This window comes from Ranitomeya variabilis, chromosome 4, assembly GCF_051348905.1.
Source record: "Ranitomeya variabilis isolate aRanVar5 chromosome 4, aRanVar5.hap1, whole genome shotgun sequence".
In the NCBI taxonomy this organism is placed as follows: domain Eukaryota; kingdom Metazoa; phylum Chordata; class Amphibia; order Anura; family Dendrobatidae; genus Ranitomeya; species Ranitomeya variabilis.
In genome coordinates this window covers 639,608,644-639,719,781 of record NC_135235.1, presented here as the reverse complement: position 1 = coordinate 639,719,781, position 111,138 = coordinate 639,608,644, and the positions used below count along the sequence as shown (strand labels likewise).

Here is a 111,138-nt window from a genome sequence, read left to right as displayed (position 1 = left end):
AAGCAATGAGTCAGGATAGTCAGCGCTGGAACGTGCGGACCAAGTAAAGTATGGTGTAAAAGAAAAGAAGGGGTGTTCAATTGGCTGCCTAGAAAATGAAAGAAAGAAATAAAAAAGGAAAATAATAAGAAACGAACTTATATAGAGAGTCATATCTCTCTCTATATATACAGTCATATGAAAAAGTTTGGGCACCCCTGTTAATCTTAAGCTTAATGTTTTATAAAAAAAAAAATTTTTTGCAACAGCTATTTCAGTTTCATATATCTAATAACTGTTGGACACAGTAATGTTTCTGCCTTGAAATGAGGTTTATTGTACTAACAGAAAATGTGCAATCTGCATTCAAACAAAATTTGACAGGTGCATAAGTATGGGCACCCTTATCATTTTCTTGTTTTAAATACTCCTACCTACTTTTTACTGACTAACTAAAGCCCTTTTTTGGTTTTGTAACCTCATTGAGCTTTGAACTTCATAGCTAGGTGTATGCAATCATGAGAAAAGCTACTTAAAGTGGCCACTTGCAAGTTGTTCTCCTGTTTGAATCTCCTCTGAAGAGTGGCATCATGGGCTCCTCAAAACAACTGTCAAATGATCTGAAAACAAAGATTATTCAACATAGTTGTTCAGGGGAAGGATACAAAAAGCTGTCTCAGAGGTTTAACCTGTCAATTTCCACTGTAAGGAACATAGTAAGGAAATGGAAGAACACAGGTACAGTTCTTGTTAAGGCCAGAAGTGGCAGGCCAAGAAAAACATCAGAAAGGCAGAGAAGAAGAATGGTGAGATCAGTCAAGGACAATCCTCAGACCACCTCCAGAGAGCTGCAGCATCAACTTGCTGCAGATGGTGTCACTGTGCATCGGTCAACTATACAATGTACTTTGCACAAGGAGAAGCTGTATGGGAGAGTGATGCAAAAGAAGCCGTTTCTGCAAGCACACCACAAACAGAGTCGGCTGAGGTATGCAAAAGCACATTTGGAGAAGCCAATTTCTTTTTGGAAGAAGGTCCTGTGGACTCATGAAACCAAGATTGAGTTGTTTGGTAATACAAAAAGGCGTTATGCATGGCGGCAAAAAAACAGTGCGTTGTATAGTTGACCGATGCACAGTGACACCATCTGCAGCAAGTTGATGCTGCAGCTCTCTGGAGATGGGATGAGGATTGTCCTTGACTGATCTCACCATTCTTCTTCTCTGCCTTTCTGATGTTTTTCTTGGCCTGCCACTTCTGGGATTAACAAGACTGTACCTGTGTTCTTCCATTTCCTTACTATGTTCCTCACAGTGGAAATTGACAGGTTAAATCTCTGAGACAGCTTTTTGTATCCTTCCCCTGAACAACTATGTTGAATAATCTTTGTTTTCAGATCATTTGACAGTTGTTTTGAGGAGCCCATGATGCCACTCTTCAGAGGAGATTCAAACAGGAGAACAACTTGCAAGTGGCCACTTTAAGTAGCTTTTCTCATGATTGCATACACCTAGCTATGAAGTTCAAAGCTCAATGAGGTTACAAAACCAAAAAAAGTGCTTTAGTAAGTCAGTAAAAAGTAGGTAGGAGTATTTAAAACAAGAAAATGATAAGGGTGCCCATACTTATGCACCTGTCAAATTTTGTTTGAATGCAGATTGCACATTTTCTGTTAGTACAATAAACCTCATTTCAAGGCAGAAACATTACTGTGTCCAACAGTTATTAGATATATGAAACTGAAATAGCTGTTGCAAAAAAACCCAATTTTTATAAAACATTAAGCTTAAGATTAATAGGGGTGCCCAAACTTTTTCATATGACTATATATATATATCTAATATATAAAGCTGAATGTGTGTGTGTGTGTATGTATGTATGTATGTATGTATGTCCGGGATTGGCATCTGAACCGTAGCAGCTACAGCCACAAAATTTTGCACAGTCACACGTCTGGACCCCGAGAGCGTCATAGGCTATGTTGTGAGGTGAAATTTTAACCCCGCGCTTTCCAATTCACCAAACAATTTTGCCCCTATCTATATAATGGGGAAAAAGTGAAAGGAAAAGTGTTGGAGGCGTCGCAGCTACAGGCACAAAATTTTGCACAGTCACACGTCTGGACCCTGAGAGCGTCAAAGCTATATTGTGAGGTGAAATTTTAACCCCGCGCTTTCCAAGTCACCAAACAATTTTGCCCCTATCTACATAATGGGGAAAAAATGAAAGGAAAAGTGTTGGAGGCAAATTAACAGCTGCCAGATGTGAACAAGGGGGACTTAAAGAATGACAGCGATGGCACCAAAGAGTATATACTGTACAGTTGCTAAGGTGGGGCCCCAACATGGGATAATCACACCACCACGGGGATATGAACACACACACAAAATGCGCCACACACTACCACGTGCTCGAACACATATACCACCCTCAGTGCACATTTCACCACACATACACCAACCTCGCCACATAAAAGTAGAAACACAAAAGTCGCCGCTCAAAACTCGCCACGCGCAAAACTCTCCACATGCAAAACTCGCCACACGTGCAAAACTCGCCACACGCAAAACTTGCACACGCAGAAAAATTGCCACACGCAGAAAAATTGCCACATGCACAAAAGTTGCAACACATGCAAAAGTTGCCTCACACAAAACTTGCACATACTCAAAAGGCACCACACATAAAACTCGCCACGCGCAAAACTCGCCATGCGCAAAACTTGCTGCACACAACTTGCTACACTAACCTGTCACATGCAACTCGACACACAAAAAGTTGCTACACGCATGTCGCCACACAAAACTCATCTCACAAAAGTCCCTACATGCATGTCGCCACACGCAACTCAACACACACAACTTGACACACGAAACTCGCCCTAAAACACACACAAGTCTGGTATCCTTCAAAAATAAAAATCTGATTAATAAGCAGACAAACTACAAGAGCAACAAATGTACCATATAGGAATCCGGCAGCTGTCAGTCACATGACCAGTCTATTATGTGTATGTGTGAGCTAATATATACTGCCAGGGGGTGGGCTTACTGTTGGCTGGGGATTTATCAGGCTGCCATTTTAGCTTACAAATACTGAGGTAAAAATACTGACCAAATAACGTGTGAACGAGGGCTAATACAGGAGGAGATGGCATACAGCTATATACTATATACAGGAGATGACACACAGGTATATACTATTTACAGGGGAGATGACACACAGGTATATACTATATACAGGAGGAGATGACACACAGATATATACTATATACAGGAGAGATGACACACAGGTATATACTATATAGAGGAGGAGATGACATACAGGTACATACTACATACAGGAGGAGATGACATACAGGTATATACTATATACAGGAGGAGATGACACACAGGTATATACTATATACAGGAGCAGATTACCTACAGGTATATAGTATATACAGGAGGAGATGACACAGGTATATGCTATGTATAGGAGGAGATGACATACAGGTATATACTATATACAGGAGATGACACACAGATATATACTATATATAGGTGAGATGACACACAGGTATATACTATATACAGGAGATTACATACAGGTATATCTAATATATAAAGCTGAATGTGTGTATGTATGTATGTGTGTATGTCCGGGATTGGCATCTGTACCGTCGCAGCTACAGCCACAAAATTTTGCACAGTCACACGTCTGGACCCCGAGAGCGTCATAGGCTATGTTGTGAGGTGAAATTTTAACCCCGCGCGTTCCAATTCACCAAACAATTTTGCTCCTATCTACATAATGGGGAAAAAGTGAAGGGAAAAGTGTTGGAGGAAAATTGACAGCTGCCAGATGTGAACAATGAGGACTTAAAGAATGAGAGCGATGGCGACAAAGAGTATATACCGTACAGTTGCTAAGGTGGGGCCCCGACATGGGATACTCACCACACACGGGGATATGAACACAAACACAAAATGCGCCACACACTACCACGTGCTTGAACACATATACCACCCTCAGCACACATTTCACCACACACACACACCAACCTCGCCACATAAAAGTCGAAACACAAAAGTCACCACTCAAAACTCGCTACATGCAAAACTCGCCATATGCAAAACTAGGCTCACGCAAAACTCGCCACACGTGCAAAACTCACCTCATGGAAAACTCACCTCATGCAAAACTTGCACACACAGAAAAATTGCCACATGTACAAAAGTTGCACCACATGCAAAAGTTGCCTCACACAAAACTTGCACATACTCAAAATGCACCACACATAAAACTCGCCACGCGCAAAACTCGCCATGCACAAATCTTGCTGCACACAACTTGCTACACTAACCTGTCACATGCAACTCAACACACAAAATGTTGCTACACGCATGTCGCCACACAAAACTCATCTCACAAAAGTCGCTACATGCATGTCGCCACACGCAACTCAACACACACAACTTGACACATAAAACTCGCCCTAAAACACACACAAGTCTGGTATTGTCCTTCAAAAATAAAAATCTGATTAATAAGCAAACTACAAGAGCAACAAATGTACCATATAGGAAATACGGCAGCTGTCAGTCACATGACCTGTCTATTATGTGTATGTGTGAGCTAATATATACTGCCAGGGGGGAGGGCTTCCTGTTGGCTGGGGATTTATCAGGCTGCCAATAGCAACCAATCACAGCTCAGCTTCTATTTTGCTACAGTTAATTAACCTGAGCTCTGATTGGTTAATATAGGCAACAAAGACATTCTCAGTATAACAAAGCTAATATATGTTGTGAAATGCTTCTATTTGCTTAGTTTTTGCCTTTTAATAATTACATTTCTATCTATTTGTTTTGTGGTTTTTGTGTGCAGAATAAATTTTTGTTAACACATTCTATTTTGCTAACAGCAGTCATTAACCCGGGCGAAGCCGGGTAGTACAGCTAGTATATATATATATATATATATATATATATATATATATAAAAATCCTATATTATATCATTATATACAACGGGCACAGGCAGCATTTCACTAATCTCTTACAAGCCCCTATCTATGAATATCATCAGATATTGAAGAACTGAACATAAAAATAATAATATATAATGGTTACATAACATATAATAATAATGATTATACAACGTATAATAATACAGATAATAATCTACAGGACTCAATATAGGGAGCTCAATCAGTCTAATGTCTTAATATATCTCATCCTAATTAATGCATATCAGTACAACGCCATGTCTTCAATGAAGACCTGTAAGATTATACTCACTATTTAACCCCCTGGGTTCCAAACTCTGCAAAAAGTGTATCCAATATGCCTCCCTCAATAGAAGTTTCTTGTTTATATCACCTCCTCTTCGATTCATAGAGAGTGACTTGTTCAAGAACTAAAAACCTTAATTGTGTGACAGAATGCCCTGCTTCATGAAAGTGGTACGGAATCGGTAAATTATGTTTTCCACAACGTATGTCAGATTTATGATGGGAAATACAATCTTTTATAGCTTGGGTGGTTTCCCCAACATAAATTTTACCGCAATGGCATTTTATTGCATATATCACTTGCTTAGAATTACATGTGAAAAAACCCCGTATCGGAATATCAACCCCTGTTAGAGGATGGGATATTTTAAGGCCTTTCAGTACGGTCGCACATTGTGCACATTGTAAACAAGGGAAGGTACCTTTCCTTTGTGTTTGTAAAAAAGTCTGACGGGACACACTTGACCGAGAACCAATATCTGCTCTCGCTACCTTGTTCCTCAAGTTGCTAGGCCATCTAAAACATGGCAAGAAAGGTACTTGAAATTCTGGTACCTCCGGAAAACTTTCACGTAGAATATTCCAATGTTTACGCACCTTATTATGAAACTTGTACATATATGGATGGAAAGTATGAACCAAAGGGATTCTAGAGGAAGGTCCTGAATCTCTATTAGGACTAGTCCTATCACGGCATTGCCGTAATATGCGTGATGGATAGCCTCTCATTGAAAATTTCTCCTCCATCTCATTTAGATGTTGAGAACGTAATATTGGGTCACTGACAATTCTACGTACTCTCTCAAATTGTGAGCAAGGGATTGATTTTTTTTACTGCTCTGGGATGACAGCTCTGATAAAGTAAAAGGTTATTCCGATCTGTTTCTTTCACATAAAGATCAACCATTAATGTACCGTCTGACTGTTGAATGATCATAGTATCCAAAAAATTAATCTGTATGGAACTATAATTTAATGTAAAGAAAAGTTCGGGCCAAACCGAATTAATATGATCGAAAAATCTGTTCAAGCTGTCAACTGAACCCTTCCACAGACAGAATACATCGTCAATGTATCTATGCCACAACAGGCAATGGGACTGGTATAGCTCATTACTGTATATATAGTCAGATTCAAAAGTAGACATAAAGCAATTAGCGTACGGTGGGGCCACATTGGACCCCATTGCCGAGCCCTGCACTTGGACATAAAAAATATCTTCAAACAAGAAAAAGTTCTCCGTTAATACTAATTGTAATAAATCTAATAGAAAAGATATTACTTTTGGATCCTTTTGGGAGTCTTTAAGTAAACATTCTGTCGCTTTAATCCCCTTCACACGTTGAATAGAGGTATACAAATTATTTACATCTAAAGTCACTAAAGGTACCGTCACATTAAGTGACGCTGCAGCGATATAGACAACGATGCCGATCGCTGCAGCGTCGCTGTTTCGTCGTTGTGTGGTTGCTGGAGAGCTGTCACACAGACAGCTCTCCAGCGACCAACGATGCCGAAGTCCCCGGGTAACCAGGGTAAACATCGGGTTACTAAGCGCAGGGCCGCACTTAGTAACCCGATGTTTACCCTGGTTACCAGTGTAAATGTAAAAAAAAACAAACACTACATACTTACATTCCGGTGTCTGTCGCGTCCCCCAGGTCCGCTTCCCTGCACTGTGTAAGCGCCAGCCCTAAAGCAGAGCGGTGACGTCACCGCTGTGCTCTGCTTTATGGCCGGCCGGCGCAGACACAGTGCAGGGAAGTGGACGGGGGAAGTGCAGGGAAGGGGGACGTGACAGACATCAGAAGGTGAGTATGTAGTGTTTGGTTTTTTTTACATTTACAATGGTAACCAGGGTAAATATCGGGTTACTAAGCGCAGGGCCGCGCTTAGTAACCCGATGTTTACCCTGGTTACCAGTGAAGAAATCGCTGAATCAGCGTCACACACACCGATTCAGCAATGTCAGCGGGTGATCCAGCGACGAAATAAGGTGCTGGCCTTCTAGCTCTGACCAACGATGTCACAGCAGGATCCTGATCGCTGCTGCGTGTCAAACACAACGATATCGCTATCCAGGACCCTGCAACATCACGGATCGCTATCGTTATCGTTGTTAAGTTGTTCAGTGTGAAGGTACCTTAAGAGTGTGCCCTCCGGAAGTTTACCCAAGTCCCTAATGATTTTTAAGAAAGCCCCTGTATCCAATAAGAAAACCTGTGTGTCCTTGATTAAGGGTGTTAATACCTTCTCTAATAAAATCGACAAAGGTGACAAAATAGATTCTGTCGACGCTACTATCGGCCTTCCTGGGGGTTTTGTTAGGTTCTTGTGTATCTTGGGTAACACGTAGAACACAGGAATAATTGGATACTCGTTAGTAGTGTTGAGCATTCCGATACCGCAAGTGTCGGGTATTGGCCGATACTTGCGGTATCGGAATTCCGATACCGAGATCCGATACTTTTGTGGTATCGGGAATCAGTATCGGGATTATAAAAATAGGGATATACTCACCTCTCCGGCGGCCCCTGGACTTTACCGCCGTAATCGGGAGCCGTTGTACCTAAGAATGCGCGCTTGAAGGGCCTTAGATGACGTCACGGCACTCTGATTGGTCGCGTAGCGGTCGCGTGACCGCTACGCGACCAATCACAAAGCCGTGATGTCACCTAAGGTCTTTCAAGCGCTTGAAAGACCTTAGGTTACGTCACGGCTTTGTGATTGGTCGCGTAGCGGTCACGCGACCGCTACGCGACCAATCAGAGCGCCGTGACGTCATCTAAGGCCCTTCAAGCGCGCATTCTTAGGTACAATGGCTCCCGGTTACGGCGGTAAAGTACAGGGGCCACCGGAGAGGTGAGTATATCCCTATTTTTTATTTTAATTCTTTCTTTTACACATTGATATGGATCCCAGGGCCTGAAGGAGAGTTTCCTCTCCTTCAGACCCTGGGAACCATCAGGATACCTTCCGATACTTGGTGTCCCATTGACTTGTATGGGTATCGGGTATCGGTATCGGATTAGATCCGATACTTTGCCGGTATCGGCCGATACTTTCCGATACCGATACTTTCAAGTATCGGACGGTATCGCTCAACACTACTCGTTAGTCAAAAATTCTTTGGTCTTTGTATCAATAATCTGTGATGACAGAGCTCCCTCCAAAACTAGTGCTATCTTATCCTTAATGAATGGTGTAGGATTACTACTAAGAAGTGAATATATTTCCCTATTAGATAATTGAGATAGTATTTCTGAACGATAAGAGGAGTGATCCATAATCACTATCGCACCCCCTTTGTCTGCTGGCTTTATGACTATATCTTTATCGTCAATAAGAGCTTTCAAGGCAATGTGTTCGGCAGGTTCTAAACTCGATCGAAGAATAAAATCCCCTTTGGTGATATGCTTACGAAACTCGGAAACTTCCCTCTCAATTAATGTAATAAAAGTTTCCACAGGTGGACTATTCTTTGGGGGAGAGAATTTACTAGGAATTTTCAAACTTAAATCCTTTAAATTAATAGGTGTCATCTGAGTCATCAAAGGATGCTTGGCAACTGGTATTTGTTCAGAAAAATAGGCTTTCAGTCGTATGTTTCTGTAGAATCTCTGTAAATCAATATCAAATTGAAAAGAGTTAAATCTATAAGTAGGACAAAACGATAAGCCCTTCTGTAACAGACGTAATTGTGGTACACCCAGAGATTTCTGTGATATATTGACCACTAAGTTCGACTTATTACCTGAGATCTGGTGTTCATAGCATGACGGTTTATGTCTAAAACATTTTCCCCCTCTCCTCGTCCTCTTCTTGGATTGTGCTTCCAACGGGACCCTAAAAAAGACCAATTGTAGTCCCCACATTCGTTGTCCGAACTTGAGGCCGAGGACCCATCTGTGAACCTGTAACTTCGATAATTCGGACGAAAGGAGGGGTTTTGCCATCTGTAAACTCGTTTCTGCAAATAATTCTGAGTATCACGTATAAATTTCTGCCTTTTCCGTTTTTCTGTTTCCTTCTTAAAGTTGTCAACGTTTTCCTTTGTACGATTTTTCACTTTGTCAAATTCTTCTTTCGGTAATGAATCCTTCAACTGTGTTTCGATACTGGAGACTTTATCTTGACTGTCCTTAATTTCTTTATTAAGATAATCTAGGGTTAAAGTCATCAAATCCACTGAGCATTTCACCGGTATCAGGTGAGCTATACGTTTCAAGTGGGTATGATGATCTGCTACCTCTGGTGTAGGTATCTCCGACCTGTTGTCGGGAATTTGGTTGCACTCTAGTATCGATGGCAAGGATAAGCAGGTTTGACCGTTCATAGACTCTACTTTGAATCCGGTCGCTTTTCTCCTCGCCGTCTCGACAGTACCTGCACATGTCTTCAAGGAGTACGGAGAGCCGGGACCAGCAATGTTGAAAGTGTCGAAGAAAAAGGACTTAGCTAGAGACCTGTTGCTCTGATCGTCCAAGATTGCATATACCTTGATTGCCTTATCCCGTTGGCTCGCTGGGAATACTTTGACAAGACAGATCTTTGAGCAGGATCTTCCTGCTACGAGTTCCTTGCAGATCTCTGTACACTGAGAAGTGACCACTGGGGTGTCTATGTCAGTGTCCATCTGTTTTTCGGCAGACTCTTCTACTCACGACGATACCCCCGAGGGTGGTCCAGGGTGTAAAGCCGTGTTGTGCTCCACACTACTACATTCTGCGCATTTCACGCTGGTTTCGCAGTTTTTGGCGAAGTGTGAGGTCGTCGCGCAGCATCTGAAACATATCTTGCTTTCCTTTAGGAAACTCTTACGGTCTTCTAGAGACTTCTCCCTGAAGGCTCTACATTTTAGTAGAGGATGAGGTTTCTTGTGTAGGGGGCAGTGTTTGCTGAGATCCTGAGGTTTGTCCTCTTCTGGAGAGGACTTACTTGCCCTGTAAGGAAAACCTGTGGAGGTAACATTAGTTTTGTGAACTGCCACTGGTGTTTTACTGGGTTTTACACCGGAGGCAGTGGTACATGACATAGTGAAATCGAAACTGGGGTCATTTCTAACTTTAGCCTGCTGAGCAACAAAGTCTACAAACACCCTGAAAGGAGGAAATGGTACCTTATGAGCCTTTTTGTAATGGGACTCGTGACTGACCCACTTTTCTTGTAAGTTGTAAGGGAGATTTTGGACAATCGGGTTGACACCTCTGGCAGTCTCCAGGAATGCCAACCCTGGTAGGTCACCTTCTGCCTGAGCAGCATGTACCTCCATTAACAAGTCGCTCAGTTCCCTGAGCTTTGATAACCCTTATTTGCTATCTTGGGGAAATCATCAATTCTTTTATACAAAGCATTTTCTATAACTTCTATTGACCCATAACATTCTTCGAGTCTCTCCCACACCATACGAAGTCCTGTGTGTGGGTACTTTATGTTAATGTTCCTGATTCTTTTGGCGTGTTCAGCTGACTCGTTCCCAAGCCAATTTACCAGTAGATCTAACTCTTCGCTACTGGAAAGATCCAAGTCTCTGGCGTTCTGGAAGGAGGCTCGCCAAGCTCTGTAGCTTTCAGCTCGATCAGTGAACTTTACAAGTCCCTTCGTCACCAGCTCCCGGCGGGTAAAGAACCTTGCAAAGTTCATAGTGGCTGAGTCAGTGCCAACATGAGCTGGTGTGCTGTTGTCTTGCGGTGTGTGTGGTACATCCTCATACCTGGTAGGAGCTTCTGGTTTAGGCAAGTCTGTATAAAACCGTTCCGAAGCGAAGGGTGTCCCTGTCAGTCTGGGAGGAGGCCGTACCTTCTGTTCTGTAAGACGGTAGTGGTGGTCGACGTCGTTTCGCAGTATACCTTCCTGCTTCCAGTACGGTGTTTGGAGGAATGATCTCTGATAATCTGTATAGGCTGGTTGGTGTAACGGATCAGAGTTATCGTCTATTTCAGGATGTTGATAGACATATTCTGAGACGCATTGGGCTGGGTCCTGTCGATCAAGGTCTGGTTCACGTACGTCGCTGTCTCGCTCAGATTCAGGAAACTCCACGGCTTCTAAGAACTCTGCTTTGGCTATTGCGGCTGCTGGTTCTTTTTCAGCGGAGAGCCTTTCCAAAGTTGCTCGCAGGCGTGCTGTATCTGCGTCTCTATTGGCTTGCAGGCGGGCTCTTTCTGCTTCTTGCTCTGCTGGCAGGCGGGCTCTTTCTGCTTCTTGGCGGGCTCTTTCTGCTTCTCTATCTGCTTGCAGGTGGGCTCTTTCTGCTTCTTGCTCTGCTTGTCTTAACTTTAACTGCATCTCTTGTGCAGTGAAGGAGGATCTTACTTTCGCCGCCTCAGCTTCTGCACGGGCGAGGGTGACAGACCTTTTCGAGGAAGACTTGCTAGAGCGGCTTGTTTGGGACCTCGTCCTGAGTGAAGATGCTCGACTTGCAGACATTTCGTGTCCGTTTGCAGGCTGTAGGACGTCTCAGAGCGGGTAGGAATGACTTAGCGTGGACTGAGACGTGTCGTGTTTGGTGGGCTGCACTCTTGGTACTTGTGACTGTATGGCGGCCGCTGCGGTATCTGCAAGCAGTGCGGTGTGGTACAAGCGGCTGCGTACGTGGTATTTGCTATCGCTGGCGTCTAGCCTCTTTTTACTGTAATCGCCGGCGTCTAGCATCCGTTTTACTGTTCTGTCTTCACACACGTTGATACGGAGTGTGATCCAACATACAGCATAAACCACTTCTGTCTTCCAAATAAGCAGACTGTTCTCTGTAGTCTAACTTGTTTATTGGTAACAGGTATTGAAAATGCGGTAAAACTAAAGGAATACAAATGACATATACAGTATAAGTATTGGGCTAAACAATCACACAGCTGATACTTTACAACTGACAAAGAAAGTATACAGTATGATGCAACCTATGTACATAACTACATACAGTAAGTCCCTGGTAATCACATTTCCTGTGTACTGGCTGCTATACAGTTAATCACATTCTGTACAACACTACATTGCAAGAACAGGGATAATGATCTTACCGGATAAACTTTACCAGGATGGCAACTAAGTAAGGTATTTCCAGCACAGCAGAAGAACACGTGTGTCCAGGAAGAACACAGAGGGAAAATGGAGGTTCTTCATCCCAAAATGCCTTGGTGCAACCCACTGTGCAACACTCTAATTATTATTAAAAAACACAGGTTATAAATTTATCCACCACTGGGTGGTGCTATAACACAGCAAAAATCAAAACACTAAAAGTAGTGAACCTTTAATGCATGAAACGAACACCCTGTCTTTGATTAGAATGGACAGAACAGCCACCATTGTCTGAGGCAGGGCTGGACTGGGACAAGAAAGTAGCACTGCCACACAACCCCACCAGCCCACATACTATTACACTCCCCCAACACCTGATCAGTAGATTTTGCTATACTTTGTCATGCCCTTCAACACTAATCTTAAAGACGTTATTGGAAGAGCCACATGTGAATGGTCTGGCAGTGGGCATGATCTACCACAGGTCCATTTACATGGTGCATTTTAGAGCTCCAGTTCTCGGGATCATGGGGGTCTCAGCGGTCGGACCCCAACGATCGGAAAGTTCTCAGGATAGGAGGTTACTTGGGATAATCCATTTAAATGGGTTTTCCAATATTTTTTTAATTTTCCCATAGAAAAACTGAAAATAATAAACCAGTATTGACCTTCCCAAAGACCAATGTCACCTCTCCGTGAACAGGACAGGAGAAGTAGTACTGTGCAGTGTATATATAAAGGACAAGAGGAGTGGTACTGTGCAGTGTATATATACAGGACAGGAGGAGTGGTACTGTGCAGTGCATATATACAGGACAGAAGGAGTGGTACTGTCATGATCCGTTCCAGGGTTTAATCCTGTCTGCCCTTTTTCTGGGTGGATCATGTCAAGGGTTAACTCTGCTCTGCCTCATTCTGGGTTCAGGTTTACTATTTAGCTCTGATACATCCTGCTGGCGGTGTCAGCTATAGTTCTGCCTTCCTGCTTTATGAATAATCTTCCTGCTGGTGTTGGGGTTCCCCTAGTTGCAGAGGCATAATCCTGTAATAGACTGGGGATCTCCTGATATTGTTAATTGGGGTCCTAATTGTTCCAATGGTTGTCTTTCTGCTGTTTTTTTGTCTGCCATTAGTCCGGAGGGTATTCCGGAGTACCTAAAGGACTTTAGGGAAGTATTCTCTGAAAAAGGCTGAGCTCTTGCCACCACATCGTCCTAATGATAGTGCAGCGCCCCAGAGTCCTGGTTGCTGCAGTAATATTATTCTTCCACCAGGGGGAGTGATATTACGTCTGATGGCACTAAAGGAGTTAATCTTTCCAGGTATCACAGCATCACAACACACTTCACACTCCAGACCACCAGAGGGAGCCATGCTCCTATCTAGTAGGGCACTCCTCACAGAAGGGTAAAACTGGTGGTTTGGATAGAAAGTTAGAGAGAAGGTGACTGGGCTTTGCCCAGGCAACACCTGTCAGGCAGACAGGGGGAAAGGAGGAACATCTGAGCTGCAGACAGAGGGTCCCTATCAGGGGTGGGATCCTGACAGAGGCCTAGCGCGAGACAGAAAGACACGGACCTGCACCTGCCCCATGTGCAGCAGCATCCTAAGAAAGGATACAAAGAGAAGTGTATTGTAGAGAGTGAGAAACGAAGTCACAGCGCAAGAAGAAAACACCGGGAGGAGTTCTGCCCCGAGACAGGCAGCCTCCTTCTGAGGCACGTAGCCGGTGACCGGAACACCGAGGGAGTAATTGACTCTACGCATTTCTTCAGAGACCGGCAGGACAGTCAATTCCAAGTTGGCTGCCCGACCTTAATACCTAAGAAGACACGGTGGCAAATTGTAGGGGTCGGGGCATCTCTAGGGTCCCTATAAACAAGCCTCAGGCCATCCCAGTCATATGGGTTTGTCCTATCCATACCATCTGGGGGACAGAGAGAGAAAGACATCAGAAACATCCACGAAAGTTGTGAGGACTATCCCGTGGTGCTCAGCAGGGAAGTACTACAACACAAAGGCGCTAGTAGGAAGGCTACTGATTTCCACCTGGATATGAGAACTCTGGATTTGCCTTCGGACCGGCCGGACTCTGCCTACCCTTTGGTCTGCACCCTGGACTGTGGATGCTGAAGCCCTCAGTAAAAGGTAAAGAAACTGCAACCTTGTGTCCTCGTTATTCTCTGCGCTTTACATCATCCACCATCACCACCTACACATCTGGGAAGCCCTGGGGACATACTTCACCTTTGGGAAGGTATACCATCTAGCTGCCACTCCATCACCCCAGCGGACCCCTAGCAGCATTGGTCACCCTGACCGAATACCACAGGTGGCGTCACGAACACTAGACAAACTTCTCCTTTAACTGGGCGCCTCTCAAAGGGCCACGGACCAGGTCGGGCCACCGTGACATCCCCTGAACCAAGAAGGACCCGGTGCCGAGTACCCCATTGCCCTTACGCATGGGGGCGCCACAATTGTACCATTAATCTTATTCCGGGTTCTACATTGCCCAGAGCCCGTTTGTACAATCTTTCTGGCCCGGAACGTACAGCTATGAAAAACTATGTCTCTGAGAGTCTACGCAAATTCACATCCAACCCTCTGTCTCACCAGTGACAGCGGGATTCTTTTTTGTCCAGAAAAAAGATGGTGGTTTACTCCCCTGCCTCGATTTCCGGGAACTAAATAAAATTACGGTGAGAAATGCCTACGCTCTCCTACTCATTCCTGACCTCTATAACCAATTGTCTGGGGCTAAGTGGTTTTCCAAATTTGATCTCAGGGGAGTGTTTCAGAACTTCACAAATTAAATTTTTGCTGATTGTATCGGGCACTTTATGGTTGTATACCTGGATGATATCCTTGTTTTCTCACCTGACAAGGAATCCCACATTAGTAATTTACGTGCTGTTCTTCATAGGTTACGGGGAAATTCTCTGTTTGCTAAAGCCAAGAAATGTTTGTTTTGTGTCCAAGAGCTTTCCTTTCTGGGGATCATCCTTTCTGCCAATGGGTTACGAATGGATCCCAGAAAGGTACAGGCCATTGTTGATTGGGTGCAACCCATAGACCTCAAGAGGTTGCAGCGTTTTCTGGGTTTTGGCAATAATAAAAAAAATCATCAAGGGGTTTTCTAAGGTGGTCAAGCCACTCACCGATCTCACTCACAAGGGGTTGATCTCAAAGTTTGGTCACCCTTGGCAGTTGAAGCATTTTCTACTTTAAAGAAGTGTTTTATGTCTGATCCTATATGGGTTCAGCCCGATCCATCTGACCTGTTTGTCATGATAATGTATAAAATGGAGAAGGATTTTTCATTTGCCCCCGTTATCACACATGCTGTGGGCTCTGACCCCCCTTCTCTCTCCCTTCCCCCTGAATACAACAAACAAGCCCTAGGCACCATCCCTGAGTAACTTGAAGCTCCAGTTTGGGGCCTTGAAACTCCTCTCTGCTCCTTTCCCCTCCCATCGGAATGTTAATTAACCCTGAACTGGCTTTGTCTAAGCCCATGTGTTTGCTGAAAAGGGGAGAAATATTAAATAGACAATAACGCACCACCAGTGTATGATAGAGATATGCCATAATTTCATATTCAGAACGTGAGTTAATAGAGCTTCCCAACGGAGCCTTTTGCTGGAGTCTAGCTCCAACAGAACCTGAGAAATGGATTTCTCCTAAACCAAGCGGAATAGCCAGACCACGTCTGGATTCAATAGAAAGCTAATTTTAATATAAGATGAATGATGTGTGTGCGGTGACTCTGCCATGTTCTCAAGCCAAGTTCTGAGAATTATAGATAATGCTAATAAATCTGTACCTCTGAGGAAAGGGGATGGCGATGGTAACTCAACCCCCTTTGGTGACGTCACAAGCCCGCAAGTATAAGTTACTGTCAGTGAGCCCGGCCTTCATTCTTGCCTGGGTTCTCACTGCCTCCAGTCCCCCTGATGAATTGAGACATTTGGCTCCTCCCACCAGCATGGTTGGCCTGAAATGACCTAAGCACATGTGAGTGTTAATTTATGTTTTCATCCCTGTTTTTTTTATGTGATTGCTTGTATATACTTTATCTCATATTGTAAAATCTTTATATATCTTTTGTAAACACTGCCTACCTTTTCGGAGTAAAATATAAAATTACTAGTCATCTCTCCATGCTGCCTTTTTCTCCCGGAAGTTTTCTTCTGTAGAGAGGAACTATGGTGTTGGTAACGGTGAGTTATTGACCATAAAATTGGCTTTTGAAGAATGGAGGCGTTTTTTGGAGAGGGCGGTTCATCGGATCACGGTGATTACAGACCACAAGATCTTGTCTTATATTGAATCTGCCAAATGGTTAACTCCTAGACAGGCTAGGTGGTCGCTTTTTTTTTCTCGTTTTCATTTTTCAATCACTTTTCGGCCTGGTTCCAAGAATGTCAAGGCGGATGCCTTATCTCGCAGTTTTGATCTGATATCACCTCCCGAACCTCCTTCCTCCATTCTTCAGCACGGGGTGGTTGATGTGGGGGTATCCTCAAAATTGGAGCAGGAGATTCGGAAGGCTCAGTCTCTTGCTCCTCCCTCTTAGCCTGATAATAAGCTCTTTGTCCCGGTTCAGTACCGGTTGAGGGTTCTCCGGGAGTTCCACGATTCCGCTCTCAGTGGACACCCGGGGACCTCAGCCACCCAGAAAGCCATTGCTAGGCTGTCTTGGTGGCCCTCTATGACCTCTGATTTCACTGTGTTTGTGTCTGCTTGTGATACCTGTGCCCATGCTAAGAGCTCCCATATCCGGTCGGCCGGGGAATTGGTGCTGTTGCCAATTCCAGATAGGCCTTGGACTCATTTTTCCATGGATTTTATCACTGATCTCCCACCTTCTAATGGCAAAACTGTAATCTGGGTAGTGGTTCACAGATTCAGTAAACAGGCGCATTTTGTACCTGTGTCATCAGCGTCGGACTGGAGCACCTTGGGCCCACCAGAGAAAATCATTCTTGGGGCCCACTATGTAGCTACATAGAAATAGGTACAAGACCACCAATTGTGCGGTAAAAAGCGCTAATATCAGGGTATAATATAAGGTAGTTCACGTCTTAATTATGTAGCAAGGGTTGGGGTAGCCCCCTCACAGAATATAATGTAGCCCCCTCATAAAATATAATGCAGTCCCCTCTCATAGAATATAATGCAGCACCCCACAAAATATAATGCAACCCCCTCAGGTATAATGCAGTCCCCAACATAGAATATAATGTAGCCCCCCATAGGGTATAATGCAGCCCCCCTCATATAGTATAATGCAGCCCCACCACAGCTCACCTCCCCGCAACAGCAGCTCATCCTAGCAGCCTCTTCCTCGCTGGAAACTTTCTGTCTGAGACAGCAGCTGGATGATCATCCACCTGGGCTGTCTCAGACAGGAAGCAGGACAACGGGAGGTGAGCTGCTCTGTGTGAGTCTGTGTGCCTGCATGTGTATGTGTTTGTGGTGTGGTACTGTGTCATGTGTGTATGTGGTGCAGTGGTGGGGCTTTACAGGCGGGCAGTGTTAGCTGCACCCTGCAGCTAACACTGCCCGCTATTAAAGAGAAATGGTATTTACGCTTCTCCACGCCCATAGGGGCGTGGGGAAGCGTGAATATTAATTTTGCTTTAGCAGCGGGGACAGAATCCTGTTTCCAGTTGCTGCTACTGGCACAGGGCGGGCCCCCTTGACTCAGGGGCCCCATAGCCACTGGCTGGGGGCCACTGGAGCAGTGGGGGCCCTAAGCAGCTTCTGGCCAGTATGCCAGCAGTTATCAGTGCCTGGGCCCACCGGAGAATCCTCCGGTTCTCCGGTGGGCCGGTCTGAGCCTGTGTGTCATGATTGCCCAATGCTGAAACACTAAGTTGTTTGTTGAGCACATTGTACATCTGCGTGGCGTGCCTTTGAGTGTGGTTTCCGATTGGGTATTTGCTTGACCTTCTCTGCTTACCATCCTGAGACCAACGGTCAGACGGAGAGGGCCAATCAGTCACTTGAACAGATTTTGAGATGTCTTGCTATGTCTCAGCAGGATGATTGGTGTTCTTCATTGCCCGTGGCTGAGTTTGCAAATAATAATTGGATTAACCAGTCCACTGGCACCTCTCCATTCTTCTGTAACTACAGGTACTCATTATGGTGGAATCACACTAGCATATGGCATCGGATGTGATATGCCAATGATACTCGGCTCTTGCTCTGCTGTGAGCATGAGCCAAGTATCAGTGCTTCAATGCTCTCGCAGCACAGGTGTGGAGGAGACGGAGAAATTAATTTCTCCATCTCAATGGTCTGACTCACCGTGTATCAGACTGCAACATCTGCTGAGAAAAAAAACGGCTGCACGCGGGCAGTAAGTGAGAAGAAAATCGTACCACTTTTCTGGAAGAAAATGGAACAAATTTTTTTATATTCTTTATTAGCCCATGTGGCAACATTTCACTTCCATATCAGAGAAATGTTCAGTTATGGATCCGAAACGTTGCCACATGGGCCAATAAAGAGTCCGCTACTTTTCTCGCAATTAATCGGAGTGCTAGATAGATAGATACACACACATAAATAATAAGAATAGATACTGAGAATTACACCATTTATGCAGGACAGTAGAAGTATACACAGCTCCACAATATACTGTATATACTCGAGTATAAGCCGACGCGAATATAAGCCAAGGCACCTAATTTTGCCACAAAAAAAACAGGGAAAACTTAATGACTCGAGAATAAGCTGGGTATGCATTGTCCCGTCATCCCTATCCTGGTATGCATGGTTCCTTATTCCCATCCTTGTTTGCATGGCTCCCCCGTCCCTGTCCTTGTTTGCATGGCTCCCCCATCCTTGTATCCATGGCTCCTTATCCCAGTCCTTTTATGCATGGGCTCCTTATTCTGATCCTTCTATGCATAGCTCCTTATCCCCGTCCTTATATGCATGGCTCTTTATCCCTGTTCTAGTATGTATGGGTCTAATTAAAAAAAAACACATCCTAGTTACCTTCCCAGCATGCCCTCGCAGCATCTCATTCTGATGCTAGCAGCTCCTGTGGCCGGGTGATCACGTTTACCCCACTCATTAAGGTAATGAATATTTATTCCACACCTATGGGAGTGGAGAGGGGTGAATATTCATTACTTTAATGAGCGGGGCCACATGATCGCTCGGCCTGAAGAGCTGCCAGTGCCGAAACGAGATGCAGTGAGGGCACGCAGGGAAGATATGTAGGATGTGTGCTGGAAGCCGGCGACTGTAGCTGTAACTGTGCGCTATAAGAGAAATTAATATTCACTGCCAGCGCAGTGAATGGTGAAAGGAGCTCCTCTCTCCTTCCCTCTCCCATGTACAGCTCCCATGCACTTCTCACCTTCCTGAAAAACCTCACTCCATCTTGCCCAAACACTCTGCACAACAAAACTTCATACAATTCCAAAAACTACTTGCTTTTTATCTTCCTACTCCTACTGATTTCAGGGGACATCTCCCTCAACTCTGGTCCACCATCCACCAACCTCAACCCCTACCCTACCTCACATCGAAACCTTAATAATCTTACTAATATTATTTGCACTCCTTCATCTCTTTCTTTTAATTGTGCCCTTTGGAATCCACGGTCTGAATGCAACAAGCTTCCTTTCATACACAATTAATTCTGAAAAACTCTCTGAATCTGTTGGCCCTCACGGAAACCTGGATTCAGGATTCTGACACTCCTCTGCCATTGTCCACTGTCTCTCCTGCTGCCATTTCCCATGGTGGCTTTCAATTCTCACATTCCCCGAGACCCACAAACAGACATGGTGGTGGAGTTGGCATACTTCTCTCCCCACAATGCACCTTCCAGGTCATCCCCCCAGTTCCATCACTCTCATTCCCTTCTTTTGAGGTCCACACCATCAGGCTCTTTCGTCCCCTCTCCCTCAGAGTAGCAGTCATATACCGGCCCCCAGGCTCACCCACCCACTTCCTGGACCATTTCTCTGCCTGGCTGCCGTACTTCATGTCCTCAGAACTACCAACCCTTATCCTGGGAGACTTCAACATCCCCACTAACAGCCCCACTTCCACATCTGCATCCCAGCTTCTATCACTAACCACTTCTCTAGGCCTCTCACAGCTCTCAACCTCTGAAACACACAAAGACGTTAACACCCTGGACCTGGTCTTCGCCCGGCTCTGCTCAATCTCCTACCTAGATAATTCACTGCTTCCCCTCTCTGACCACAACATTATCTCCTTCACACTCACAAATCTTCGCCCACCCCAGCACACTCCTACCTACCATACATTCAGAAATCTACATGCCATTAACCCTCATACAATTTCAGACTCCCTACACTCATCATTGTCCCCAATCTCTTCTTTTTCCTGTCCTGATCTGGCTGTACATCATTTCAATGACACTCTTAGAAGCACCCTTGACCAAGTAGCTCCCCTCACCCTCAGAACCTCCAAACACAGAGTGAAACAGCCCTGGCTCACATCGCAAACCTGATTTCTCCAGCGATGCTCTAGGTGTGCTGAACGCTTATAGAGGAAAACACGCACACCAGAAGACTTCATACACTTCAAATTTATGTTAAGGACCTATAACTCTGCCCTTCACCTCGCCAAACAGACCTACTTCACCACTCTGATCTCCTCACTATCCAACAACCCCAAGAAACTCTGACACATTTCACTCCCTCCTCAGGCCAAAAGCACAAGCCCCTATCACAGACATTTGTGCTGATGACCTGGCCTCCCACTATATAGAGAAAATAGACAATATCCATCAGGAAATCCACTCCCAATCACCAAGTTCAGTGACTCCCATCTGTCCTTGCATTTCCCCTGGCTCACTCTCCACATTCGATCCCATCACAGAAGAAGAAGTCTCCAGGCTCCTCTCGTCCGACTACATGCACCACCGACCCCATTCCCTCACACCTCCTCCAGTCTCTCTCTCCAGTTGTCACAACTCACCTAACTATAATCTTTAATCTCTCCCTCTCCTCTGGCATTTTCCCCTCCTCCTTCAAACACTCTATCATTACTCCATTACTAAAGAAACCCGCTCTCAACCCATCCTGCACAAACAACTACAGACCAGTCTCCAATCTCCCCTTCATCTCTAAACTCTTGGAGCGCCTGATATACTCCCGCCTTACCAGTTACCTCTCCAGTCACTCCCTCCTAAACCCTTCACAGTCCGGTTTCCGCCCCCTACATTCGACAGAAACTGCACTCATCAAAGTGACCAATGACCTTCTGACAGCAAAACGTAACGGTAACCACTCTCTGCTCATTCTTCTGTACCTTTCTGCAGCTTTCGACACTGTTGACCACCCTCTCCTACTCTCTAGGCTCCAGTCACTAGGCATTAAGGACACTGCTCTCTTCTGGTTCTCCTCCTATCTTTCTGACCGCTCCTTCAGTGTTCTGTTCTCTGGCTCCACTTCATCTCCTCTTCCTCTCACTGTCGGGGTACCTCAGGGCTCAGTCCTTGGCCCCCTTCTCTTCTCCCTCTACACAGCCCCAATTGGACAGACCATCAGCAGATTTGTCTTTCAGTACCATCTTTAGGCTGATGACACACAACTATACACGTCATCCCCTTAACTTTACCCCCACTGTACTACAGAATGCCACTGACTGTCTGTCTGCAGTCTCCAACATCATATCCGCTCTCTATCTGAAACTCAACCTCTGCAAAACTGAACTTCTTCTGCTCCCGCCATCTACTAACCTCCCTAAATCTGGCATGTCCCTCTCCGTGGGTGGCACCATAATAACGCCTAGGCAGCAGGCGCTCTGTCTGGGTGTTATGTTTGACTCCGATCTCTCCTTCACCTCTCATATACAATCCCTTGCCCGCTCGTGCCGCTTACACCTAAAGAACATCTCTAGAATCCGCCCTTTTCTCACCACGGAAACAACAAAAACCCTCACTGTCGCCCTGATCCACTTCTGCCTGGACTACTGTAATGCTCTATTAATTGGCCTCCCCCTCACACGACTTTCCCCTCTCCAGTTCATCCTTAATGCAGCAGCCAGAGTTGTCCATCTGGCTAATCATTACTCGGAAGCGTCCGCTCTTCGCCAGTCGTTACACTGGCTGCCCATTCATTACAGGATACAATTCAAAGTACTTGTTCTCACCCACAAAGCTCTCCACAGTGCGGCACCCCTTACATCTCCTCCCTCATTTCTGTCTATCGGCCTAACCGACCGCTGCGCTCTGCAAATGACTTTCGACTAACCCCTGCACTAATCCGTACCTCCCACTCCCGACTCCAAGACTTCTCCCGTGCTGCGCCAATCCTCTGGAATACTCTACCCCAAGCTATTAGGACCATCCACAATTTGCATAGTTTTAGGCGCTCGCTCAAAACACATTTGTTCAGAGCGGCCTACCACGTTCACTAATCAAAGTCATTTTATGTTTGTGTGTGTGTGTAGCCCATTCACTATCTCCATCTATCCCCCACCCCCTGAAGATGGCTAGACCCTCATTGTAAATACCACACTTTAAATACACACCTGTGCTTTGTATCTCCCCCACCTCTTTGTAGATTGTAAGCTCTCACGAGCAGGGTCGTCTTATTTCGCTTTAATTATTGTATTGTTAACGTTGTTACTTATGACTGTTGTGTTTGAAACTCTTAAACTGTAAAGCGCTGCGGGTTATGTTGGCGCTATATAAATAAAGATGATTATTATTTCTCTTTAGCAGCGGCACAGGCTGTAACCGCAGCCGCCGGCTCCTGCCTCTGTGACCCGCTGCTCCCCCTTCCCGGCCATCTTTCTGGGACAATGATTCTTGAATAAGCCAAGGGGGGCGTTTTCAGCACAAAAAAAGTGCTGAAAAAACTCGGCTTATACACAAGTATATACGGTATACTACAATCTATCATATACACAGCTGCATATTACATACCGTGTTAAGGAAGATAGAGCAGTGTATATACTATATAGTGTAGAGATGTGGCAGTGTATATATAGTGTGAATTCCACACTATATACACAGCGCCAAACTATATTAACATCTCCACACTCTATATATATATATATACACAGTATATATATCTATCTACATTATAAGTAAGAAAGCATTCTATTCTATATTAGGATGCATACATCACATAGGAGACACAGCGACTGCTGAATATATCACATTGAAATTACTGTATATACAATATATAGTTAATACTGCGACTGATGTAAATAGTTATAGTATGACCTATATATTGTATGTGATACTGTGACTGCTGTACACACATTATATAGGTGAAACTGCTATATATATACATAGATACTGTGACTATACACAGCAGTATCACCTATATAATGTATATGCAGTAGTCTATACATTATACAGGTGATATTCCCAATGTTGTATACACATTATATAGGCGATACTGCTGTATATAATCATAGTATCACGTGTATAATGTATATGCAGCAGTTTATATACATTATATAGGCAATATTGCTACTGATGTATATATACGTTATATATATAGGTGATACTGCTCTGTATTTATGTATGTGTGTGTATATACACACACACACCAGTATCGCCTATATAATATATATACACATCAGTAGCAGTATTGCCTATATAATGTATATAGACTGCTGTATATACAATATATGTGATACTGGCTGCTACTGCTGTATATAATCATAGTATCACTTATATAATGCATATACAGCAGTCTATATACATGATATTGCTACTGATGTGTATATTTGTTATATAGATGACACTGCGGTGTGTGTAAACACATATACACATACACCCAGGCTCGGACTGGCCCACAGGGTAACAGGGGAATCCCCCGGTGGGCCCATGTGCAGATCTGGGCCCCAGCCCCACTATATAGGCAATAATTGGCATAATTCACTTGATTCACTCTGTACAGAAAAAAGCAGCATCTCATCATTCATTTACCAAACTACCCAGTTTATTATTATATAGAGATATAGGTAAATTTGTGAACCCGGGTAGTGTAAAATTTATATGCAGGTGAAAAGTGGGCCCCCCCAAGTCAGTTACTGGTGGGCCTTTGGCACCTCAGTCCGACACTGTATACACACACACACACACACACACACACACACACACACACACACACACACACACACACACACACACACACACACACACACACACACACACACACACACACACCAGTATTGCCTATATACTGTATATACACATCAGTAGCAGTATCATGTATATAAACTGCTGTACATACTGTACATTATATAGGTGATACAGTAATTATATACAGCAGTGTCACTTATATATCGCATATACAGCAGTCTATACACATTATATAGGTGTAACTGCTTTATATACATTAAAAAAATTTTTTATCTTGGGACTCACCCAGGTCCCTGAGATGGGGGAGGATGAAGAGCTGAGGTGGGTCCTGTCCAGCGTTGGCGGTGAAGAGGAATTGGTGAGGAGTCTCCTCTGACGCTGGTACAGGCCGGCCAGCGTCACAGATGGAGGCGCCCTTTACAAATATCTTGACCCCCTGTGCGCACGTGTGATCTCCTGCTTCCCCGCCCTGACACGGGCCGCAACCGCGCACACAGGAGGACGGCGGCCATGCTCGTGCACTGACGACAACTAGATAACACGCGCACAAAGGACCTAACTCATAAGATTTAAAGGGCCGGCGGCCCATTTTGTGGCGCAGATTAGCAATCCAGGTCTGGTCTGAGGAAAATAGAAAAAACTTAATTGAACAAAAATGACATCACTGAGCAGTAGAAAACATTGTGCAGTCAGATGACTCCAGATTTCTGTGCTGATTAGTGGGTCAGAATCTCATACAAGCAGCAGGAATCCATGAATCCTTTCTGTCAGGTGCAGTAATGGCGGGAATGTGTTCTTGGCTCATCCTGGGCCCTTTATTATCTCTGGATAGATGTTTGGACATTAGGGCTTACAGAAGCATTTTGGCCAATCAAGTTCATTACTTCATTGGCAGCTGTTTCCCCTACAGTAAAAGGTCAATGCACCTTGTCACAATGGCCACAAAATATAGTGATGTGTTGTTTGTGAACGATCCGATACAAAGAGCCGGCTCCCTGCTATGAATGAGTCGGCTCTGCAGTGTGAGTGAGCCGAGTTGTTTTTTTCGTTTCTTGGCTGGGGCCTGGAGCTTACCAGATCCAGCTTAGTGAAGCCTGACTGTGACTGATCTGCAGGGCTGCAACTAGAAATTTCGGGGCCCCATACTGGCAAAATTTTCGGGGCCCCCTTGAGACTCCGCCCAGGCTCCACCCCAGCCCCACCTCCACCCCTCGAACTGTCCACAGTCCCACCGCTCTGTCTTGGAAAAACTCTACTTCTCACCTATCACACATTAACCCCTTGAGCCCCGATGGTGGTTTGCACGCTAATTACCGGGCCAATTTTTACAATTCTGACCACTGTCCCTTTATGAGGTTATAACTCTGGAACGCTTCAACGGATCTAGGCGATTCTGACATTATTTTCTCGTGAGATATTGTACTTCATGATAGTGGTAAAATTTAATCGATATAACTTGCGGTTATTTGTGAAAAAAAACGGAAATTTGGCAAAAATTTACAAAATTTCGCAATTTTCCAACTTTTAATTTTTATGTCCTTAAATCACAGAGATATGTCACACAAAATACTTAATAAGTAACATTTCCCACATGTCTACTTTACATCAGCACAATTTTGGAACCAAAGTTTTTTTTTGTTAGGGAGTTATAAGGGTTAAAAGTTGACCAGAAATTTCTCATTTTTACAACACCATTTTTTTTTAGGGACCACATCTCATTTGAAGTCATTTTGAGGGGTCTATATGATAGAAAATACTCCAGTGTGACACCATTCTAAAAACTGCACCCCTCAAGGTGCTCAAAACCACATTCAAGAAGTTTATTAACCCTTCCGGTGTTTCACAGGAATTTTTGGAATGTTTAAATTAAAATTTAACTTTTTTCACACAAAATTTATTTCAGCTCCAATTTGTTTTATTTTACCAAGGGTAACAGGAGAAAATGGACGCCAAACTTTGTTGTACAATTTGTCCTTAGTATGCTGATACCCCATATGTGGGAGTAAACCACTGTTTGTGCGCATGGCAGAGCTCGGAAGGAAAGGAGCACAATTTGACTTTTCAATGCAAAATTGACTGGAATTGAGATGGGATGCCATGTTGTGTTTGGAGAGCCCCTGATGTGCCTAAACATTGAAACTCCCCACAAGTGACACCATTTTGGAAAGTAGACCCCCTAAGGAACTTATCTAGATATGTGGTGAGCACTTTGACCCACCAAGTGCTTCACAGAAGTTTATAATGCAGAGCCGTAAAAATAAAAAATCATATTTTTTCACAAAAATGATCTTTACGCCCCCAATTTTTTATTTTCACAAGGGTAACAGGATAAATTGGACCACAAAAGTTGTTGTCCAATTTGTCCGGAGTACGCTGATACCCCATATGTGGGGGGAACCACTGTTTGGGCGCATGCCAGAGCTCGGAAGGGAAGGAGCGCCATTTGGAATGCAGACTTAGATGGATTGATCTGCGTCACGTTGCATTTGCAGAGCCTCTGATGTACCCAAACAGCAGAATCCCCTCACAAGTGACCCCATATTGGAAACTAGACCTCCTAAGGAACTTATCTAGATGTGTTGTGAGACCTTTTAACCCCCAAGTGTTTCAGTACAGTTTACAACGCAGAGCCGTGAAAATAAAAAATCTTTTTTTCCCACAAAAATGATTTTTAGCCCCCCCAATTTTTTTTTTACCAAGGACAACAAGAGAACTTGGACCTCAAAAGTTGTTGTACAATTTGTCCCTGATACACCATATGTTGGGGTAAACCCCTGTTTGTGCGCACGGGAGAGCTCGGAAGGGAAGGAGCACTGTTTTACTTTTTCAACGCATAATTGGCTGGAATTGAGATCGGACGCCATGTCGCGTTTGGAGAGCCCCTGATGTGCCTGAACAGTGGAAACTCCCCAATTCTACCTGAAACCCTAATCCAAACACACCCCTAACCCTAATCCCAACGGTAGCCCTAACCCTGACACACCCCTAATTCTAATCCCAACCCTAATCCCAACCATAAATGTAATCCAAACCCTAACCCTAACTTTAGCCCCAACCCTAACCCTAACTTTAGCCGCAACTCTAACCCTAACTTTAGCCGCAACCCTAACCCTAACTTTAGCCCCAACCCTAACCCTAACTTTAGCCGCAACCCTAACCCTAACTTTAGCCCCAACCCTAACCCTAACTTTAGCTCCAACCCTAACCCTAGCCCTAACCCTAGCCCTAACCCTAGCCCTAATGGAAATAAATACATTTTTTTAATTTTATTATTTTTCCCTAACTAAGGGGGTGATGAAGGGAGGTTTGATTTACTTTTATAGCGTTTTTTATATCAGATTTTTATGATTGGCAGCTGTCACACACTAAAAGACGCTTTTTATAGCAAAAAAGTTTTTGCGACTCCATATTTTGAGACCTATAATTTTTCCATATTTTGGTCCACAGAGTCATGTGAGGTCTTGTTTTTTGCAGGACGAGTTGACGTTTTTGATGGTAACATTTTCAGACACGTGACAGTTTTTGATCACTTTTTATTCCGATTTTTGTGAGGCAGAATGACCAAAAACCAGCTATTCATGAATTTCTTTTGGGGGAGGCGTTTATACCGTTTTATGTTTGGTAAAATGGATAAAGCAGTTTTATTCTTTGGGTCAGTATGATTACAGCGATACCTCATTTATATCTTTTTTTATGTTTTGGCGCTTTTATACGATAAAAGCTATTTTATAGAAAAAATAATTATTTTGGCATCGCTTTATTCTGAGGACTATAACTTTTTTATTTTTTTGCTTATGATGCTGTATGGCGGCTACAGCACTCTGTCAGATCGGCGATCTGACGTACAGCAGTGCAGGCTTACCAGCGCCTGCTGTGGACCCGGAAGTACTCCCTGCAGGACCCAGATGCAGCCCCGCGGTCATTTTGGATCCGGGGACTGCAGGGAGGAGACGCTCGGTACAAGGTGAGTACATCACCTTGTACCGATCGTCTCAGGGAAGCACGCAGGGAGACTCCTCCCTGCGCGATGCTTCCCTGTACCGCCGGTACGCTGCGATCATGTTTGATCGCAGTGTGCCGGGGGTTAATGTGCCGGGGGCGGTCCGTGACCGCTCCTGGCACATAGTGCCAGATGTCAGCTGCGATAGTCAGCTGACACACGGCCGCGATCGGCCGCGCTCCCCCCATGAGCGCGGCCGATCGCATATGACGTACTATCCCGTCACTGGGAATTAAGTCCCAGGTCACCTTGACGGGATAGTACATCATACGGGATTAAGGGGTTAACAGTTCCCATCACCAGATCACACATATAGCCAGCAGCTTTTGTTTTGGCCAAATGATTTTTTAAGCCACCACCATAACACATAGTGACCAAATAATAGCATATACAAGGAACAAATACCACCACACCATGTCCAGACCACATATTACCACCACATAGTAACTGAATACAATACTGATCAGTAATAAAAAAAACACAATACTAATATCACCATCAGTGCCATTATACACAGGAGATGTGTACTTAGTATGCAGTGTTGTGGATTCTGTTTTTGGGCTCCCTCTGGTGGTTACGGCTGGTACTGGGTGACTTTGGTGGGTTGCGGTCTCTGCTTTCCACCTGTCCATCAGAGGCTGGGTGTTTCCTATTTAACCTGGCTTTTCTGTCATTCCCTTGCCGGCTAGCAATGTACTCAGATGTGCTCAGTTTGGTTCCTGACTACCTGCTCCCAGATCTCTCAGGATAAGCTAAGTTCTGTTTTTTAGTTGTTTGTTTTTTTGTCCAGCTTGCTAATTATGACTCTATGCTAGCTGGTAGCTCTAGTGGGCTGAGGTTCTCCCCATGTGCCATGAGTTGGCACATGGGTTCTTGTAATCTCAGGATGGTTTTTGATTAGGGTTTTTTGCTGACCGCTCAGACCCCTTTTGTATCATTCTGCTTTCTAGTTATAGCGGGCCTCATTTTGCTAAATCTATTTTCATCTCTATGTGCGTGCCTTCCTCTCATTTCACCGTCAATACATGTGGGGGGCAACTATACCTTTTGGGGTTCATTCCTCTGGAGGCAAGCTAGGTCTTTATTTCCTCTGCAGTGCTAGTTAGCTCTTAGGCTGGCGCGTGGCGTCTAGAATCAACGTAGGCACGCTCCCTGGCTATTTCTAGTTGTGTTTGTCAGGAGTAGGGCAGCGGTCAGCCCAGGTTCCATCATCCTAGAGCTCGTCCGTTATTTATGTTATTTTGCTTGTCCAGTGCGATCCCCAGCCATTGGGATCCATGACAGTATAGCCGGCCTACAAAGTGTTAATTGTTTGGGCTGAAGCAGGAGAAAAAGAAGTGTTTAAGGGAAAATTTTTTTTTTTTTCCCCTCAGAGTTTTGCTGCCTAGCCCTTAATTGCTGTCTAGCTGCTTCTTACCTCCTCTTAACCCTTGAATGGCTCTGACCTTAGCTGTTTAACATGGATGTCCAGAGTTTGGCTTCCAGCCTGAGTAATCTTGCTGCAAAAGTTCAAAACATACAGGATTTTGTTGTTCACACTCCCATGTCTGAACCTAGAATTCCTATTCCAGAGTTTTTTTCTGGAGATAGATCTACCTTCCTGAATTTCAGGAACAATTGCAAATTGTTTCTTTCTTTGAAATCTCGCTCCTCTGGAGACCCTGCTCAGCAGGTTAAGATTGTAATATCTTTCCTGCGGGGCGACCCTCAGAATTGGGCATTTGCATTGGCACCAGGGGATCCTGCATTGCTCAGTGTGGATGCGTTTTTTCTGGCACTGGGATTGCTCTATGAGGAACCTAACCTGGAGATTCAGGCTGAAAAGGCTTTATTAGCCCTCTCTCAGGGGCATGATGAAGCGGAAGTATATTGTCAAAAATTTCGGAAATGGTCGGTGCTTACTCAGTGGAATGAGTGCGCCCTGGCTGCAAACTTCAGAGATGGTCTTTCTGAGGCCATTAAGGATATTATGGTGGGGTTCCCTGCGCCTACAGGTCTGAATGAGTCTATGACTATGGCCATTCAGATTGATCGGCGTTTACGGGAGCGCAAACCTGTGCACCAGTTGGCGGTGTCTTCTGAACAGGCACCTGAGACTATGCAATGTGATAGAATTCAGTCCAGAAGTGAACGGCAAAATTATAGGCGGAAAAATGGATTGTGTTTTTATTGTGGTGATTCAGCTCATGTTATATCAGCATGCTCTAAACGCACAAAAAAGGTTGATAAATCTTTTGCCATTAGTACTCTGCAGTCTAAGTTCATTTTGTCTGTAACTCTGATTTGTTCACTGTCATCCATTTCCGTCGATGCCTATGTGGATTCGGGCGCTGCCCTGAGTCTTATGGATTGGTCATTTGCCAAACGCTGCGGTTTTAGTCTGGAGCCTCTGGAAGTTCCTATTCCTTTGAAGGGAATTGACTCTACACCATTGGCTATGAATAAACCGCAGTACTGGACACAAGTGACCATGCGCATGACTCCCATTCATCAGGAGGTGATTCGCTTCCTTGTACTGTATAATTTACATGATGTACTAGTGCTTGGTCTGCCATGGTTACAAACTCATAATCCTGTCCTGGATTGGAAAACAATGTCTGTGTTAAGCTGGGGATGTCAGGGGGTTCATGATGATGCACCTCTGATTTCAATCGCTTCATCTACTCCTTCTGAGGTCCCTGCGTTTTTGTCTGACTATCGGGATGTTTTTGAGGAGCCTAAGCTCAATTCGCTCCCTCCTCATAGGGATTGTGACTGTGCTATAGAATTAATTCCTGGCAGTAAGTTCCCTAAGGGTCGTTTATTTAATCTGTCAGTGCCAGAGCATACTGCTATGCGGAATTATATTAAGGAGTCCTTGGAAAAGGGACATATTCGTCCATCTTCGTCCCCTCTGGGAGCAGGTTTTTTTTTCGTGGCAAAAAAAGATGGTTCCCTGAGGCCTTGTATAGATTATCACCTTCTGAATAAGATTACAGTCAAATATCAGTATCCATTGCCATTATTGACTGATTTGTTTGCTCGCATTAAGGGGGCTAGGTGGTTCACTAAGATAGATCTTCGCGGTGCGTATAATCTTGTGCGGATAAAACAGGGTGATGAGTGGAAAACCGCATTTAATACGCCTGAGGGCCATTTTGAGTATTTGGTAATGCCTTTTGGACTTTCTAATGCTCCTTCAGTCTTTCAGTCCTTTATGCACAATATTTTCCGTGAATATCTGGATAAGTTTATGATTGTGTATTTGGATGATATTTTGGTGTTTTCTGATGACTGGGAGTCTCATGTTCTACAGGTCAGGAAGGTGTTTCAAGTCCTGCGGGCCAATTCTCTGTTTGTGAAGGGCTCAAAATGTCTCTTCGGAGTCCAGAAAATTTCTTTTTTGGGGTACATTTTTTCTCCTTCTACTATTGAGATGGATCCCGTCAAGGTTCAGGCGATTTGTGACTGGACACAACCTACATCTGTTAAGAGTCTTCAGAAGTTCTTGGGTTTTGCTAATTTTTATCGTCGGTTCATTACTAATTTTTCCAGTGTTGTTAAACCTTTGACTGATTTGACTAAAAAGGGTGCTGATGTTGCTAATTGGTCTCCTACGGCTGTGGAGGCCTTTCAGGAACTTAAGCGCCGGTTTTCTTCTGCTCCTGTGTTATGTCAACCAGATGTTTCACTTCCTTTTCAGGTTGAGGTTGATGCTTCCGAGATTGGAGCGGGGGCGGTTTTGTCACAGAGAAGTTCCAATGGCTCGGTGATGAAGCCATGTGCGTTCTTTTCTAGAAAATTCTCGCCCGCCGAGCGCAATTATGATGTGGGTAATCGGGAGCTTTTGGCCATGAAGTGGGCATTTGAGGAGTGGCGTCATTGGCTTGAGGGTGCTAGACATCGTGTGGTGGTCTTGACTGATCACAAAAATCTGATTTACCTTGAGTCTGCCAGGCGTCTGAATCCTAGACAGGCTCGTTGGTCGTTGTTTTTTTCTCGTTTCAATTTTGTGGTTTCATACCTGCCAGGTTCAAAGAATGTGAAGGCAGATGCTCTTTCCAGGAGTTTTGTGCCTGACTCTCCTGGAGACTCTGGGCCTACTGGTATCCTTAGGGATGGGGTAATATTGTCCGCCGTCTCCCCAGACTTGCGACGTGCATTGCAGGAGTTTCAGGCGGATAAACCTGATCGTTGTCCACCAGAAAGACTGTTTGTTCCGGATGATTGGACCAGTAGAGTCATCTCCGAGGTCCATTCTTCTGTGTTGGCTGGTCATCCTGGAATATTTGGTACTAGAGACTTGGTGGCCAGGTCTTTTTGGTGGCCTTCCTTGTCAAGGGGTGTGCGCACCTTTGTGCAGTCTTGTGAAGTGTGTGCTCGGGCTAAGCCTTGCTGTTCTCGGGCCAGTGGGTTGTTGTTATCCTTGCCTATCCCGAAGAGGCCTTGGACGCACATTTCCATGGATTTTATTTCAGATCTCCCTGTCTCACAGAAAATGTCCGTTATCTGGGTTGTGTGTGACCGCTTTTCTAAGATGGTTCATTTGGTACCCTTGCCTAAGTTGCCTTCCTCTTCTGAGTTGGTCCCTTTATTTTTTCAGAACGTGGTTCGTTTGCATGGGATTCCGGAGAATATCGTTTCTGACAGGGGATCCCAGTTTGTGTCTAGATTTTGGCGGACGTTTTGTGCTAAGATGGGCATTGATTTGTCTTTCTCGTCTGCATTCCATCCTCAGACGAATGGCCAGACGGAGCGAACTAATCAGACCTTGGAAACTTATTTAAGGTCTTTTGTTTCTGCTGATCAAGATGACTGGGTTGCCTTTTTGCCACTGGCCGAATTTGCCCTTAATAATCGGGCTAGTTCTGCTACTTTGGTCTCTCCTTTCTTTTGTAATTCGGGGTTTCATCCTCGTTTTTCCTCTGGTCAGGTGGAGCCTTCGGATTGTCCTGGAGTGGACGTGGTGGTGGACAGGCTACATCAGATTTGGAATCAGGTGGTGGACAATTTGAAGTTGTCTCAGGAGAAGACTCAGCAGTTTGCTAATCGCCGTCGCCGCGTGGGTCCCCGACTTCTTGTTGGGGACTTGGTGTGGTTGTCTTCTTGTTTTGTCCCTATGAAGGTCTCTTCTCCTAAGTTCAAGCCTCGGTTCATCGGTCCTTATAAGATCTTGGAGATTCTTAACCCTGTATCTTTTCGTTTGGATCTCCCAGCATCGTTTGCTATTCATAATGTGTTCCATCGGTCGTTATTGCGGAGGTATGAGGTGCCCGTTGTTCCTTCGGTTGAGCCTCCTGCTCCGGTGCTGGTGGAGGGAGAATTGGAGTATGTTGTTGAGAAGATCTTGGATTCTCGTGTTTCCAGACGTAAACTCCAGTATTTGGTTAAGTGGAAGGGTTATGGTCAGGAGGATAATTCCTGGGTGGTCGCCTCTGATGTTCATGCGACTGATTTGGTCCGCGCCTTCCATAGAGCTCATCCTGATCGCCCTGGGGGTTCTCGTGAGGGTTCGGTGACCCCTCCTCAAGGGGGGGGTACTGTTGTGGATTCTGTTTTTGGGCTCCCTCTGGTGGTTACGGCTGGTACTGGGTGACTTTGGTGGGTTGCGGTCTCTGCTTTCCACCTGTCCATCAGAGGCTGGGTGTTTCCTATTTAACCTGGCTTTTCTGTCATTCCCTTGCCGGCTAGCAATGTACTCAGATGTGCTCAGTTTGGTTCCTGACTACCTGCTCCCAGATCTCTCAGGATAAGCTAAGTTCTGTTTTTTAGTTGTTTGGTTTTTTGTCCAGCTTGCTAATTATGACTCTATGCTAGCTGGTAGCTCTAGTGGGCTGAGGTTCTCCCCATGTGCCATGAGTTGGCACATGGGTTCTTGTAATCTCAGGATGGTTTTTGATTAGGGTTTTTTGCTGACCGCTCAGACCCCTTTTGTATCATTCTGCTTTCTAGTTATAGCGGGCCTCATTTTGCTAAATCTATTTTCATCTCTATGTGCGTGCCTTCCTCTCATTTCACCGTCAATACATGTGGAGGGCAACTATACCTTTTGGGGTTCATTCCTCTGGAGGCAAGCTAGGTCTTTATTTCCTCTGCAGTGCTAGTTAGCTCTTAGGCTGGCGCGTGGCATCTAGAATCAACGTAGGCACGCTCCCTGGCTATTTCTAGTTGTGTTTGTCAGGAGTAGGGCAGCGGTCAGCCCAGGTTCCATCACCCTAGAGCTCGTCCGTTATTTATGTTATTTTGCTTGTCCAGTGCGATCCCCAGCCATTGGGATCCATGACAATGCAGTGTCTGTGTTCAGGTTATACAGTGATCACCGGTGAGATTATACACAGGACCTCTGTATATAGTATACAGTGTATAGTGTCAGTGTATAGGTAACACACTGACTCACCAGTGACGTCTCTAGGTGAAGTCCTTCTTTCATCCAGCACAGACCGCCATCACTTCATCCAGCCAGGACTTGTCTCTGCAGGAAATAACACAGCTATCTCGAGCTCCGCTTGCAGAACACATTACTTAATTTTTTCCAACTTCTACATTACACCACATGAAGAAAAAGAGGCAACATAGTGTCACTCTACACAGTAACAGGACCGCACCCCCATTTAAAACAGTGTCCTCAAAAAATAAAATAAATACATCACTGCAGTAAAAATATCTCTTAATTAGCCCCTATGGTAATAATAATATCCCCACCCTGGCCCCGTGTATCTCATTCCTGGCTTGAGCCATATGTTCACCCATCCTGCCCTCATGAGTATCCATCCTGCCCCATATGATCTCCCCATCCTGCCCCATCTGTCTCCATCGTATCCATCCTGTCTCATGATCCTGCACGATCTGTCTCCAACCCTGCTCCATCTGTCTCCAATCATGCCCCCATGTCTTTCATCCTGCACGGTGTCTCCAATCATACCATGTATCTCCGTTCTGCCCCGTGTCTCCAATCATGCCGTATCTCCATTCTGCCCCCTATGGCTCCAATAATGCCCCCATGTCTCCAATCATGCCCCCTGTGTCTCCTTTCTGCCCCATCTGTCTCCAGTCATGCCCCCAGTGTCTCCAGTCATGCCCTGTATCTCCATTCTGCACTGGTGTCCAGCATTCTGTCCCTGTGTCCAGCATTCTGTCCCTGTGTCCAGCATTCTGCCCCCGTGGCCAGTATCTCTACCCCAGCGTGGCCAGCATTCTGCCGCTGTGGCCAGCATTCTGCCCCTGTGGCCAGCATCTCTGCCCCAGCATGTTCAGCATTCTGCCCCTGTGTCCAGCATCTCTGCCCCAGCATGTCCAGCATCTCTGCCCCAGCATGACCAGCATCTCTGCTCCAGCGTGTCCAGCATCTCTGCCCCTGTGGCCAGCATTCTGCCCCTGTGGCCAGCATCTCTGCCCCAGTGTGTCCAGCATTCTGCCCCTGTGTCCAGCATCTCTGCTCCAGCGTGTCCAGCATTCTGCCTCTGTGTCCAGCATCTCTGCCCCAGCGTGTCCAGCATTCTGCCCGTGTCCACCATCCCTGCCCCAGCGTGTCCAGCATTCTGCCCCTGTGTCCAGCATCTCTGCCCCAGCGTGTCCAGCATTCTGCCCCTGTGTCCACTGTTATGATCCTTAGTGGCTGAGGATCACAGAACTGACCAGCTAAGTAACAGAACATAGGACGAGCTCTAGGGAGGTGGTAACTGGACTGACCTCAATCCTGATCCTAACCGCACACACTAAAGGTAGCCGGTGAACGTGCCTGAATTCCTAGACGTCTCGACACAGCCTGAGAAACTAGCTACCCCTAGAGAGAAAGCAAAGACCTCACTTGCCTCAGAGAAATAACCCCAAAGATATAGAAAGCCCCCCACAAATAATAACGGTGAGGTAAGGGGAAAATACAAACGTAGAAATGAAACAGATTTAGCAAATGAGGCCCGCTAATCACTAGATAGCAGAAGACAGATAGGAAGCTGTGCGGTCAGTAAAAAACCCTATACAAAAATATCCACGCTGAGAGTTCAAGAACCCCCACACCAACTAACGGTGTGAGGGGAGAAACTCAGCCCCCTAGAGCTACCAGCAAGCGAGGAAATCACATAATAGCAAGCTGGACAGAACTCATCATAAACAAAGAAACATATTGAACACTGATGAGCAAAAAATGAACAAACAGAAACTTAGCTTCTCATGGAGAGACTGATAACGAATGTAGTCAGGAGAGATCAGAAGAGCACTGAATACATCGACAGCAGGCAACAACTGAAGGTCCAGGTGAGCTAAATAGGGAACCAACTAGCAGATGACGAGACAGCTGATCCCAGCCAAAGACCCGCAGAATGACAAAAAGAGCCACCAGACGGAGCCCAAAGACAGCACTCACACAGTACCACTTGTGACCACAAGAGGGAGCCCAAGAACAGAGTTCACAACAGTCCACCATCTCTGCCCCAGCGTGTCCAGCATTCTGCCCCTGTGCCCACCATCTCTGCCCCAGCGTGTCCACCATCTCTGCCCCAGCGTGTCCAGCATTCTGCCCCAGCGTGTCCAGCATTCTGCCCCGGGGCCCCCTGGATCGCCGCTCTAAAAAAAAAACAAAAAAAAACACGAGTTCTTCCCTGGCTGTGCTCCTGCGGCGGGCGAAGCTCACTCCCTCCACGCAGGTGAAGCACGCACTCGCCGGCGGCTGACAATGACGTCAGATGCCGGCGCCATGCGCACTGCGGCTCAGCTCAGCTGCCAGCCTCCGACTGGCTGGCGGCTCTTAACCATTGACGTGCGGGCATGGGCCCGCACGTCAATAGCGTGCCGCAGCGCCTGTAGGGGGGGCCCGGTGAGCAGATGAGACTGGGCCCGATGCGGGCCCCCTCTGCCCACCGGGCCCCATATACCAGTCATGGCTGTAATGCCCTGATGGCGGCCCTGCTGATCTGAGAGGAGCAGTGAGGAGAGAAGTAGAAGTGGACTGTAAATAAATGCATGTGAGTTACCTTGAGTCCCAAATAAAGATATACTTTCCTGGCCTCATCCATGGCATATACAGTGGGGCAAAAAAGTATTTAGTCAGTCAGCAATAGTGCAAGTTCCACCACTTAAAAAGATGAGAGGCGTCTGTAATATACATCATAGGTAGACCTCAACTATGGGAGACAAACTGAGAAAAAAAAATCCAGAAAATCACATTGTCTGTTTTTTTATCATTTTATTTGCATATTATGGTGGAAAATAAGTATTTGGTCAGAAACAAATTTTCATCTCAATACTTTGTGATATAACCTTTGTTTGCAATGACAGAGGTCAAACGTTTTCTGTAAGTCTTCACAAGGTTGCCACACACTGCTGTTGGTATGTTGGCCCATTCCTCCATGCAGATCTCCTCTAGAGCAGTGATGTTTTTGGCTTTCCGCTTGGCAACATGGACTTTCAACTCCCTCCAAAGGTTTTCTATAGGGTTGAGATCTGGAGACTGGCTAGGCCACTCCAGGACCTTGAAATGCTTCTTACGAAGCCACTCCTTCGTTGCCCTGGCGGTGTGCTTTGGATCATTGTCATGTTGAAAGACCCAGCCACGTTTCAACTTCAATGCCCTTGCTGATGGAAGGAGGTTTGCACTCAAAATCTCACGATACATGGCCCCATTCATTCTTTCATGTACCCGGATCAGTCGTCCTGGCCCCTTTGCAGAGAAACAGCCCCAAAGCATGATGTTTCCACCACCATGCTTTACAGTAGGTATGGTGTTTGATGAATGCAACTCAGTATTCTTTTTCCTCCAAACACGACAAGTTGTTTTTCTACCAAACAGTTCCAGTTTGGTTTCATCAGACCATAGGACATTCTCCCAAAACTCCTCTGGATCATCCAAATGCTCTCTAGCAAACTTCAGACGGGCCCGGACATGTACTGGCTTAAGCAGTGGGACACGTCTGGCACTGCAGGATCTGAGTCCATGGTGGCGTAGTGTGTTACTTATGGTAGGCCTTGTTACATTGGTCCCAGCTCTCTGCAGTTCATTCACTAGGTCCCCCCGCGTGGTTCTGGGATTTTTGCTCACCGTTCTTGTGATCATTCTGACCCCACGGGGTGGGATTTTGCGTGGAGCCCCAGATCGAGGGAGATTATCAGTGGTCTTGTATGTCTTCCATTTTCTAATTATTGCTCCCACTGTTGATTTCTTCACTCCAAGCTGGTTGGCTATTGCAGATTCAGTCTTCCCAGCCTGGTGCAGGGCTACAATTTTGTTTCTGGTGTCCTTTGACAGCTCTTTGGTCTTCACCATAGTGGAGTTTGGAGTCAGACTGTTTGAGGGTGTGCACAGGTGTCTTTTTATACTGATAACAAGTTTAAACAGGTGCCATTACTACAGGTAATGAGTGGAGGAAAGAGGAGACTCTTAAAGAAGAAGTTACAGGTCTGTGAGAGCCAGAAATCTTGATTGTTTGTTTCTGACCAAATACTTATTTTCCACCATAAAATGCAAATAAAATGATAAAAAAACAGACAATGTGATTTTCTGGATTTTTTTTTCTCAGTTTGTCTCCCATAGTTGAGGTCTACCTATGATGTAAATTACAGACGCCTCTCATCTTTTTAAGTGGTGGAACTTGCACTATTGCTGACTGACTAAATACTTTTTTGCCCCACTGTACATACTGTATATAGTGTGTATAGGAGGAGCGACTCAGCAGATTGTTTGGTGTCATAGTATTAGTCAGGACTGAGGAGGATTCAGGACAGGAACATACAGGGAGGAGGATGGACGGCGTCACTTGTTGCTGCTGAGGGTAGGGTAATAAGTAATAAAAAGTGATTTTAGGCAGAACCTGTGGTGAGATCTAACACAGCTCCAATCATATAGAGGAGTTACACTGGTTTCACACTTGCATATTCTGCAATCTGTGTGATAATGGAGGCACACGGATCCGTTTTCATCTTCATTGACTTTCAGTGGTGACAGATGGGACCTGCGTGTGCATCCAGTTGTCACTGTTTTCCCACGGATCCGTGTGTCTCCATATTTTAACAGACGCACAAAAACACAACTTGTTGCAGTTTTGTGTCGTCTGAAAAACATGCAGGCACAGGGACACGCACGGACCCGTGGCTACACGTCTGGAATTATCATGGAGCACGGATCCAGGACAACACGGATCCGTGTTCTTCCTTCCATGTGCAGGGATTCGTTATGCGGAACTGAGCATGCTCAGAAGCAAGGGATGTGCTGTATGGGAAAGTGATGAAACTGTATGGGAGCAGTATGCAGACATAGTGTAGACTATACATGCTGTGCCGTCATACAGTGAGCGGCCTCACTAGAAGGGCTTGTGCACCATGTTGTAGCGTGCTAATGGTAATAAAATGTATTTGGAGCATGTATATAACATGGGGGCACCTGGTTAGGGGCTGCACGGTTGCGTTGGTACGGTGCGTTGTGATGTGTAGCAAACCTGATGCATCCCGATCCAGATTACATCTCTACACTTAACATAGGGACGCATGGACCTGCGTTTGCATCAGGATTTTTCATGTGCTCTCAAAACACAGCTTGTTGCGAATTTTGGTTGTTAAAAAAAAAATCTGCAAACATCCTGGTACTTGGCAGGGCATCCAGAAAACATCTGATTGTCAGTGTAGACGCCCCGAATCAGCATGCCTGCGTCCAATCTGCATGTGGATGTCCTACTGTGGAGGCTCGGAGAACCATTTTTTCCCTTTCCCTTTCCCCAGTCTCTCTCCTCTCTTCTCTCCTCTTTCACCTCTGCCCCAGAAGTCAGAATTTGACATTTCCAACCAAATCCTGATCAGGAGGCAGTTCTGTGCGTTTGCATCCGGTTGCAGAAAAAAATGGATGCAGATAACTTGTGTCCAAGAGGGAATGACTACAGCAATGTACAAAGACCGCCGCATATTAGAAAGTAACACGTGTTATCACTACAACCGAGTAGCAGGGACGCTGTTCACAAGAGCGAACAATCTGAGGAAACAGCAATGCTAAAAACACCGTCTGTACTGCTCCACTAGATACTTATCCAGGTGTATAATGAGGCCCTCACTGTACAGGCAAAGAGCGGGAACCATGACTGTGGAAATAAAACGTATTTCATGTGACCCCTGACTCCTCCCCTCCTGTGACCTCATCACAGGTCCTGTGCGCACAGAGCAGCCATATATGTGGTGTGCAGCTCTGCAGGTGGAGGTAGGTGCTGGAGATTCCCCATTACTGGACGCAGGGGACATTAACCCCCTCAGTGCTGAGCCTGTGATAAATCTCTGTATGTGACTATAATGGGACTGTGTGTTATACCGGGGGCAGGACGGGGCCATGACTGGATGTAGTGATCATGTGACGCCGGTAACAGCTCCGGAGATTTCTTACATGGGATCTTTATGATGTTACATCGTCATCTTCTCCCCATTCAGGTCCCTACAATATCGGATCCTCTCAGTGGAGATCTTCTATATAAGAGAATTCTCCTGAGTGACCCTACAAGGATGGAGAGGGACAGGGACAAGATGGCGGAGAGGATATTACACCTCACCCTAGAGATCCTCTTCCGGCTTACTGGAGAGGTGAGAGATTCTGATGACGTCACATTACATCATTCTTATCTATGGGAATAACAGATGGACAGAACTGGAGAGGTGAGGACTCTGGGAATGTCTGTAGTGAGGTTTATTAATGTGTCTCTCCATAACCAGGATTACACATTAGTGAAGAAGACCTCTAGTGAGCGCTGTCAGGCCCCTGTGTCTGAGGGATGGGGAAGACCCCTGAGCCCAATCACGGGGCCTCCACCTCACCCCCTGATACATGAGGACATCAATGACCAGAGGATCCTAGAACTCACCTACAAGATGATTGAGCTGCTGACTGGAGAGGTGACACTGCTGGGAATGCTGGGACATTATACAGTAATGCTATAGAGGGATCGGGGGGATGACTGTATCACTGTGTGTGTCAGGTTCCTATAAGGTGTCAGGATGTCACCGTCTATTTCTCCATGGAGGAGTGGGAGTATTTAGAAGGACACAAAGATCAGTACAAGGACATCATGATGGAGGTTCCCCGGCCCCTCACATCACCAGGTAATAGACAGCACTAAATACACACGGCCTATAATTATCTGTATGTAAAGAATGAATTCAGTCCCTGTATGTGTTTCTTCCAGTTCTATCCAGTAAGAGGACAACACCAGAGAGATGTCCCCGTCCTCTTCTTCCACAGGACTGTAAACAAGAAGATTCCGATGTTCCTCAGGATCATCAGGTAGATGGAGAGAAGGTGTCATGAGATCTCCCCTATGATGTGTAGAAGGCTATGAAGGTCTTGTGCTCAGTCTTGTTTTATCCCCCAGTATTATACACTGAACTGATAATTTATTAGAAACACTGACACTTTCTTTATTGAAACTTCCCTGTATAGAGAATTCTAATAACTAATAACAATTATATTTTTTATTTCTATAGTGCCAACATATTCCACAGCACTTTATATTATAGAGGGGACTTGTATAGACAATAGACATTACAGCATAACAATAAAAACAGATCAAAACAGATACCAAGAGGAATGAGGGCCCTGCTCGCAAGCTTACAAACTATGAGGAAAGAGGGGAGACACGAGAGGTGGATGGTAACAGAACATCATGCAAGGAACCGGATTATGGTTTAAGTTTTTTGAATGGGCCACACAGGGATAGTTAGGTTAATGCGTTGAGGCGATAGATAGGCCAGTCTGAACAAATGCATTTTTAGGGCATGCTTAAAACTGCGCGAATTAATCGTATTAACCTGGGTAGTGCATTCCAAAGAATTGACGCAGCACGTGAAAAGCCTCGGAGACGGGAGGTTCTGGTTATTGAGGATGCTAACCTCAGGTCATTAGCAGAAGGAAGAGCACGAGTAGGGTGGTAGGCTGAGACCAGGGAGGAGATGTAGGGTGGTGCTGAGCCATGGAGAGCTTTGTGGATGAGGGTAATAAGTTTGTACTGGATTCTGGAGTGCATGGGTAATCAGTGTAATGACTGGCACAAGGTAGAGGCATCCGTGTAACGGTTGGTGAGGAATATGATTCTGGCTGCAGCATTCAGGACAGATTGGAGAAGGGAGAGTTTGATAAGAGGGAGGTCGATTAGTAGAGAGTTACAATAGTCCAGAAGAGAGTGAGTAAGAGAAACCATAAGAGTTTTTGCAGAATCGAAAGTAAGAAAAGGTCGAATTCTAGAAATGTTTTTGAGGTGCAGATAACAAGAGCGAGCCAGTGATCGGATGTGGGGGGTGAATGAAAGCTCGGAATCAAGTATGACCCCAAGGCTGCGGGCATGTTGCTTGGGAGTAATAGTGGAACCACAAACGGAGATGGCAATGTCAGGCAAAGGTAGGCTAGTAGAGGGAGAGAACATGAGGAGTTCAGTTTTTGACAGGTTCAGTTTCAGATAGAGGGAGGACATGATGTTAGAGACAGCGGTAAGATAATCACTGGTGTTTTCTAAAAAGGCAGGCATGATATCAGGATCAGAAGTGTATAATTGGGTGTCATCTGCATAGAGATGGTACTGGAACCCAAATTGTCCAATAGGGGCGGTATACAAAGAGAAGAGGAGGGGCCTAGGACTGATCCTTGAACCCCAACAGTAAGAGGAAGATGGAAGGAGGCGGAGCACGGTGGCTCAGTGGTGAGCACTGCAGCCTTTTAGCGCTGGAGTCCTGGGTTCAAATCCCACCAAGGACAACATCTGCAAGGAGTTTGTATGTTCTCCCTGTGTTTGCGTGGTTTTCCTCCTGGTACTCCGGTTTCCTCCCACATTCCAAGGACATACTGATAGGGAATTTAGATTGTGAGCCCCATCGGGGACCGCAATGATAATGTTTGCAAACTGTAATGCGCTGCGGAATCTGTTAGCGCTATATAAAAATAAAGATTATTATTATTATTATTAATAACTAGCAAAAGATACAGTGAAAGAGTGGTCGGAGAGATACGAGGAGAACCAGGAGAGAACGGTGTCCTTAAGGCCGATGGAGCAGAGCATAGTGAGGAGGAGCTGATGATCCACAGTGTCGAATGCTGCGGAGAGAGCCAAGAGAATTAGCATGGAGTAGTAGTGACTATTAGATTTAGCTGTTAGTAAATCATTAGAGACTTTAGTGAGGGGAGTTTCAGTAGAGTGTAAAGAGCGGAAACCAGATTGAAGAGGGTCGAGAAGAGAATTATCTGAGAGATAGCGGATAAGAGGGGAGTGGACCAGGCGTCGAGGAGTTTAGAGATGATGGGAAGATTAGAGACAGGTCTATAGTTAGCGGCACAGTTTTGGTCGAGGGATGGTTTTTTAAGTAATGGATGTATGATGGCTTGCTTAAATGAGGAGGGAAAGATATCGGAAGAGAGAGAGAGAGGTTGAATATTTTTGTTAGGTGAAAGGTGACAGCAGGGGAAAGGAACTGTAGGAGAAGTGACGGAATGGGGTCACTGGTGCAAGTGGTTGGGCAAGAAGATGCAAGGAGCCTGATTACTTCTTCTGTGACTGGTTCAAAGTCAGAGAGTGAGCTAGATGCAGTGGGGGAGGGAGGACAGTGCATGATATGAGGAGATTGGGAGATAATTTCCTGTCGGATATGGTCAATTTTTTCTTTGAAGTAATTGGCCAGATCGTCAGCGCGGAGATCTGTGGTTGGGGCCTTCACTCTTGGTTTGAGTAGGGAATGAAAAGCGTCAAAGAGACGTTTAGGGTTATTGGATAGTGAGGTGAACAGGGTATTGAAATAGGTTTGTTTGTAGAGGTGTAGGGCAGAGTTGTATGTTTTAAGCAAAAACTTATAATGGATGAAATCTTCAGGTAGATTAGATTTTCTCCACAGGCGTTCGGTGCACCTGGAGCACCACTGTAGGAAACGTGTTTGCAGCGTGTGTCACAGTTGTCGCCCTCTGTGCCGAGTTATTCTATGTATAGGAGGTGCAATTTCATCCAGGGCACTTTGCAGGGTTTCATTGTAATGCTTCAGTGCAAAATAGGGACATGAGAGGGAGGAGATTGGGGCCAATGAGGACTGCAAGTTCTTTATAAGTTTCTGGGTGTTAATGGCCTGTATGCTTCCAAAAGTGGAAAGTGGGGGCGACCTGAGCGGGATGGCAGTTCTTGATAGAGAATGGAAGAAGGTAGTGGTCAGAGAGTGGGAGAGGGGAGTTTGTGAAATCATCCACTGAACAAAAACGGGAGAAGACCAAGTCGAGGGAGTTTCCGTCTTCATGAGTTGAAGAGTTAGTGTGCTGCGAGAGGCCGAAAGAGGAGGTTAGAGATAAAAAGTGAGAAGCAGATGGGGAGGGGGGAAAAGCAATGGGGATGTTGAAATCACCCATGATGAGCGTGGGGATGTCACAGGAGAGAAAGTGCAGAAGCCAGGTGGTAAAGTGATCCAGGAACTGATGGGAGGGGCCCAGGGGACGATACACCACCGCCACTCGCATGAAAAAGGGGATGTAGAGTCTGACCGCATGGACCTCAAAAGAAGGGAAGACAAGTGAAAGTACTTGGGGCATAACCTAAAAGGTACATTCGGGTGATAGGAGCAGACCAACGCCTCCACCTGCTCTGTTGTCCAATCTTGGGGTATGAGAAAAGTGTAGTCCACCATATGAAAGAACAGCAGCAGCGGTGGTGTCTGACTGCTGGATCCAGGTTTCAGTAAGAGCTAGAAGGTTAAGAGAATCAGAAAGGAAGAAGTCATGGATGAAGGGGAGTTTATTAAACACTGAGCGAGAATTCCAAAGGGCACAATTGAAAGAGACCGAAGGCATGCAGTGACTGTTAATAAGGTTAGAGGGGTTTCTGAGTGTAGCAGTTGGGAGGTTTGACTTGCTATAACATGGGGGGCCGGGGTTGGGAGAGATGTATCCTGTGACTTGGAGAAAGAGGATAGAAAGAGTGAGCAGATGGTTAAAGGATTTGTGAGAGCGTCTCATGTATTGGATGATGGGACTGAGTGGATCTGCGCTGTTTAGCAATATTAACAGAGTGTGAGTGCTATACATAGGAGAGGAAAGGACAGAGGGGCCGATATGAATGGAGTGTAAAGAATTAATGCAAGGGCAGTGAATGCAGCAGCCAGGATATAGATTATACAAATGCATATGGTGAATATTTGTTGTGTTCCAAATGTACAGGGAATAGATTTATTTAATTGTCTCACCTGTCTCCTGCCCTGTCTAATTGCCATGTTATAACTGCCAGTACTTTGATGAAATGTGCTTCCATTAAATGTGCATAAATGCACCCCCCCCAAATGCCTCCCCAGGCTATGTCTGAATATATAGGAGGCTAGTTCTTAGATCTTTTTTTTCTCTCGTTAGCAATCAATCAGACTAAGTTGAGACAGCAGAACACAATAAATGTAGTGAACAGATAAACAAATGTCCAGGCCTACATGGATCATAAGCCACTTTGAGAAGTTAGTTCACCTCATAGCATAAGAGACAAACAGAGTAAGTTGTAATAACTAAATACCATTATCTATGCAGCTAAGATGAATAACATTTGCGGACTCATACAGGAATTGTGTGCAGTAGCTGGAATTATATACCATTAGAATATATTGCAGGAGATGAGACAGCAATCAGAGTTGGGAAGTTGTACCATTAGAATATAATGCAGGAGATAAGACAGCAATCAGAGGGGGGAAGTTGTACCATTAGAATATATTGCAGTGTAATATAAAGTAAAGTGATCATTTTTCAGTCTAAAACCACATTAGAATGGTAATTTTGAGCACTTGACATAGGCATGGTTGTCAGTGAAATTTTGAAAAACTCCTAACCTCTTCAGTTTTTCTTGTCAAAAGTATTAGTACTGAGAACATTATTATTGAGGGGAAAAAATACAATGAAAGGGGATCCACAGGACATACACGATTTGTTGAGGAAGATATCAATAATATCTGAGGCAGTGACCAGTGTTACATGTGAGGGTTCCTGTATGTTCCCCCAGAATGCGCAAGGAGGCACATTGAGGCCATGGGAGTGCATTGCAGTCACAGGCATAGCTGTGATTGCAATGAAAAATAAAAGTAAGTGTTAGTCTTGGACAAGCTATTTGTCCAGGGCAGATTTGAGAAAACCTGCTGAGCTTTTGTTTTGAAACTGACTACTGGATGGTAGTTTGGCAGTCTGTTTCCTTCCTGGCCTGGTTTTCTATATGGCCGAAGGCTCCAGCTTCTTTGGTTAAAAGCCCTGCAGTAAAGGGTTTGGGTGTGTCAGGGTCAGAGTTGTTAGTCTGGAGTTTGCTAGAGTGCAGAGCAGTCGGCTCTGCAGAGCTCCACCTGTGTGAGGCAACACAGGCAAGCAGAGCCAAACAGCCAGGGGAGCTGAGATGCCTGGCACCTACAGCATACATAGCTGTGCAGTCACCCACGGTAATTGGTCTTGGACTGGCGTGTTTATTGGCTGCAAAATGGAGGATATGGTTCCAGGCTGGGATCCGGAGAATATCGTGTACTGTGTAATGCTGTGAGTTGGACATTAATGCTGTCAAATGAACACATTAAAGAGACTTTTGTTTTCAACTTTGCTGGGTCACTGCCTCATCACTGCATAGCGTGGATACTGCTGCACTACAAATTGTAGGTAGCGCACAGTGTTGTAAATTTTAACTGACTACAGGACTGGTGTCCAACTAATGTGTTTGAAATCACTCATTTTTTCTTGGCACAGATGGGCTATATCATCAGATGAACAGTTCCTGTGCCACCATCTATCAGGTGTCATCATTAAGGCGGGTGGACGTAGAGTAATGGTGGGGGATTTTTTCTTGGCTCATCCTGGATCCTTTGTTATCTGTGGATGGATGTTTGGACATTAGGGCTTACATAAGCATTTTGGCCAATCAAGTTCATCACTTTATGGCAGCTGTTTCCCCTACCCTAGAAGAACAATGCACCATGACACCATGGTCCACTAGTTATAGAGGTCCCTGATCATGTGACCCCTGACTCCTCCACTCTTGTGACCTCATCACAGGTCCTGTGCACACAGTATAGCCATATATGTGATGTGCAGCTCTGCGGGGGGAGGTAGGTGCTGGAGATTTCCCATTGCTGGGGCAGGGGACATTAACCCCCTCAGTGCTGAGCCTGTAATAAATCTCTGTATGTGACTATAATGGGACTGTGTGTTATACCGGGGGCAGGACGGGGCCATGACTGGATGTAGTGATCATGTGACATCGGTAACAGCTCCAGAGATTTCTTAACATGGGAACTTTATGATGTTACATCGTCATCTCTGTTGCAGAGTGTGTCTTCTTGCAGTCACGCTGTAGTTAGGAGAGCTTCAATCAGCAAGATATCTTGAGTAAACAGTATTTACTTCATACTGGTAAAGATGAGATACAATTCAGTGTCACACGTGCACACTGAGGCATAATACATTCATGAAGAATAACAGGAAGAATCAGGAAGTAAGAAAAATAACCAACAACAGAGAGTTTCCCTCTCCACATTACAGCAAATATATAACTTTACACACTATCGCCATCTGCTGTCTGGTTAGTGTAAAGTCCTCCTTTCACTTATAATAAGTCCTAATCTGTTGCATATGCCAACACCCTTTCTCAACAATAAGGACTTATTCAATCAAACCCAACTTTTTTATTAGTCTCTGAGGTTTATCAGCATTCAACGCCTTCGTGAGGATGTCTGCTGTCATTTCTTCAGTAGGGCAGTACTCTAACTTCAAGACTCCTTGTTCCTGATGATCTCTCAATAAATGATATTTCACATCAATATGCTTGGTTCTTGGATTGACTCTTTCCATCTGAGCAAGAACAAGACATCCTTGATTGTCCTCTTTCAGTTTTGTTGGTGCCAACTGTGGTTGTCCTAATTCTGTCAACAATTGTCTTGACCACAGTACTTCTTGACTCGCATGTGCTGCGGCAACATATTCTGCTTCTGTTGAAGATAATGTCACAATTGACTGTTTCTTACTTGTCCAACTTATTGGTCCACCTGAGAGGAAAAAAATATGTCCACTGGTAGATATTCTGTCAGTTGGATCTCCAGCCCAATCTGCATCAACATATCCTGATAAAATGCAATCATCACTTGTGGGTAATTTCAGCTTAACATTGCTAGTTCCTTTCAAATAACGCATTACTCTCTTCATGACATTCCAATCAGCTTTATTTGGTTTTGATACCTTTCTACTCAGGATTCCTACTGCTGCTGCGATGTCTGGTCTTGTAATGGTCGCTATATACAGTAGTTTTCCTATTGCTGTTCTGTATTCTTCATTATTTGAATAAATATCCGAAAAAAGGGAAGTACTACTCAAACGTCTAAAATGGAATACTTTATTAATTAATTTATTAAAAAGAACAAAGATAATAAATATATATATATATGATACTTAAAAACAAGGGGGCAGGGCAAAGTAAACCAGAGCAATCCAGATACAGGGATATTAACCACATAAGAAGATTTTAATCATAATAGGATTTTCTGTGGTGTGTTAGATAAATACACTTTATGCACCAGCAGGTGTCGCCACAGCACACATAATAATATAGAGGTAGTCAGTTGATAGAAATAGAGCTGCAACGAAGAAGTCTATGCAAAAATGCTATGGTGAGTAAATAAATATAAAGTGTCACTACATGTGCAGCACTGGATAAGTAAATAGGTAAGAGTTAATCAATCTCCTAAGGGAAATATATAACAGTGAGGTATCTTATGCATGTGCAATTATATGTGCCAGAGACGCAAGTGTGAAGCAGTTTAGGAAATTCAAACATAGCAGCAAAGTTGCAGTTTACAGGTACCTGCTGGTGGGTGTTGGTAGGTGGATCGCAGTGGGCAGGGAAACCCCGACGCGCGTTTCGCAAAGTCGCTTCTTCCTGGGGGTCTTGGTAAAGTGGGAGACTGATTGGAAGCCTTATATGTGCGGCGGTTGTCATGGCGCTGGCGCAAATCGTGCTCCAAACAGGAAGCGGTGGGTCCGGCGTCCCACGTCACAAAATCCCGCCCCACTCCGACATGTCAGAGAGGTGGGGAAGGAGGAAGCGACGCTAGGGGCACGTTACCACGGCAACCCGCAAAGGCCGACGTGCGCAAGCGCACCACGCTGCAGAAGGGAAGCGCAGGAGCGCTGGGATTAGGGAGCATGTACAAAGGAATTAAGCTATTAACGCAAAACATGGGTAGTATAACGGGTAGTAGGGGCACGGCAAATGACTGGGTAATGCATAGATGGAAGTGCAGTTGTGTATGGCAATAAATATAATCGATAAGGGGATACAGTGATAAAATGATAGAACAAGAGACTGAACTATATTTGCATGGGGAAATGGTTATATAGAACAAGTGGATAAAGTGATAAGTGCATAAAGTGTGGGCATAATATGAGGATACAGCACAAAGAATCAAGGTTTAAAATGAAAAAAGCAGTGCATGATGAAAAAAAGTGAAACCAAAGAAAAAATGAGAGCATATATACAGTTATACGCATACACGCTAACATTTATATAGATAATAATATATGCACACATATAAATAGAGATAATACAAAGAAAAAAATATAAATAAAGTAATTAATGGTGTTTTCTTATTCCCCGTAGATGGAGCCGTCAACCGTGCACGCTCTCCGGAGATCGGACAGGCATCAGGACCCAAAAGAAAAGAGCAAGGTGAGTAGCAGCATCTGATGATATCCCAGTCATATGTCATGAATATTTGAACTATAAAGGAAAGACAACAAAAAAATTTTTTAGCAACACAAATAAGGAGTAAAAGGTTAAAAGTGACGTACAACCATACACTGGTATGTGTACTCACTACATAATAAAAACAGATTAAAAGACAAACGGAAGACTGAAAAGAGCACTGGAGCAATATTCAATAGGGCCATATTTAGAGAAAAGGGGCAAAACTCATTACTTCGTTAAGGCCACCAGGTTGAAGTGAGCCTATTCTGGAGATCCATTTAGTTTCAAGTTGAGCCAGCCTGATTTTAAAATTCCCACCCCTAGAGTCCTTCAATATCTTATCGATGCCAATTACCCTCAACCCACTGGGATCGCATTTGTGAGCGGTTTTGAAATGTCTAGGTATTGGCTTTAATAGGGTCATATCAGTTACCCCTCCCGCGTTGGTGATATCGCGGACGTGTTCCCGTATTCTGACTCGCAGTTGTCTAGAAGTCATGCCAATATAGATAAGATGGCATGGGCAAGTGGCATAGTAGATTACACAGTCCGTAGCACACGTGATATTGTGGGTGATCCGAAAAATCTTACCCTTTGTGTCCTTGAAATCCAAAGCCCTGTCCATATTCCTACACGCCAGGCATTTCTTACAGGGGAAGAAACCCCAGTTAGGTCCTCGAGAATTGAACAAATTGTGTGTTGTAGTACCTTTATACTGACTATGGACCAACAAGTCTTTCAAGTTTCGTGATCTCCTATACGTAATCATCGGTGCTGCAGGAATACTTTTCGCCAGGGTGGGATCACTTGTAATAATAGGCCAGAATTTGGCAAGTGCCTTTCTCATGGGTTGCCATTTCTCATTATAATCGGAAATGAATCTCACCATTGGTTGTGTGTTAGAGAAGTTTCTTGATTTACGTTTCAATAGATCACACCTTGATTTATTGCTGGCCTTAAACCAACCCTGGCGGATGGTTCTATCCGAGTATCCTCTCTGTGAGAACCGTTGTGCCAGTTCAAGGGATTGGGTTTTAAAAGAAGCTTCAGTAGAGCAAATCCTCCTACATCTCAGAAATTGCCCATATGGGATGCTGTCCTTCAGAGGTCTTGGGTGTGATGATTTGGCATGTAGTACCGAGTTTACAGATGTCTCTTTTCTGAATATTTCGGTGTGTAGAAATCCATCTTCACCCTTAAAGATTTTAGTGTCCAGAAAATCAATACACGTTTGACTGTATTTATGGGTTAATTTGATATTCAATGTATTGTTGTTCAGCAGTTGGATAAACGAAATCAAATCCACCTCCGATCCCTGCCAAATGACAAAAATATCGTCTATGAAACGTACCCAAGTGCATACCTTCTCAATCAATGGGATGGTGTCAGTAAGGAAAATGGAGCGTTCCCATGATCCCATAAATAAATTCGCATATGAGGGCGCAAATGCAGCCCCCATAGCAGTCCCTTGCATTTGGAGGTAGAGGACTTCTTTAAACATGAAGTAATTGTGGGTGAGAGCATACTCCAATAGTGTGATAAGGAGTTCAATCAGGTCATTGTCATTACTTGACATGTGGAGGAAACCCCTGACGGCTTCAATCCCATCATTGTGGCGAATTGATGTATATAGTGACTCTACATCGAGAGTCACCAACCACATGTCGGCCTCGAGTTGGATGTCCATTAGTTTCCGGAGTACATCGCCAGTATCTTGAATATATGATGGGAGGTCTTCCACCAAAGGTTTTAAATAAAAATCAAGATATTTGTTGACCTGCTCGCATAATCCACCCCCCCCTGAGACAATAGGTCGCCCAGGAGGGTTAATGGTGGATTTATGCACTTTCGGTAATAGATATAGGCAAGGTGTACGTGGTGTCTCTGGCACTAACCCATCCATAATTTCCTTGGAGATAGTGCCATTGTAGAAAGCTTGTTCTATCAAATCCCTCAATTGGCTCTGATAGATAGATGTAGGGTTGAAAGTCAACCTCTTGTAACATTTAGGGTCATTCAATTGTTTGTATGCCTCCTTCTCGTACATTGAGGAGGGCCACAAAACAATGTTGCCCCCTTTGTCCGAGGGTTTAATTGTAATATCCTTGAGTGATCCCAACTCTTTAAGGGCCTTCCTCTGTTGCCTCGTCAGATTATCATGTTGAATTCCAGTAGGTATGTGCTGGAATTCCTCAGAGACCAACCGTACAAACAACTCAATATCGGGGTAGAGGCTGAGTGGTGGAAATTTCTTAGGTTTCAATACAGGAAATTTACTCACGGTAGATGGTGTTGGAGTTTCATCACTCAGTTCTTCTAGAATAGCAATAGTCTCTTGTTCCTGGGGGGACCACTCTTGTGAGGTGGTGGTTTTATCATGAAGTTTCGTCAAAACCAACTTCCTCGCAAAGAGATGCAGATCTTTCAGGGCTGAAAAATAATCAAAGGGTGCCATAGGAGAAAATGTTAAACCCATACTGAGAACGTCAACTTGATCCTTAGACAACTCAATGTTAGACAGGTTTATTACCTGTAGTTTGGAAGCTTTATTTGATGATCTCAGATTCCTGTATGGGCTAAATCTGTGGCCACCACCACGCTTACTCTTATGGCCAGGGTTCCCTCTAAATGTGTGAGACCCAGACATGCTCTCAATTGAGGACATTGATGAACTAGATGGAGCTCTCTGCAATGTGTGCGGTTGTTGCCATCTATAGACATTATTGGTCTGGAAGTCGTTCAGATCCCGCTGAAATTTTTTGGTTTTTAAATCCTGGATCTCCTTGACCCAGACTGTTAATAGTTTGTCAATCTCACCCTTGAGTGACTCCATCTCAATGTGGGATAAGGTGCTAGTCAATTTTACTTGGAGTGCTTCAATCTCGACCTCTAGGGTTTCCAGGGTCTTTTTATTAATGCCAATGAGAATTTCCATCAGTGACCTTGAACACCCGGTGCACGTTTCTTCCCACCTATTACGGACAATGGCATCTTCTACAGGGAAGGAAGGTAAAATCCTGACTCTCAGGCCCCGTGGTATCAGGCTTTTCGCTAAATAATTTTCAAGAGACACTTTGTTCCACCAAACGCGTGCTCTTTTCTTTATAAGGAATTTAAATGAGTTTTTTAATTCATTAGTACTTCCATTGTCATTACCAATACTTTGCACATGTTCACCCTTGAAAACAGTATCAATATTGGAGAGCCACAACTGGTCTCTAGCTTTAATATCCATGGTCAGACAATACTGTGAAAACACAGAAAATCAATCAGTTACCCAAATAAATAGACTGACAAAATAAAGTATAGTGTACAACCAAAATATAGCAAATATCCGAAAAAAGGGAAGTACTACTCAAACGTATAAAATGGAATACTTTATTAATTAATTTATTAAAAAGAACAAAGATAATAAATATATATATATATGATACTTAAAAACAAGGGGGCAGGGCAAAGTAAACCAGAGCAATCCAGATACAGGGATATTAACCACATAAGAAGATTTTAATCATAATAGGATTTTCTGTGGTGTGTTAGATAAATACACTTTATGCACCAGCAGGTGTCGCCACAGCACACATAATAATATAGAGGTAGTCAGTTGATAGAAATAGAGCTGCAACGAAGAAGTCTATGCAAAAATGCTATGGTGAGTAAATAAATATAAAGTGTCACTACATGTGCAGCACTGGATAAGTAAATAGGTAAGAGTTAATCAATCTCCTAAGGGAAATATATAACAGTGAGGTATCTTATGCATGTGCAATTATATGTGCCAGAGACGCAAGTGTGAAGCAGTTTAGGAAATTCAAACATAGCAGCAAAGTTGCAGTTTACAGGTACCTGCTGGTGGGTGTTGGTAGGTGGATCGCAGTGGGCAGGGAAACCCCGACGCGCGTTTCGCAAAGTCGCTTCTTCCTGGGGGTCTTGGTAAAGTGGGAGACTGATTGGAAGCCTTATATGTGCGGCGGTTGTCATGGCGCTGGCGCAAATCGTGCTCCAAACAGGAAGCGGTGGGTCCGGCGTCCCACGTCACAAAATCCCGCCCCACTCCGACATGTCAGAGAGGTGGGGAAGGAGGAAGCGACGCTAGGGGCACGTTACCACGGCAACCCGCAAAGGCCGACGTGCGCAAGCGCACCACGCTGCAGAAGGGAAGCGCAGGAGCGCTGGGATTAGGGAGCATGTACAAAGGAATTAAGCTATTAACGCAAAACATGGGTAGTATAACGGGTAGTAGGGGCACGGCAAATGACTGGGTAATGCATAGATGGAAGTGCAGTTGTGTATGGCAATAAATATAATCGATAAGGGGATACAGTGATAAAATGATAGAACAAGAGACTGAACTATATTTGCATGGGGAAATGGTTATATAGAACAAGTGGATAAAGTGATAAGTGCATAAAGTGTGGGCATAATATGAGGATACAGCACAAAGAATCAAGGTTTAAAATGAAAAAAGCAGTGCATGATGAAAAAAAGTGAAACCAAAGAAAAAATGAGAGCATATATACAGTTATACGCATACACGCTAACATTTATATAGATAATAATATATGCACACATATAAATAGAGATAATACAAAGAAAAAAATATAAATAAAGTAATTAATGGTGTTTTCTTATTCCCCGTAGATGGAGCCGTCAACCGTGCACGCTCTCCGGAGATCGGACAGGCATCAGGACCCAAAAGAAAAGAGCAAGGTGAGTAGCAGCATCTGATGATATCCCAGTCATATGTCATGAATATTTGAACTATAAAGGAAAGACAACAAAAAAATTTTTTAGCAACACAAATAAGGAGTAAAAGGTTAAAAGTGACGTACAACCATACACTGGTATGTGTACTCACTACATAATAAAAACAGATTAAAAGACAAACGGAAGACTGAAAAGAGCACTGGAGCAATATTCAATAGGGCCATATTTAGAGAAAAGGGGCAAAACTCATTACTTCGTTAAGGCCACCAGGTTGAAGTGAGCCTATTCTGGAGATCCATTTAGTTTCAAGTTGAGCCAGCCTGATTTTAAAATTCCCACCCCTAGAGTCCTTCAATATCTTATCGATGCCAATTACCCTCAACCCACTGGGATCGCATTTGTGAGCGGTTTTGAAATGTCTAGGTATTGGCTTTAATAGGGTCATATCAGTTACCCCTCCCGCGTTGGTGATATCGCGGACGTGTTCCCGTATTCTGACTCGCAGTTGTCTAGAAGTCATGCCAATATAGATAAGATGGCATGGGCAAGTGGCATAGTAGATTACACAGTCCGTAGCACACGTGATATTGTGGGTGATCCGAAAAATCTTACCCTTTGTGTCCTTGAAATCCAAAGCCCTGTCCATATTCCTACACGCCAGGCATTTCTTACAGGGGAAGAAACCCCAGTTAGGTCCTCGAGAATTGAACAAATTGTGTGTTGTAGTACCTTTATACTGACTATGGACCAACAAGTCTTTCAAGTTTCGTGATCTCCTATACGTAATCATCGGTGCTGCAGGAATACTTTTCGCCAGGGTGGGATCACTTGTAATAATAGGCCAGAATTTGGCAAGTGCCTTTCTCATGGGTTGCCATTTCTCATTATAATCGGAAATGAATCTCACCATTGGTTGTGTGTTAGAGAAGTTTCTTGATTTACGTTTCAATAGATCACACCTTGATTTATTGCTGGCCTTAAACCAACCCTGGCGGATGGTTCTATCCGAGTATCCTCTCTGTGAGAACCGTTGTGCCAGTTCAAGGGATTGGGTTTTAAAAGAAGCTTCAGTAGAGCAAATCCTCCTACATCTCAGAAATTGCCCATATGGGATGCTGTCCTTCAGAGGTCTTGGGTGTGATGATTTGGCATGTAGTACCGAGTTTACAGATGTCTCTTTTCTGAATATTTCGGTGTGTAGAAATCCATCTTCACCCTTAAAGATTTTAGTGTCCAGAAAATCAATACACGTTTGACTGTATTTATGGGTTAATTTGATATTCAATGTATTGTTGTTCAGCAGTTGGATAAACGAAATCAAATCCACCTCCGATCCCTGCCAAATGACAAAAATATCGTCTATGAAACGTACCCAAGTGCATACCTTCTCAATCAATGGGATGGTGTCAGTAAGGAAAATGGAGCGTTCCCATGATCCCATAAATAAATTCGCATATGAGGGCGCAAATGCAGCCCCCATAGCAGTCCCTTGCATTTGGAGGTAGAGGACTTCTTTAAACATGAAGTAATTGTGGGTGAGAGCATACTCCAATAGTGTGATAAGGAGTTCAATCAGGTCATTGTCATTACTTGACATGTGGAGGAAACCCCTGACGGCTTCAATCCCATCATTGTGGCGAATTGATGTATATAGTGACTCTACATCGAGAGTCACCAACCACATGTCGGCCTCGAGTTGGATGTCCATTAGTTTCCGGAGTACATCGCCAGTATCTTGAATATATGATGGGAGGTCTTCCACCAAAGGTTTTAAATAAAAATCAAGATATTTGTTGACCTGCTCGCATAATCCACCCCCCCCTGAGACAATAGGTCGCCCAGGAGGGTTAATGGTGGATTTATGCACTTTCGGTAATAGATATAGGCAAGGTGTACGTGGTGTCTCTGGCACTAACCCATCCATAATTTCCTTGGAGATAGTGCCATTGTAGAAAGCTTGTTCTATCAAATCCCTCAATTGGCTCTGATAGATAGATGTAGGGTTGAAAGTCAACCTCTTGTAACATTTAGGGTCATTCAATTGTTTGTATGCCTCCTTCTCGTACATTGAGGAGGGCCACAAAACAATGTTGCCCCCTTTGTCCGAGGGTTTAATTGTAATATCCTTGAGTGATCCCAACTCTTTAAGGGCCTTCCTCTGTTGCCTCGTCAGATTATCATGTTGAATTCCAGTAGGTATGTGCTGGAATTCCTCAGAGACCAACCGTACAAACAACTCAATATCGGGGTAGAGGCTGAGTGGTGGAAATTTCTTAGGTTTCAATACAGGAAATTTACTCACGGTAGATGGTGTTGGAGTTTCATCACTCAGTTCTTCTAGAATAGCAATAGTCTCTTGTTCCTGGGGGGACCACTCTTGTGAGGTGGTGGTTTTATCATGAAGTTTCGTCAAAACCAACTTCCTCGCAAAGAGATGCAGATCTTTCAGGGCTGAAAAATAATCAAAGGGTGCCATAGGAGAAAATGTTAAACCCATACTGAGAACGTCAACTTGATCCTTAGACAACTCAATGTTAGACAGGTTTATTACCTGTAGTTTGGAAGCTTTATTTGATGATCTCAGATTCCTGTATGGGCTAAATCTGTGGCCACCACCACGCTTACTCTTATGGCCAGGGTTCCCTCTAAATGTGTGAGACCCAGACATGCTCTCAATTGAGGACATTGATGAACTAGATGGAGCTCTCTGCAATGTGTGCGGTTGTTGCCATCTATAGACATTATTGGTCTGGAAGTCGTTCAGATCCCGCTGAAATTTTTTGGTTTTTAAATCCTGGATCTCCTTGACCCAGACTGTTAATAGTTTGTCAATCTCACCCTTGAGTGACTCCATCTCAATGTGGGATAAGGTGCTAGTCAATTTTACTTGGAGTGCTTCAATCTCGACCTCTAGGGTTTCCAGGGTCTTTTTATTAATGCCAATGAGAATTTCCATCAGTGACCTTGAACACCCGGTGCACGTTTCTTCCCACCTATTACGGACAATGGCATCTTCTACAGGGAAGGAAGGTAAAATCCTGACTCTCAGGCCCCGTGGTATCAGGCTTTTCGCTAAATAATTTTCAAGAGACACTTTGTTCCACCAAACGCGTGCTCTTTTCTTTATAAGGAATTTAAATGAGTTTTTTAATTCATTAGTACTTCCATTGTCATTACCAATACTTTGCACATGTTCACCCTTGAAAACAGTATCAATATTGGAGAGCCACAACTGGTCTCTAGCTTTAATATCCATGGTCAGACAATACTGTGAAAACACAGAAAATCAATCAGTTACCCAAATAAATAGACTGACAAAATAAAGTATAGTGTACAACCAAAATATAGCAAATATCCGAAAAAAGGGAAGTACTACTCAAACGTCTAAAATGGAATACTTTATTAATTAATTTATTAAAAAGAACAAAGATAATAAATATATATATATATGATACTTAAAAACAAGGGGGCAGGGCAAAGTAAACCAGAGCAATCCAGATACAGGGATATTAACCACATAAGAAGATTTTAATCATAATAGGATTTTCTGTGGTGTGTTAGATAAATACACTTTATGCACCAGCAGGTGTCGCCACAGCACACATAATAATATAGAGGTAGTCAGTTGATAGAAATAGAGCTGCAACGAAGAAGTCTATGCAAAAATGCTATGGTGAGTAAATAAATATAAAGTGTCACTACATGTGCAGCACTGGATAAGTAAATAGGTAAGAGTTAATCAATCTCCTAAGGGAAATATATAACAGTGAGGTATCTTATGCATGTGCAATTATATGTGCCAGAGACGCAAGTGTGAAGCAGTTTAGGAAATTCAAACATAGCAGCAAAGTTGCAGTTTACAGGTACCTGCTGGTGGGTGTTGGTAGGTGGATCGCAGTGGGCAGGGAAACCCCGACGCGCGTTTCGCAAAGTCGCTTCTTCCTGGGGGTCTTGGTAAAGTGGGAGACTGATTGGAAGCCTTATATGTGCGGCGGTTGTCATGGCGCTGGCGCAAATCGTGCTCCAAACAGGAAGCGGTGGGTCCGGCGTCCCACGTCACAAAATCCCGCCCCACTCCGACATGTCAGAGAGGTGGGGAAGGAGGAAGCGACGCTAGGGGCACGTTACCACGGCAACCCGCAAAGGCCGACGTGCGCAAGCGCACCACGCTGCAGAAGGGAAGCGCAGGAGCGCTGGGATTAGGGAGCATGTACAAAGGAATTAAGCTATTAACGCAAAACATGGGTAGTATAACGGGTAGTAGGGGCACGGCAAATGACTGGGTAATGCATAGATGGAAGTGCAGTTGTGTATGGCAATAAATATAATCGATAAGGGGATACAGTGATAAAATGATAGAACAAGAGACTGAACTATATTTGCATGGGGAAATGGTTATATAGAACAAGTGGATAAAGTGATAAGTGCATAAAGTGTGGGCATAATATGAGGATACAGCACAAAGAATCAAGGTTTAAAATGAAAAAAGCAGTGCATGATGAAAAAAAGTGAAACCAAAGAAAAAATGAGAGCATATATACAGTTATACGCATACACGCTAACATTTATATAGATAATAATATATGCACACATATAAATAGAGATAATACAAAGAAAAAAATATAAATAAAGTAATTAATGGTGTTTTCTTATTCCCCGTAGATGGAGCCGTCAACCGTGCACGCTCTCCGGAGATCGGACAGGCATCAGGACCCAAAAGAAAAGAGCAAGGTGAGTAGCAGCATCTGATGATATCCCAGTCATATGTCATGAATATTTGAACTATAAAGGAAAGACAACAAAAAAATTTTTTAGCAACACAAATTTTTTCTTTGGTTTCACTTTTTTTCATCATGCACTGCTTTTTTCATTTTAAACCTTGATTCTTTGTGCTGTATCCTCATATTATGCCCACACTTTATGCACTTATCACTTTATCCACTTGTTCTATATAACCATTTCCCCATGCAAATATAGTTCAGTCTCTTGTTCTATCATTTTATCACTGTATCCCCTTATCGATTATATTTATTGCCATACACAACTGCACTTCCATCTATGCATTACCCAGTCATTTGCCGTGCCCCTACTACCCGTTATACTACCCATGTTTTGCGTTAATAGCTTAATTCCTTTGTACATGCTCCCTAATCCCAGCGCTCCTGCGCTTCCCTTCTGCAGCGTGGTGCGCTTGCGCACGTCGGCCTTTGCGGGTTGCCGTGGTAACGTGCCCCTAGCGTCGCTTCCTCCTTCCCCACCTCTCTGACATGTCGGAGTGGGGCGGGATTTTGTGACGTGGGACGCCGGACCCACCGCTTCCTGTTTGGAGCACGATTTGCGCCAGCGCCATGACAACCGCCGCACATATAAGGCTTCCAATCAGTCTCCCACTTTACCAAGACCCCCAGGAAGAAGCGACTTTGCGAAACGCGCGTCGGGGTTTCCCTGCCCACTGCGATCCACCTACCAACACCCACCAGCAGGTACCTGTAAACTGCAACTTTGCTGCTATGTTTGAATTTCCTAAACTGCTTCACACTTGCGTCTCTGGCACATATAATTGCACATGCATAAGATACCTCACTGTTATATATTTCCCTTAGGAGATTGATTAACTCTTACCTATTTACTTATCCAGTGCTGCACATGTAGTGACACTTTATATTTATTTACTCACCATAGCATTTTTGCATAGACTTCTTCGTTGCAGCTCTATTTCTATCAACTGACTACCTCTATATTATTATGTGTGCTGTGGCGACACCTGCTGGTGCATAAAGTGTATTTATCTAACACACCACAGAAAATCCTATTATGATTAAAATCTTCTTATGTGGTTAATATCCCTGTATCTGGATTGCTCTGGTTTACTTTGCCCTGCCCCCTTGTTTTTAAGTATCATATATATATATATTTATTATCTTTGTTCTTTTTAATAAATTAATTAATAAAGTATTCCATTTTAGACGTTTGAGTAGTACTTCCCTTTTTTCGGATATTTGCTATATTTTGGTTGTACACTATACTTTATTTTGTCAGTCTATTTATTTGGGTAACTTCTTCATTATTTGGTAGCATATTTTTTTCACTGTTCATCTCTTTGAGATAATTAGTTTCCATTGGAGATTTTACTGTTTTTGCATCCTTTAATCCAAATTTTTCTGTTATGTCTTGAATCATGTGATTTTGATTCAGTAGGAAACTTCCGTCTTCTTCTCTTTCTACCTGTATTCCTAGATATTGTTTTACATTTCCCAAGTCTTTGATTTCGAAATGTTGCTTCAGGATTTTTAGAATGTTTTCGTTATCCCTTTCTTGTTCAAAACAAATCAAAATGTCATCCACATATATGAGTATATAAATCCATCTATTACTCAGCCTTTTTGTGTATAAGCATGGATCAGCTTTGCTTCTTTGAAATTTTTCATTTGTAAGTACTTCCATGATTTTGTCATTCCACGCTTTAGCTGCTTGCTTTAAACCATATATGCTTTTCTGTAGTTTACAAACTTTGTTTGGATTTCTTTCATCTTTGAATCCTGGAGGTTGTTCCATATAAATGTGTTCTGTTAAATCTCCATTCAGAAAAGCTGTCTTTACATCCAGATGTCTCAGTTGCATCTGTTTCATTGCTGCAACTGTAAGTAAAGTTCTTATTGTAGTGTGTTTGACAACTGGAGCAAATGTCTCATCATAGTCTTCTCCATATTTTTGAGAATACCCTTTAGCTACAAGTCTTGCTCGGTATCTTTCAGCTGTGCCATCAGTTTGGTATTTAACTTTAAAAATCCATTTACATCCTATGGTTTTTCTTCCTTCTGGTAAATCTGTTAGTGTCCATGTATTTGAATCTTGCATGGATTTAATTTCTGTTTCTGTTGCTTCTATCCATTTATTAGCTTCTTCTACAGGAAGGTTAGATATGTCTTCCCAAGAGGTAGGCTCATAGATTTTTCTTGTGCTTGTCTTGTATGAGACGTTTCGGTGGTTTTCCTTTGTTCTCTCTCATTGAACGTCTTGGTTCTGTGTCTGTTTGTAGATGTGATTCTTCACTTTCAGTATTTTGTTCTTCATTAATTTCTGCTTCTTTCTCATCAGATATTTCTTCAGTTGTGTCACTATTGGTTTTCTCATTTTTTGTTTCAACTGAAATCATAATGTCTTCATTCAAATCTTCAATGAATGTCACACTGTTACTCACCGTAACTCTGTCTGTTTTGGGATCTAGTATTCTGTATCCTTTGCAATTTTCACTATATCCAACAAATATTCCTTCCATGGATCTCTTTTGAAGTTTGGAACATTTTTCTGTTGGAATGAATATAAAAACTTTACATCCAAAAACTTTTAAATGATTGACACTTGGTTTCATACCTTGCCACAGTTCATATGGAGTTTTCGTCAGTTTTCTGGAAAAAAGTCGGTTCTGTAGATATGTGTTGTGAACTTTGTTTTTGGGCTCCCTCTTGTGGTCACAAGTGGTACTGTGTGAGTGCTATCTTTGGGCTCCCTCTGGTGGCTCTTTTTGTCATTCTGCAGGTCTGTGGCTGGGATCAGCTGTCTCGTTATCTGCTAGTTGGTTTCCTATTTAGCTCACCTGGACTTTCAGTTGTTGCCTGCTGTCGATGTATTCAGTGTTGTGAATTTACCTTTTGGCTCCCTCTAGTGGCTACTAGTGATTTGACTCTGGGTATGTCATTCATCCCTTGTATGCTCACCTGGGTCGTTAGGTCAGGGGTGTTGCTATATAAGCTCCCTGGACCTTCAGTTCAATGCCTGGCAACGTTGATATCAGAGCTAATCTGTAGTGCTCTTGTCTACTGATCCTGGTTCCTGCTTGATTAAGCTAAGTCTGCTTTCTTGCTTTTTGCTATTTGTTTTTGTTTGCATTTTTTGTCCAGCTTGTATATTATCTGTTTTCTGACCTTGCTGGAAGCTCTAGGGTGGCTGGTGTTCTCCCCCCGGGCCGTTAGACGGTTCGGGGGTTCTTGAATCTCCAGCGTGGATTTTGATAGGGTTTTTGTTGACCATATAAGTTAGCTTACTACATTCTGCTATTAGTAAGTGGGCCTCTCTTTGCTAAAATCTAGTTCATCTCTGTGTTTGTCATTTCCTCTTACCTCACCGTTATTATTTGTGGGGGGTTTGTATCCTACTTTTGGGGTCCTTTCTCTGGAGGCAAGAGAGGTCTTTGTTTTCCTCTTCTAGGGGTAGTTAGCTCTCCGGCTGGCGCGAGACATCTAGCGACCAACGTAGGCATGTTCCCCGGCTACTTCTAGTGTTGGCGTTAGGAGTAGTTATATGGTCAACCCAGTTACCACTGCCCTATGAGCTCGATTTTTGTGCTTCGCAGACTTGCTGATATCTCTGAGACCCTCGCCATTGGGGTCATAACAATTCAGTGCTATTTTGATCTCTCCTGACTACCTTCGTTATCAGTCTCTCCAAGAGCAGCTAAGTTTCTGTTTGTTCATTTTTTGCTCATCAGTGTTCAATATGTTTCTTGGTTTATTATGAGTTTCTCCCCTCACACCGTTAGTTGGTGTGGGGGTTCTTGAACTCTCAGCGTGGATATTTTGTATAGGGTTTTCTACTGACCGCACAGTTTCCTATCTATCTTCTGCTATCTAGTATTAGCGGGCCTCATTTGCTGAATCTGTTTCATTTCTACGTTTGTATTTTCCCCTTACCTCACCGTTATTATTTGTGGGGGGCTTTCTATATCTTTGGGGTTATTTCTCTGAGGCAAGTGAGGTCTTTGCTTTCTCTCTAGGGGTAGCTAGTTTCTCAGGCTGCGTCGAGACGTCTAGGAATTTAGGCACGTTCACCGGCTACCTTTAGTGTGTGCGGTTAGGATCAGGATTGCAGTCAGTCCAGTTACCACCTCCCTAGAGCTCGTCCTATGGTCAGTTACTTAGCTGGTCAGTTCTGTGATCCTCAGCCACTAAGGATCATAACAGTACAGCAGGCCGAAAAGTGTTTAATGCATCGCAAAAGTGGGATAAGAGAAGTCCTGAGTGCAATTTTTTTTTTTTTCCTTTGCTGCAGTCTGTCCAGCTTCTCTCCTCCTCTTAATCTCTGGGTGGCTTTGAGTTCAGCTGCAGACATGGATATTCAGAGTCTGACTTCTAGTATGGATCATCTTGCTGCAAGGGTACAAAGCATTCAGGATTTTGTTGTTCACAGTCCTATGTCAGAGCCAAAAATACCTATTCCTGAGTTATTTTCTGGAGATAGATCTAGGTTTCTGAATTTTAAGAATAATTGTAAATTGTTTCTTTCTTTGAGACCTCGTTCCTCTGGTGATTCCGCTCAGCAAGTTAAAATTGTTATCTCCTTGTTACGTGGCGACCCTCAAGATTGGGCTTTCTCCCTGGCGCCAGGAGATCCTGCTTTGCTGAATGTGGATGCGTTTTTTCTGGCGCTTGGACTGCTTTATGAGGAACCTAATCTTGAGAACCAGGCAGAAAAGGCTTTGCTGGCCCTCTCTCAGGGTCAGGATGAAGCAGAGGTGTATTGTCAAAAATTTAGGAAATGGTCGGTGCTTACTCAATGGAATGAGTGTGCCCTGGCTGCAAATTTCAGAGAAGGTCTTTCTGAAGCCATTAAGAATGTTATGGTGGGGTTCCCCACGCCTGCAAGTCTGAATGACTCAATGGCTTTGGCCATTCAGATTGATCGGCGTTTGCGGGAGCGCAAACCTGCGCACCATCTGGCGGTGTTTTCTGAACAGAAACCTGAGTCTATGCAATGTGACAGAATTCTGACCAGAATTGAGCGGCAAAGTCATAGACGTCAAAATGGGTTGTGCTTTTACTGTGGTGATTCTGCTCATGTTATCTCAGCATGCTCTAAGCGCTTAAAAAAAAAATCGCTAAATCTGTCACCGTTGGTACTATACAGCCTAAATTCATTTTGTCTGTTACTTTAATTTGTTCTCTGTCATCCTACTCGGTTATGGCTTTTGTGGATTCAGGTGCTTCCCTGAATCTGATGGATTTGTCGTTTGCCAGGCGCTGTGGTTTTATCTTGGAGCCTTTAAAATTCCCTATTCCACTGAGGGGAATTGATGCCACACCATTGGCTGAGAATAAGCCTCAGTATTGGACTCAAGTGACCATGTGCATGACTCCTGTACATCAGGAGGTGATTCGCTTTCTTGTGCTGCATAATTTGCATGATGTTGTCGTGTTGGGTCTGCCATGGCTGCAGGCCCATAATCCAGTCCTGGATTGGAAAGCTATGTCTGTGTCAAGTTGGGGTTGCCAGGGGATTCACGGCGATGCTCTTTTGGTGTCAATTGCTTCTTCCACTCCTTCTGAAGTCCCTGAGTTTTTGTCGGACTACCAGGATGTATTTGATGAGCCCAGATCCAGTGCCCTACCTCCTCATAGGGATTGTGATTGTGCTATAAATTTGATTCCTGGTAGTAAGTTCCCTAAGGGACGACTTTTTAATTTGTCTGTACCAGAACATGCCGCTATGCGGAGTTATATAAAGGAGTCTTTGGAGAAGGGACATATTCGCCCGTCCTCCTCCCCTCTTGGTACAGGATTCTTTTTTGTGGCCAAGAAGGATGGTTCTCTGAGACCTTGTATAGATTATCATCTTCTAAATAAAATCACGGTCAAATTTCAGTATCCTTTGCTATTATTGTCTGATCTGTTTGCTCGGATTAAGGGGTCCAGTTGGTTCACCAAGATAGATCTTCGTGGTGCGTATAACCTTGTGCGTATTAAGCAGGATGATGAATGGAAAACAGCATTTAATATGCCCGAAGGCCATTTTGAGTACTTGGTGATGCCTTTTGGACTTTCTAATGCTCCTTCTGTGTTTCAGTCCTTCATGCATGACATCTTCCGAGAATATCTGGATAAATTTATGATTGTGTATCTGGATGACATTTTGGTCTTTTCTGATGATTGGGAGTCCCGTGCGAAGCAGGTCAGGATGGTATTTCAGGTCCTGCGTGCCAATGCCTTATTTGTGAAGGGCTCAAAATGTCTCTTCGGAGTACAGAAGGTTTCCTTTTTGGGTTTTATTTTTTCTCCTTCTACTAGTGAGATGGACCCAGTCAAGGTCCAGGCTATTCATGACTGGACTCGGCCTACATCTGTTAAGAGTCTTCAGAAGTTCTTGGGTTTTGCTAATTTTTACCGTCGCTTCATCGCTAATTTTTCTGGCGTGGTTAAGCCCTTGACGGATTTGACCAAGAAGGGTTCTGATGTGACTAATTGGTCTCCTGCGGCCGTGGAAGCCTTTCGGGAGCTGAAGCACCGGTTTTCTTCAGCTCCAGTCTTATGTCAGCCTGATATCTCTCTTCCTTTTCAGGTCGAGGTTGATGCTTCTGAGATTGGAGCAGGGGCTGTTTTGTCGCAGAGAAGCTCTGAAATCTCTGTGATGAAGCCTTGTGCTTTCTTTTCAAGAAAGTTTTCGCCTGCCGAGCGGAATTATGATGTTGGTAATCGGGAGTTGTTGGCTATGAAGTGGGCATTTGAGGAGTGGCGACATTGGCTCGAGGGAGCTAAGCATCGTGTGGTGGTCTTGACTGATCACAAAAATCTGATTTATCTCGAGTCTGCCAAGCGTCTGAATCCTAGACAGGCTCATTGGTCGTTGTTTTTCTCCCGTTTCGATTTCGTGGTCTCGTACCTGCCTGGTTCGAAGAACGTGAAGGCTGATGCTCTTTCTAGGAGTTTTGTGCCTGACTCTCCGGGAGTTTCAGAGCCGGCTGGTATCCTCAGAGAGGGAGTGATTTTGTCTGCCATTTCCCCAGATTTGCGACGAGTGCTGCAGGAATTTCAGGCGGATAGACCTGACCGTTGTCCACCAGAGAGACTGTTTGTCCCAGATAGATGGACCAGCAGAGTTATTTCCGAGGTTCATTCTTCGGTGTTAGCAGGTCATCCTGGGATTTTTGGTACCAGAGATTTGGTGGCTAGGTCCTTCTGGTGGCCTTCCTTGTCGCGGGATGTGCGTTCCTTTGTGCAGTCCTGTGGGATTTGTGCTCAGGCTAAGCCTTGCTGTTCTCGTGCCAGCGGATTGCTTTTGTCTTTGCCTGTCCCGAAGAGGCCTTGGACGCACATTTCCATGGATTTTATTTCGGATCTTCCAGTCTCTCAGAGAATGTCTGTCATCTGGGTGGTGTGTGATCGTTTTTCTAAAATGGTCCATTTGGTGCCCTTGCCTAAGTTGCCTTCCTCCTCCGATTTGGTTCCTCTGTTTTTTCAGAATGTGGTTCGTTTGCACGGCATCCCTGAAAATATTGTATCTGACAGAGGATCCCAGTTTGTGTCCAGATTTTGGCGGATCTTTTGTGCTAAGATGGGCATTGATTTGTCTTTTTCGTCGGCCTTCCATCCTCAGACGAATGGCCAAACCGAGCGAACTAATCAGACCTTGGAAACTTATTTAAGATGTTTTGTTTCTGCTGATCAGGATGATTGGGTTACTTTTTTACCATTGGCCGAGTTTGCCCTTAATAATCGGGCTAGTTCTGCTACTTTGGTTTCGCCTTTTTTTGTAATTCTGTTTTTCATCCTCATTTTTCCTCAGGGTAGGTGGAGCCTTCTGACTGTCCTGGGGTGGATTCTGTGGTGGATAGGTTGCAGCAGATTTGGAACCATGTGGTGGACAATTTGAAGTTGTCACAGGAGAAGGCTCAGCGCTTTGCCAACCGCCGTCGCGGTGTGGGTCCCCGACTTCGTGTTGGGGATTTGGTATGGCTGTCTTCTCGTTATGTTCCTATGAAGGTCTCCTCTCCTAAGTTCAAGCCTCGCTTCATCGGTCCTTATAAGATTTTGGAAATCCTTAACCCTGTGTCATTTCGTTTGGACCTCCCAGCGTCGTTTGCCATTCATAATGTGTTCCATAGGTCTTTATTGCGGAGGTATGTGGTGCCTGTGGTTCCTTCTGTTGAGCCTCCTGCTCCGGTGCTGGTTGAGGGCGAATTGGAGTACGTGGTGGAGAAGATCTTGGATTCTCGCATTTCTAGACGGAGGCTTCAGTATTTGGTTAAGTGGAAGGGCTATGGTCAGGAGGATAATTCCTGGGTTGTCGCCTCTGATGTTCATGCGGCCGATTTGGTTCATGCCTTCCATGTGGCTCATCCTGATCGCCCTGGGGGTTTTGATGAGGGTTCGGTGACCCCTCCTCGAGGGGGGGGGGTACTGTTGTGAACTCTGTTTTTGGGCTCCCTCTTGTGGTCACAAGTGGTACTGTGTGAGTGCTATCTTTGGGCTCCCTCTGGTGGCTCTTTTTGTCATTCTGCAGGTCTGTGGCTGGGATCAGCTGTCTCGTTATCTGCTAGTTGGTTTCCTATTTAGTTCACCTGGACTTTCAGTTGTTGCCTGCTGTCGATGTATTCAGTGCTATTTTGATCTCTCCTGACTACCTTCGTTATCAGTCTCTCCAAGAGAAGCTAAGTTTCTGTTTGTTCATTTTTTGCTCATCAGTGTTCAATATGTTTCTTGGTTTATTATGAGTTTTTGTCCAGCTTGCAAGTATGTGGTTTCCTCGCTTGCTGGTAGCTCTAGGGGGCTGAGTTTCTCCCCTCACACCGTTAGTTGGTGTGTGGGTTCTTGAACTCTCAGCGTGGATATTTTGTATAGGGTTTTCTACTGACCGCACAGTTTCCTATCTATTTTCTGCTATCTAGTATTAGCGGGCCTCATTTGCTGAATCTGTTTCATTTCTACGTTTGTATTTTCCCCTTACCTCACCGTTATTATTTGTGGGGGGCTTTCTATATCTTTGGGGTTATTTCTCTGAGGCAAGTGAGGTCTTTGCTTTCTCTCTAGGGGTAGCTAGTTTCTCAGGCTGCGTCGAGACGTCTAGGAATTTAGGCACGTTCACCGGCTACCTTTAGTGTGTGCGGTTAGGATCAGGATTGCGGTCAGTCCAGTTACCACCTCCCTAGAGCTCGTCCTATGTTCAGTTACTTAGCTGGTCAGTTCTGTGATCCTCAGCCACTAAGGATCATAACAGATATGTAGCTGTCATTGCTGCCTCACCCCAATATTTCTCTGGTAGTTTGGAATCCGTCAGCCTACATCTTATCATTTCTGTTAGAGTTCTGTTTTTCCTTTCTGCTACTCCATTTTGTTCAGGTGTGTATGGAACCGTTTTCTGGTGTTTTATTCCATTTTGTCGTAAGTAGTCTTCTATTCTGTGACCTGTAAATTCACCTCCATTATCACTTCTGATGACAATTGACTTCCTTTGAAATTTGTTACTTGATCTTGTTACATAGTCTACAAGTTTATCAAAAACTTCACTTTTGCTTTTAATTAAGTATGTGACTGTGTATCTTGAGTAATCGTCTATAAAAGTCAACATGTATCTATTGCCTCCTGATGTAGTCACTTTCATGGGTCCACATACGTCAGTATGCACCAAATCAAGTGGTCTTTTGCTTTTCATCTCACTTTCTTTTGGAATAGATATCCTTGTGGCTTTGGATTTTATACAACATTCACATCTTATGGTAATTGAGCAATCTGATATCTTTAAATCTTTTGTCAATTCTTTTCTCTGTAGTTCCCTTATACTGTCAGGGTGTCTATGTCCTAGACGTCTATGCCACATGTGAATACAGTTTTTGTGATCATGTGTACATACCTTCATCTGTTCGTTTGGTGTGTCAAGATGATATAATTGTTCATCTGCCTTGACTTTGGTTATCACCTTGTTTCCTGCAATAATTGCACACTCATTGTCTTTGAATTTCACTGTAAGGGTACTGTCACACAGTACCATTTTGATCGCTACGACGGTACGATTCGTGACGTTCTAGCGATATCGTTACGATATCGCAGTGTCTGACACGCAGCAGCGATCAGGGATCCTGCTGAGAATCGTACGTCGTAGCAGATCGTATGGAACTTTCTTTCGTCGCTTGATCACCCGCTGACATCGCTGGATCGTTGTGTGTGACAGCGATCCAGCGATGTGTTCGCTTGTAACCAGGGTAAACATCGGGTAACTAAGCGCAGGGCCGCGCTTAGTAACCCGATGTTTACCGTGGTTACCAGCGTAAACGTAAAAAAAACAAACAGTACATACTCACATTCCGGTGTCTGTCCTCCGGCGTCTCAGCTTCTCGGCACTGTGTGAGCGTCTGCCAGCCAGAAAGCGAGCACAGCGGTGACGTCTTTCCGGCTATGGCGCTTACACAGTGGAGAGAAGCAGAACGCCGGGGACAGACACCGGAATGTAAGTATGTACTGTTTGTTTTTTTTACGTTTACGCTGGTAACCACGGTAAACATCGGGTTACTAAGCGCGGCCCTGCGCTTAGTTACCCGATGTTTACCCTGGTTACCGGGGACTTCGGCATCGCTCCAGAGCCGTGATTGCAACGTGTGACCGCAGTCTACGACGCTGGAGCGATAATCATACGATCGCTGCGACGTCACGGATCGTGCCGTCGTAGCGATTAAAATGGTACTGTGTGACAGTACCCTAAGTCCTTTTGCTGTTAAACGTTTCACAGATAATAATCCGCCTTCCAATTTGGATACAACACATCTTGTACAAGTATCTTTGAATCTTGCCCGAACTTATTTGAACAATTTAGCATACCTTGTCCAATACCTTCTGCGGTTATTTTGCTGCCATCTGCAAGATAAATGGCTTCTTTCTTATCTAAATCAAGATCAGTAAAGAAATTCTTGTCACTTGTCATATGACTCGTTGCTCCTGAATCAATAAACCAACCAAGTGATGATCTCTTGTCTGTTACTTTAAATGTGCCATTCCAATTATTCTCACATGAATTGGAAATTGTGTTTACTTTCTGTGTATGCTTTTTATGTTGTAATTTTTGTTGTTCTGCTTTCCATATGGTACAGTCTTTCTTTAAATGACTGTTTTTCTTACATCTGAAGCATTCTCTTGTCTCTTTATTATGGGGTTTTTTGAATTCTGTAGCTTTAAGAGCGTTTTCACTGTCCTGTTCAGTAGAAGAATCATTTCTTTGTTCTTTTCTTCTCTGATATTCATCTATTAGTCTTGTTTTCACAAAATCTAATGTAATGTCAGTTTCTGGTCTCGTCTCAAGGGCATTTATCAAGGCTGTATACGAATCTGGTAAACTGCACAACAATATAGCTGCTACATGACTTTCTTTAACATCTTCACCGATAGATCTTAGCTGTGATATCACTTCCATCATTGAGAATATGTGCTTCTGCATATCATCATTTGCACTCAATCTCATACTGTAAAGCTTTCTTAATAAAAATAACTTGTGATTCAAGCTAGGTCTTTCATACAGTTTTCTTAATGCTTCCCACATTCCCTTAGCTGTTTCTTCATTTCTTATATGTATTAATTGAGCATCATCCACTAATAAGCTAATAGTGGCTTTAGCTTTTCTATTCTTCATATCCCATGTCTGATTATCTTGATCTGGTCTTGCTGTAACAATTACTTCCCATAGATCATCCTTAGATAACAACATCTCTACTTTGAATTTCCATAACTGATAATTTTCACTATTCAGTTTAGCTACTGTAAATTTCAGTTCTGTGTTACTCATCATCTTTATATAGTCTTAAGCCCCCGTCTCACTAAGCGAGATCGCTAGCGAGATCGCTGCTGAGTCACAAGTTTTGTGATGCAACAGCGACCTCAGTAGCGATCTCGCTATGTGTGACACGTAGCAGCGACCAGGCCCCTGCTGTGAGATCGCTGGTCGTGTCGGAATGGCCTGGACCTTTTTTTGATCATTGAGGTCCCACTGGGTAGCACACATCGCTGTGTTTGACACCTTACCAACGACCTCGTTGACGACTCAGACACTGAATCATCATAATAGCTCCCATGTGACATCGTTGTACAGGTCGCTACAGGTCGCTGGTGAGATGTCAAACAGTGAGATCGCAGCTTCGATCGTTGGAAGATCTCACTCTTTGACATCTCACCAGCAACCACATAGCGACGCAGCAACGATCCCTGACAGGTCGTATCGTTGTCGGGATCGCTTTAGCGTCGCTAAGTGAGACGGGGCCTTTACTTGTTTAGAGAGTTGTTCTGAAGATATTCTCCTGTATGTCCATCTCCTGGGAGGATGAATTCCTCTGTCACTCTGTGTCTGGATTTAGTTTCTTCTGTTTACAGAGCTTATCTGTGTGCTCCGTTGTTATCTGGGGTTATAAACCAGGATCCTGCTGCCTTGTAGTGCAGACCTGTAGTGTCTGAGGTGTCTGGGCCCATAACCTGTAGCAGAGTGTGTCTTCTTGCAGTCACGCTGTAGTTAAGGTACCGTCACATTAAGCGACGCTGCAGCGATAGCGACAACGATGCCGATCGCTGCAGCATCGCTGTTTGATCGCTGGAGAGCTGTCACACAGACCGCTCTCCAGCGACCAACGATGCCGAGGTCCCCGGGTAACCAGGGTAAACATCGGGTTGCTAAGCGCAGGGCCGCGCTTAGTAACCCGATGTTTACCCTGGTTACCAGCGTAAAAGTAAAAAAAAAAAACAGTACATACTCACCCAGCGTCCCCCAGCTTCCTGACAGACTGAGCTCCGGCCCTAACAGCACAGCGGCTTTCACTTTCACTTTAGGGCCGGTGCTCAGTCAGTGTCAGGAAGCAGACGCTGGGGGAGGTATGACGCTGGGTGAGTATGTACTGTTTGTTTTTTTTACTTTTACGCTGGTAACCAGGGTAAACATCGGGTTACTAAGCGCGGCCCTGCGCTTGGTAACTCGATGTTTACCCTGGTTACCAGTGTAAAACATCGCTGGTATCGTTGCTTTTGGTGTCAAACACAACGATACACGGCGATCGGACGACCAAATAAAGTTCTGGACTTTATTCAGCGACCAGCGACATCACAGCAGGATCCTGATCGCTGCTGCGTGTCAAACTAAACGATATCGCTAGCGAGGACGCTGCAACGTCACGGATCGCTAGCGATATCGTTTAGTGTGACGGTACCTTTAGGAGAGCTTCAATCAGCAAGATATCTTGAGTAAACAGTATTTACTTCATACTGGTAAACATGAGATACAATTCAGTGTCACACGTGCACACTGAGGCATAATACATTCATGAAGAATAACAGGAAGAATCAGGAAGTAAGAAAAACAACCAACAACAGAGAGTTTCCCTCTCCACATTACAGCAAGTATATAACTTTACACACTATCGCCATCTGCTGTCTGGTTAGTGTAAAGTCCTCCTTTCACTTATAATAAGTCCTAATCTGTTGCATATGCCAACAAATCTTCTCCCCATTCAGGTCCCTACAATATTGGATCCTCTCAGTGGAGATCTTCTATATAAGAGAATTCTCCTGAGTGACCCTACAAGGATGGATAGGGACAGGGACAAGATGGCGGAGAGGATATTACACCTCACCCTAGAGATCCTCTTCTGGCTTACTGGACAGGTGAGAGATTCTGATGGCGTCACATTACATCATTCTTATCTATGGGAATAACAGATGGACAGAACTGGAGAGGTGAGGACTCTGGGAATGTCTGCAGTGAGGTTTATTAATGTGTCTCTCCATAACCAGGATTACACAGTAGTGAAGAAGACCTCTACTGAGCGTTTTCAGGCCTCTTTGTCTGAGGGATGGGGAAGACCCCTGAGCCCAATCACGGGGCCTTCACCTCACCCCCTGATACATGAGGACATCAATGACCAGAAGATCCTAGAACTCACCTACAAGATGATTGAGCTGCTGACTGGAGAGGTGACACTGCTGGGAATGCTGGGACATTATACAGTAACGCTATGGAGGGATCGGGGGGATGACTGTATCACTGTATGTGTCAGGTTCCTATAAGGTGTCAGCATGTCGCCGTCTATTTCTCCATGGAGGAGTGGGACTATTTAGAAGAACATAAAGATTGCTACAAGGACATCAAGATGGAAGTTCCCCAGCCCCTCACATCACCAGGTAATACACAGGACTAAATACACATGGCCTATAATTATCTGCATGTAAAGAATGAATTCAGTCCCTGTATGTGTTTCTTCCAGTTCTATCCAGTGAGAGGACAACACCAGAGAGATGTCCCCGTCCTCTTCTTCCACAGGACTGTAAACAAGAAGATCCCTATGTTCCTCAGGTTTATCAGGTAGATGGAGAGAAGATATCATGAGGTCTCCCCTATGATGTGTATAAGGCTGTGAAGGTATTGTGATCAGATTTGTTTTATCCCCCAGTATTATACACTGAACTGCCAATTTATTAGAAACACGGACACTTTCTTTATTGAAACTTTCCTGTATAGAAAATACTAATAACTAGTGTAATATAAAATAAAGTGATAATTTTTCAACCTGAAACCACATTAGAATGGGAATTTTGAGCACTTCACCTAGGCATGGTTGTCAGGGAAATTTTGAAAAACTCCTAACCTCTTCAGATTTCTTGTCAAAAGTATTAGTACTGAGAACATTATGAGTGAGGGAAAAAATACAATGAAAGGGGATCCACAGGACATACACGATTTGTTGAGGAAGATATCAATAATATCTGAGGCAGTGACCAGTGTTAGGCTGGTTTCACACTTGCGTTTTTTGCCGCTGCGTTTTAGTGCTAAAAAACACATGTGGTTTTTTTTCTATACTTAACATTAAAAACGCATGCGTTTTCGGCAACACATGCGTTTTTGACGCGTGCGTTTAGTTGCAGAAATGCAACCTGTACTAATTTCTAGCGGCGTTTTTTTGCCGCAAAAACCCCATGCGTTTATTCGCGGCAAAAAAATGTATTGTTGTCTATGTAAACACATGCGTTTTTAAGCACATGCGTTTGCATGCGTTTTTAAACGCATGCGTTTCTATACAAAAACACAAGAAAACACAAAAAAAAACAAGAAAACCCTAACCCTAACCCTAACTTTTGGGTTACTAGGGATCCTAACCCTAACCCTAACCCTAAGGTTATGATCCCTAGTAACCCTAGGGATCCTAACCCTAACCCTAGGGATCCTAACCCTAACCCTTAGGGTTAGGGTTAGGATCCTAACCCTTAGGGTTAGGGTTAGGATCCCTAGGGTAACGGTTAGGGTTAGGATCCCTAGTAACCCTAGGAATCCTAACCCTAACCCTAACCCTATGGATCCTAACCCTGACCCTTAGGGTTAGGGTTAGGATCCTAACCCTTAGGGTTAGGGTTAGGATCCCTAGGGTTATGGTTAGGGGTAGGGTTAGGGTTAGGGGTTGGATCCCTAGGGTTATGGTTAGGGGTAGGGTTAGGGTTAGGGTTTGGATCCCTAGGGTTAGGGTTAGGGTTTGGATCCCTTTATCACCTTGATGGTGTGGGGTGGCTTATCAGTGACCTGGTGACCAGGACATTCTTCTAATAAAAAGCTACCCCTAACCCTAACCCTAGGGATCCTAACCCTGACCCTAACCCTAGCTAATTCTATTAATAGTGGGTTTTCTGGTTGATTTTGATGATTGGCAGCTGTCACACACTTCTCAGCATGCGTTTCAAAAACGCAAATGCAGGAAAAAAAGCATGTAAACGCGTCAAAACGCTGCGTTTTTTTCTCTGCATGCAAAAACTCATGAGTCTAAAAAATTCAGCGTTTGCATGCGTTTACATGCGTTTTTTCACCACATGCGTTTTTTTTTTTAAACGCTGCAGATCAAAACGCAAGTGTGAAACCAGCCTTACATGTGAGGGTTGCTGTATGTTCCCCCAGAATGCGCAAGGAGGCATATTGAGGCCATGGGAGTGCATTGCAGTCACAGGCGTAGCTGTGATTGCAATGAAAAATAAAAGTGAGTGTTAGTCTTGGACAAGCTATTTGTCCAAGGCAGATTTGAGAAAACCTGCTGGACTTTTGTTTTGAAACAGACTGCAGGATGGTAGTGTGGCAGTCCGTTTCCTTCCTGACCTGGTTTTCCATGTGGCCGAAGGCTCCAGGTTCTTTGGTTAAAAGCCCTGCCTTAAAAGGTTTCGGTGTGTCAGGGTCAGACATGCGCGAAACTCGCACGAGTCTCTCATGTCAATACCAGGCACTGCTGCCAGCACTCAGGACCGGAGCGTGCGGCTGAATTGAAATACATGCAGCCGCGCGCTCCTGTCCAAATGCCGGCGGCAGTTCCTGATATTGACGTGCGAGAATCGTGCGAGTTTCTCGCATGTCTGACCCCGGCCTTAGTGTCAGTCTGGTGTTTGCCAGAGTGCAGTGCAGTCGGCTCTGCAGAGCTCCACCTGTGTGAGGCAACACAGGCTAGTGGAGCCAAACAGCCAGGGGAGCTGAGATGCCTGGCACCCACAGCGTACATAGTGGTGCAATCGCCCACGGCAATTGGTCTTGGAGGTGAACTGGCGTGTTTATTGGCTGCAAACCGGAGGATATCGTGTACTGTGTAATGCTGTGAGTTGGACATTAATGCTGTGAGTTGGACATTAATGCTGTCAAGTAAACGCATTAAAGAGACCTTTGTTCGGAACTTTGCTGGGTCACTGCATCATCACTGCAAAGTGTGGATACAGCTGCACTACAAATTGTAGGTGTTGTAAATTTTAACTGACTACAGGACTGGTGTCCAACTAATGTGTTTGAAATCACTAATCTTTCCTTGGCACAGATGGGCTATAACATCAGATGAACAGTTCCTGTGCCACCATCTATCAGGTGTCATAATTTCAGGCTGATGGAGGTAGCGTAATGGCGGGGGACTTTTTCTTGGCTCATCCTGGATCCTTTGTTATCTCTGGATGGATGTTTGGACATTAGGGCTTACATAAGCATTTTGGCCAACCAAGTTCATCACTTCATGGCAGCTGTTTCCTTACAGTAGAAGGACAATGCACCATGACACAATGGTCCAGTAGTCATGGATTGCTTCCAGGAATATTAGAGAGTTTTTGTCGCTTCCCTGGACTTTATAGTCCTCATGTTTTAATCCTATAGCGCATCTTCATGATGAGATGAAAGAGACTGTTCACAACATATCAGTATCTCCATTTTATTTGCGGATTGGCCAATAATCCCACAGAATTACTTCTTCCTCTAGTGGAATCTATTACAATCTGAATTGCTGAGGATCTGAAAAGACAACGTGGGTGTCTCTAATAATGTGGCCATTCAGTGTGTGTTCTATACTTGGTGGAGATGACAGGGTAAAGCTGATCATAGAGATTAAATGTTGTCTGGATCTGCCCCCAATTTTCTGGTTATGACTTTTTCATCTTTCTCTGACTCTTAAAATGTTTCTTTCAGGGTAAATATCTGCCCCATATTAATACTACAGAGCCATATATGAGAGGTGATGAGCGGTTTAAAGAGGAGATTCCCACAGATAACCGCACAGGTGAGTATAACCTAAAAAACAATCGGTGCCAGCAGCGCACATCGGGTTGGCTCCATCCCAGAGGGAACACAAATCCATTATGGGTATTTATTTATGCGCCATGATTGTGCATATAATAATATATGATTATTAGTCTGTCGCCTCATTGGGGGACACAGGACCATGGGTGTTATGCTGCTGTCCACTAGGAGGCGACAGTATGCATAATCTGAAAAAGATTAACCATGGCTCCTCCTCTGCAGTATACACCCCTGGACAGCGTCAGCCTTCTCCAGTTTTTGCTTAGTGTCGCATAGGAGGCACATCTAAAAAAAAAAAAATATATTTTTCTTTTACTTAGTTTTTTTCCGACGGATTACAGATGAAGAAAAGTGGGTCTCCTGTGAGACTCCCGACATGGCTCCTTCCTCCACCCCCTATTACGAGTTGCCCGGTTGAAGTCGAGATAGCTATTCCCCATGTCACTCCTTCCCCAGTCCCTCGGGTGCTGGTTCGAAGTCGAGACCCCCCCCTCCTTCCCCAATTCCTTTTGGTTTCTGGGTTGAGGTCGAGGCAAGGATAAAGGCCCCTGAAGGTGACAACAGCACCCTCCCTAATCCCCCTCTGGGGGCATTCGGTTGAGACGCCTCAGGTAGGGCCTGTACAGGCAGCACTCTGCAGCTCCCAGCAATGGGCCAGCACACTGAGCCTGAATCCAGGGACCCCAGGCCAGCTTCGGGCACCTGTCGCGGCCGGGTGGGAGTGCAGGCAGGCATGGCACAATAGAGACTTAGGGCTCCCTGCGCACGTCTCTGCTGCAGCACCAGCTCTATACTGCCTCAGGGGGACCCCTCACAGGGCCCCCCTTCCACTTAGAGCCCCACCGCTATCCTGCTTTTAAATCTGGGGGGTCCGGTTCAGATCTGACCCCCTCCCGGACTTTCGCGCCGGCCTGGAGCCTTTCTGGGCATTGGGCATCTAATTTAGGCCGCGGCTTCGACCTAGCAGAAGCCGGCGCCTCCTCTCCGCCCCCTGGATGACAAATATGACACTCTACGGTGTTATAGAAGGGGCGGATCAAGACAGAAAGGATGCGGTTTTACACAGCTTTGCCGCCTTTTTTTTTATTTCTCAGCTTTCCGCCCCCTTCTCCCCCTTCCTCTTCTCCTCGGCGGCCATTTCTACTGCAGCAAGGATTAACCCTTCATCTACCGGTCAGCAGGACCAGGCCAGCCAATCTCCGGGGGGCACAGGACTGTGGATCTTCGGCGCTGGACCTAGGGGCAAACTGGTGGGGTAAAATCACAGCTGGGTTGTTTTACTCAGCTGTGAATCCATATTCCCTATAAGGCTCCCCTATAGGTTCCTCTGCATAGCTACCCCTGTAAGGTCTTCTGCATACCCAGCCCTTCTGCCCTATGCCGGGCTCAAGGTCCAAGAGAACCAGGCAGGACTGTTATTATGCATTCTGCACAGTCTGCAGGACCGCTCTCCCCAGTGGCAGCATGTACCAGCACTGTCAGGACTGCACTCAGACTACTGTGTCAGATCCCCAAGAAGCCCCTGCCAATGCTTCGATGTCTAATGCCACGCCGGAATGGGTCACTCAGATGTTGCAATCTATGACGCAGTCTATAGATAACCTAACCTCCACATTGCTTCAGGCTCTGCAGAGTCATGCCTCGGCTATGACAGTTACCCAGAAAACGGAGAGCTGACTCAGGGACAGGACGACCCTGGCACATCCACGTCTATGTCAGGACGCAGGCGGACCCATAGGTCAAGTCCATCTGCGTCATCCCATAGCACACGGTCATCCACCTCTAGGGAGAGACACCGTAGTTCCAGGTCCTCTAGACCGTCCCCTTTCAGGGGCAGACAATGCAGATCTCCGCAATCCCCGACCAGAGAAGGCCTCCGCAGCAGGGGATGTCTCAGTGATACACAGGATTCGGAAGGCATCTGTGACTCCGACTCAGACAAGGAAACGGGGGGGTCCCTGATCCCAATCCCCCCTAGCAATACAGTGCTAGTTAAGTGCAGATAGCTCAACCCTCAGGGACACAGAAGACCGGCAGGTAGAACGCATGGCTCGTTCAATTTTCGAGGCTGCCGGGGCATCCCTGGCTCCCGCGTTCGCTTCAGTTTGGGCTGCCAAGGTCATTCTGGCCTGAGCCAAAACTTTACAAGCTGGCCTCCCAGCATCTGCTCCTGAGCTGTCGGACCAAGCTCTTTAAATAGCAGTCGTAGCAGATTACATTCTTCATGTAGCTCTGGATTTAGCAAGGGGTGTAGCTGGGATAGCATCAAACGCCATCACAATTCGGCGTATTCTCTGGCTGCGGGAATGGAAAGCGGACGCAGCCTCAAAGAAGTCCCTCATGCACCTCCCCTACCTCAGTGGGTGATTTTTCAGTGAACAGTTGGACACGATGAAATCCAACGCCACCGTGGGTAAGAGTACCTCTCTTCCCCAACTGAAACCTAAACGCACTTACAAGAAGCGTAACCAAACTCGATTCCGATCCTTTTGGAACTCCTCGGGCTGGTCCGTCTCGCGTCCAGCTCAAAATTGTAACCGTTCCCCACGCAGGGACAACTCATGATAGACGCAAAGGTCGGACAAGACCTGGCAGTCAAAAGCAGGCCAGTCTAAGCCCAGAGGAGGAAAATCTCAGACTTTGACCTCATCATGACTCATGGACTCCGGAAGACACCACACCCGTAGGCGGCCGACTTTTGCTCTTTCATCAAGTCTGGCTCGATCTCTCCGGTTTGCCATGAGAGTCCTCGGCAGGATGGGGGCAGCAATAGAAGCAGTCCCATTTGCCCAGTTTCACCTCAGGCCTCTCCAACTAGCCATCCTCAAGTCCTGGGACAAGAATGCTTTCTCTCTCGACAGGGGGTTTCGGCTAATGTCGTCAACCAGGAGGTCCCTGCACTGGTGGCTCAAGCCAACCTTAATGCGAGCCTGAGGGGTTGGGGTACAGTGCACCTACACCATAGGGCAAGTGGTCCCCAGTGGAAGCAACCATGCCCATCAACATCCTGGAAATTTGTGCCATCCTCCTGGCATTGAGGGCCTTCCATCACTTACTGGCAGCCTCTCACATCAGAATACAGTCGGACAATGCCATGGCTGTGGCATATGTGAATCACCAAGGGGGACCCGCAGTACTCAGGTGATGCGAGAAGTGTCGCACATCCTCCACTGGGCGGAAGACACGGTCGGTTCTCTCGGCGGTCCACATTCCGGGTGTGGACAACTGGGAAGCAGACTTCCTCAGCCAACAAGGAATAGACTCGGGAGAGTGGTTTCTCCATCCCAAAATTTTTCGCCAGATCTGCCATCGCTGGGGGACCCCCGGATGTGGACCTAATGTCATCCCACTTCAATGCCAAGGTCTCCAACTTCATGGCCAGAGCACACGATCCGCGGTCACTCGGAGCAGACGCAATGGTTCAGGACTGGACCCAGTTCCAGCTTCTGTACATTTTTCCACCTCTCCCCCTGATATCCAGAGTGGTGAGGAAGATCAAGCAAGAGGGAGTTCCAACCATCCTAATCGCACCGGACTGGCCCAGACGTACATGGTACGCCGACATCGTACAACTTACAGCAGACGCCCCCTGGCGCCTCCCCGATCGCCCGGATCTTCTATCACAAGGCCCGTTCTACCACCAGAACTCAGGGGCCCTCAATTTGAAGGTGAGGCCCTTGAAACCTGGGTTCTAACCCAGGCAGGGCTCTGGCCGGACGTCATTAGGACCATAAGACCATGATCAGGGCACGGAAGCCAGCCTCTGCCAAGATCTATTACCATACCTGGAAAGCTTTCTTTACCTGGTGCAAATCTTGTGGCCAGACCCCATTCCCTTATTCCCTCCCCAAACTACTTGGTTTTCTCCAATCGGGTCTGGAGGCCAGGCTGTCCCTGGGCTCGCTTAAGAGCCAGGTATCAGCCCTCTCAGTGCTTTTTCAAAGACGCATTGCTACCAAACCGCAAGTAAGGACATTCCTTCAGGGGGTTTCCCGATTGGTTCCCCCCTACAGACGACCACAAGAAACGTGGGGCCTCAACCTGGTCCTGACAGCATTGCAGGTACTACCCTTCAACCCCCTTAAGGAGGTCCCGCTCTGCCTTCTATCCCAGAAGGTAGTTTTCCTGGTGGCAATCACCTCGCTACGCAGGGTGTCTGAACTGACGGCACTCTCCTGCAGACGGCCCTTCCTGGTTTTTCACCAGGACAAGGTAGTTCTCCATACGGTCCCATCCTTCCTTCCGAAGGTTGTGTCCAGCTTCCACCTCAATGAGGAAATTTCACTGCCATCCCTTTGTCCAGTCCCGGTTCATAGAGTGGAGAAGGCTCTGCATACGCTTGACCTTGTCAGGGCATTGCGTATATGTGTCTAGGACTGCATCCTTCTGGAGGTCTGATTCTCTTTTCCTTCTTCCAGAAGGCGGCTGCAAGGGTCTGCCAGCTTCCAAATCTACCCTTGCCAGGTGGATCACATCCACCATACAAGAGGCCTACCGCCTTAAGAATTCTCCTCTTCCAGCCGGTATTACGGCACACTCTACACGGGCGGTAGGGGCCTCCTGGGCCATTTGGCACCAGGTTTCGGCACAAGTGTGTAGGGCAGCCACTTGGACTAGCCTTCACACGTTTACTAAACACTACAGGGTTCATACCCAGCCCTCAGCGGACGCGAGCCTGGGCAGATGTGTCCTGCAGGCGGCGGTGCCCCAAGTATAGGGGCCTGTCTGCACAATATTACGTCCATTGCTTCCCACCCAGGGACTGCTTTGGGACGTCTCATGGTCCTGTGTCCCCCAATGAGGCGACAGAGTAAAGGAGATTTTTGAGTACTCACCGTAAAATCTCTTTCTCTTAGCCTCTAATTGGGGGACACAGCTCCCACCCTGTTGCCCTTTCCGGGCCATTGTTATCGTCGAGTTCTCATTGTTTTCTTGAGCTCGTACATGGTTGCCTTCTTATAGGCATGGTTATGTTATTCATGTTACGTTCCTCCTACTGCTTTTGCACAAAACTGGAGAAGGCTGAAGCCGTCCAGGGGTGTATACTGCAGAGGAGGAGCCACGGTTAATCTTTTTCAGATTATGCATAGTGTCGCCTCCTAGTGGACAGCAGCATAACACCCATGGTCCTGTGTCCCCCAATTAGACGCTAAGAGAAAGATTTTACGGTGAGTATACAAAAATCTCCTTTTCTTTGACATGTTCGGGCATTTAATCTCTTGCACATATCTGGTCAGTTTACATTATCGGTTTTGCAGCACATGATAATTATTATTATATTGCATTATATGGTGATCTGCTGCAGACTTCTGCAATGTCCGATACAACCCTGTTTTTTGTAAACTTACTACTATCCATTCTGATCATTACATAGTATATTTTTCCTCTAATTAAACACGTGGATTATGTGTCTGTATTCCTAAATCTTAAGCAGATTTTGGTTCCCTTCCTCATTTTTGTACAATCATGTTCTTTCATTCTGACATCTTCCCTCTTGCATCCAGTGATTTTCTTTTTTTTACACTACACTTGATCCATTTTTTTTACTTTATGTTTTGTTCAGTGGAGGAGGACAACTGTATTGAGTGGCGCAGAGAGACTTAGTAGGCCCAAAATAAAAAAGTAGGCTAAATGCAGTTCACAATTGGTAACAGGAGTACACAGGCGGCATAGCTTTGTTCAGTGGAGGAGGACAACTGTATTGAGTGGCACAGAGAGACTTAGTAGGGCCAAAATAAAAAAGTAGGCTAAATGCAGTTCAAAATTGGTAACAGGAGTACACAGGTGGCATAGCTTTGTAGAGTGGAGGACAACTGTATTGAGTGGCGCAGACAGACTTAGTAGGCCTAAAATAAAAAAGTAGGCTAAATGCAGTTCAAAAATGGTAACGGGAGTACACAGGCGGCATAGCTTTGTTCAGTGGAGGAGGACAACTGTATTGAGTGGCGCAGAGAGACTTAGTAGGCCCAAAATAAAAAAGTAGGCTAAATGCAGTTTAAAATTGGTAACAGGAGTACACAGGCGGCATAGCTTTGTTCAGTGGAGGACAACTGTATTGAGTGGCGCAGACAGACTTAGTAGGCCTAAAATAAAAAAAGTAGGCTACATGCAGTTCAAAATTGGTAACAGGAGTACACAGGCGGCATAGCTTTGTTCGGTGGAGGAGGACAACTGTATTGAGTGGCGCAGAGCCTTAGTAGGCCCAAAATAAAAAATTAGGCTAAATGCAGTTCAAAATTGGTAACAGGAGTACACAAGCGGCATAGCTTTGTTCAGTGGAGGAGGACAACTGTATTGTGTGGCGCAGAGAGACTTGGTAGGCCCAAAATAAAAAAGTAGGCTAAATGCAGTTCAAAATTTCTAACAGGTGTACACAGGCGGCATAGCTTTGTTCAGTGGAGGACAACTGTATTGAGTGGCGCAGACAGACTTAGTAGGCCTAAAATAAAAAAGTAGGCTAAATGCAGTTCAACATTTGTAACAGGAGTAAAATAAAGTGGGCTAAATGTCGGACAAAAAATTGTTCATAAATAAACAGGTGGCATAGCTAGGTACAGGGGTGGGCTCCTCTGCTGAGTAGCAGACAGTGGTAGTTGGCACAAAGTATTAACTGGTCTAAATGGAGGCCAGGGCCCCTGTATATTTTTGCTATCATCTATCATTTCAACAAATTTGTATTGGCAGTGCCATTGAAGGATTTAACAGCACAGACTACACAGTGGTGGAGCAGGGAGAGGTAAGTTTTGCAAGTGGTAGAGCACTGTTCGAGCTGGGGGGAACACTCTCTCGTGGGCGGCGGTACTGGCACAGGGCCCCTCATATTACGACTGTGGGTCTGACGTTGGTTGTGCACCACCACCGTCAGAGACACTTCATTGCACTATGAGGGACCCTGTGCCAGTGCCGTCGCCCAAGAGTGGACACACCCACCTATCCAGGCAAACGGCACTCACACGGGTGCTTGCGCCAAGTGGTGACCACAGCCCTGTGGGGGGAGTCAGCCCATTTAGGGAGGTATAAAAATGGCCTATGGTGGACATTCAGCAGCTGCAAATGGCAGAATTGGAGCAGTCAGTAAGAGGAGGCCAAAAGCAAGACATTTTTCAGGCAAGCTACGTGTCGGCAGGGGAAGGTGGGGGAAAATAATTTGAAATCCATGATTGGTTCATTTTAATGAAGGTTAGATCATCAACATTTCGGGTAGCCAGACGTGTCCTTTTTTCGGTCAGTATTCAACCAGCAGCACTGAAGACTCTTTCTGATAGCACACTAGCAGCTGGGCAAGCGAGCTCCTGTAATGCATATTCTGCCAATTCAGGCCAGGTGTCTATTTTAGATACCCAGTAATCAAAGGGGAATGACCTGTGAGGGAGAATATCGATAAGGGAGGAAAAATAGTTCGTAACCATACTGGACAAATGCTGTCTCCTGTCACTTTGAATCGATGCAGCAGTACCTCTCGTGTCTGCGTACATTGCGAAATCACTCCACAACCTGGTCATAAAACCCCTCTGTCCAACGCCACTTCGGATTTGTGCACCTCTAACACCTCTGCCATGTTGCCCCCTACGGCTCATGTGAGAACCATCACCGCCGCTGTGTGCTGGGAATGCCTGAACCAAACGGTCTACAAGAGTTGCTTGTTTGGTAGCCAACATTTGCTCAAGGTTCTCATGTGGCATGATATTTTGTAATTTTCCTTTATATTGTGGATCCAGGAGGCAGGCCAACCAGTAATCGCCATCGGTCATTATTTTGATAATGCGGGGGTCCCTTTTTAGGATACGCAAGGCATACTCAGCCAATGTTCCAGGTGTCAATTCACTGTTTGTGCTGGGTTGAGGAGCACTTTCTTTCAAATCAACATCACTTGTGTCTCGCAAAAACCCTGTACCTGACCTTGCAACGCCACCAGTTTCTATTGCCCCCTGAGAAGCATCCTCTTCCCATAAATATTTATCCCCATCATCCTCCTCCTCCTCTTCGTCCTCCACCTCGTCCAGGAGAGTTCCCTGAGCAGACAATGGCTGACTGTCATCAAGGCTTCCCTCCTCCTCGGCTGCAGACGCCTGCTCCTTAATGTGCGTCAAACTTTGCATCAGCAGACGCATTAGTGGGATGCTCATGCTTATGATGGCATCACCTGCACTTACCAGCCGTGTGCATTCCTCAAAACACTGAAGCACTTGACAGAGGTCTTGTAGCTTCGACTACTGCACACCAGACAACTCCATGTCTGCCATCCAACTGCCTGCCCGTGTATGTGTATCCTCCCACAAATAAATTACAGCACGCCTCTGTTCGCACAGCCTCTGAAGCATGTGCAGTGTGGAGTTCCACCTTGTTGCAACGTCGATTATTAGGCGGTGCTAGGGAAGATTCAGCGATCGCTGATGGTTCGCACCTTCAGGAGCAGGGCTGGTAACTCCAGATAATTTTTCAAGAAGCACTGCACCACCAGGTTCAAGGTGTGAGCCAGGCAAGGTATGTGTTTCAGTTCTGAAAGGGCTATGGCAGCCATAAAATTCTTTCCGTTATTACTGACTACCTTGCCTGCCTCAAGATGTACACTGCCCAGCCATGACTGAGTTTCTTGCTGCAAGTACTCGGCCAGTACTTCCGCGGTGTGTCTATTGTCGCCCAAACACTTCATTTGTAGCACAGCCTTGTGACGCTTACCATTAGCTGTTCGATAATGGGACACCTCGTGTGCAACACTGGCAGATGCGGATGGAGTGGTCGTGCGACTGTGCTCTGTGGACGAGCTTTCGCTTCTGGAGGAGGAAGAGGAGGAGGAGGAGGAGGGGTGGCGATCGCCTACAGCCAACTGTTTCCTAGACCGTGGGCTAGGCAGAACTGTCCCACTATGGCCGTCCCCTGTGGACCTTGCATCCACCACATTAACCCAGTGCGCCATGAGGGACACATAACGTCCCTGGCCATGCCTACTGGTCCATGCATCTGCTGTGAGGTGCACCTTTCTACTGACTGATTGCCTCAGTGCATGGACAATGTGGTCTTTGACATGCTGGTTGAGGGCTAGGATGGCTTTTCTCGCAAAGAAGTGTCAACTGGGTAGGTCATAGCGTGGTACTGCATAGGACATCAGGGCTTTGAAAGCTTTGCTTTCAACCAACCGGTAGGGCATCATTTCTAACGAGATTAGTCTAGCAATGTGGGCATTCAAATCCTGTGTACGCGGATGAGAGGATGAGTACTTTCTTTTCCTAACAAGAGTCTCTTGTAGGGTTAGCTGGACTGGAGAGCTGCATATGGTGGAACTAGCGGGGGTGGTGGTGGACATGGCAGATTGAGAGAGGGTTGGTGATGGTATCCTTGATGTTGGCCTACATACAGTGTTTCCTACCAAGAACCTTGTGATTCCCTGACTGCTTTGGCCTTGCGACGATACCTCCACACTTGCTGCTGGTGGTGTCCTAACCGGTGGGCTTACAGTGAGGGAAGCAATGTAGCGTTGCTGACTACCTTCATTCTGAGCAGGTGCACCAACGGTACGGGACGTTTGGTAGTTGGTTCAGGCTTGCAAGTGCATGCTGGTTAAATGTCTAAGAATGCACGTTGTATTTAAATTTTGGAGATTCTTCCCGCTGCTAAAGGTCTTTGAGCATTTCTTACAGATAACTTTGCACTGATCATTCGGATCTTGGTTAAAAAAATTCCCGAACTGCACTCTTCCTACTATGGAATACCTTTTCAGGCATTGCACGCTGTGCTACTTTCACCGGATGGCCACGCTGTCCTAAAACTGTTTTTGGTTTTGACAAACTTTTTTAGCCAGATACGGGCCTGCCAGATGAAAGCTGTTGCGATGTAGATGACTGCTGCGGATGATCCTCCTCCGCTTCTGAGCTACTGGCAGCGGCACCCTCTTCCCCCAATGGCTGCCAATCTGGGTCAACAACTGGGTCACCTATCACCTCCTCTTCAATGTCATGTGCACCTTCCTCTGTGTCACCGTGTAAGGTGCTATAGCGTTTGTGACAGGGGCACCATAGTCTCATCAGGGTCAGATTCTGGCTCAGTACACTGCGAAAGCAATGTAGTGATCTGAGTCAATGGAACAGCATAATAATCTAGCTGTGGCTGTGCATCTGTGCACTCCATGTCCGATTCATCTTGTAATGGGCTGTTAACAATTTCCCTTTCTAACCCAGGCACGGTATGTGTAAAGAGCTCCATGGAGTAAACTGTAGTGTCGCCTGCCGCATCCTTCACTTTTGGTTTGGGTGAAGGACACAAGGAAGCAACTTGTTCCTGACCGGGAGTGTTATGGACCTGGTGGTTAGGAGCACCTGAAATGACCTGATAGGTAAACTGCAAAACAGGACGAGCTCTGGGAAGTGGGAGCTCTGCTGACCGCAACCCTAAGCCTATTATCACACACACTAGAATTAGCCGTGGAGCGTGCCTAACTCTGCCTAGACGCCTCGTCACAGCCTCAGAGTTAACTACCCCTAAAGATAGAAATAAAGCCTCACCTTGCCTCAGAGAAATTCCCCAAAGGAAAAGGCAGCCCCCCACATATATTGACTGTGAGTTAAGAGGAAGGCACAAACACAGGAATGAAAACAGGTTTCAGCAAAGGAGGCCAGACTTACTAAATAGACTGAGGATAGAAAAAGGGATCTTTGCGGTCAGCATAAAAAACTAAAAAAAAAGCCACGCAGAGTGTGCAAAAAGACCCCCGCACCGACTCACGGTGCGGTGGTGCCACTCTGCAACCCAGAGCTTCCAGCTACCAAGGCAATATCATGATAGCAAGCTGGACTAGAACTTAGAAAGTACTAATGAATATATTCAGTACACAAATGAACAACAAATGAGCTTAGCAGTGACTTAGCTTCTGCTGGAGTAGACAGGTCATCAGGAAGGTCCAAGAGAGATCTGAACCAGTACTGATACATTGACAGCTGGCATCAAGTAACGATCTGAGTGGAGTTAAATAGCGAAGCCAGCCCAGTCCTAAACGGGGACAGGTGAGGAAGCAGCTTCAAGACCAGCAGCTCCACTTTCAGCCACCAGAGGGAGTCCCCGGACAGAACTCACAGAAGTACCATTCCTGACCACAGGAGGAAGTTCGAGAACGGAATTCACAACACGGGAGCATCCACTGACGACTCGCTGCTTTTATATTTCAAACTTTCTGAAGAGGAGGCGAAAGAGCTAGAGGCTGAGTCAGCAAGAAAAGTCAAAACTTTTTCCTGCTGCTCCGGCTTTAAAAACTGTTTTCCAGATAAGGGAGCCTTCGAGGCCTTGTGTAGCCAGACAATGACGCTGGCTCAACACCTCGAGCCTTTGGTACTATTTTGCTTTTCCCACTACCACCAGATGCTCCACCACCACCACCCCCACCACCATCAGTACCAGCTGGCAACGACCGCCCACGGCCTCTTCCACCAGACTTCCTCATTTTTGGAAAAATCTAACCAAAATAACAACCGTTATATGGTACTGTAAAATAAGGTAGAAGGTGTATATAAACTTGTTGAGAATTTAAATCTCCCTTTTTTTGGGGGGAGACTGAACCAAAACTCAGGCCCAGTGTATTACACTACACAATGTAAGTGGCAGAACGTGGCTGGCTGATATACGACAAACTAACAGAACTGACGTAGATCCACTTAGTGCCAATTTAAATCTCCCTTTTTTTGGGGGGAGACTGCACCAAAACTCAGGCCCAGTGTATTACACTACACAATGTAAGTGGCAGAACGTGGCTGGAAGATATACGACAAACTAACAGAACTGACGTAGATCCACTTAGTGCCAATTTAAATCTCCCTTTTTTGGGGGGGAGACTGCACCAAAACTCAGGCCCAGTGTATTACACTACACAATGTAAGTGGCAGAACGTGACTGGCTGATATACCACAAATTAACAGGACTCTAGTATATCCACTTTGTGAGAATTTTAATCTCCCTTTTTTTGGGGGGAGACTGCACCAAAAAAAAGGCCCTGTGCATAAAACAACACAATGTACGTGGCAAAAAGTGGCTGGCTGATATAGCACAAACTAACAGGACTGTAGTACTATTTCAATCTCCCTATAATGATCTCAGGACAAGTATGGCAGCAATTAAAAGGACTGCTGCACACAAAAGTGTGGAGAAATAAACAAGATAACTGTGCAGAAAGGAGCAACAGGATTTTTGCTTTTAAAAAAGCCTAATAAGCTACAGAGCTGATTCACAAAAATATAGCCTCCACTGTCCCTGCAAAAAAAAGGTGGTGTTGGACAGTGGAAATCGCTACAGCACAAGCAGTTTGGGGGTTAATCTTCCCTCCCTAACTTTATCCCTTCTTCTGAAGAAGCTGCAGCAATCTCTCCCTATGCTTAGATCGGAAGAAGTAAGATGGCGGTCGTAGTGCACGCCCCTTTAAAGCCCATGTGATGCCGCAGAAAGCAAGCCAATCACTGTCATGCCCTTCTCTAAGATGGTGGGGACTGAGACCTATGTCATTACGCTGCCCACACTCTGCGTCCTCCTTCATTGGCTGAAAAATGGCGCTGAACGCGTCATATGAAACGCGATTTTGGCGCGAAGATCGCCGACCACATGGCCGATCCCACACTGGGATCGGGTCGGGTTTCATGAAACCTGACTTTGCCGAAAGTCGGCGATTTTTGAATTTGTCCGATCCGTTTCGCTCAACCCTACTCTGCATATACCGGCACTTGCGTTACAGCAGCCCGTTAGCGTATGTGCTGAACGGGCTGCTGCTAACGCAGTGTGAACCCGGCCTTAGACAATTGTATATATAGATATATTTTTTAACGGCAAAGAAAAGCTTATCACTCAGAACTTTGATTTCCATTCTAAAAAAAGAACACATAGTAAATAATAATAATAAAGGAACCCAGACGGACCACAATTAATAGGCCCACTCGGCTTCTGTTTGTTTCATTTGTGCAACAGATCTATTTTGGACATAAATTCAATTTTCTTGAAAAGAACAGTCAAAACTCAGAAACTCAGGTGTGAACACACTCCAAAGCTGTCTGGCAAAAAAATTGAAAAATGGATACATGTCTGTGTTTGATCCGCTTGATTAAATTTGCCTATTCAAGGGAATGGGTCTGCATGTCCAGATCGTACTCGCATGTCATCCAGAATATCCTGGTTCATTAACTGACTCAGAATATTGTATGTTGACATTTTTCCTCGTGAACCACCAGACTCCAATATTTTTATGGTGGAGAACTTCATAGTGTGAATATGTCCCATAGAGAGGGGAAGAATGACGGAGAAATCATATACCTGCCTGGCAGTAAGTGTGCTTGGTTGTGGTAAACAGCCATAGAAATTGAAGAAGGTGGGGGGTAACATAACTTCAGCTGTGCGAGTTCATGAGAAATCAAAACATATCATGTGAACAGAGCTGGAGAAACATCCCGAGAGAAAAAAGTTTGAATGTGGAATAGGTGGAAAAACAGCTATGAAGATTTCTGATGAGCAGGATAGCTCCATGCAAAAACAGATATGTGGAACTTTATTACCACAGAGGCTTAGTCACATATGTGGTTACCTATTTGTTGTGCACAAAGGTGTCCATAGCCTTTAAGCTAGGTGATCTTTTAAAGAACCAATAACCGTTAACCATTAATGACTGAGGACACTGCTGCAAATTCATTTCCAGATCCCCAGTGCTCCCATATTCATGATGGAATCCAATGCTTTCTGTTGACTTCCATTACATATAAAATAGTATAAAAAACTTCTTCGCCTATCTTGTATCTATCGCTTAGTTTCTTTTTATAAAAAAAAATACAAAACCTACACTTGCATAAAAGCCATTGCTTATTTTTACATGACCACTGCTGTGCTCTGTGCTAGATGCATGTATATACAGTGGGGCAAAAAAGTATTTAGTCAGTCAGCAATAGTGCAAGTTCCACCACTTAAAAAGATGAGAGGCATCTGTAATTTACATCATAGGTAGACCTCAACTATGGGAGACAAACTGAGAAAAAAAAATCCAGAAAATCACATTGTCTGTTTTTTTTATCATTTTATTTGCATTTTATGGTGGAAAATAAGTATTTGGTCAGAAACAAAATATCATCTCAATACTTTGTAATATATCCTTTGTTGGCAATGACAGAGGTCAAACGTTTTCTGTAAGTCTTCACAAGGTTGCCACACACTGTTGTTGGTATGTTGGCCCATTCCTCCTTGCAGATCTCCTCTAGAGCAGTGATGTTTTTTGGCTTTTCGCTTGGCAACACGGACTTTCAACTCCCTCCAAAGGTCTTCTATAGGGTTGAGATCTGGAGACTGGCTAGGCCACTCCAGGACCTTGAAATGCTTCTTACGAAGCCACTCCTTCGTTGCCCTGGCGGTGTGCTTTGGATCATTGTCATGTTGAAAGACCCAGCCACGTTTCATCTTCAATGCCCTTGCTGATGGAAGGAGGTTTGCACTCAAAATCTCACGATACATGGCCCCATTCATTCTTTCATGTACCCGAATCAGTCGTCCTGGCCCCTTTGCAGAGAAACAGCCCCAAAGCATGATGTTTCCACCACCATGCTTTACAGTAGGTATGGTGTTTGATGGATGCAACTCAGTATTCTTTTTCCTCCAAACACGACAAGTTGTGTTTCTACCAAACAGTTCCAGTTTGGTTTCATCAGACCATAGGACATTCTCCGAAAACTCCTCTGGATCATCCAAATGCTCTCTAGCAAACTTCAGACGGGCCCGGACATGTACTGGCTTAAGCAGTGGGACACGTCTGGCACTGCAGGATCTGAGTCCATGGTGGCGTAGTGTGTTACTTATGGTAGGCCTTGTTACATTGGTCCCAGCTCTCTGCAGTTCATTCACTAGGTCCCCCCGCGTGGTTCTGGGATTTTTGCTCACCGTTCTTGTGATCATTCTGACCCCACGGGGTGGGATTTTGCGTGGAGCCCCAGATCGAGGGAGATTATCAGTGGTCTTGTATGTCTTCCATTTTCTAATTATTGCTCCCACTGTTGATTTCTTCACTCCAAGCTGGTTGGCTATTGCAGATTCAGTCTTCCCAGCCTGGTGCAGGGCTACAATTTTGTTTCTGGTGTCCTTTGACAGCTCTTTGGTCTTCACCATAGTGGAGTTTGGAGTCAGACTGTTTGAGGGTGTGCACAGGTGTCTTTTTATACTGATAACAAGTTTAAACCGGTGCCATTACTACAGGTAATGAGTGGAGGAAAGAGGAGACTCTTAAAGAAGAAATTACAGGTCTGTGAGAGCCAGAAATCTTGATTGTTTGTTTCTGACCAAATACTTATTTTCCACCATAAAATGTAAATAAAATGATAAAAAAACAGACAATGTGATTTTCTGGATTTTTTTTTCTCAGTTTGTCTCCCATAGTTGAGGTCTACCTATGATGTAAATTACAGACGCCTCTCATCTTTTTAAGTGGTGGAACTTGCACTATTGCTGACTGACTAAATACTTTTTTGCCCCACTGTACCTGTCAGGGAGTGTATGAGAGATGAACACTATCTATTAGCACTGACTTGCAGGTAAATTTATGAGGGTCCACTGAACATGAAAATGCAAATGATTGGTGGCAGGTGAAGTGAAACCAGAACCTACAGAGAATACGGCTTCAACTGAGATGTGAAAATATTGAAAAAGCACAACCTGGTGGCCTAACATCATAATCTACTAGTCCTTGGGTAGTAGTCTCCTGTCTTAGGCCTCTTTCACATGTCCTGATATCTCCGGTACCGGAAGAAGACCGGAGATATCCGTGTCCGTATGTCCGTGTGCTCAAGTGGCACATCAGTGTGGCACACGTGCGGCATCCGTGTGCCGCCCGTGTGCCGCCTGAGGACCACACGGACCGTGCAGGAGAGACAGCGCTACACTAAGCGCTGTCCCCCCCGCATGTGGTTCTGAAGGCAGAATTCATCTCTTCTCCCCCAGCGTTCGTTGGAGAGAAGAGATGAAAGATCTTTTTTTTTTTTTTTTTTGGTGAAAAATAAAGTTTGCATGTGCCCCCCGCCTCCCCCCCAGTGCGCCGCCTGGCCCCTTGCCGCAGAAATACTCACCTAGCTCCCGCAATGTCTTCTCTGTCCTCTCCGTGCAGGCAGCTTCTCCTGTGTGAGCGGTCACGTGGTGCCGCTTATTACAGTCAGTGAATATTCCCTGACTAATGAGCGGCACCACGTGACCGCTCACACAGGAGAAGCTGCCAGCGCGGAGAGGACAGAGGAGACATCACGGGAGCTAGGTGAGTATTTCTGCGGCAAGGGGCCAGGCGGCGCACTGGGGGGGGAGGCAAGGGCACATGCAAAATTTATTTTTCACAAAAAAACCCCAAAACTTGATCTTTCATCTCTTCTCTCCGGCGGGGGAGAAGAGATGAATTCTGCCTTCAGCACCACAGCGGGGGGGACAGCGCTTACTGTAGCGCTGTCTCTCCTGCAGGCGGTACGTGCACACGGAGGAGAGTGCACACTGTTCTCCGTGTGCACGTGTGCTGTCCGTATTGTGGTCCGTGCTGCCGGTAAAAAACGGACATGTCTACGTGTTTTCAGCACGGACATACGGTCCGTGTGAAAACACGCACATGTGCATAATAGACCTTTTAATTTGAATGGGTCTACGTGTGTCAGTGTCTCCGGTACGTGAGAAAACTGTCACTACACGTACCGGAGACACTGACGTGTGAAAGAGGCCTTAGTCAGTCTATATAGATAATATAAATAACAATGTAATTTCAATGCAGTGTTATTGACAAATTATACATTTTATTCTTGGCAGATGACGGTACCAGGAGCTCAGAGGGACAGCTGATATTTTCAGCAGGGGATCAAGGTATCACATCTGATACATATGAAGAATATGTAATTATCCCAGATATACCTCAAGCCCTTCTTAGGAAAAATCTATCATCTGATCCTTTCTTCTACTTCATTAAAGGAAAATCTGAAAAAAATACCACAACAATACTGATGAACATGAAGTAGCTCACACAGGGGAGAAATCATTTTCATGTTCCCAATCTGGGAAATGTTACAATATTATATCAAGATTTATTTCACATGAGAGAATTCACTCAGGGAAGAAGCTATTTTCATGATTAAAATGTGGGAAATATTTTAAAAAGGAATCAGATGTTGTTTCACATCAAAAACCTCACACAGGGAAGAAGGCATTTTCATGCTCAGAATGTGTGAAATGTTTTAGTGAGAAAAAAATTCTTGTTAAACACCAGAGAACTCACACAGGTGAGAAACCATTTTTATGTTCAGAATGTGGGGATTGTTTTATAGATAAATCACATCTTGTTACACATCAGAGAACTCACACAAGGCAAAAGTCATTTTCATGTTCAGAGTGTCGGAAGTGTTTTAGAGAGAAAAAAACTTGTAAAGCATCAAATAAGGCCGGTTTCTCACATCAGTAACTCCAGTACATGTGGTGACAGTTTCCTCACGTACCGGAGACACTGACACACGTAGACCCATTAAAATGAAAGTGTCTCTGCAAATGTCAGTGAGTTTTCACAGACCGTGTGTCCGAGTGCAAAATAGGAAGACATGTCAGTGTTCATGGGAGCGCACGGATCACACGGACCCATTAAAGTCAATGAGTGCGTGTAAACACATACCGCACACGGATCACATCCGTGTGCGATTTTAAATTTATAGGGCTAACATTCTAAGCAATTGTATCAATACCAGACAGGTGTCTAGACATTGTTTGGGCCAAAGTTTACAATAAATCTAGACAGCATTTTAGGCTCTGAGTGATGGCATCTTTCAACTCTGGTGACTTTGGATAATATTATGGATCCCCGTGTGGACACAGAGCAGCTAATAAGTTTGGTGGAGCAACATCCCGAACTTTGGGACACACGATCCAAAGGATACCATGACAGGCTGACGATTGGACGTGGTTGGTTTGCTGTAGCTGAGCAGCTCTACCCCAGACCTGGTTGGTCCACATATTCACCAGCAAATATAAACATATTAAACTACTTCACATTGTGCTTTATATATGTTATGGTACATGTCTTACCATCCTAAACATTAGGCTTATGTGTTATTAAGCTTTGTATTTACATGGACCATATCATATACACTTTACAATATTCTTAGTAGTTTACAGTATGTTCCCTGTGTTTATTATCAAAAATACTCATGAACCATGTTTGTTAGAAATGGCAAAAACATGCAGTGTGTCTGTGGCAGCATTTTATTTCTTTTATGTATCTTTATTTTTTAAAAAGAATTATAATTTATTTTGTTTTTTTGCACACAAATGAATACCTAGGTAACTCAAAGCCTACTTGTCTGGCATGTGCACAAACTGCATTTTTTGCCCACACTTCCCTTTCGTACCAAAATGTGTTACATCATATTTTACACTGTGAACTGTATTCAAGCATATCTCTACAGATGTCTAACATTAGTTGCTTCTATGCTTAACTATGTTGGATTTTTTTATATATGTCTTAATTGACTGGTGTAATATATGCAAAAAGGTTTGCACTTAAAGTCTCTCAGACATTGCTCCAAAAAAAGTTTGTGAAGATTACAATGTTAAACATGTAAGGATTAGTGATGAGCGAATATACCGTATATACTCGAGTATAAGCCGAGATTTTCAGTAACAATTTTTGGGGCTGAAAGTTCCCCTCTCGGCTTATACTCGAGTCATGGCCGCCGCCGGGGTCAGCGGGTGAGGGGGAGAGACGACTGTCACATACTCACCTGCTCCTGGCGCTGTCCCTCCACGTCCCATGGTCTCCGGGCGCCTGCAGCTCTTCCTCTGTTCAGCGGTCACGTGGTACCGCTCATTAAAGTAATGAATATGGACTCCACTCCCATAGGGGTGGAGCCGCATATTCATTACTGTAATGAGCGGTACCAGTGACCGCTGAACAGAGGAAGTAGCTGCAGGCGCCAGAGATCATCTGTCCAGGAGAAGCTGCCAGGGACCGCGTTGGGAGCAGGTGAGTATTTCATATTCACCTGTGCGCGTTCCACCGACGCTCCGTCTTCTCCGTCCTCTTGCTGTGACTGTTCAGGTCAGAGGGCGCGATGACGTATTAGTGTGCGCGCCGCCCTCTGCCTCAACAGTCACTGAGGAGCAGCGGGCAGCAAGAGAGGTGAGTGTGTCTTTTTTTTTTTTTTTTTGGCAGCAGCATTACATGGGCATATTTTTATATGGAGCATCTTATGGGGCCATAATGAACTTGTAATGCAGCATTATACGTCGCACAGTTTTGTATGGAGCATCTTAAGGGGCCATAATGAACTTGAAATACAGCATTATATGTGGCACAGTTTTATATGGAGCATCTTATGCGGCCTATCATGAACTGTATGGATATTCAAAAACACTTAACCTAACCTACTGATGTCTCAATTAATTTTACTTTTATTGGTATCTATTTTTATTTTTGAAATTTACCAGTAGCTGCTGCATTTCCCACCCTAGGCTTATACTCGAGTCATTAAATTTTCCCAGTTTTTTGTGGCAAAATTAGGGGGGGGATCGGCTTATACTCGGGTCGGCTTATACTTGAGTATATACGGTACTCGTTACCCGAGATTTCTCGAGCATGCTCGGGGGTCCTCAGAGTATTTTTTTAGTGCTCGGAGTTTGTTTTTCTTGCCTCAGTTGAATGATTTAAATCTGATAGCCAGCATAAGTACATGTGGGGATTCCCTAGCAACCAGGCAACCCCCACATGTACTTATGCTGGCTAACAGATGTACCATAAATCATTCAGCTGCAGCAAGAAAAACTAAAACTCCGAGCACTAAAAAATACTCGGAGGACCCCCGAGCATGCTCGAGAAATCTCGAGTAACGAGTATATTCACTCATCACTAGTAAGGATCATCATGTGCTGTGTGTGACTGTGTTAAAGCCAATGTTTAGACTTAATTCATGCCATCATACACAATTATTCACACAAGGCAAGCCCTTACATATGGCTAATGCTCATTGGTAATAGTGGTAATGTTTGTGTTGTTATACCCAGCCAAAGTCCTGCAGGCTATGTTTGTTCAAACAGTTTAGAACAGTGCTCATGGTGGACAATCCTTAATTTTTTTTTAATTACACCATGGCGCTAAGTGGTCACACACTTCTTAGTCTCAATCACAAGAGATAAGCATTTATTTTTTATTTTTTTTCCGGACCAGGCATGATGATCAAAATCATACTACTTTTTAAATCTAACATAGCTGAATACATTGTGTTGTTGTTTAATGAATATGTTGTTATTTGTGGGATTGTGACTTGTCGTTGTTTTTAAACTTTCCCAACAGTTGATTTGGTTAAACGGCGATGGCGCTCAGCGAGGGACCCGTTTAGGTTGGAATGTAATCCCCTCCCCTCCAAAGCAGGTGCTTCCAAAAAGCGTCAACATGTGTTCTACAGAAACTTAGCCTTTCTTCGCCCAATCCTGGAGCCAAATCCGTAAGTGTCACTGTGTATGATTTTACCAACATGTTAAACTAACTACACTGTATTTTAACATATTTCCGAATAGTAAACATTTTGAAACATTCATGTAAATCTGTGATCAATAGTTATCATTCTTAAGTACATTTGTGTTTTAAATAATACTCATGTTTATATGTTCAATTACCAAAAAGCAACGTGTTGGAGACATAACTTAATTTGTTCTCAAAAACTAGGTTTTTTAACCCCTTCACCCCCGGAGCTTTTTCCGTTTTTCCGTTTTCGTTTTTCACTACCCTCCTTCCCAGAGCCATAACTTTTTTATTTTTCCGTCAATTTGGCCATGTGAGGGCTTATTTTTTGTGGGACGAGTTGTACTTTTGAACGACATCATTGGTTTTAGCATGTCGTGTACTAGAAAACGGGAAAAAAATTCCAAGTGCAGTGAGATTGCAAAAAAAGTGCAATCCCACACTTGTTTTTTGCTTGCCTATTTTGCTAGGTTCACTAAATGCTAAAACTGACCTGCCATTATGATTCTCCAGGTCACTACGAGTTCATAGACACCTAACATGACTAGGTTATTTTTCACCTAAGTGGTGAAAAAAAATTCCAAACTTTGCAAAAAACAAAACAAAACAAAATTGCGCCATTTTCCGATACTCGTAGCGTCTCCATTTTTCATGATCTGGGGTCAGGTGAGGGCTTATTTTTTGCGTGCCGAGCTGGCGTTTTTAATGATAGCATTTTGGTGCAGATACGTTCTTTTGATCGCCCGTTATTGCATTTTAATGCAATGTCGTGGCGACCAAAAAAACGTAAATCTGGCGTTTCAAATTTTTTTCTCATTACGCCATTTAGCGATCAGGTTAATGCTTTTTTTTTATTGATAGATCGGGCGATTCTGAACGCGGCGATACCAAATATGTGTAGGTTGGGGTTTTTTTTTATTGATTTATTTTGATTGGGGCGAAAGGGGGGTGATTTAAACTTTTATATTTTTTTTATTTTTTTCACATTTTTAAAAACTTTTTTTTTTTACTTTTGCCATGCTTCTATAGCCTCCATGGGAGGCTAGAAGCAGGCACAGCCCGATCGGCTCTGCTACATAACAGCGATCATCAGATCGCTGTTATGTAGCTAAAATGCAGGTGTGCTGTGAGCGCCGACCACAGGGGGGCGCTCACAGCCACCGGCAATCAGTAACCATAGAGGTCTCAAGGACCTCTATGGTTACAATGGAGGAGCATCGCCGACCCCCGATCATGTGACAGGGGTCGGCGATGCGCTCATATCCGGCCGCACGGCCGGATGCGGTAGTTAAATGCCGCTGTCTGCGTTTGACAGCGGCATTTAACTAGTTAATAGCGGCGGGTGATCGCGATTTCACCCGCCGCTATTGCGCGCACATGTCAGCTGTAAAAAACAGCTGACATGTCGCGACTTTGATGTGCGCTCACCGCCGGAGCACACATCAAAGCGGGGGTCCCGACATGTGACGTACTATTCCGTCACATGTCGGGAAGGGGTTAATGTTATTTTGGATTACTTATAACATTAACAATGTTACTTATCACAATGTTATTTATCCTAGGACTGATGACAACCTTGAAGACCCGACTTCAGCAACACAGCCTGATGAACAGGTGGCTGATGCTGCTGAACACTCCACTGATGCTGGTCCTGGTAGCACCCAAACAACAGCCCCAACAACATCACAAACGGCAGCCCCAGCACCACAGGCAGCATCAACATCCAATCTACCTCAGTATCTTTCACACACTCTCCGAGATAGGCGAACCAGGCGACAAGAACAGCCACGTATGCTGCCCAAGCTCATTGATTCTCCAGTTGTATCCATACTAAATTCCATGACAACTGAACATTCAGCTGATCAGTTTTGTCGCTCCCTCGCTCCTTGCCTAGCCAAAGTTCCTGATGAATGGCAGAAACGGGTGCGGTCTGCAATCTTGACCCTCATTGCTGCAAGCCAAGGAGATCAGGACCCATACCCGGTGCTAGGGCCCATTGAACAATGGCGAGCTGCCCAGCATCAAATACAGATGCCATCTGCTACCAACATAACACATGCACAAAATGTAGGTACACTATCTTCAGAGGCCAACCCTGGGGCAGAAACACAACAATCACAGCAAATGCTTGCACCCTTGCCCATGCTTCCACCTCCTGCCTCCAGACATCGTTATCCACAAATGTTTGCTCCTGTTTGGTTTCCTCCTGCCCATTGCTAAACCCATGATTATGTGCTAATGTCTGATCCAGCCTCAGTGCCTCATGCCCGTGCCAGTAGTCAGCAATATGGGCAAATGTCTGATCCAAGCACCACCCACAGCCAACATTCTGAAACAATGTCCTCCAGCATGTCTGTGGGTGACAGTAGTGGTGCTCATTTTGTGCACCAGACAGTAGTGGCACCAGACACCTGTGGTGAGCCAATTTGGTCTGCACAACCGTATGCCAAGAGGTGATACTTATAGTAGTTCGCAATCATATCTGAGCCAGATTGTTGACTCACAACCTACTTTAACTCAGCCACAAAGTGTTTCATAAACATTTTTGGATGAGTATTACAAAACACAACCTTATCACCCATCTACATCTGTAACAGCATCAGTTTTGCAAAATCAATCTCCTCAAACAACCACACGCCAGACCACAATGACTACAGGACAAATGGCCTCATAGTCCTCCAGCCCCGAACGTGTAAGCGCAGAAAATACCATGGATGAATCTTTCTCCAGTAATGGTGACTTTGTGGATTTATGACTAACTTAACTAAGTAGGTTATCTTCATTAGGTTGTTAAAAAAATGTGGTTTATGTTTGGTACACCCTCGGATGAATACATGTGTTGTAAGAAAAATAAAACACATTGGTAAAGTGTTAATATGTATTGTTAGTTTGCCAGTCTATGTAATTTTTACAATAATTTATTGATATGACCGAAAGAAAAAAAATTAAAAGAAAAAGCAATATACCATACCTGTCCACCGTTATGTCCCATGAAGTCATCCATATCTGGCCCATACACAATTTACAACCAGAATGGTGGTAATATTAATCCGTCACAGATTAAAAATAATGGGAAAGGAGGAGATGGTGGTGGTGCACTCAGCTTCATTGACTAGCAGTAAGGTCACTGAAGCTGCGCCCCCTCACAGCCTCAACTGCGTTGAACTATTGACCGTGGTCAAATGGCAGTGAAATTGTGCACTTCAAGTTCAGTATGTTTGAACAACATGATCGCAAGATGACCCTCTCTCCTTCCAGAACACAGTCAATGAGTGAGGGTCTTGGGTTTTTGGTGTTAGTCTACAATTATCAGAACAAATACATACTTTAATACATGGCATAGTTATCACACCCACAGTAAACACATTATAATAAGGTATTAGTTATTTGTTATGGGTAGCAATGAGGCTTTGAGATGGCCATGTATCAGTTATCCACATCAAATGTAAGCTTGCAACCCACGTAAAGGGTCTCATTGCCTTGCGAGTCCCTAACCAATTTGTTAGAAAAGGGAACAAAAAATGGTATAATAAAATACACTTTTGGACAGAATACATATTTAAGTGTAACATTAGTTGGGCTCCTCCATTTGCCATGGCACACTACCCAATAGTGTGAAAAAAAAAATCAGCAAAAATATTCCTGACTATAAGGGCAGAGTGAGCTACTCGGGGAGCATGCTGTCTTTCATCTAGTAATGCCACATTAACCACTCTCCCATCATCAACATCCAAGGATGGTTCTTGTTGTTGGCAGAAATTATGCAAAATAATGGTAGTCTTTATGGTTGCCTGGACATTTTCTGGATGCATTTGGATTTGATTTTCAAAAATACGCCATCTTGAAGTCAAGATTCCAAAACTACACTCAACCAATCGATGGGCTTTCATCAGTCGAGTGTTAAAAATTCTTCTGCGGTTGTCCAAACCTCGACGTGGAAATGGTCGAAGAACATGCATTGAGAGCGCAAAACCTTCATCAGCAGCCATGATAAATGGTGCAGGTGGGCCTGACGCACCAGGAAGCACAGATGGTGTGGGCCTGATGCACCAGGAAGCAGACATGGTTGTGGCAGATTTAAATTAGTGTCAGCAAGTCGCCGAGCTAATCTGGAAGCTCTAAAGATGCCAGCAGCAGAGGCACTCCCATATGCCCCAATGTAAGCAAGAACAAAACAGTAGTTGCTTTCAGCTGCAGCCAACGGAAAAATATTTTTTGTAATTAAAATAACGAGAACCAGAGTTTGGCGGCTTCTTGACACGAATGTGTTTACCATCCATGGCACAAATGCAGTTTGGGAACTCAGTGACCCATGAAACCCTGGGCAATCCGCAACCAGTCTAGTGTGTTTGGCTGAGGCATGAGGGGGCTCTTTAGCTTGTCCCAAATCAGATCACAGCTTGAGCGCACAATCCCGGATATGGTTGACATGCCAAGAAGGAACTCAAAATTAATTGAAGAATATGAGTGGCCAGTAGCCAGGAATCTGTTAACAACACCATAGTTTGTGTCTCGGGGCAGTAATGGGAAAATAGGAGATGAGGAATCTGGGCCCCTAAACTGTCCCTCAGGCTACGGGGAGCCCTGTCTTTCCTTAACTTGAGGGTACACTTGAAGGTAGGGAGGCCCAAGTCACCGACCTGTCCCTATCTCCTGTTTAAACCCTGAGCTAAACCCCCAGCCCCCACCCCAGGAGGTGAACAAAGTAAACAGCACCACAAAGCAAATAAACAGGATGACACAATATAAGAGTGAGGGGAACACAATACCAAAAGGGTAATGCACAAACAACAAAGGAATAAGTAACAAAAACTCAGCACTTAGCTTGTGCACACCGCTGCTAAACTCCACACCACAGATTGTACAGCAACAGAGCTCCGAACACCAGACTTGGCTGACACCAGGGAGCTGCCCCTGTTTGGTTGATCTCCAGAAAGGACTTGTATCACCAACAGTCAGCTGATGCACCAGGTGACCTTTTAAAGGATGTGGGCGTGGTCAGCAGCAACACTAGCTGACCCAGAAACACTGCAGAAACACCAGGTTGCCAGCGGGGGAAAAACTGGATTTAATCCCCAATGGCCTGAAAGGAAAAAAGCTTTAATGTGTGTGGAACCAGAGCTGTCACAAATCCAAAAATGGATCATGATAGTTTGGATGTGAAACATTTGCCATTAATTGTGGATTATGTTGATAAATCAAACAATTTTTACATAGTGAAGGTAATATAGCACAGATCAACATAAAAAATATGTTTTGTCCAATATAACCCACACCCATTAGTGCACCACACAGATGTCACTTATAATGTACATTTCACAAAGTGGCCATGTTAAGAGTTTGGTTGTGGGCCCTACTATTTGATTTTTAGTAAGAATACATATCCAAACCGTATGTTTGGTTTTATCTAAACTCTGCTGCCCGACTAATCCACCTGTCCCCCCGCTATTCCCTGGCCTCTCCCCTCTGTCAATCCCTTCACTGGCTCCCCATTGCCCAGAGACTCCAGTACAAAACCCTAACCATGACGTACAAAGCCATCCACAACCTGTCTCCTCCTTACATCTGTGACCTCGTCTCCCGGTACTTACCTACACGCGACCTCCGATCCTCACAAGATCTCCTTCTCTACTCCCCTCTTATCTCCTCTTCCCACAATCGTATACAAGATTTCTCTCGCGTATCACCCCTACTCTGGAACCCTCTACCACAACACATCAGACTCTCGCCTACCATCGAAACCTTCAAAAAGAACCTGAAGACCCACCTCTTCCGACAAGCCTACAACCTGCAGTAACCACCGATCGACCAAACCGCTGCATGACCAGCTCTATCCTCACCTACTGTATTCTCACCCATCCCTTGTAGATTGTGAGCCTTCGCGGGCAGGGTCCTCTCTCCTCCTGTACCAGTTATGACTTGTATTGGTTAAGATTATTGTACTTATTTTTATTATGTATACCCCTCCTCACATGTAAAGCGCCATGTAATAAATGGTGCTATAACAATAAATAATAATAATATTTCTATGCCAATGGTTAACAAAGACATGTTTGGCAATTATGATTATGGTCATTGTATAACCTAGTGAAATAGAACATTACTCACTAGAAATTTAAACACTTAACCCACTACGATGTTTTGCACATTATTGGTCACAATATCATGTTTGTGCAAAAAAACTAACCTCAAGGTTACGAGCAAACGCTCCTCCGGAGAAACGCTGAGTCGCATGCTGGTGTCTTGTCTGAGAAGGTAAGGCCACAAAACATGAAGTATGTTGTCAAAGGTGTGACACCAAATGAGTCCTAACACACACCCCTAAGATGATATGTCATTGTCCAAAAATTTTTAGGAACTGTTTTAACACATAATCACTAATGGATCACACCTTTGCAAGTTCGAAGCCTTTAATAAATGCTTTAACCACTTATATGAACCTCAAATCCTTTGTGTGTGATACGTATTCACACAGACAGCACAAGCACAACACACGGATGATAAACACGGACAGCACACAGATCACACACGGATGGCCTACGTGCACACACGGACACGGATAGCTCCGGGACCGTTTCTTCACATACCGGAAAAATCTGGACATGTGAGACTGGCCTAACTCACACAGGGGAGAAACCGTTTTTGTGTTCCGAATGTGGGGGTTGTTTAAATCAGAGATCAAATCTTGTTAGACATCAGAGAACTCACATGGTTAAAAGCCATTTTCATGTTCAGAATGTGGGAAATGTTTTATAGATAAATCACATCTTGTTAGACATCAGAGAACTCACACTGGGCAAAAGCCACTTTCATGATCAGAATGTGGGAAATGTTTTACAGATAAATCACATCTTGTAAAACATCAGAGAACTCACATATTGGAGATGCCATTTATATGTTTAAAATGTGAGAAATATTTTAAAAGGAAATAAAATCTTGTTTCGCATCAAAAAACCTCACAAAGTGCAGGTAGATGCTATTCGATTAACCCCTTAAGCTCCAAGGGTGGTTTGCATGGCGTGGTTTGGTTTGTTAATGACCGGGCCAATCTTTACAATTCTGACCACTGTCCCTTTATGAGGTTATAACTCTGGTACGCTTCAACGGATCCAGATGATTCTGACACTGTTTTCTCGTGACATATTGTACTTCATGATAGTGGTAAAATTTCTTTGATAAGACTTGCATTTATTTGTGAAAAAAAAACAGAAATTTCAAAAATTTTGAAACTTTTGAAAATTTCGCAATTTTCCAAACTTTGAATTTTTATGCCCTTAAATCACAGAGATATGTCACACAAAATGCTTAATAAGTAACATTTCCCACATGTCTACTTTACATCAGCGCAATTTTTAAATCAAAATTTTTTTTTTGTTAGGGAGTTATAAGGGTTAAAAGTTGACCAGCAATTTTTCATTTTTACAACACCATTTTTTTTAAGGACCACATCTCATTTCAAGTCATTTTGAGGGGTCTATATGATAGAAAATAACCAAGTGTGACACCATTCTAAAAACTGCACCCCTCAAGGTGCTCAAAACCACATTCAAGAAGTTTATTAACCCTTCAGGTGTTTCACAGGAATATTTGGAATGTTTAAATAAAAATTAACATTTAACTTTTTCTCACACAAAATTTACTTCAGCTCCAATTTGTTTTATTTTACCAAGGGTAACAGGAGAAAATGGACCACAAAAGTTGTTGTACAATTTGTCCTGAGTACGCCGATACCCCATATGTGGGGTAAACCACTGTTTGGGTGCATGGCAGAGCTCGGAAGGGAAGAAGCGCCGTTTGACTTTTCAATGCAAAATTGACTGGAATTGAAATGGGACGCCATATTGCGTTTGGAGAGCCACTGATGTGCCTAAACATTGAAACTCCCCAAAAGTGACACCATTTTGGAAAGTAGACCCCCTAAGGAACTTATCTAGATGTGCTGTGAGAGCTTTAAACCCCTAGTGTTTCACTACAGTTTATAACGCAGAGCCGTGAAAATAAAAATTATTTTTTTTCCCACAAAAATTATTTTTTAGCCCCCAGTTTTCTATTTTCCCAAGAGTAACAAGAGAAATTGGACCCCAAAAGTTGTTGTCCAATTTATCCTGAGTACGCTGATACCCCATATATTGGGGGAAACCATTGTTTGGGCACATGGCAGAGCTCGGAAGGGAAGGAGTGCCATTTGGAATGCAGACTTAGATGGATTGGTCTGCAGGCATCATGTTGCATTTGCAGAGCCCCTGATGTGCCTAAACAGTAGAAACCCCCCACAAGTGACCCCATATTGGAAACTAGACCCCCCAAGGAACTTATCTAGATGTGTTGTAAGAACTTTGAACCCCCAAGTGTTTCACTACAGTTTATAATGCAGAGCCGTGAAAATAAAAAATCTTTTTTTCCCACAAAAATGTTTTTTTAGCCCCCCCAAATTTTTATTTTCCCAAGGGTAACAAGAGAAATTGGACCCCAAAAGTTGTTGTCCAATTTGTCCTGAGTACGCTGATACCCCATATGTTGGGGTAAACCCGTGTTTGGGCGCACGGGAGAGCTCAGAAGGGAAGGAGAACTGTTTTACTTTTTCAACGCAGAATTGGCTGGAATTGGGATCGGACACCATGTCGCATTTGGAAAACACCTGATGTGCCTAAACAATGGAAACCCCCAATTCTAACTGAAACCCTAACCCTAGCCCCAACACTAACCCTAGCCCCAAACCTAGCCTTAACCCTAACCCTAGCCCTAATCCCTACTCTAGCACTAACCCTAACCCTAGCCCTAGCCCTAACCCTAATGGGAAAATGGAAATAAATACATTTTTTTATTTTATTATTTTTCCCTAACTGAGGGGGTGACGAAGGGGGGTTTGATTTACTATTTAAAGCGTTTTTTTAGCTGATTTTTATGACTGACAGCCATCACAGACTAAAACACGCTTTTTAGTGCAAAAAAATGTTTTTCCGTCTCCACATTTTGAGAGCTATAATTTTTCCATATTTTGGTCCACAGAGTCATGTGAGGTCTTGTGTTTGCGGGACGAGTTGACATTTTTATTGGTAACATTTTCGGGCACGTGACATTTTTTGATCGCTTTTTATTCTGATTTTTGTGAGGCAGAATGACCAAAAACCAGCTATTCATGAATTTCTTTTTGGGGGCTTTTATACCGTTCCACGTATGGTAAAATTGATAAAGCAGTTTTATTCTTCAGGTCAGTACGATTACAGCGATACCTCATTTATATCATTTTTTTATGTTTTGGCGCTTTTATATGATAAAAACTTTTATAGAAAAAATAATTATTTTGGCATCGCTTTATTCTGAGGACTATAATTTTTTCGCTGATGATGCTCTATGGCAGCTTGTTTTTTGTGGGACAAGATGACGTTTTCAGCGGTACCATGGTTATTTCTATCCGTTTTTTTTATTGCGTGTTACTCCACTTTTTGTTTGGCAGTATGATAATAAAACATAACTTTTAATGTGTATACAATAAAAAAAATTTTTTTTAAAAGAAGTGTGTCACCCAAAAAATTAATTAAAAGTACTAGATGGTATGATCTATCAGGAAATATACCATATCTAGGTTAATACTTCTAAGGGTTAGTGAAAACAACACTAGCAATGGCCAGATGTATTATCACTCAGCCCAAGGTACCTTATTTAATAATAATGATGCGCACATGCAACGGCACTTCCAAGGTGCAAAAACAAAATGGGTAACCTTGGCTGCATAAATATCAGCTGGTATCACAGAAAATGCAAGAGGGGTAAGGTCAAATGGTAAGACAAATAAATCAATATTGGAACAATCTCACCAATTGCCGAGGACAGGTAAGGTGGAGCCAAAACTTGCTGGCGTGGAAGAGTCCATCATACAACAGCGTCGGGAGACAATGCCCTGTCAATCTCTAAGGGGCTATCAATAACGCTGAATCCCCAAGCTCCCGCCCTTACAAGGGCAGTCCACAGCTACCCCTAAGATACAACATGCCCTGCACCTCCCTATTTGGATGTCCCAACGCGTTTCTTTCAAGCTGGATCATCAGGGGACTAGCTTGCGTGGGAGTTAAAGTGCATGAGTGCTATGTAAAGAGACATAAAGACCTGCCTCCCTCTATGCTATACTGCAGAGAGTGGGAGGAACAATCAGTTCCCCTTAAATGGTGTGCTAAAGGGCGTAAATAGCCTATCACTTCCTATACAGGATTCATGTGATAGGCGAAGCGTCAGCGTCTCTATGGGAGCGTCCGCCAATGGGCGGTAAGACAAAACAAGCTACCATATTGTAATTAAAGGTGGCCTAGCTGAGGTAGAACGCTTGCGCAAATATATTAAGGCACAGTCACTTTACTGTCTCTCCAACGGGCACGTGGCTCAAGAGCCGACGCTGTTGTATGATGGACTCTTCCACGCCAGCAAGCTTTGGCTCCACCTTACCTGTCCTCGGCAATTGGTGAGATTGTTCCAATATTGATTTATTTGTCTTACCGTTTGACCTTACCCCTCTTGCATTTTCTGTGATACCTGCTGATATTTATGCAACCAAGGTTACCCATTTTGTTTTTGCATCTTGGAAGAGCTGTTGCATGTGCGCATCATTATTATTAAATAAGGTACCTTGGGCTGAGTGATAATACATCTGGCCATTGCTAGTGTTGTTTTCACTAACCCTTAGAAGTCTTAACCTAGATATGGTATATTTCCTGACAGATCATACCATGTAGTACTTTTAATTAATTTTTTGGGTGACACACTTCCTTAAAAATTTTTTTTTTATTGTATACACATTAAAAGTTATGTTTTAACCCCTTCATGACCCAGCCTACTTTGGCCTTAATGACCTTGCCGTTTTTTGCAATTCTGACCAGTGTCCCTTTATGAGGTAATAACTCAGGAACGCTTCAATGGATCCTAGCGATTCTGAGACTGTTTTTTCGTGACATATTGGGCTTCATGTTAGTTGTAAATTTAGGTCAATAATTTCTGAGTTTATTTGTGAAAAAAACGGAAATTTGGCGAAAATTTTGAAAATTTTGCAATTTTCACATTGTGAATTTTTATTCTGTTAAACCAGAGAGTTATGTGACACAAAATAGTTAATAAATAACATTTCCCACATGTCTACTTTACATCAGCACAATTTTGGAAACAACATTTTTTTTTTATAGGAAGTTATAAGGGTTAAAATTTGACCAGTGATTTCTCATTTTTACAACAAAATTTACAAAACCATTTTTTTTAGGGACCACCTCACATTTGAAGTCAATTTGAGGGTTTTATAAGGCTGAAAATACCCAAAAGTGACATCATGCTAAAAACTGCACCCCTCAAGGTGCTCAAAACCACATTCAAGAAGTTTATTAACCCTTCAGGTGTTTCACAGCAGCAGAAGCAACATGGAAGGAAAACATGAACATTTAACTTTTTAGTCACAAAAATGATTTTTAGCAACAATTTTTTTATTTTCCCAAGGTTAAAAGGAGAAACTGGACCACGAAAGTTGTTGTCCAATTTGTTCTGAGTACGCTGATACCTCATATGTGGGGGTAAACCACTGTTTGGGCGCACGGCAGAACTCGGAAGGGAAGGAGCGCCATTTGACTTTTTGAATGAAAAATTGGCTCCAATCTTTAGCGGACACCATGTCGCGTTTGGAGAGCCCCCGTGTGCCTAAACATTGGAGCTCCCCCACAAGTGACCCCATTTTGGAAACTAGACGCCCCAAGGAACTTATCTAGTAGCATAGTGAGCACTTTAAACCCTCAGGTGCTTCACAAATTGATCCGTAAAAATGAAAAAGTACTTTTTTTTCACACAAAATTTCTTTTAGCCTCAATTTTTTCATTTTCACATGGGCAACAGGATAAAATGGATCCTAAAATTTGTTGGGCAATTTCTCCTGAGTACGCCGATACCTCATATGTGGGGGTAAACCACTGTTTGGGTGCACGGCAAGGCTCGGAAGGGGAGGCGTGCCATTTGACTTTTTAAATGGAAAATTAGCTCCAATCGTTAGCGGACACCATGTCGCGTTTGGAGAACCCCTGTGTGCCTAAACATTGGAGCTCCCCTACAAGTTACCCCATTTTGGAAACTAGACCCCCCAAGGAACTTATCTAGATGCATAGTGAGCACTTATAACCCCTAGGTGCTTCACAGAAGTTTATAACGCAGAGCCGTGAAAATAAAAATTAATTTTTCTTTCCTCAAAAATGATTTTTAGCCCAGAATTTTTTATTTTTCCAAGGGTAATAGGAGAAATTGGACGCCAAATGTTGTTGTCCAGTTTGTCCTGAGTACGATGATACCCCATATGTGGGGGTAAACCACTGTTTGGGCGCACGGCAGGGCTCGGAAGGGAAGGCACGCCATTTGGCTTTTTGAATGGAAAATTAGCTCCAATCATTAGCGGACACCATGTCGCGTTTGGAGAGCCCCTGTGTGCCTAAACATTGGAGCTCCCACACAAGTGACCCCATTTTGGAAACTAGACCTCCCAAGGAACTAATCTAGATGTGTGGTGAGCACGTTGAACCCCCAAGTGCTTCACAGAAGTTTATAACGCAGAGCCATGAAAATAAAAAATAATTTTTCTTTTCTCAAAAATGATTTTTAGCCCACAATTTTTTATTTTCCCAAGGGTAACAGGAGAAATTGGACCACAAAAGTTATTGTCCAGTTTCTCCTGAGTACGCTGATACCCCATATGTGGGGGTAAACCACTGTTTTGGCACACTTCGGGGTTCGGAAGGGAAGTAGTGACGTTTTGAAATGCAGACTTTGATGGAATGCTCTGCGGGCGTCAGGTTGCGTTTGCAGAGCCCCTGATGTGCCTAAACAGTAGGAACTCCCCACAAGTGACTCCATTTTGGAAACTAGACCCCCAAAGGAAATTATCTAGATGTGTGGTGAGCACTTTGAACCCCCAAGTGCTTCACAGAAGTTTATAACGCAGAGCCATGAAAATAATAAATGTGTTTCCTTTCCTCAAAAATATTTTTTAGCCCAGAATTTTTTATTTTTGCAAGGGTAACAGGAGAAATTTGACCCCAAAAGTTGTTGTCCAGTTTCTCCTGAGTACGCTGATACCCCATATGTGGGGGTAAACCACTGTTTGGGCACATGCCGGGGCTCGGAAGGGAAGTAGTGACGTTTTGGAATGCAGACTTTGATGGAATGGTCTGCGGGCATCATGTTACGTTTGCAGAGCCCCTGATATGCCTAAACAGTAGAAACCCCCCACAAGTGACCCCATATTGGAAACTAGACCCCCCAAGAAACTTATCTAGATGTGTGGTGAGCACGTTCAACCCCCAAGTGCATCACAGAAGTTTACAACGCAGAGCCGTGAAAATAAAAAATCATTTTTCTTTCCTCAAAAAAGATGTTTTAGCAAGGGTAACAGGAGAAATTGGACCCCAATATTTGTTGCCCAGTTTGTTGTGAGTACGCTGATACCCCATATGTGGGGTAAACCACTGTTTGGTCACACGTCAGGGCTCGGAAGGGAAGTAGTGACATTTGAAATGCAGACTTTGATGGAATGGTCTGCGGGCGTCACATTGCATTTGCAGAGCCCCTGATGTGCCTAAACAGTAGAAACCCCCCACAAGTG

The 111,138-nt window shown here is 44.5% G+C and overlaps 1 protein-coding gene across 4 annotated transcripts; it reads left to right on the top strand.

Moving 5' to 3' along the window:
* Positions 1-40,471: 40,471 nt before the first annotated feature.
* Positions 40,472-100,476, top strand: LOC143767243 (uncharacterized). 4 transcript variants are annotated; one of them, XM_077255436.1, is made up of 13 exons: positions 40,494-40,533; positions 40,758-40,907; positions 41,037-41,216; positions 41,300-41,423; positions 41,507-41,604; positions 72,985-73,134; positions 73,264-73,443; positions 73,527-73,650; positions 73,734-73,831; positions 76,940-77,030; positions 93,830-93,883; positions 97,353-97,503; positions 99,083-100,476. In XM_077255436.1, the coding sequence occupies exons 1-13, from the start codon at positions 40,507-40,509 to the stop codon at positions 99,738-99,740; spliced, it is 2,085 nt and encodes a 694-aa protein (XP_077111551.1). In that variant the 5' UTR covers positions 40,494-40,506; the 3' UTR covers positions 99,741-100,476. The 4 variants fall into 4 exon arrangements, with proteins under 4 accessions (XP_077111552.1, XP_077111551.1, XP_077111553.1 ...); XM_077255437.1 differs by lacking the exon at positions 93,830-93,883 and having other exon boundaries at positions 40,472-40,533; XM_077255438.1 differs by having other exon boundaries at positions 40,530-40,907.
* The last annotated feature ends 10,662 nt before the right edge of the window (positions 100,477-111,138 follow it).

Excerpts from the sequence above, each read along its gene's own strand:
- LOC143767243 (XM_077255438.1), top strand. The coding sequence starts at position 40,725 with ATGATGTTACATCGTCATCTTCTCCCCATTCAGGTCCCTACAATATCG. Across the intron at positions 41,605-72,984 it reads ATGTTCCTCAGGATCATCAG|GTCCCTACAATATTGGATCC; the intron begins GTAGATGGAGAG and ends CTCCCCATTCAG. Across the intron at positions 77,031-93,829 it reads TCCCACAGATAACCGCACAG|ATGACGGTACCAGGAGCTCA; the intron begins GTGAGTATAACC and ends TATTCTTGGCAG.